General features: G+C 38.4%; 1 protein-coding gene across 2 annotated transcripts; it reads right to left on the bottom strand.

The window, feature by feature from the left end:
* Nucleotides 1-471: 471 nt before the first annotated feature.
* On the bottom strand, nt 472-67,930 carry KIZ (kizuna centrosomal protein). 2 transcript variants are annotated; one of them, XM_081322561.1, is made up of 13 exons: nt 67,404-67,930; nt 54,812-54,874; nt 52,206-52,368; nt 50,963-51,052; nt 45,676-46,537; nt 44,516-44,759; nt 40,269-40,403; nt 37,986-38,150; nt 34,332-34,482; nt 30,067-30,175; nt 14,462-14,555; nt 6,149-6,192; nt 472-1,388 (listed from the first exon to the last, which is right to left on the bottom strand). In XM_081322561.1, exons 1-13 carry the CDS (start codon nt 67,505-67,507, stop codon nt 1,285-1,287), a joined length of 2,328 nt encoding a protein of 775 aa, XP_081178687.1. In that variant the 5' UTR covers nt 67,508-67,930; the 3' UTR covers nt 472-1,284. The 2 variants fall into 2 exon arrangements, with proteins under 2 accessions (XP_081178687.1, XP_081178688.1); XM_081322562.1 differs by lacking the exons at nt 50,963-51,052; nt 52,206-52,368; nt 54,812-54,874 and having other exon boundaries at nt 67,404-67,491.
* Nucleotides 67,931-121,896: the final 53,966 nt, after the last annotated feature.

Here is a 121,896-nt window from a genome sequence, read left to right as displayed (position 1 = left end):
CTTCTCAATGCCTTCTCCTATCGCTGAGTTGCTTCATAGACTTCCTCTGGTCTGCTCTGCTCAACTGCCTTCTGCTTCTAGCTTCTAAACAGATTCATCTGTGAGTCTGAACCCTCCTCCTCACACAGCTGAGCCTCATAATGAACACGACTGGAGGGGCCCAGCTCTTCCTCTGACTGAGAGTCCTGTAATGCATCACAGCCTGAAGGCTCTCCAAACCCCTCCTCCTCGTCAGATCCCTCAGACTCAGCTGCTGGGAGCACAGGCTGACACAGAATCACAACACACTCAATGACCAATCCTGCATGAGACAAATACTTGAATACCATAGCTTACAAAGAATTGCTGGGTCAGAACAAATCTTTTTTGACTGTCAAGATCCTGTTTGTTTCAATGTGCAAGGATTATTTAATGATCATTGCTATCAATTGCAAAATATAAACAAAGATTGTGAAAATGATTTCTTCCAAGTTTTCAGCAGTACATTTTATTGGGAATATAAAAAGACAACAAATATAATATCTTGCATTGTCCAAGCTAAACTAAGGGTAAGAAGGCACATTACAAATTTGATTTCTGAAATAATATGCTTTACTTCTATAGTCAAAAAATATAGAGCTAAGCCAGAAGTGCCATTATTCATACAATTGCTCTTTTTGTGAAATTTCCCCATCTCTCTTTTAATCATGCTTTTAATTTTTTAACTACTATTTCCATAACTAAAAGCTTCCCTCCTGATGCAAGCAGTAGTAAATAATTAAAACTACAAATATGAACAAGGTCCCAACCGTATCAGCTGTTTTTTATTTAATGTAAAATTCATAATGGCATTAATAAACATCGTGGTTGTTTTGACCGGAACTGGATCCATTAGTTTGAAGGCCATTCAAGTATAAGAACAAACTTTTTTCAACCAAGCAACTGGATCAAGGAAGAAGTATAGGAGGGAATATATAAATTAAAGGCCTACAGTTTTCAAACTCCAAAATTACTCCCTCTCTCTTCGTACTTCAGATTTCAAACAAATCCAGGTGTAAATCTTAGCTTGTTGGGATTTTGGTGCTCATTGAGTTTGGTTTTCAGAAGACTTATAATCATTCACAAAAATACTGGGTGAAAGTAGGAGAGAGGATGATTTGGTGTGGCTAGAATGGTAAGGTACATCAGGTATCCATTCCATCAGGGTATCCCTTCCAGATTGACCTTTCCTGAAACTACTTTCCTCCTTAAAAATTGCTACTGGCTTTTTATCATTTGTTTGTAAGTGAGTATCAAATTAGATCTTCAGTCATAGAAATCACTGAATCCATCTTCTTGTGAACAGTGTTCCTGGGGGCGCAGGGCTGCTTCAATATCAGAATTGCTGTCATCAGAATCACCCCAAAAAGCTGGATTGGGAAACACATGGGGGAAGAAACAACAAGGCATTACATTTTTTAAAAAACCAATAATATATATGGGTTATTAAGCCTTCAATGAATGTCAACTAGATATTAAATACTGCATGACCCCCATTTAGCTGAAATCATAGCTGTAAAAGTTTGGTCTATGGATTGACCTGGTCCATCTGATTCCTCATCCCCATTTAAGGGTTTGTGAAGTTGTCACCTTCATTAAACATTTTTTTTCTGGCTCCTTATCTTTGATTTTTTGAAGAAAAAGAAAATTTTCTTGAGTGAATACAGGTGAAAAAATTGAGTGGGTTTAGGCAATTGTCAGCATCATTTGTAAAGATTTTAAAAAGGCAGAAATACAAGACAGCCTCAACTTAGACATATGAATCCTGAAGAAGGAGAAACTGCAAGAAAAAATGGTTTTCCATTTTGGGCAATGACAATTTCTCAGGAATTACCCACTGTTTTCACTATTAGTATTTGGTATACAAGAAAATAGTATCAACATTATGATTGGCATAATAAAGCAGATTATTCTGCCTAAAATAGAGATAGAGGAAGACAATCTGTGGGCTGAGGGTTACTTGCAGTCCTCTGGTCCTGGTTTTGCACCTTCAGAAATCCCATAATTGTTGAAACCTAAAGATGCCATTTATGACCATGTTGATATAAGAAACAAAACTATAGTATAAGCTCTCAAAATAATCCTAGTTAAAAACTAGGCAATCTCTTTTCCAAACCCTATCCTAGGTCTTGGGATATGGCCCTAATGCAGGGGTCTTCAAACTTGGCCCTTTTAGGACTTGTAGACTTCAACTCCCAGAATTCCTCAGCCAGGTATGCTGGCTGAGGAATTTTGGGAGTTGAATTACACAAATCCTAAAAGGGCCAAGTTTGAAGACCCCTGCCCTAATGTTTTGCTATCCTCAGAAATGTGGCTTTTGGATACAGAAAGATTATTCGCCCACAATTCAAGTTCAGAAGAAAATGTGAATGATCTATGGCCACTTTAGGTTTTGGACAATCGAATAAAACAGGTCTTCAAGCTTGGCCCTTTTATGACTTGTGGACTTTAACTCCCAGAATTCCTTAGCCAGCGTACCTGGCTGAGGAATTCTGGGAACTGAAGTCCACAAGTCATAAAAGGAGCAAGTTTGAAGACCCCTGGAATAAAAGCTAGAATCAACATAACTTAAGGTAGTGCAATCACAGTGTGAATGGTATGTATTCTGCTGCTTATCTTCAAAAAGGCTTCTGTAGAGCTAAAAAAAGGGACGCGGTGGCTCAGTGGGTTAGGACGCTGAACTTGTCGATCGGAAGGTCGGCAGTTTGGCGGGTCGAATCCCGAGTGCCGCGTAACAGAGTGAGCGCCTGTTACTCGTCCCAGCTTCTGCCCACCTAGCAGTTCGAAAGCACGTAAAAATGCAAGTAGGAAAATAGGGACCACTCCGGTGGGAAGGTAACAGCGTTCTGTGCGCCTTTGGCGTCTAGTCATGCTGGCCACATGACCACGGAGACGTCCTCGGACAAGCACTGGCTCTTCGGCTATGAAACGGAGATGAGCACCGGCCCCTAGAGTCGGAAACGACTAGCACGCATGTGCGGGGGAACCTTTACCTTTACCTTTTAGAGCTAAAAATGATGCAGAAATCACTTGGCTCAGGCACTTTCCTTATAATTGATGGCTAGAAACCTGTGGCTCTTCAGATGTTGGATTCTGGCCTCCATAAGTCTCAATAATAAAGCCCACTGGTCAAGAATAATGGAAATGCGGCTTCCGGTTCCAGACTTTCAGTGCTCCCAGACACGTGAGGGAATCGCTCCTCATGTTGCCTGGATTTCTTCATTGGGGGCCCCCCTGTAAAGGGGTCGAAAGTCGCCCTGGAGGGGCAATGAGCGGGGGAGAGGTCTCTCCAGTCGGTGGTAGAAGGGCGGCGGCCTTCCCATCGGCTTGGAGCTACTCTCTGAACTGAAGAAGAAAGGATTGGCCACTTCCATGGCCCATCATTTAGCCATTTCCTGCCAAAGCCAAAAGCACAACAAAGCACTTGAAAACTGGGTGAGAATTGCCTTCTTGTTTTCCTAATTGTCTACTTTCCCTGCCAAAAGCTTCTCAAATTTGCTTCCCCCTACGAGGAGAGAGGGAAGGGATTTCTTTTCCCCACCCTCCTTAAGAGCAGTCTTTGTCTACATTGGGAGAGAAAAGAAAAAGCCTTCTACTAAATTATACTGATTTATTGGACTTACTGCCTTTCTACTTTTGGCCCAAAGTTCCTATATTTACAGAAATGAACTATTCTACCTATTAGTCTAAAAAGGGGGACAAAAAAGAAATAAATAAAAAGATACTGTCTGAAAAGGATTTGAAGTACTCTGGGGATATCTAGTGAATACTATTGGCAAACAAGCTTGCTTGCATTTTGGACTGACCTTGGCATTAAGATAAAAACCTGAAACAGCTGGAGATGAATTTGGCTTAGACTTGAGGAGGTGGACTCTTACTGATTTTTGTTTGAAAAATAGCCTCTACCAAGGACTATTTATAATTATTACAAAATGGAGAAGGATCAGCCACAAACCTTGCTTGACTATAACCTTATACTTGAAACAATCTACAGAGTCACTGAGATGTCTATCTCCAGATTTGATAATTTACATGCCAACCTTAAGTCACAAATTGAAACCCAGACTGCAACTAAAGAATTTACACTTCAGAATATAACAAAATTGGAAGATATTATTATTGAGACAGAGGAATATAAGCAACAATTATCCAAAGAACCAACAACTTTAAAAGTACAAGGAACTATCACTATGGCAAATAACCTTAAGGACCAACAACACACTATGGGAAAACTTAATATGCAAGATAAGTGATGCTAACATAGTGGACGTGGAAGATCAACAAAGAGAGTTTCCTGAAAGCCTGAATAGCCAAGTATTAATTACAAAATTGGATAAGACTCTTTGTTTAAAGCAGATGAACCCAGACAGAAGAGGAATCCAGACAGAACTGGAGATAAAGTTTTTAGAGCAAATACAGAGACTAGAACTAACAGGGCAACAACATAATGATTACAAATGGTTTGGTTTTTGTGGACCACTGATGGCTAGATGGCCTCCTTCGATTCAAATAACATGTATTGGAGCGAAGGGAAACCTATCTGGCAATTCAAAGTCTGGAAACCTGATTGGCAAAAAAACAAAACAAAAAAACCCCCAGAGTTAGATTTAAAAAGTAAGTTCTTAGAGAACCATTAACGGTTATCCTTTTAGTAATCAGTGACCTATCAGGATCTAAAATAGAAAATGTTTATGAGATAGAACTAGAATGTGTTTATGTATCTATTAAGCTTATTTTAGACATTATAATTTGTGCACTGACATAATGGAAATTTGGTTTATAGATCCCACGTTTGATGTTAAAAGTCGTTTGATTATTCTAATTAAGAATTAAGAATTAGCTAAAATTTAAAACAGAATCTGGTTGTGTATAAATAGTTGTAGATTGATAAACATAGGCTGTGGTCCTGTCAGTAATGTGTGATGTATTAGGATGTGAAACAGACAATGTTTATTAGGTAGAACATAGCTACTCAGCCACTGTGTACATGTTAGATGCTATAGTTTTTGCTGTAATGAAATAAGGGAAACTTGGGTGGTGAATATTATTTGGGATGTTAAAGGCTAAATTTGAATATATAATTAAAATTAAAATTAGGTAAACTTTAATAACAGGACATAGATATATCTCAATGAAATTGAATTGACAAACTTTTCAATTGACCATGCTATTTCTAGAAATTTATTACCGTAGTTTAAACTGGTTGTATGAAATGTTAAGAGAAATTAAGAAGGATGCTTTGATAATGTAACCTGAATTATGTACTGAAAATTCTGTTACTGAATCTCTGATTACCCAGTCATCATGATGCTTTCTAAATATGTAGATCTTAACTGAAAAAACAATAAAACCTGTTTAAAAAAAGAAGAATGGAAATCCAATTTCTGGAGGGTTCACATCTGAGTTAACAGTTAGGATTTACAGCGTAGAGATAAGGTTAAGTTTGTAGAATACAAAAAAAGTGCTTTTTCATATAATGTGTAATATATGTGGAAGTCATTGACAGAAGATGTAAAGAAGTAGCATCTTCAGGGTCTCACTATTTTCAAAATGATGAAAGGAGGTTGCAATGTAAGACCTATTATTGGGGGAAGGCATAAGTATTGAAATGCACATAGAAAAGGGATGGATCTTGTATCACAATGCTGTTTACATCATCACTGTGATCCCATTTGCTCCTCTTGTAAATGCCACAGATATGAAGATAATTATTAGCCCTCTTTCCAGATGCATGATCACAAAATGAAGACTTATTTTACAAATAACTAAAGGTAATTTGGTGTGGAGATTAAAGGTGCCTGGCTAGGAAGTGAGAGATTGCTTTTCTAGTTCCACCTTGCCAACTGGGTAACCTCTCTCTCAGCTCAGAAAAACACGCTTTCTGAAAATATTGCCAAGAATATTAGAAGCACTTGCCCTGGCAGTCCTCAAAGGTCAAGACTGACTTAAGGGCACAAATTTATTTCAGAGAAAAAATGCTGAGTGTTCTTTCATTCTTTCTTACAGGCTTCTTAGACCCAAGATGCTACTACATGGACTACATGAACCCTAGCAAGATTCTCTATTGCCGGAAAGGAAAACAGAAAAAATCTTGAATTGGTTAGGTGACTACAACCGATGATAATCATACCTTTAGATTTTATTGTAGATATTATTCCTCTTTGATTTTCATCCCTGTAAAAAAAGATATATCAGTGTTCATATAGGGCAGGTGGATATATTTGGACATAACTTAAGATTAGAATGAATTCTAAGAACAGTGAACTAAAAACTTCACCATTGTTAGTATTCAGTTTTAATCAAAGCCAAACCCACTCAAAATGATATTTGTATTTTACAGTTTAAGATTCCTAGTTTCAGACCATTTTGCCATTTTCTCTGGATTAAGATTTTTATTCATTTTTGTGTATGTTTATACAGAATATTCAGCACGTAGCAAACCAACATCATAGTCAGAACAATATTTTTTTAAAAATAGCAAAGAAACACAAGCTTGTAAGTTTAATAAAAGTATATATATTTATGGGAAATTACTAGCTTGGAGGAAATAAATTTCCACTGAAAGTCAGTTACATCCATAGAATATCCAGCAAAAGTCACTATGTATTTCATTGATTACAGAAACACCTTCAATTGTGTTGATCGCATCAAGCTGTAGAATGTGTTTAAAAAAATGGGAATCCCAGCACATCTCGTCCTCGTGTGAAACCTATGTCAGAACATGGCAAAACAGAGTGGCTCTATACTCCCTTTATTCATTTAACGTATATGCTGTATATTTATTATGAGAAGTCTACTAGTAAAAATCAAGTACAATGAAAATAATGGGACTAAAATAAAATATGAAGGAGACCAAACTAGTGATAACAGGTAGAATCACTAGCCTTTAAGTGAAAATATTGAAATGGTGGATAGCTTCTGCCTTTTAGAACCAGCTATCAATATAATGGAACAAGCAGTCAGAAAAATTACCAAGAGCAACAACAGCCATGAATGCCTTGGAAAAGATATTCAAATGCTGGGATGTGATCAGATTTGTGCAAGCAACGATATTCTCTGCAAAGCTGAATGGAAGTGGAAGTTGGACTTTAAAGAACCAGAGTAAGAAAAGTATTGATGCCTTTGTATGTTGATGTGGGAGAAAGCTTCTACAGTATAAATACTGTGGACAGTCAGGAAAACAAACAAATAGATTATTGAACAAATAATCTCAGAATTTTCACTATAGGTACAAATGACCAGGTTCAAATTATCCTACTTTGGATATACTATACTTAGACCTAACTCTCAGGAGGTCTAGTGTTGGAAAAGCTAGAAGGAAAGAGAAGAACAGAACGAATAATTTGGATGGACTCATTTACAGTATATAAAAGTTGGAAGACCTAAAAGACCAGGTTAGGGACAGATTATCCTGGGAAAAAATTATCTGATTAGGTGTTCAGATGGCAGCAGCACTATAATTATGAAAGAGTGCCCAACAGAAATAATGTACTTTTTTCAAGATTTCCACAGGACTGCTATAAGCTTGTTGAAAGAAATGTCATACTTATTGTAAGATGTCTGCAGAAATAATGGCTAACATATGAAAAAAATGCATATTGTACAATGGTGGTGCAGGAGCTTCTGAATTCGTATTTTTGGATTCAGAAACTTCTTTCTGGATATAAGAAAAGTGCTTATATGCATGGATGTATGTATAGGAAGTGGGAAGATAGGAAATAGCATACACTAAATAAATAAACATATATTTCAATTCAGTATATTAAAATTATGAACATGATTGATACTTCAGACTATTTTCTTAAGCTTCCAGGTCTTCCTTTGCCACTTCTGTATAGCCACAATTCTGGTCACAGACATCTAATTAGAATTAAACAAATTACTGCAGAAAAATCTTCCATAATTAAAAAATTATCTCTGCAATGTTCTACAATAAACTGTCTATCAATTTGTTTTATGAGTTCTTAACCGTAAGTGGTGTGGGCACAAACTACTGCCGAGTTGAAAACTGTTCATTTTCCAAGGAAGCTTGGTACATGTCTACTTTTTCCACAGATAGAAGTAAGCAGTGTGCCATAATGTCACATAAGACCATTTTGTATACAAGCTTTATTACTTCTTTATTACTGAAACAATATCTTGTCAATCTTCAAAAGCTGATTATATTACTTTGTCTTATGGATTTTTACGCTATTTACAAAAATCTTAGTTGGAGAAGCTAAATGAATCCAGAAATTCAAGAGGGCTTGAGTAAGGAATCGATTCCTACTCAAGCCATTCAAAAGGAAGAACTATCTCCCTACCATGCTTTTTCAATAAAGAATATTATTTCATAATGTATTCTGTTGTTGAAAAGTTTAATTACTTTAGGAATTACTCTGCTTTCTAGAACATTCTATAGTTGTGCTGTGTAAAGAAATACTCATTTTTTTCAGTATTGAATCTTCCACTATCAATGCACAATCACAAGCCAAAATACTAAAAACAGATGCTTATTTACATTAAGTTAATGGCAGGTACTCCATGGACCTTATATACACATACCTTTTGCAAGACCCTAAAGTAAGACCAGCCAACATTTTTAGATGGGGGGGGGAGAGGCTTAGTTTAGTTTTGGTTAAGTGTGGGGAGAAAAATGAAAATATTTCCAAATCTTTGAATGATCTCACCAAACATGCCAGTATGTTTCAATGTTACCATATCTCTTTCAACAATTCTTATATCAACATTTAGCTAAAAAAAGGAGTATAATACCATCGGAGCATTAGTTTCTGTAAACTTTATTTTAAGAACTTCAGGATCTTAACGGTTTTTGCATCCATAAAGCATTCCTCTTTTTATCCCCAACCATCTACACACATAAGTATTTTAATAACTAAATTTGCACTTTAAAAATATGGCACTGACATTGCCCCTTAGAATTTTCTTCTAGTTCAGGAATTAGTGTACGCAACTGAGAAAAGTTATGTTTAAAGTCCAAGATAATTTATTTGTGATAACTCTCAAAGAACTATTTAACCCTTACCTCATTCTCTAGTTTGGAGCTGATGTTGATGAGCAAAGCCATTGCCTTTCTAAAATTAATTTCAAAATTCACTACCTATCCATATTTTAATATGTCTTCAACGATCAAAGGGAAAAGCTTATTTAGCTTAAGCAGTATTAAGGCAATGTCATCTGCAAAGTCATTCGTCCTATCTATGAGGCTTGTTACTTTTATCAGTGTTTTGAACTGTGCTGTAGTTTCAGTAGAAACTGTGATAGGACTAGTGCCACAATCACACTTTGGTCACATTTATTCGGAAGGCTTAAAGAAAGAGGAGAATAAGAGGGATGACTGTCTCATTCCTTTATATTGCTAATATGGGGACAGTATAGATGAGAAACAGGCTGTTTATAAACTGCCAGAAATCTAAAAATTATGATTTTCAATTACAAATCAAGACAGCACGCTTGGCTAATTGATCAGAATTGGGGGAAAAAATCAAACATCACTTAAATATCTGGTCTACAGGTGAAACTCGAAAAATTAGAATATTGTGCAAAAGTCCATTTATTTCAGTAATGCAACTTAAAAGGGGAAACTAATATATGAGATAGACTCATGACATGCAAACCAAGATAGTTCAAGCCGTGATTTGTCATAATTGTGATGATTATGGCTTACAGCTCATGAAAACCCCAAATCCACAATCTCAGAAAATTAGAATATTACATGCAATCAATAAAACAAGGAGTGTACATAGAACAATATCGGACCTCTGAAAAGTATAAGCATGCATATGTACTCAGTACTTGGTTTGGGCCCCTTTTGTAGCAATTATTGCCTCAATATGGCGTGGCATGGAAGCTATCAGCTTGTGGCACTGCTGAGGTGTTATGGAAGACCAGGATGCTTCAATAGCAGCCTTCAGCTCTTCTGCATTGTTCGGTCTCATGTCTCTCATCTTTCTCTTGGCAATGCCCCATAGATTTTCTATGGGGTTCGGGTCAGGCGAGTTTGCTGGCCAATCAAGCACAGTAATCCCACGGTCATTGAACCAGGTTTTGGTGCTTTTGGCAGTGTGGGCAGGTGCCAGGTCCTGCTGGAAAATGAAGTCAGCATCCCCATAAAGCTCGTCTGCGGAAGGAAGCATGAAGTGCTCCAAAATCTCCTGGTAGATGGCTGCGTTAACCCTGGACTTAATGAAGCACAGTGGACCAACACCAGCAGATGACATGGCTCCCCAAATCAACACAGACTGTGGAAACTTCACACTGGACTTCAAGCATGTTGCAGTGTGTGCCTCTCCATTCTTCCTCCAGACTCTGGGTCCTTGGTTTCCAAATGAGATGCAAAAGTTGCTCTCATCAGAAAAGAGGACTTTGGACCACTGAGCAACAGACCAGGTCTATTTTTCTTTAGCCAGGTAAGATGTTTCTGATGTTGTTTGTTGTTCAGGAGCGGCTTGACAAGAGGAATACGACATTTGAAGCCCATGTCCAGGATCCGTCTGTGTGTGGTAGCTCTTGATGCACTGACTCCAGCCTCAGTCCACTCCTTGTGAAAGTCCCCAACACTTTTGAATGGCCTTTTCCTGACAATCCTCTCCAGGCTGCAGTCATCACTGCTGCTTGTGCACCTTTTTCTTCCTCACTTTTCCCTTCCACATAACTTTCTATTAATGTGCTTTGATACAGCACTTGGGGAACATCCAACTTCTTTTGCAATTACCTTTTGAGGCTTTCCCTCCTTATGGAGGGTGTCAATGCAAAACTGTCAGGTCAGCAGTCTTCCCCATGATTGTGATTCCTACTGAACCAGACTGAGAGACCATTTAAAGGCCCAGGAACCCTTTGCAGGTGTTATGGCTTAATTAGCTGATTAGAGTGGGACACTTTGAGCCTAGAATATTGCACCTTTTCACAATATTCTAATTTTCTGAGATTGTGGATTTGGGGTTTTCATGAGCTGTACGCCATAATCATCACCATTATGACAAATCACGGCTTGAACTATCGTGCTTTGCATGTAATGAGTCTATCTCATATATTAGTTTCCCCTTTTAAGTTGCATTACTGAAATAAATGAACTTTTGCACGCTATTCTAATTTTTCGAGTTTCACCTGTATGTCTTCCACGAACAGGGAATCCAGGAAAGGCCATCTTGAGCATCTTATGCAAATGACATCAAAATCTACAACGGCCCTCAAAAGATCCTTCTACTCCCAAGGATATAAACTGATACCAGCAGCACTGAAGCTTTTTGAAACTAAAACTTAGCTGAGATTTGAATAGTTGCTAAAATATAAATTTCAAATGGAAATAGACTGAGAAATGCAGCTTGAATGTAGCAAAGAAACAGTGACCCCTTCTGGTCATTGTAGTCATCTGAGAAGATTAAAATGAAGCATTTATCAGTACAAACAGCTTCAAGTAGTAATCAGCAATTTATTCAAGTGAACAAAATATTTAAAGAAAAAGATACTTCTGTTTAAAAAAGCCAATTTAAACAGCGAATCAGATAAGAGTTTTATGAAACTCAAAAGCAAATCCTATTGTCCTTAACAGATAGCCTGGTAAATAAGAATATACTGAAATCTTAAGGCATACTTGAGGAAGCTAACTGAAATGTTTTGGGCTTTATTTTTTACATTCAGATGTTGCAAAAGGAAAAGCCTCTAAGAAAAGACACTGCACCTAGCCCAAACCTACAAGGACAGTCTGCTACTGACATCCACTGGCTGATTGAATTGCTACAGAGCAATCAAATGCCACACACATTGCTGCAACCATTGGTTTAATAATTATGCTATAACTACTAAGAATATGTTACTTTTGGATCATTTGTTTCATATAAATATTCTTCCTGTGAATATAGTGTAATAATTAAGTTAGAAAGTTTGTGTCCCAGTTTAAGTATATTTGTATTAAGCAGTGGAACTCTGTCAAGAAAATTGTTTTCAGCTAGGTTACAACAGGGTAATATTTGCTGGAGAAGAGGAAGCTGTGGCATGCATCTCCATACAAAAGGGAACAAGTGGCCTTCAATCAGAGAGCAGCTTCCTATTAAGACTCACTCCTTCGTACATTATGCCTTTCATCCCCACTCAACCACAAAATGATTTTGCTGTTGGACACACAATGGTGGAAAAGATTTACATTGAAAGAATCTTTAATAATAAACTGTTGCAGGTCTGCCCACTTCCCCCACAATTTATAATACAATAAACATTGGATTCTATTAAGTCTCATGCACTGAAGTTGCACTGGAAAAAAAAGAATATGAAAGCACTCAATTCTTCCCATCTCCAGTGCCATAATAGTGAAATGAGCATGGATAAATGTGCTAAGAGTATCTCTTTGCATCTTTTATGGCTTGTGTGTATTAATCTGTAAAGCTTATTAAGAAAGTCATTGCTATGCAAAGCAGCACCCAATCTCTTTTACTTGCTTTTCAACAGAGTGCAGTGTTTAGCCAATAGGACTTGTCCACTACCCCTCATTCTGCATTCATAACATGCAACATTTGCACAATGTATCTCTCAAAGACTGCTGAATAAAAGCCTTAATACTCATGTAAACAACTGCAAACCAATTACTTAATGAATCAGGTCCACGCATAATGAGGTGCCAGACAAAGAGCTATAAATGCATTTTTGCGCCCAAGCCTCTGCTTTAAAGTAAAATCCCTCAGCTGTAGTTTGGGCTTAACTAGCACATCATAATTATTGTCTGTAGGACATCAGTGGAAGCCATTTTAAAAAAAAAATTAGGTCCATCAGGGTATTTCACGAGTCGCTCATCAGCTCAGTGACTAAACACTGTGAAGGCGGGGGGAATTAAACGTACCACAGCGGTACTAGACTGTTATGTTTATTTTCAAGTACTGATTTTCAAGACCACTTGTAATAGCAAGAAGGTGCACGAAGTAAAATAAGTGGAATTTTTAGACATCAGCCTGTAAGAAATTTCTCTGTATCTGAACTGCTAATAAATACCTGAGCTTTATCCCTTCTTTCACACTTTATTTGTATTTTATTTGTAACATCTTTATAAGATAAACATCCAATATAAGATTGGAAATGTTACTAATCAATATGGTTTTAAAAGGCCTTTATTTTCCTTATAGAGAAAATTAAAATGCAAGTGTTTTAAAAATAACTATTAATTCATGTTGTACTGTGCAATAATTTTTCCCCATTAGAATAAGAATGTTTTGTTCCTTGCTTCTTTATGCTAGAGAATGTGTTATATGAACAGTAATTTAATAAGTATAAGAAACTGCTTGTTCATGTTATAAAAGCATGTTTCCAGAACATTTAAAAATGTTGATAGTGTTTACAATATGCTTATTCTTTTTATATAGCAAATAGTATTTGAAGATACTTCTTTGGCCTATTATTCCTTCAAATAGCAATAAATATTTGAAATGAAAACTAAATGAAACTGTAGCCAATATATTTTAACAAATTAACTTCAGATAGTATTATTCTCCAACTTCAGTTCCTGAAAATCAGATAAGAAAATTATTGCACTGTACAGTGTATAAAGTGCATTACTATTTATTCTATTGGCTGCTCAATTAATTTTATTCAATGACTACAGAGTACCAATTTTCATAATTATACAGTTAAAAGTAAAAAAAATATTATAAATATTACTAAATAGGGCCATATTATTGTATAACAATGAAAAATATCAGAAAACACAAATGAAACTTTCAAACACAGAGCAGCACAAGATGAATCAGGCTATGGAAATGTGTTGAGAATTATTATGTAACAATCTAAAGCCAATTTTAAATTCCAGAATTATTTACTATGCTTCATTTACTTATACCTCTTGATTGCTAGCAATTTGCCTCATGCTGCTGACAGAAAAAAAGTGTAACACAAAATCACCCAAAGAACAAGGAGTGGGGGAAGGGGGGGGACAGATAAATTGCATCTCTTTAGGAAAAACAAGGGCATTAATTAAATGCTCTCAATTTGAAATTACAAAAAACAAAAAACAAAACCCAGATAATCTAGCATTTTAGTGAATACAAGAACAGGTATTGAACTGAAGTTCATTTACATCTCAACTCCATCCAGGAGATAACACACGATTTTATTCCTTGAAGACTTGATGTTTTACGTCTGCCCTTTTCTTGACAACTTCCATTGTCTGGTCTCTAAGTAGTCCTACTGAGAGCAGCTGTACATGCTAATCTGTGGTTCACTGAGATGTCAATGGAGTCTTAAAATAAGAGAACAACAGCTGCAAAACAATACCTGGCTTTAGTACAAATATTTTCTAAGGTGTACTCATCTTTAAAGTTATTATCTTAGAAAATCACAATCACAAAATCTGAACTGTAGCCCAGCGATCAAAAAATTGTCAGCATTCCATGAAATTCCCAAAGGCATTTCTCAGTAATAGTTGAAACAATTCTCTAATGAAACACTTTAATGATTTTACCTTGGCAAAGACATTCTCCTCTCCGGAGATGAAAAACTGGGCTCAGAACTGGTTCCATTATCTTTTTGTTCCTTTAAGCCACTGATGTTCAAACCTGAGAGAGAAAAACCAAACGCTTCATTAGTTATTGGTTAAAATAAATGAGAAATTATAATCCTGCACTATAACTTCTGGTCTGAAGACCCCATAATAGATGCAATGTAGCAACAAAAGTTTTAAAATATATTTAGATTTTACAGTGTGTTATTAATAAACATAGTTCACTTTAGTACATCTAGGCAATTTAATGGTTCCCCACAAATAATGTGCCTATATTTTCCACTACTACTTTATTACTATACTGTACCAGAATAATATATAATGGTAGAAAGTAAGGTGGAAGCTTAAAATAGTGTTATTGTAAGAGTTTATTTTCTTGTTAACAAAGTATTCTACCATTACAGTTTCTTTAAAATAATGATGCTTTCTGTCCTGATTGTAATTTGAGCTTTTCCTAGAATTTATTCTTCTTTATATTAATGTTTGATACTTATTTTCAGATGCAGAAATGGCCTTAAATCTAGATTGATGGTAATGCATTAGAAAATATTTGCGGTAATTTAACACCCAGCATTGGTCGGGCTGTAATAAACAAATATTGTACATAATAGTAGAAAACAAATCACAAATATTCAAAATAAATAGGAACCTAAATAAAGAACATAATGTTATAATGTGTGTCCTCTAAATAGAGGACATAATATTGTAATTTTATTTAGCATTATACATTGTCATGTCCTTCTACATTAAGTCGTATATTGTCAGTGAGAAGACACATAAAGATTACAAGACCAAAGAAGTTAGCAACTAAATCCTATTCATAGTGCTATATGTTACTGTAATTAGTAATTAATTAAATACCATAATTATACTATATAGTAATAAATTAAACCAGAAGCTAAAAATTACAAAATAGTTTATAATTCACAAAGACATCTTTATTTTGACTGATTTATATAAAACTTTTGGATAAATGTTTGAATTAATGAAGCTTATAACCAAAACTGTTCTTCTAAAATATTTTTGTTTTATGCCTGTCATTATAATACATAAAATATGTTTCACAGAACATTGGGGATTGAGATGGAATAAATATATTTGTTGGAGTTTTCCTAGCTATTGTAATCTGCCATAATAATTAATACTGGTAGTGCTGGTACTTCCTTTAAATCATCTATATATAAAAACATTCTGATACACCACGGCATATCTAGTGCAGGACCCAATTCCATTTCCTTTTCTCACCATCTGAATGTGGGTTCTGTGACCCACTGAAGCAGCTGCCAGCATAGTTTCCCCTCAATTTGCCAAACCCTTGAATATAACTTCATTTGCATATCCAGTGCTGAATTGCCAAATATACCGAACCAGATTTCAAAAAATGTGAAACTCAAAATGGAATATTACTTTTCTTCAGTGTAGTTTCCTCCCGCCCCGAGTTTTAATTTCTTACATGAATTCTTTGTGAAGTCCTCATTTTATTGGATAAGGTACATTTGTATCTAGTTTCTCTCTAATTCCCTCACCATACATTAAAATTAATAATTTTTTGATTGCCAACAGCAGAAGACATAGGTAAAGGATATATCTAGTTAAACAATCCAATTTCTGTCCATCCCACACATATTAGAATCACTTTCTATTCATCCTTCATTTACAAATATGTTTTTAAAAAATTCTTTCCTTTTGCTATATTACATGCAGTTAGTAGTACAGTTAATTTTAAAAAATCATTAAAATTAAATAATACAAAATGAATTTTTATCTTAACTGGCAAACATCAATTTTTTGCTTATACCAAAAGAGTGAGTCAAGGAAGCAAACAATTAATAATTTAAAAGTTGATGAGTCAAAATGGGAGAAAAAAATCTCATTGAATAAATGATCCTTTATTATGTTTCTTCAGAGTTTTCAAAATGCAGGCATTTAATGCTAGGATTCAAGTCAGATTCTAGCTTTAAGGCACATTGTAAAGCTGAAGGTGCTTAGCTAACCAGAAAATAGAATATTCAGAGAGGAAAGAAAATAGTAAGAATTTACAAAAATATCTCCTCCTCTAATCTACAGGAAAAATGACTTCAGATACACTTTGCAATTAAAATTAGAGGTGAGCACAAAGGTCTTTTTGAAATTTTTATGGGAAAAGATATTGGGTGTCATACTTACCTGGCAGGGGAGATACCATTGGGTGGACAATTTTTCTGAACTTCTCAAAGGATAAATTCATCTCCAAACATTTCTGGGCGGAAAGATTCTACTTAGTAGCAATGCTACTTAAAAATATTTCCTCTGGGAAGCCAGAGAGATGCAGAATACTAAAAAAAGATGGTTATATAATAAAGGATACATGAATTGCATCCACCCTATAGGCTTTTAAAAAGTTCTGACTATAAGCAAATTCTCTTTCATAAAATGGAATGAGAATTAATAGTAACAAATGGAAAGGATTTTTTTCTGCTAGGCAATAATTATTAGGACTACACAACACTTCAGATTTATAAACAAAATGATAGCTTAGAATGCCTGTAGCACCTGTATGTAACTTAAAACCAAATCAAATCAAATCGATTAAATTTAAAAAAGATGAATTTAAATAGTTTAAAAGTTCAAATAAAATAAAATAAATTTAAACTGCTTAAATTCATCTTTTTTTCAAGATCACAAAGCACCTTGAAGAAGCTGCAGACAGACACTATGCACCCATATTAAGCCAGGAAAGGAAACACTCCAAATAGCATAAAATTCAGAGGGTGAAAGACATTAATTACTGTATATAGAATGTGCTCTAAATGGTTCTCTTGTATGCTTTCTGAGGTCAGCTTAACTATGAGGAGAGTCTAGAATGAGTAGTGATGTACAAAAAGACTCCTATACAGTTCAAGAGTTTTCAAGATTACCCATTAAGTAACATACATTTTACCATGGGTAAAATTAAAAACCAACATATTAAGATACTGTGTTAGATATATGATTCTAAGCCATATATCTCATAATACAGTCTCTAGAACAGGCATGTCAAACTCGCGACATCACATGATGTTGCGCGACGTATCACGACTTTTTCCCCATTGCCGGCAATGGGGTGAGCGTGGTTTCAGGATAACGTCTCCGGCCCGCGGGCCAGCAGTTTGACATGCCTGCTCTAGAACATGGAATTGTCAAGAATTGGACACAACTGAATGGATAACATCATCATCAAAACACGGAGATAGAACATACATGAGATAAAAATTTCTATTAGAAATGAAAGCAAACAATAAAGAAATAGTTTAATAAAAAAACAATAATGGCACAATTCAGCCACAAAACATTATTGACTATTACCAATTTTTATAAGGGTGGCCAATTACTAGTATTGAGTATAATAATTTGGGTTGAATATTGCTTCACACTTCAACAACTATTTTCTTCGATAACAGTCTATTATTTTTCTAGAGTACAGATAACCGTGTCAAAAATGTTACTGGGAGATTGAAAGAAGAGCTATGAAGCTATCTAAGCATGACTTGCAAATGGATATTTACTGTGGCTATAATTGCAGTTTAAAAATCCCAGTCCTTGCGTGGTTTGTATAACACTTCATTCTCTTTATATCTGATTTTCTGCTAAATGTATTTAACATTCCTAAAAAATAGGGCTGATAAAATGTGTATTTAATGTTTCAAAGATGGCATAATTTTAGACCTATGCAATACTTTGGATTTGAAGGGAAAAAAGTTCTTCAAGGCATACAAAACTGGTCATATAGCACTTATTGAGAACTCCTTAAAGTACTTCTTTTTTCCTAAGATGGTATGGCTCCATTCCAGAACTTAAAACTGAGCCAGGAAAAGATCTACTTTTTTTAAAAAAATGCAAATGAATGCTAAATGAACACTAGCATCTGCTCCGTATGACCTTTTTTTTTTTGCCTTCAATATGCTACACAGGTCAAACAGCAAAGAATTTGCTGTCAAGTTTATTGGTACACCTAAGGGCAGCTTTATAAAACTACTACTTTAATCCAGCAGCTTCTTGGCTTTTTGGCTAAGATCAAGTATAATGTACCTTTAGAGAGACAATAAAAGATCTCTGACTAAATGAGACAAGTAAATAAATTAAAGTTATTTAGTTGCTAGCTAAGGCTGTAAGATCACACATGAAAAGCATGGCTATCCTGAATTTTCTGATGATTTTTAAAGGAAAAAAGGTAGTACTTTACACACAGAGACACACACACAGACACACACAGAGATGTTAAAGTTTATGCATTAAAACACAAATAAAATATTTCTTTTTACATTATGTGATAAAGTGGATATAGAACTGAAGCCTAAATTATTCACAATTATTTATATCACTTATATTCATAAATCGTCTTGGAAAGGCTATAGTATTTTTTATCATGCTTCCTAATTTTTAATAAACTAATTGTATTTTGTTCAGTCAATTTATTTCTAATGTTAATGTATCTTCACCTATATATTTGTAGAATGTCTTAAATCGTCCCTAGGTCTGCCAAACCTATATATCATTTCAACTGAACAAGTTACACTGAAGTTTCAGTTCAAAATGTATCTATTCTAGAATCATAGAATTAAAAAAAGACAAGGTAAATTTCAGTCTCACTGAACAAGAATTTCACTAAATCAACTATCACATATTTTATAAATCTTAGTTAAGAAAGGATTTCACAGCATGTTATACATTTCTCATTTACTTATAACTTGTCACTAAAGAAAATATCTGATACTATATGTTATACTAGGGACGCGGTGGCTCAGTGGGTTAGGACGCTGAGCTTGTTGATCAGATGGTCGGCAGTTTGGCGGGGTCAAATCCCGAGTGCCGCGTAACAGAGTGAGCGCCTGTTACTCGTCCCAGCTTCTGCCAACCTAGCAGTTCGAAAGCACGTAAAAATGCAAGTAGAAAAATAGGGACCACTCCGGTGGGAAGGTAACAGCGTTCCGTGCGCCTTTGGCGTCTAGTCATGCCGGCCACATGACCACGGAGACGTCCTCGGACAAGCGCTGGCTCTTCGGCTTTGAAACGGAGATGAGCACCGGCCCCTAGAGTCGGAAACGACTAGCACGCATGTGCGGGGGAACCTTTACCTTTACCTATATGTTATACTTTTATCTGCCAAACTTTGGTAATACATTTAATGTATTAGCTTAATTAACTGATTCTGATAATTAGACATATATGACATAACATAATTAAAAAGTATACTGTATACCTAAAATCAGCATTTTTGTATTTTGAATGTTTACTATTTTAAAAAAGCCTTACTTAAAAGAGTGCTGCATAAATAAGTGCATTTTAAGTGCATTTGGAATAAGCATCAGTTTAAGAAAAAACTCAGCAGTGAATTATTTTTAATATTAAGAACTCTGAAGCAAATGCTCCAGGAATTATTCATTCAGATGTATTAACAATGCTTATTGACGATTCAATAATGGGTTCTCTTATACACAGAAAGTGAAGTGGTTGTTACTGTTCATTAGATTTCTCTGTCAGCTTTTCTCCAGGAACTCAAGATGGCATACTTATAAATTAGGTAGATTAGACTGAGACATGACTGGGCTAAAGTCCTTTGAGTTTTTCTGGCTGAGGATGAATCTAGGTTAGTTGAACAATTTAACCCAGTGTTTCTCAATCTTGGAAGCTTGAAGATGTGTGGATTTCATTTCTCAGAACTCCCCAAGTAGCATGCTAGCTGGGGAATTCTGGTAGTTGGAAGTCCGCACATCTTTGAATTGCCAGGATTGAGAAACACTGTAGTGGCGCGGCAGTTAGAATGTAGTACTGCAGGCTATTTCTGCTGACTGCCAGCAGTTTGGCAGTTCGATTCTCACTGGTCAAGGTTGACTCAGTCTTCCATCCTTTCCAGGTTGGTAAAAGGAGGACTTAGATTGTTGGGGGCAATAGGCTGACTCTGTAAACTACTAAGAGAGGGCTGTAAAACACTGTGAAGCGGTATATAAGTCTAAGTACTATTGCTAATCATTACAGCTACAGCAGTGTACCACATTCCAACTGGGTAAAGTTTTCCTACTGGTTGAATGGATTTTCTAATATATATGCCAGATGCATTGATTAATATTTTGCTGCTTTGCATCTTTTATAAGACAGAAATCAATAACTGTCTTGGTGGAGAAGTGGGCTAATGCCTCCTTAAGTAACACCAGCTGCCTGCAATTAGTGCAGGTTTGCGTCCCACCAGGCTCAAGGTTGACTCAGCCTTCCATCCTTCCGAGGTAGGTAAAATGAGGACCCAGATTGTTGGGGGCAATAAGCTGACTTTGTAATAATGCCACTTGGGAGGGGTGTGAAAGCCCTAATAAGCAGGCATATACATAGAATGAAGGCTACTGCTAAGCTTGTAAGCCGCCCTGAGTCTTCGGAGAAGGATGGGATATAAATGGAAATAAAATTAAAAAAAATAAAAATTCAAGTGTCCATGATAACTGTTTCAGTGGGCTGATTTACTGACATCAACCCATGTGGATAACTAAAATTTTTAAAAAGACAGGGACACATTCATGAGTTTGAACAATGAAAACTTCATTGCAGTAGAGGCATCTGCAAAAGCTTTTGTCAAAATTTTGAAAACAGCGCTGTGCCATTGTGATTCAACCTCTGCTCATTAGACAACAAAATGTGTGCAAGATAGGCAAAGCTTGGGTTGTCATGGTGTGAACTGCTTCATTCTCACCTTCTTCTACAGCTTTTCCCAGTTTCATATCTGAAGTTATGTTTGGAGTTCAACTCTAGTATAAATTAAAGTTTAGTCATACTGGCTAAGAATTCTGGGAATTGGCATGTGACAGGAGATTGAGAAAATGAAAGATAAAACACTGTAGGGCTATTTTCTATGTTACAAAAACAGAGTTGTCTGCCACAACATGGTATTTTGCATTTACTCAAGAGTTTTTGGAGGGAAAGAACAAACTAGAACAAAGAAATTATAAAGATGGGACTAAGTCACAAAGAAAGAAAATACTGAATACTATTAATATGTAATTCCTCTTCAATCAATGTTCTTCTTTTAAGTTTAGTTTTGACATCCAATCAATGAGTAACCAGATCAATTGACAAATTTCTTCATATTCTTTAGCAGATACTTCTAAGGCTGTGTTTTCCCTTTATCGTTTTAATGATAATGTTTATAATACATTGATCAATGATAGCAATCTTAAATTTTTGATTAAATATTCTTTTACTTTATTAGTCTAATTAGCACTAGCTATAGCACTTAGACTTATATGCCTACACAAACAGTATGTATACAAAATATACATACACACACACACATATATATATGCTTTAGGATGACATGCATCACTCTAATATAGTAACTATGTTTATTTTCAGAAACATTGCACATAAATAGTTGATAGTTGAGGTCCAGGATATCTAGAAGTCTATCTCCTCTCAATGAACAGCATTAGTAGCTGTATTGAACTCTATAGGAAAAAAATAATTTCACTCTTGCTCTCCAAGACTTTCCCACAGCTGTTGACAGTGCCCACTTGAAGGAGAGATTGCTATGAACACTTCAGCCACTAGATTCTCGCTCACTATGATTGGTAACAACTTTTATCAGGAGCACAGTTGAGTTTTCACAGCTCTACCTGGAGATGTAACACAAGAAACTAAACTGTATTTAACACGGGGCCATTGTGTCTTTTGGCCAGCAGTGACAAAAAAAAATGGATTATCTCTTTCTTCACCATTAAAGTTGTTACTGTTTTATGTGTTTTTCCTCTTTGGGAGTTGGTCTACTGCTTTTTATATTTTATTATTCCAAAATATTCATTTTATCATTATAACTGATCTTATATTTTAACTGCATGTTCTCTATAACAAAACCTCTTGGCATATTTACTCTATTCTTTTTTTCTTTAGCCAGCACATAACTCTGTTCCACAATCTATACTAATGCCCTGGATGACTAAATTTCACTTCTCCATCTTTTGTTTCCTATTACATTCCTGATGTTATCGAGCAAGATCCTTCAAGCTGCATTCATTCTGCTCGAAGCCAGGCACTGGCAGTAAAGAATTATTTTTCTAAAACTGTTCAACCCATCTTTTCCCAAGATTCCAGAGTCTGCTCCTCTAGTGCATCCCAATCACTCATTAGTAGTATACAAAAATATGCTCTTTCCAATACTCTTGAATTTGTCTATTCATCTGAAGTGGTGTCAGCACTTCAAGACAGACCAGATTAGAAAATGGATTTCTACAGGAAGACTACTACAGGTAGTCCTCAACTTATTACCCCAATTGAGCCCAACTAAGTGGGAAATTTGTTAAGTGAGTTTTGCCCCATTTTACGACTTTTCTTGCCACATTTGTTAAGTGAATCAATGCAGTATCATGGTTGTTAAATGAATCTGGTTTTCCCATTGACTTTGCTTGTGAGAAGGTTGCAAAAGAGGATCACATGACCATGGAATACTGCAACCGTCATAAATGCGAGTCAATTGTCAAACATCCAAATGTAAATCACACTAGCAGGGGGATGCTGCAATGGTCGTAAGTGTGAAAAATGATCATAACTCACTTTTTTCAGTGCCGTTGTAACTTCAAACAGTCACCAGGCAAACTGTTGCAAGTTGAGGACTACATGTACATTTTATTGAAAGAGGCTACGTATTACTATTTCAATAAAGTGTAGTCTACTCTTCCTATAGAATCTGTTTCCTGATCTGGTTTATCTTATCTAAATGTAAACTTCTTTTTCCAAAATGATAAAACATGATTATCAGACGCTAGGTGGTGCTGCAGTTGAAGTAGATACAAGGGATTTTACCTTCTCAGTAATACAAAGAAACTGTCTACCTTACTCCTTCAAAATCTAGACATGGTTATCACAAAATAGCAACTGGTTCCTTTGAGCATCCAATAGTCTTTGAATCCTGAAGGCTTTCTTTTTTAGTACAGTATTACCTTTTCCAAAGAGTGAACAAGCAGCAGAAATTCTTCAGCTAACAATTTACTAACATTCCTACTTTTAATTATGAATGCATCTTAAAGAGTAAGAACTTTGCTTATAATTATCATGCTCTGAAAACAGTGTACTGCCACTTCTTAATCATAACAATTTCAAACACTGTAGGAAGGGGAAACACCATTAAGTGGTTAAGTGACCAAACATATTCATTGATAGGGCAGTACAAATATTTAACTATCAGTTCTTCCAAATAATTCATACTGCAATAATTAACATTTGAGAGAGAACATATGTCCCTTTGTGTAAAAATAATCGAATGGTACAAAGAAGTGCACACTCCCTTTCTTTCTTACATGAAAATAATCTGGAAATATTATTACTATTATTATATAGGCATAAGAAGTTTCATCTCCCAAATTCTTCAATAATTCCTGACTGAAAAGCCTGATTAAAAATTGGGAGACTGCTATGTCAGATCTATAAAAAGACGCATACTTGCTTTCTCTTACAACACATATGCATGCACACAGTTTTTATACACATCTTTCTACATATCTGGCAAGTGTATTAAATGTTATCACTGTTCCAAGTTCTCTTTGAACATGCACATTTCTTTACGTCTATGGAAAAAATTAGATATTCCAGTTTAAAAAAACTAACTTCAAGCTATGAAATAAAATTATGAAAAAATAAGTATGTTGTTGTTGTTAGTTGAGAAGTCGTGTCCGACCCATCGCGACCCTATGGACAATGTTCCTCCAGGCCTTCCTGTCCTCTACCAGTATACTAACCAGTATACTAAATAAGTATACTAACATGTTAATGTTCAGTCTTTTCAAAATACTGCAGTAAAAATCAAAATATCAGTAGCGGAAAGAATGACAACATATTCGGTTTGAGTACATAATTCTGTTCTCAATTTTTCTCTCTCTTAAATCCCTTCAAAAGGCCATTTTTGCTTGAAACTTAGTTTTCCACATTTACCAAGTGTATTTTAAACATTCAAACGTATATTTTAAAATGCCTTCTAAATCATTAATATTCAGCTTTGAACACAAAGATACTTAGTCCTCAAGAGCTATTTTTAGGTTGCTTCTACAATCCACAGTATTTTCAGGGGGGGGTTGGAGGGGGAATTGATATAATTCATTTAGTTGTTATGAAGATATATCTAAATAATATCACTGCTAAACTACATTACATTATAGTGCTTTTTCCAATTTTTGTAGCAATCTACACAAACACAACTGACCTGTGTTGCTATTTTTCCATAAAACACAACTGTATTATCCTTACATTGGGAAATACTGTACCTAAGTGGAAGGGGAACCAATATGACAAACTGAGAAAGAGCATGCATACAGAGGATAAAGATCTATCAACCATCAACCAAATCAAAACAATTTTACATTTTTAAATGCAGACTGAGACCAAGAGCATGCACCAAGTACAATAATAATAAACAGCATATTAAGTCAACAAGCAACCATGCTCTATTTGTGTTATTGGGACCTCAGAGCCAGCACAACTTGTATAACCTAGGTGGGTCAGTGAATGCGCCCTGACATCATCATCCTTGGCTGTGTGCAGGCGGGGGTCATGGTGCAAAGTTGTAAAGGTTCACTCAAATGTTTCACATCTTTTCCTTAGCAGCTACACTTATTATCTTTGGAATATGGTACACTCATTCTCAGTTGAGAACACCAACAGATTTGCCATGCTTGGGACAAGTTGCTTTGAATAATCTTTTTGCATACATTTAAATGTAAAGAATGACTTCTCTGCAGCTGCCACTGTTACATGGATGGTTAGAAAAAGAAGGCAGGCAGTACAAACTTCAGTAAAACTTGAAGACACGGCATGTTTTTTTCTATTCTATTTTATCCATGCACTACCCACACTCAGTCAGTAGAACCACTTGACTGCTCTGATCTTTCTTGCTAATATCTTCTATGCATAACTAGATGAAAAACTGGAACTTTCATGACATTTTTATAAACATATTTTATAATTGCATCCTAGGCAGTATTAGAAAGAAAGCTCACTCTATATGTTGGATACTTGATTGCTTCACAGTTCACATTTAACCGCATGTCTAGAAGATCCAACAAATCATATTTTATAAAAAGACTGATTATAGAGAGTAAATTTTCACAGAATCCATGTGAAATACATTATTCTGTCTATAATTTCTAAGGAAAAGGAAAGGGGTCTCTGCGGATTTTACTCCATGAATCATAACCAAATATAAAGGGTGGCACTCATTTCCGTTTCAAGAGCGGTTGAGCTAGAGCTGTCCAAGGCATTTCCGTGATCATGAGGCCAGCATGACATCACGGAGCACTGTTTCCTCCCCACTGAAGCGGTAAGCTCTAAAGAGCAACTTAAAATGAGACGAGATCACTGTGACACTGATCATTCTATCATTCTACCTGCCTCTAAAAGCTTTGAGCAATCTATTCTAAGTTCTAGGTTCTTGAGCGGCATCACTTGCAAATCAGCAGCAACAGGGATCTGATGCTTCAAAAATCCATTTTTTTCTTTTTAAGTGAGGTTAGCCACAAGCATTAATAATCTAATCACTCATTCTGTTTCCTAGTTGAAAAAGCCAATGTGCTGGGCGGCGCATTTAATCACAAGTCGAAAAGCAGAGTTACTCTTGTTGGACTTGCACCCCAGATTTGTTTTGTGGTTATATAAACAGACTGCTAGAAGTTTCTCTCCCTTGGAAATGGACCAGGTGGAAGGTCTATTTATGAAACCAACAGCCACAGATTCATTAAAATGAGCTCCATCTGTAGAAAACAAGGTAGCATCAGCATCACTGCTGTCCTCTTGGCCTTTTACTGAAGAGGCTGTTTTGGTCAGTAACAGATGGTGTAAGTAGCTGTCTGTGATGCAAAGGGTCCCTTTGGTCTGTAGGAAAATCGCAAGTGGTCAAAGTGCCATTGAGTGAGTGCTGGGTTTCATTTTATTCCTGATCACAATGATTACTAACTTCTGTTCTTGGACTTCATGTTTTCCTCACAGTGATTTCAGAAAAACAAACTAACCTTGGGGAGTTCTACTGGTTTCTCTTCCTTCCTGTTTTCACTTATGAGCACCACTATAAAAGTTTTGCGCCTTTTTTCCACTGCTGCTTGAAGTTGTCATTTGAAAGTGGTCTAGATCAGGGGTAGGTAACCTTGGCACTTTTATGACTCGTGGACTTCAACTCCCAGAATTCCTGAGCCAAGGTTGCCTACCCGATCTAGATGACCATCCTTGAGTGTCTCAGAATGGAAGGTTTCTAATCCAACCCTCAAAACCCTGAAGGAAGTTTATTAATGGCATGTTGTTCTATGCCACAGCCAGTAAACTATTTATATTATATTATTTTACATTGGATGATTGCATGTTTTTCAATCCCAGTCAAATGTTTATTTAATAATCTATGGTTAAACAACTCATGGCTTAATGTAATGTGGGAATCCAGTATTAGTTTTATTAGAAATTTATGTTAAATGCAGCCAAATTAAGAAAAAAGCCTCTGGGCTCTGTGTGTGTGTGTGTGTGTGTGTGTGTGTGTGTGTGTGTGTGTGTGTGTATACTTGTAGACATAAAATACCCAGTAGACATAGGAGCAAATGGCCGATAGTCCCCCAGAAGAAAGCTAGCTTCTGATCAAGATAAGCTAAAGCTTATTCCTGTTCCAAAGATATAATCATACAATTGTACTAAGAAAAAAAAAATTAAAAATGAATTATAAGGACAACGTGAATAAGTTGATACTTGTGAGAATGAGCACCTTCCTTTGCTTACATCAAATGAGAATGCATTTATCAATTGGGGTTTAAACTTTTGTCATGGGAGGTGAACATGGCACATTTACATAGACTATTGCTTTGGTTAAATATTAGTATTTTATCAAAATTTTCCTCACAAAATTGAGGAAATACAGTATGAAAGGCATCGACTGGAAAAATCTGAATTTCTCCGCTTTGGTAGATGTTCTTGAAAAATGGAAATTGTACCTTTTTCTGTCAGCTAATGGAAAAAAATCTATACCAATCTTCTTTGATGACCTTTAATAAAGTCAGAACATTATTCTTTATAGAAGGTAATCAAGTGTTTACTGCATTGGTTTAGTTACTTCTTTAACACTGTTAAAAGAATTCCAGCTGATGACTGTAGAACTTGTCATAAACAGAAATATACATGAAAATATTAAAGCACTTTTCATATTTTTTTAAAAATCCAGTACTGTAGCTTTTAATATTTATCCTTCAACTTGTCTACGCTACTTGTTGACACACGGTTACATATTTCTATATTTACGTGCAGTTTGTTTCTTTTTTAAAAAAGGAGAGGATTGTAAAATGTCGACTACAGATCTGCATTTCTTAAAGGTGTCAATATACACTACAACCTTGCATGCACACCTAAAAGAAAAAAATGAGAAGAATCTGCCATGCTATATTTCACATTCTTTTTAAACAAACATAATACAGGTACCAGAAAGAGACTGTAGAGTAACAGGTTCTAATAAGATCCTATTGCAAAATATTTTAAATTATCAAAATGCTTTCTGAGTCAGAAATCCTGCTTTTGTCTGGCACTTTTTCCTGTGCTCTTACTCTAACGATACACGTTCAATTACTGCTGAAGAGAAAAGAATCAAATCAGAAACGTGTAGTTTGCCATATAATTACTGATTCTTCCCTACGGTGACTGACCTTTGTAAGACTGATACCAAGACCTGAAAGGCTAAAATGATAGATATTCACAAAGGTTTAAAACATATAACACAATTACAAAGACTTAAAGCGGGCATGACATAAGCACGGACCTTATGTTCTTGCATTTTATGTCTGAACCCAGAATGTACTAGCTGGATTTATTCAGAATGAGGGTAATTCACAAGCCACTGAGATGCAATGTTTTATTGTATAATAAAGGTAAACACCACATCTGAGCCCATTATACAGCTATTACATTTACCTATAATATCAATCTTTTCTAAGAAGTTTTTTTTTTTTGGTTACTCTCATCTTCACACCAGCTTGTAATTTTTGTATGTGAATACACACAGTAATGAAACACATTTCAAACTCACAGTGATCAGACCACTATGTTTTCTTTTCAAGTCCCATTCCCTTTACTTTTTCATTTTTTGTCATCTCTTATTTATTGATCTAAACCAGACATGTCAAACACAAGGCCCGGGGGCCAGATCCGGCCCGCGAAGTGGTTTCATGCGGCCCGCGAAGCCATCTTGGAAACAGTGAGGGAATGGCCCCCACTGCCTTGGCCCTGGCCCAGAGACCCTCCTTCTGCCAGAGACCCTCAGATCTGTCCCACTCCTGCCCAGGCCCCCATAGGCACCCTTGATGCGAACGATGTAGAGCTGGCCACGCCCACCCAGTAGGCCACATGCACTCTAGCCATGCCCACACAGTAGGCCACACCCACCCAGGCCACACCCACCTGGCCCCCTGAGGGCAACCGCAATGCTGATGCGGCCCTCAATGAAATTGAGTTTGACACCCCTGATCTAAACTGTCCATTCACAGTAGGATCCTACAGTGAACTTTGGTAAAATACGCTGTTACTCTCTGTTTATTTGCCAAAGAAAACAGCAACTATATTTTGAGGCTCTGTATTTAAAGTCAGCAAAAACTTGCCAGCAAAACATAGCCAACTTGGCTATTAATCCCAAGAAAATACACAAAGACACAGGGATAAACACACAGACAAACTAGATCTAGATAATTATTTTAAATCACTGCCTCTCTTTTAATGATAGCAATAGCAATAGCACTTAGACTTACATACTACTCCAAAGTCCTTTACAACACACTCTGAGCAGTTTACAATGTTAGCATAATACTGTATTCTAACCACTGCCCCACCAGGGCTCTTAAAATGATAAAATTCTACTAAAGTAATGGATCAATGATTGCTTATGAGTACTATGTAAATGAGTCTACAGGTAGTCCTTGACTTATCATCATTTGTTCACAAACATTTGAAGCTACGATGGCGTTGGGAAAAAAGTGATTTACAACTGGTTCTTGCATTTACAAACATCAAAGTGTCCCTTGGTCACATGATCAAAATTTGGGTGCTTGGCAACCTGTATATAGTTACAACATTTGCAGGTCCCAGAGTCCTGTAATCATCATTTGAGATCTTCCAGAGGTTTCCAATAAGCAAAGTCAGTGGTGGAAGCTGGATTTGCTTAATGATTGTGTGATTTGCTTAATGACCACAGCAAAAAAGATCATAAAATGGGGCAACACTCACTTAACAACAGCATTGCTTAGCAATGGAAGTTCTGGTCCCATTTTTGGTTGTAAGTCAAGGACTATTTGTAAATTCTAATGGTTTGTTTCCTATGGCCTTTGTTGAGCACATCACCATCTTCCGTTTCCAAAGTTATTTCCTTCAGCAGACAAACTTATTACAAAACCCTACAAACCCTTTTCTTAGTAAGAGACTTTCCTTCTAAAACATGGATTATTCTGTTTCTTCTTTGCCAACAAATTACAAGTACAATTCTAAGTCTTTATTCTTCTACGCAAAAATATATGTAACGTGTTTTACAGAATATTATTTTCTGCACTCTCTATATTCTGAATGTTTACCTTGCTTTTCCGGGCTATTTTTCGCTTGTGAATTATAGGAGGTTTTATCACTACAGGAAAATGATCTGTCTTCACAATCATCTACAAAGTCTTTCAACACTGGAGAAGTCTAAAGCAAAAAAAATAGAACAGTATTTAAAAAAATATTCCAATATTTTTTGCAGAATTACCATAGTAAATGCAAATTCTGAAATGAGCTTCTCTCAGCTCCTGCCTTGATATATCTTGAAACTAATTAACCAATACTCATTGTATTGGTTTGACATTTTTATTTGTGTGAGAATTCTGAAAATTGAGATCTCATTATTACTGTTCTTTTGGAAAGTCTACAAGTCTCTCAGATCAATTGCTCATAAAAGACCTACCGTATTTTCCGGCGTATAAGATGACTGGGCGTATAAGACGACCCCCTACATTTCCTGTTAAATTACAGGGTTTGGGCTATACTCACCGTATAAGACTACCCCTCTTCCAACGCACACCAAATAAAAATTAAAAAACATCAGATTTGATTTTAATATGGTAATTTTAATTCAAATGCTTATGACACGCAGGTGCTTAGTAGGAAAACTGTCACTTATAAACATAAGGCTGTTTGTCATCAAACATGTAAACATAAAACAGTGCAAGTGGATTAAACTATAATAATAATAATAATAATAATAATAATAATAATAATAATAATAATAATAATAATAATAATAATAAGAAGAAGAAGAAGAAGAAGAAGAAGAAGAAGAAGAAGAAGAAGAAGAAGAAGAAGAAGAAGAAGAAGAAGAAGTAGTTGGAGGGGACCTTGGAGGTCCAACCCCCTGCTAAGGCAGGAAACCCTATACCATTTCAGACAAATGGCTGTCCAGTCTCTTCTTAAAAACTTTCAGTGTTGGAGCATTCACCACTTCTGGAGGCAGGTTGTTCCACTGGTTAATTGTTCTAACTGTCAGGAAGTTTCTCCTTAGTTCTAGGTTGCTTCTCTCCTTGACTAGTTTCCATCCATTGCTTCTTGTCCTGCTTTCAGGTGCTTTGGAGAATAGCTTGGCTCCCTCTGCTTTGTGGCAGCCCCTGAGATGTTGGATCACTGCTATCATGTCACCCCTCACCCTTCTCTTCGTTAAGCTACACATACCCAATTCCAGCAACCGTTCCCTATTTTCCTAATTCACTTTCACTTTTCCTAATTCACTCTAAAGCTTTCCCAGCGCAGAGCCTTAAATAACACCAGCTGCCTGCAATTAGTGCAGGTTTGCATCCCACCAGGCTCCAGGTTGACTCAGCTTTCCATCCTTCCAAGGTAGGTAAAATGAGGACCCAGATTGTTGGGGGCAATAAGCTGACTTTGTAATAATGCTGCTTGTGGGGGGGGGGTGAAAGCCCTAATAAACAGGCATATACACAGAATGAAGGCTATTGCTAAGCACATTGATTTGTGCTTTAAATTGTAAGCCACCCTGAGTCTTCGGAGAAGGGCAGGATATAAATGGGATTTTTTTTAAAAAAAGACCAAATGGGAGATCCGCTCCAGGTTTTCCAGCCAGCCCGCCCAGTTCCTGAGTCAAATGTGTCCTTAGAGCTAAGCCGCTGCTCTGGCTGCTGCCTTCCCCACCTGCCTTTCAAGTTGGGATATACTACAGCTGCTCTTCAACTTTAGAAGGAAAGACGCCCAGACCCCAGCCTGTAAAAAATCAGACTGCAGCTTCTCCAATTGGTCCCGCTTTCCCTGCGCAGACGAAATGGGAGATCCGCTCCAGGTTTTCCAGCCAGCCCTGTCCCTAAATTTTCAGCACCCGGCGTATAAGACGACACCTGACTTTTGAGAAGATTTTCATGGGTTAAAAAGTAGTCTTATACGCCGGAAACTATGGTAATATGACCAACATTCATTAATTTTAGGCCGGTGCAAATTGTTTGCCAAAGCATGACTCCCAATCCATTCCTCAATGTTGTGAAGAAGCTCGGAGATCCTCCTGAAGAATTGCTCTGGCCTGTGCAGAATATTCATAAAGCACTTGAATAATGTGCATAGAACTATTCCAGATCTGTAAAACACTTGTTACTAATTGATACCAATGTCTGAGTCTGAACATTCAGGAAATGCTTGGATTATTCTGGTTTTCAGATGTTGGTAATAGCCCTAGAAAAAGGAAAAACTAACCATTTCTGATAAAAGAGATGTAAGCAAATACAGCCATTTACTATCTCAACAAGATCTTCTTCAAAATGGATGCAGTTCTGGAGTAAAGTATGAGCCCCCTTGTATGTTCTGAATTGTGGCATATTATTGCAGAATGCCACCAAAATGATCACAGCACTAATGATATTACTAGTTGGGTAATAACACGTTTATCTCCCAGATAAACCAGACAGGAAACACAACTAGATGAGCTAATTCTTACTTATTATAAGGCTACATTGATAAAGTCTTGCAAGTATGAAGGTATAAACTTTCCACTGCCACTTTTATCTGTCACGGAATAATTAACATTCCGACCAGAGGAGGATGGACCGTGGTTCATTTGCATGGTGAATATCAAAGAAAGAAAATCTGAGGCATATTCTATTGTAAAACTTTTAATGAGAAAACAAAAGACCTAAACTGACTACATTCTCTCATCAGGCAGAAGAGAAAAGTTAGAAAGTAACTGTGAGAAACTTTTTCTAGGCATGCGCACAAAACAGTCTAAAACCATAACATAACTAGACATATGAGAGTCACTATGGTTACATGATAAGATAGTAACACAGGTGCAGAGAGCAGGGGAAAATGTACAGATAGAAATGAGCGAAGCTGGCAAAACTAAAAAACACGCAGTGAGATTATCCCTCTGAACAAAAAGGGCGGACCCTTCCTAAGCCTTAGGAGAGGCTGCCTCTCTTGTCTGATTGTTCCTTAGGCAGCATCTCTCTCCCTCATCCCCCAAGGTCACCCACACATTCCATTATACAACAACCAAGCTTAGAGAGCACCAAGAACTCCAATGAATGTTATAAGGATCTTACTGAAAAATAAAAGGACTTGAGCAAATTAGAGTAAAGTTTGCTGCTTGTTTTATTTACCTCATAAAAAAGTCATCTACTGAGCAATGTGCCTGCATGAAAAAAGCAACTGTTCAATCAATGCCATTAAAATGATAACTGAGGCAGTTGCGTGGTTATTTTTTTAAACAATGAGGGCAAAGACAATCTTGCCTGATATCAATCTCTCAAAATCTGGCTCCTTTCACCCCAATGATGTACTCATATCCCACCCAAAATGAATTTCTGAAGATTCACATTAAAAAAAAGTATGTGATGCCTAATCGTCTTGAAATAGATACAGTCTTATTTCAAAAGTTCTGGGACTTAATTGGTCCAGGAAAGTGGAGATTTAAAATAATGAATCTTCTCAAGAATAGCTATCCTGTCAAAATCATTCCAAAAGAATAGACAAAGTCCATAAGGAACTTCAGAACATCCAGAGTTCAACAGGGTCCTTTTATCCTGGCTGAAGTTAATATTTATGATTTCCCTATCCGAAAAGCAACACATATAAAAGGATTCATGAGAGAACAAGAAAGGGAAAAACAATTATTCACTAAGAACATTGTCTCAAATTTTCTAAAAATGTGCCTGAATGATTCGCCAGGCTTCTGCAAGAAATTTCTATGGAAAAATAAGTCAAAAATAGAACTTTTCAGGTTCTAGGGGGTATCATTATGTCTGGTAGAAACATAAGCATGAATAATAACAATAACAATAACAATAACAATAACAATAATAATAATAATAATAATAAAATTTATATGCCGCCCTTCTCCCTAAGGACTCAGGGAGGCTCACAACAATAAAAAATTAAAAAAACAGAATACAAAGATCAATTTCACTATAAAATATCCAACAAATTCATAAGAATGGTCAAAAATGAAAGTGTCATGGTACAAGGATATTTTGCCTTCTCAATTTGACATTGGCAAAAACATGGTCAGCTTTTCATTAGTTTATTTTATAAGACAATATTTGTTTGTCCACTGAAACTGAAGCACAAATGGCCCATGCACCACTTTGGTGACTACTAACGTGCAAACAAAGGAATGAGGAAGTTTTGGGTTTTGAAACGGCCAAATCAATGTCCAGACTTAAATCCCAGAGAAACGCTGTCAGGACCTGAAATACGTTTTTTAGAAAATTCTTAAAAGTTCCTGAGTTGAAGACATTTGCCACAGAACGGGACAACATTGCCAAATAGTGATATAAGAGAGCTATCAAAGACAGAAAAGTAACATACTGACCGGGCTTTTTTCTTTATGATTCTCCAAAATCAATAGGGTACCAAGCATGTCTTTCACTTCTTGTCTGACTAAAATATGGTGCTTTTGCAAGACTAAGATATGTTTGCCTAAACGTTCCCAAATCTTAGTAAAATAAGAAGCCAATTCAGATCTAAACAGAAGAGAAAAAAAGTTTTCATTTAAAATGCTCAAAGTACGTGATGCCTCAAAGTAGCCATGAGATATTGTTTATATAGAACTGAAATATGGAATAATTCTAGAGTTACAATTTTTTTTTGTTTCTCATTTTCATCAGCCCAGGGGGATGGAATCTATTGTTTAAGATCACAGACTCTTTGTGATTTTAATATTTTTGATCTCTTATTGGACCTGTTTCTTTTATTAAACTATATTGTTTTCATTAAAGTAACTTTTTCCAATACAGTATATATTACTGTGTTACCCCGAAAATAAGCCCTGGTCTTATATTTTTTGGGGCACCAAAAGATGCATTAGGGCTTATTTTGGTGGAAACATGGTATCAGGGTACTCAGCCCAGCCGAGTGTCCCCCCCAGTGTGCACATAAGAGGTAGCCCACTGGCCTCTTGGCTGGCGTACTCTCGGGCTGCGCATCCTGTGCAGTGTGGGTTACTGTCCAAGCAGCAGGCGGAGGCAGACACACAGGGGGAGGGGGGGAAGGTAGGCAATCTGGACATGCTGCATGGCCATCTTGCTCACAGGAAGCTCGTGCAGCAACATCGGCAGCAGGCAGAGCCAGAGGCACAAGGGGGAGGCAGGCAATCTGGATGTGCCATGTGGCCGCCTGGCTCAGGGGAAGGTCAAACGGTGGCATCAGCAGCAGGCAGAAGCACAAGAGGGAGAGCAGGGGATCCTGATGTGCCGTGCGGTCGCCTGCCTCAACACAGCTGTGGGAAGCTGAAAGAAGTGGGTGTTGTGATTCAGTGTCAGCCTGTGATACCGGCAGCTGAGTCTGATGATTCTGAAGAGGAGGAGGAGGAGGGGTTTGGAGAGCTTTTGGTGTCAGAGGGAGGCTCTGGTGCACTGCAGGACTCTCAGCCTCGCCCCTCCCATCATGTTCCTCATCACACTCAGCTGTGTGAGCACGAGGTATTGGACATAGATGATTCACAGCTGGATCTATTCAGGGATGCTAGGAGCAGGAGGCATTCCAGCAGAGTAGAACAGAGAAAGGCCATGAGGCAACTCGGTGAGAGAAGGAGAAGGCAATGAGAAGCCACGCTTTGGGACTGCTGATAAAACGGGAAGGTGTGGGAGGTGCTGGTTGCTGAAGGCAACCGTTTGAAGATCTTCTGCTAGAGTCCTGGTCTGTTATTCCTGTTTAACTCTTGTTTGAACTATTAGTTTAACTCTTGTTTGAACTTTTGATTTCTTTTTAAATAAATTTGGTTGGTTTTTTCCAGCCTGTTGACTATAAAAAGAAGTTGTCCCTGACATTCAAACAGGGCCGGTCGTAGGCTGGAACAGAACAGTGGGATGGAGTGGGCAGCATGTCAGAATCGCCTGCCTTCCCCCCCCCCACATGCCTCTGCCGACTGCCACCGTGTGAGCCTCCCACAAGCCAGGCAGCTGCACAGTACATCTGGATCTACTGCCTCCCCCCGTGCCTCTGCTAACCTGCTGTTGGTGCCAGCGCATGAGTGTCCCGCGAGCCAGGTGGCCACGAAGCGCCTCCGGATCACCTGCCACTCCCCGCACCTCTGCTTGGAGAGATGGCCTGGTGGTCGTAGCGCTTGGACTTACCTGTGCTGCACGGGCTATTGCTGTTGTTGGACACTATTGGCCCCTGCTGGCTATGCCCACCCCTAGGCTTATTTTGGGGGTAGGGCTTATTTTAAAGGTAAAGTAAAGGTAAAGGTTCCCCCGCACATGCGTGCTAGTCGTTTCCAACTCTAGGGGCCGGTGCTCATCTCCATTTCAAAGCCGAAGAGCCAGCGCTTGTCCGAGGAAATCTCCGTGGTCATGTGGCCGGCATGACTAGACGCCAAAGGCGCACAGAACGCTGTTACCTTCCCACCGTAGTGGTCCCTATTTTTCTACTTGCATTTTTACGCGCTTTCGAACTGCTAGGTTGGCAGAAGCTGGGACAAGTAACAGGCGCTCACTCTGTTACGCGGCACTCAGGATTCGACCCGCCAAACTGCCGACCTTCTGATCGACAAGCTCAGCGTCCTAACCCACTGAGCCACCGCGTCCCTTTTAGGGCTTATTTTAGGAGCATGCTAAAAAATGAGGCTAGGGCTTATTTTCTGGTTGAGTCTTATTTTTGGGAAACACGGTTTTTATAGAAAAATGAAATTAGATTGATTAGGTCACAGGTCTGCAACCCGCGGCTCCGGAGCCGCATGCAGCTCTTTCAGCCGTCTCCTGTGGCTCCCAGTCCTCTGCCATGTGCAGTCCAAAAAAAAGAAAAAAAGTGGGACTAAAAAAGTTCAACCAATCAATTCAAATATGCAGGGTAGGTGCATATCTCGCCTTGGCTCCACTCTTCAGCCAAACCCTGTTCTGCGTATGCGCGCATGTACGTACATGCGCACACATTTTTTGCGGCTCCCAGTTTTTCCTTTTGTGAGGGAACCGGTTCCGAGTGGCTCTTTCACTGTTTCAGGTTGCTGACCCCTGGATTGGGTCATTGAGATGTTTGTGCTTTTACTGTGGTTTTTTTGTTTTATTTTTTGCTTTTTTGTTATGGTGTAAATTGCCAAGATTCACCTTCTGAGTTTGGCAGAATATAAATACAATGCACACAAAAAAGGCCATGGTTAGCAAAAAGTAAACTCAAGAGTTTTACCATTCACTCAATAGCTATGTAATCCAGTTAAGCAATCGGTAGTTGATTTATTGTATCGTTTGGTGTCTTCTCAAGAGTCTTAGTATTAGCCTTTCAAGGCAGTCCAGACCAGAAGCACAACCAGGAGCATCAGCATGATCTTTACTGTAAGGTTCCATTGAGCAGAATCTTACAAGACTGAAAATATTTCTCCCATCCTCTCCTTTTAGTCACCAGAAAACTAAAGAGGGTCGTCCCTTTTGAAACACGTCCCATGTTTCCCCCCCCCCACCTCTTATCAGATGTTGTCCAAGCTGCAGATCTTCCTCCTGTCTCCCTAGGTCATTCCCACATATCATCACATTTGAGAACATTATTCATTAAGATACTTTGACATATTGTTTTGGATTCAATATAAAATTCAAATGACTAGAAACATCATATTTTATCCTAAAAAAGTTGAGCAATTTTTAAAGACGTGAAATAGCTGGGAATTGAAACTGGTTCTTATAGAACATTCTTATAGAAATCTGAACACATGTGTATGCCACCTGTGGCATACGTGCCATAGGTTCGCCACCACGGAGCTAGGGTTTTCTTTTTCCTATTCATCTCTTTCCTTTCAAAGCTCCTATTCTATACATTCTTACCCAGAAATAAGTCTCAATGAACTCAGTGAGACTTACATCAAAGCAAACATGTACAGGATTGTTCTATAAAACATATTTAATTTCTATATTTCTATATTTTGAATAGTTAAACTATAAGCTGATGCATGCAACTCTCTTGAAGTGCTTTGATTTTGTATCATATACAGCATGTGATTTAGACAAATGATGACTCTGTGAACATTTAGTGATCATACCTGCTTTGTTCTTCATTCAGTCTTTCCCTTTTGTCATTAAGCATTTTATCTTGTAAAAGGCATCCATTCATTGTATTTTGCAATAATTTCTGAAGTTGATAAAGGACCAGTGCTTCACATGCATCAAAGTTTTCTTGTGCCAAATTGCCACCTTTATTACAGAGGCTATAAACAAAACAGGTACTTAAAAACAGGTAGTTAATTATATTCTATTTTTATCAATCAAATTTAAAACACTATTAATATATTGATCAAATATGAATAGGTCAAGGTGTATGCATGCACCAACTTCTTCACCTGTACCACCCTAACAACCCAAAAAACTTCTTTGATTCCACATCTGATAACTGATATTTTACCCAGCTGAAATAATAGAAATAACTGTGATACACAGTTGGGTAAAATGAAAGTCTTAGTGGAAGAATGTGATAGACCAGGGGTGTCAAACTGCCGGCCCATAGGTCAGACACGTCACGACAAAACCACGCCCACCCCACTGCCGGCAATGGGGAAAAGTTCCAATACGTTGTGTGCTGTCACGTGATGTTGTGAGTTTGATATGTCTGTGATAGACCATTTACGGTAGGACCTTTTTTGTAGTCAGCATTTCTGTTTTAAGATCTGAGCTCACTACCTCAAAGTAACATGTGCAAAGTTAGACTGTGAGCCTGCAATGCCAACACTGTCAAGTGTGAAGAATATATAATAATTCTTTCAACAATTCCTAGGAGGAATGAGGGGAAAAAGAGTCCTGGACTAGAGTGTGGTCAATGCAAACACTCTGGGTCTGATTTGCAATCTACCAAAATAAATCAGAATAATGAAAACGTAATTGCATTGCCAAATACCGTATTTTTCGGACCATAAGACGGACTTTTTTTTCCCAAAAGTGGGGGGGGAAACGAGGGTGCGTCTTATGGTCCGAAGGTGATCCGTATGGCCAGCCCCAACCTCCACAAGTGGAAAGCAAGGGAGATTGCCAGGAGCACGAATCGGCACGTGCTGAGAAACGCCGATCTCACGCTCCTGCACTCTCCCTCGCTCGGTTTCAGCTTCCCTTGCTACAAGAGAAAGCAGGCTGAAACGGAGTGATGGAGATTGCCAGGAATGTGAATCGGCTGATCTCGTGCTGCTGCAATCTGCCTCGTTTCAGCCTGCTTTCTCTTGTAGCAAGGGAAGCTGAAACCGAGCGAGGAAGTTTGCAGGAGCGCGAGATCAGCCGATTCGCATTTCTGGCAATCTCCCTCACTCCGTTTCAGCTTGCTTTCTCTTGTAGCAAGGGAAGCTGAAACCGAGCAAGGGAGTTTGCAGGAGCGCGAGATCAGCCGATTCGCATTTCTGGTAATCTCCCTCACTCCGTTTCAGCTTCCTTTCTCTTGTAGCAAGGGAAGCTGAAACCGAGCGAGGGAGTTTGCAGGACCGTGAGATTGGCCGATTCGCATTTCTGGCAATCTCCCTCACTCCGTTTCAGCTTGCTTTCTGCAAGAGAAAGCCGGGCTGCAGGGCCGCCTCCGCGGGTACTGCTCTAATGCAGAGAGGGAAGGACAAAGAGGGAGGGAGGGAAGGAAGGAAGGAAGGAAGGAAGGGACAATGGGAGAGGGAGGGAGAGAAAGAGAGAGAGAGAAAGAGAGGGAGAGAGAGAGGAGAAAGAATTTTTTTTCTTGTTTTCCTGCTCTAAAAACTGGGTGCATCTTATGGTCCGGTGCGTCTTATGGTCCGAAAAATACGGTATAAGGTCCTTTCCATATAACAATTTTTAAAAAGTATATTAATGAGGAATCAATGACTTTAAAACAATCAAATTGTTCCTGCAATGTTATTAAAAAGAGACTTTAGCCACAGATTACTAAAGTAAGAATGACCATTCCAAAAAACAGATTATTTACCTTAAACAGATGGCAAAGTTACTAAATGTTATAGTGAATTCCCAAATTTGGGAGGGAAGTGAAAGGTGCTACACCAGTCTGTGCTTTCCTATCTTCCTCCAGTTTAACAAAATAATATTGTTCTTTCTCCAAAATCAATGATATTTATAAATGCTGAAAAGCCTCTTTTGAGATATCTAATCATTTGAACTCCATTTCATATGAACCCTGAAATATACTATGCATGCCTCGTTGTTAAAACATCTTTACATTATTCTCCTAAACAGACCAATTTGAAATGAGAACAATCCAGGATTTTTGTGGTGGAGGAGTAATCCAAAATAAATTCAAAGCCACAATCAGAATAGTTGTATAGGTAGCATACTAACATTTCACATTAAATGAAAATAGCCTTGACCTTATAAGCTTCTCTAGTTCTGCTGTATTAGCAGTGTCTCTCTGGTATAATGCCGGGCATTCAGAAGGTACTTTGGCCACCAGTTCTTCTATGAAAGTTAAGACATGACAAAATCCTTCAAACGATAGACATTCTCTGCAGAAATAAGAAAAAATGCATTTCATGCAGTAGCAAGAACATATTGTTTAACAATCTACTAAAATATTGATATTAAATTAGGGCATAGTAATATAAATGGGGAAGTAGAAGCACTTTTGCTGTATTTCATTGTATATATGCCTTCTCTGGATTATACCAAGAAGCACTGAGCTATATCACCTGAAAATACTTTTGTTCGTCCCTGTTTTGTGACATTTAGATAGGGACACAACAGTGTGATAAATGTTGTATGAGGCAACATTATCATATTGTGTAGGGTTTATCTTCACGAGTAGCAATCAACAAAACAGAGATAAAAAATTTGCAATGTGAAGCCAGCATCGTATATATTGGGAATCCCTAAATGTCAAAGGGGGAAAAAAAGAATGAAACATACAAACCTGTAGCAACCATAGCTCAAGTTTTCATGTCAGGATTATATATCATAAGTTTGCAGAATTCATGTAACTAGTAAAATACTGTCCTGGTTTGGTGTATAAAAAGTGAATCTGTTCTGCTAGACTATTGTAGCACAAGTAATTTATCTGATAATCTTTATTTCTATGTATAACATGATTAGCAAAGAAACTTAATACATTTTAGGGCCACATTTGGCCAATAGTGCAATGACATTGCAAACTTTGTTTGAAGCAGCTCAGCATTTGGCTATTTTTAATTTAAAACAACCAAAACGTATGATAACTATGTGAACGTAAAAAGCTAATCGATCCCTACAGGTGGAAAACATAACTGCGATTTATGGGGAATTATAATAATGGGATGCCTCTATAATGATGCAAATTAAGATTTAAGCATTTTAACAATGGAGTATTGCTAATCCTTTTATAGAGGTGTAAATAGCTATTCAGATTTTTATTTCAGACTGCCAGCTTTGTTCAAGCAGAACTCTATAAAGCAAACACCCAGCTGGCCTATAAACTATAGTACAAAAACTATATTCAGAGATCCTACCAAGCTTCTAAAATATTTACAACTTTAATGCATAGTGTGTGCACGATTCACATAGCGCTGTAAAATATTTAAGTTACTGAAAATGATTGCAGTGCATTCCCATAACAGTAAGGGTGAACAACTGAAAAATGGAAGGTGGTGTGGGAGTGAAGTTTTGAGTTTTAAACCAATACACACTGAACCAGTAAGAACACACAGGCAGTTCAACAGGGCTTTTCATTGCACTAAAGTCTTACAAAATCTCTATTTCAGCTAGGTCATTCCCTATTGTGCTCCTCCCTCTGGGTGGTCTTTCCAGGGTGCCACTTGAAGGGAATACATTAATAAAAAGAAGGGGAAGGAAAGGACACATAAATAAAGAAAAGCAAAATGGATGACATGATGCAGCAGGCTATGGATCAGGGGTCAGCAAAGAAGGGGTCTTTCTCTTTACAGGTTGCTTCCTGGAAACAGTCTGATTAAGCTGACAGCTTGAATTATGTGTTACATTTTGTAATGCACAATCCATCTGTGCTAAGTCCTCTTGAATGCAGCTGAAGCAACACAAGCAAAAGGTCTCTGCCTTGTTCCTTCTTAAACCTAAGCTCGAAATACTCATTATTTTCCTAAGTGCGAAGTCGAAGAGTCTGGACTTGCTAAAGCTCTAAATGAAGCACAGGTTAGTGATGGGAACTGACAAAGCGAAAAACAAGATGCTCCCTCCGTTTGACAATACTGACACATCAAACGTTTTGAAAGATCTATTTAATAGATAGTTCATTGATTTATTTCCCATGGTAGAAGTAGCAATATTAATAGGCCGATGGCTACATGGTAGCATGATACTAATAAGTTATCATAAGATGTCATTATGAGGCTTGTTGCTGGTTCCACTCTTAAATTTTAAAATAAAGATGTGGCGGTAGGATAGGATTCACAGAGATCAATAGAGGAATCTATGAAAGCCAGCAGCAGAACTTTAAAAACACATGTGGCAAAAGCCCAGTGAACAAGCAGAGAGACAAGATTCAGAGAGATTCAATTTAGAGAGATTTAATTATAATTCAGTATATTGTTAATGCTGCTTTAAGGACTTCTAGTTCAATACCTATTTTCAATCTTAAATAGTACTGACTGGGGTGGGGTGGGGAAATGCATATTTAAAATATATAAAATTATAACAACTTACTTAAAAAGTGTTACTGTCACTTGCACCATTTTGATTAACGCAGAAAAAAAATTATAATAAAGGCTACACAGGTAGTTCTCGACTTATGATCACAATTGGGATCAGAATTTTCAGTGCTAAGCAAGGCGGTTGTTTGGTTAGTTGCACTCAATTTTAGCCATGGCTGTTAAGAAAATCACTGTAGTTGTCAAGCAAATTGTGTGTTTTTCAAGCAAATCTGACTTCTTCCATTGGCTCTGCTTGTCAAAGGCTGGCTAGGAAGGTCACAAATGGTGATCACATGATCCCAGGATCATGCAACCATTGTAAATACTTGTTGGTTGCCAAATGCCTGAATTTTGTTGGTTGTAAATGTGAGGACGGGTCACTAAGTCCCATTTCTTTAATGCCGTTGTAACTTCAAACAGTTGCCAAACAAATAGTTGTAAGTCGAGGACTACCTGTATATAATAAAAGCTACATGTATAAAGTGTTATTTTTATTTCTAAATGATATCTAGCCAAATGTAAAATATGTAATTGAACTAGGTTCTTAACATCACGAAAGTTAATCAATTCTTTAATTACACTCAACCTTAATTCATAAATACATTTATTTATTCCATTTACATCTTGCTGCAATCCAAAGTGACTCTTGGCATGTCTGTTGCAGTGATTCAGTTATAATTAAAGAGATTTAAGGAAGACGACATCCTGTATACTATTAATATTTTCAGCTCCCTCATAACAAATCTGAAATTGCTTGTCAACACATTATCTTGCAAAGACAATTTAAAAGGGTCAGAAAAGAAAAATAAATATAACCAGCAAGTAATTATAAAGTATAAAAATATACAAGAGCCACAGATATAGGTGTCGTATCAGCTCTAAATATATTTAACTGCTAAGATTTAATGTAAGCTGATGTTAGGACATAACAATGTATTGTTTTAAGATACTGGTTCTAGAAAAATTTGTAAACACTTAGAAGAAAGACAGAGAATCTATTATACAGGGGAGTTAGGGTACAGGTATTTAAAAATACCTAATAAAACAAAGAGAAAAATCTGGCTATTCACATAAAGATTCAGAATCTTTATAGAGAGAAAAGCACTACCTCAAACCAACCCTAACTGGAGGACTATCTGAGTAGTTGTGTTAAGCTGAATTTAGGAAAACAACACAATTTTAATCTTGGTATCTTTTTTGCTGTAACTAATTCTGGTATCTCTTTGCTACTTTTAACAGCTTTCTATATAGTGCAGAGGAAAAAGAAGATCGGTTGTTCATAGATAGTACCATATCTGCTAAAAGTCAAAATCTTAACATAGGATTTGCTACACTGGATGACACCTTGTATTAAATAGGCAGGTAATTACACTGATCAGTAGGAAGGATAAAATCCATACCAATTGAAAGGCATATACAGTATCATCTCTTATACAAAATAGATTATCTATGCTGTGCAATCATCTAGAGAGGACATGCCAACAATACTGGCTGCGGTGTGAAGTAAGGAAAACAGCAGCCAGAAGACGGACCGTCTTAAAGACTGCCCCTACATTATGGAATGTACTCCCAGAGGTACACTGTCCTAGTCGATCATTGTTGACTTCTAAGAAAATGCCAACAGTTTCTTTAACATTTATTTCTTTAAATAAGTATTTACCAACTAATACCTAGATCATGGGTGTCAAACTCGCCGCATCACGTGACATGTCACGACTTTTTTCGCATTGCCGGAGCTGGGGTGGGCGTGGCCTCCGCATGAGGCAACCAGCCTGCAGACCGGCAGTTTGACACCCCTGACCTAGATGTTGGATCATCTCAATGTTAGTCTTATACTATTATTATTATGTTTAATATATTTTAGTTTTTAATTGTTTTAGGCACCTCCTTTATTATTACTGTACACTACCCAAAATTGCAGAATGTGCAGATATAAGAATAAACAAAACAAATACAAATGAACATTACTGGTTTAGTTTTACCTTAGCTCGAGGCCAGAACATGAGTGTTTAGTTGAAAAAAATATTTGAGAATATTCTTCATTATTACATATTGTATTGTCAAGTTTGCAATCTGCACTGTTTAGATTTTGTTGTAGTTTCAAAGAAGTTGATTCCTCCTCCTCCTCTTCCTCACTCAATGAAACAGTAAGATCTGTGCTGCTACTTAAACTTTTATCTTCCTCCTGCAGTATATTTTTGTCCAATTGTATGGTGCTCCCCAAAACTGTAACGAAAACATTTTTGAACTATTAAATCTAAATATTTATTTATAAACAATTACAATAATGTCCTGACCTGTCTAGAACATTATTATAGGGCAGAAAACCTGTGTTTCCAAAAAAAACAACAACTAATCTGGCTAAAGAAAGGCATACTGGATGGTTTGTAAAACCACCCACCATGATAAATTTAGGACAAACCATCTCACAATATACCTATAGGAGGAATATTTTAGAAAACAATACCACCTTTTAAAATTCTATTTAGAAATTAACACAATGCCTGGAAAGAATAACAAAAGAATTAAGAGTATTTTCTTGCAGCTTAATGAGATTAATTTCTACCCTCCATTTTAAATTATATACATTCTGAATTGTCCTAGAGGGAACCTAAAGATGAAATTGCAATTCTTCAATCAGCAGAACTACAGCTGTTTCATTAACATTTCATTAGACAAAAAATTCTTAATTTTAAAAAAATTAACAAAAATCTAACTTCAAATCTTGTCATAAAAAGACTGATTTCTATGCCAAACAAAATACATACCTAATATCAGAGGTATGGAACCGTTAGATATTTAGAAAGACCAAGTGACTATGTATTGAATATATACTTTTACAAAGTCTTTGATTATGCTCTCTTACACCTTTATACTCCTTTAAATAATAAAGAAAACATGAGAAACATCTCTGTGGCTGAGTTCTCAGAAAACAATTCCAAATAAAGCAAGGTTACAAAAACCAAACATAATGTAAACAGTCTAGTAGTTCCTAACTGCATTCCTATTATCTTTTGCTATTCAAAAAGTACATTTTTTTAAATTTGTAGATTTTACAGTTATGGGACATCATCAAAACTACAGCTGAAAGATGGCTTTCTTCCTTTTCTTTATAAGCCCTGAAGGTATATCATCTTTATACCTGGGAGTTTTTCTTCTGAGCACTCATTGGCAGAAACAAGTAAGTCAGGATCACCCATCGATGAGATTGGCTCTTTAGTTCCTTGTTCACTTTGTAAAGAATGTTCACGGGTCAATGATTTGCAGGAGCTGTAACTTTTCAGATTGGTGGATCTGTTCTCAAAACTTAATTTTCTGTGTAGCAGAGATTTAGGTTCAGGGTGGGCACTGCTTTCCACAAAATTATTGCTGTCATTATTTGCTATACTTTCTCCTGTTAAATGAGTTCTTTCATTCTCATATGATACACTGGATGTGACTGGCATTTCTTCAGCTGAGATTGGCTCTTTAGTTCCTTGTTCACTTTGTAAAGAATGTTCACGGGTCAATGATTTGCAGGAGCTGTAACTTTTCAGACTGGTGGATCTGTTCTCAAAACTTAATTTTTTGTGTAGCAGAGATTTAGGTTCAGGGTGGGCACCGCTTTCCACAAAATTATTGCTGTCATTATTTGCTATACTTTCTCCTGTTAAACGAGTTGTTTCATTCTCATATGATACACTGGATGTGACTGGCATTTCTTCGGCTTTCAGCAGAGATGTCTTCCCATCTATTTTGTCAGACTTATTTGAGCATTGTAGATCACTATTAGTTTGAACTACACAGCTGTCTGTCATATAGCAGCTCTGTGATGGTTGTCTATAGGAATATGGGTCAGAAATTGAAAAGCTCTTTGTGAGTTCCGACTTCTGCGGTGCACCGAAATCTTCAACGCTTGAGACAGCTGACATTTGGCGACCCATAAAGATAGTTGCTGTATGATATAGTCCTCTTGACATGGGTGTCCCGGCATTAATTCCTGACTGCCTTGCTTCTGGAATCATCTGAAAAACAGTTCGGAAATCAAGAAAGTGTTTTCTATTTTTTTTCCATTATTAGTATAGTAGATTGGAATTGTTTGAAAAATACTCCTTTAAAAAAAGATTAATAATAATGCATTAAACCTCTGTGCCATCAGATTCTCAATGACTGAGTGGCTTACAAAAATTACAATAAAACATAAAAAATAAAGAAAAAAATGGAAAAGGCAAATGAAGTAAGGGCTCTCCACTCCATTGAACAAACATTATATAGCAATGCAACATGCATTGTCAGGTTAAGTTTCAGATGTGCTCTGAAGGGGTTAGCAACACAGCTAGCAATAGGTCAGCACACATTCATTGTCTGACAAAGCACTACCTGGAAGAAATTTATGCTATGGGTGTGCAAATTATTCCAAGTAGAAAAAGTTTTCAAGTTCAGTAGTTACAAGAAAACCTGGTTATTTTGAAAATTATTATTTCAGTTTGCAAGTTCTGTGATTGTTCTGTTATTTGGGGGTTTAGCCAACAACAGTACAGCTACAGTAGTTAAATTAGATTACAAATGAGAAGGAATGCCACCATGCTGGGGGAAAACAGTAATGGAAACATGTCTGAAGGCCAGTTTGGATTTGGCTTTACTACTACAGAGGGAGGACCAGGATATAGCAACCAACCAATACACACTGACTAATCTGCTCTATTACTGAGATTCGCTGAATGCTTCAAGCACCTCCCCACATAGCAATATTTTTGCAATGTTAACTTTGTTTAGATTTAAGGCAGCATAAGGCTTCATTAGTTAGAGAAACAAAAAAGACTGCCTTTTCCCACCCTGGGTTTTCAGTTCAACAAATCATAGAACTAAGTGTTAGAGGTCCTTAGTCTGAAACCTTCTCGGATACAGGAATCCAGGATTCACCCTTTAAAGTTAAAACACCTTTTGCCCTTTCCCTCAATATGAAAAAATGCTTGCTTTAATTAGGGGAAATTAATTCTCTCCAATGAGGTGTGTGTGTACTAGGTTGATAGCACAACAATACTTGCTGGGCTTTACATATATGTATGCACATACATTATTAGAGTGCTTTCATTTTAAATCAAGCTTTACTTTTGGAGTTTAATCCTCTCTTCCCAGCCTCATGATCTAGAAAAGCAGAGGGAAAACTGAGAGGGACAGAGAGAGAAGGCAGAGGCTTATTGATCAAGAGAGGTGGAAGCATCATTCAAGTGTCTTTGCCACCGCTGCAGTACACAAATTCTCCTGCTGACTAGTAGTAGGGTATCTTAAGCAGAACAAGATACTGCCTTAGTGGGTGAACCAACATTGGTATGCAAACCCAATACTTCAAAGGCATGCTATTGCACAGCTGATGACTTTATATAAATTTCGACACCTCTAAATGGATACTTTCTTCCGCTACAAAATGGTTATATCTTCAGCAAGCAGGTTGGGCCCTTTTCATAGAAAATGCTGGAATCACCGTAAGCAACAGGACCCCAATAAGCATGCACTGCATTCCAGACACATGGCTTAGTTGAAGATGGCTTCGTGCCTTTTACCTCTTTTCACCTTGCACTGGTGCAGTAGCCACCCACGAGAAGGTACTGGCTCAGAATGAGGAACTTTAGTTACTTGCATGAGGGGAGTATGACTATGATGCATTGCAATGAGAAGTAGCCATCAGTGTGGCGAAACCACATGGTTTTAAGATCATAAACAATGGAAACAATCATCCACAGCTTATCAGTATTAGCTGTACTGCCTCCAAACAGCAAATATGTGGGATGGTCTTGGCAGGATGGAAACCAACATAAACATTACCCCTTTGGCCCACGACTGTTGTCACCTTTCATGTGGCTATACAAATGCTACTTTAGCACCTCATTCCCCCAAGGGACCATCGTACATTGGAACTCTTATCTAATGTTGGCGCTGCTTGAGCACATCCAACCAACCAGATGCATTAGACAAGTCTTCTGAAACTCCATACAGGTAATTCTTGATATACGACCTTAATGGAGCCTGCCTATTACAGTTGTAAGTCATGACAATCAGTTCCAGTTTTACAATCTTTTTGTCACACTTGTTAAGCAAATACCACAATTGTTTAGCAAACCCTTTATTTACTTTGGGGCACTTTTTTGCCAAAAAATGGAACTAATTGCTGTTCTAAGGAGAAATGTCACAAATTTCAGTCACATGATCATAGGATGCTGTAAATGGCTGTAAAAAACAGGCTGGTTGCCAAGTGCCTGAAATGCCTGTGGTTGCCAAGTGCCTGCGGTCACGTAACCATGGGAGAGGAGGGGATGGTAGAGCCATCAGAACTTTGAAACTGGATTGTAAGTACCTTTGGGTGGGAGGAATCCATCGTAACTTCAATGTTCGTTAAGTGACCAATTTAAGTTTGAGGCTACCTGTGTGTAGCCAATAACAGACCTTTCAAATTGCTTGGACAGTCTTGTTGACTTCAAGTTTAGTGTCTTGCTTATGGTGAGCTTCAGGTGGATTTAAAATGAAAACACATCAGCACTTGTTTGATTGATTTGTTAAACTTTGAGATACATATATATATATATATAGTTTTGTGCATGATTTTGCATTCTATTAATGTTGAGTTCTGTTTGCATTTAAAAATAAAAAATCATTTCAACACACATGATAGGGCTATGCTGAATTTACTGAATGATCTGTAGAGTTCTAATATGTGAACAGCTTTGCCTAAAGTTGCTTGAATCTCAACAGTGTCTAGAACACAAGCTGAGGAGGAAGAATGATCAAATTCTTCTATGCTTACAGAAGTGTTTTTGTTTCTGTATGCTGTCGTTTGGATCCTAGCCAGCATTTGTAAAAGCTATCACCCTCATACAGAGGATTAATAAATTTAAAATGAACAGTGACAGATCACAAACAATTGACAGTATAATACTATAATAATCTTAAAGTACTCTATGGCTTTTGGATATTTAATGTAAAATATTTAAAATTAAAAAAACAGATAAATATTTTATGTGTCATTATATAAAAATGGACACGTGGAAAATTAGTATTTTAGAATTCTATCCATATTGTTTTATAAATATATGAATGAAATGAATGTTTATATTATCTAGGTCTACTTATCTAGGTCAAGGTTGGTGAAGCTCTTTGCTCTGTACATAAGGAAGAATGGTCTAAATTCAAGGTTTCAACACTTTTTTAATCTACAACCAGGAAAAAAGAAATCTATAACCTCAGATTAACAACTGCTAATGCAATGAAGAAAACCTTCCTGCCACTATTAAACACATCTCCCCCCCACACACATACACACACATGAAATAGTGTTGCCTCTGTTTCTTTCCTGATAAGAGTCTTAAATACCAAACAGTTAAATGCATAATAACATTTACTGGCAGCAAGACAGCCTGCTTAGCTGATACATAAAGCAGGTAAAAGGAGGAAAAGTTAATTTCTTGGCTGAATGATTCCATCGGTAGCTATAGGGCAAACTAGAAAGTCTTTCAGTAAAGTAGCAGTTGATTCTTCTATCAATCTGCAGCACACATACTCTTCCAAGGAATGCATTAAATATGAAAATCATATCCTGTTATCATCTGTTTCCAGCTTTCAGCCCAGTAAGCTTTCCTTAATGAATGTTGTAGCCTAAGGGACAAGCATGCTGTTGGCTTTTCTGAATAATGGAGTGATGCTACCCATTTTGGCTTATTACAATATCGACTAGCTGAGGGGGTTTCACATATAGTCACAAGTGACTACTCTTGCCAGCATGCTCCAAGTTATTACAAGATGTTTTTAGTCATTTCATCTAAAAGAGCTTTCCTGCTTTTAGGGAAGAAAAACAGTTCTGGTCTTGAACTGTATCATTTATATGGAGATAGGAGGGGGGATTAGAAGGCTGCATTACCACAGATATATAGCGGAATATATTTGAGTATTACTTGTCGGCTTTGTCCATGGTTTAGTTGTGCAATCTTTGCTTTTTAGAGGAAAAAGAAAGGTCAAAATGTATGAAATTATAAATTCAACATATTTCAATTAAAATTTATAAGCCTTTGCCACACTATTTTGAGACTAGAACTTACGAATGCTAGATGAATAGAATACTGGAAAGTGAGGGTTTCAATTGCTATTTATTAATTTCACAATGAAAGCTTTTGCTTCTTACCTAAAATCATAGTTTATATAGCATGTGAGAACAGCAACACAAGCTTTACAAACATTTTTTAAAAAATGCAAAAACCTCCTAAATTAAGAGATTGTGTCTACAATCCAGTTAGTACCTTCTATTCCACTGATTCAAAAAGAAATATAAACATGCCCGAATTTTCCCATTAAAACAATTGGAAAATAAAGAACAAGGAAAAATAAGGAATACAAACTAAAAAGAGAGAAAATATAAAATAAGGAAAATTGTCTTACATGCCTTAAGAATTTTCACATACCTGATGTTCAGTAGCATCTCTCATCTCATGTTTTAACGTATCTTTTCTCTCAACTAACGGCCTATTTTTAATTTCTTTTTCATACTGTGCCTAGTATAAGGAGAGATTATAAATAATCATTAAGCATTCAGGTTGTGATGTATCCAAAGCTAAACAGATGTGTCACTGATTCCAGTGGAAACCAATTAAGCATATGTTTTATCTCTTCCTTTAAATTAAGTATTTTATATGATTGGATTGTTTTGATGTAGTAATATGTAGTACAGTATAAAAAAATTAACATGTTTAAAAGCATTCTGAATAACATTCTCATTTAAATATTCTACACATATTAATTTTAATCTTATTGAATACTGCATTTACCTCAAAATGTAAGAAGATGCTATAAATATGAGATGATTAACCAGAAAAAAGTTACCATTACTATATTCTCATGAATTTAAGACAACTCTCCAATTTTAAAGTTAATTTATTCAGAAATCACTATGCTTACATTCAGATAAATACAGTACATAAAATGGTTCCAAAGCTAAAATAATGGTTATGTAAAAGCTTCCATTTTATTTAAAATCAACTATACTAGTTTATTCAAGTTTTTCATTAGTTCTTTATATCTTCTAAATAAAGAACCATAGCCAAACTGTTTACTTTTACACTTTACATCAGAATTATCTAAAACTACACAAAAAGTTTTAGAACTTTGTTAATTGCTTCTCCAGATTTTGAAACAAAATTCTGTGTTTTAGGTAGTATGTCCATAATAGACTTTTCTTAGATTCAAAGTTCATAAGAACTACAAATTAAAATGTGTATTTTTGGCAAAATGCAACAAAATGATGATACAGTATATTCAGCATAAGACCTTCTAAAACATAATGAGCATTTGAGAATGATTTAATAGCTATTAAAAATCACATGCTGCAAGTGGGGTAGCACAGACTCACAAGAATTTGAAATAAAATGAAGTATTTTCACTATATTCTTTTAGGTCCTGTTTCACTGATATCACAATCAAATTGCATATTTAACAATTAAAGTTCAGGTACATAAATAATGTTGCAAGAGATATTCAAGACCCTTAAGCTCTCCAGCCCTACCTCATTTCCAAAGCTTTTAAGAAGAGGAAAACAGAACTCTATTGCTATCCTCACCTATCAACTTATGTCACATAAGATTTCCTGAATAGGCAAAACAGACTCCTTCAAAGTTATTGTTAATTTATTACAGCTAGAACACATCATACCTTTAGCTTTTGAAGGGACTCTGATCTTGAAGCAAACTTCCTAATGTGAGCTTCAATACCATCAAATTCTTTTAATAAATCTTGGTTTCGGAGCAGAGATTTCTTCTGACGTTCACATATTTCATTTAAATATTTTTTTAGATTTGCATATTTCAATTTAGTTCTACACAGGGAGAAACAAAAAGTCAGCCACAAGCTGTAACAGCTGATTTTTTGCAAAGAGAAACATTTCTTAAATATACACAGGATTATCAGAAGAATACAATATTTAAAGTTAATGGTAGACAGAACTATAAAAACTAATTAGAATCAATGTTTGAGGTTATTCCTTTTTCACTTTAAATATGAAAATTTACTTCTTCAAGACAATAGTTTAAAATTTCTCCAACAAAGTATAATCCGATTACAATCTGAGTGTACATGCAGCCCAAGATCATCTCCCCTGCAAACAGAGGTAAGTCTAAATTAATCACGTCTGTGGTAGTCAAACTATACATGCACTGAGGAAGATGGGACTAGCCGGGCTCTTAAAATAGGACTTGGAGATGATAAGAATTAAATACACCTTCTTCCTTTGATTCTTTCAACCCAAAGTTTCTGCAGAACATACTGGTTAGCATCCATCTGCTATCTTTAAAAAGAGTAATTATTAAATCCTTCACACAAGGTGTTTTGGATTACTTAAGAGCACATGCTAAACATTTTTAAAGACCTGCATTTTTCCCCCCCAAGCTCACAAAACTGCTTCAGAAACTGCTTCTGACTGACTCTGCATAGTGACATGTGAGCCTGTGAAAAAGACATGGTAGCTTTAACAATTCGAAAAGAGATGTTTTGTACCTGCTACCCACACATTTCAAGGAGTCTCTTTCAAAAAAATTTGCACGGGTGTCACTCTGAACCACCGCAGTATTCTGGAGCTATTTGGTTCTATGCCTGGAGATGGGCATATCATATGTCATGCTTCCTTAGGGCAAGTTGCAATTCATCACAGCAAAGAACACCTTACTTATTAAATAGTCATTAAAATATATGCATGCCACAAGAAAGTTGTAACCTTAAGAAAAAGTAGGGAGCCAAGGGAAACATCCAATGTCTGTGGGTTAAGTTATGTTTGGACAAGGAAAATTAAGTTTCTATCCAGGATTGTAGCCATTGGAATCCTGTAAGTATCTGATTCTCAAATTAAGATTCTGCCTGCCTTCTAAAAAGTTTCAACAATACTGTAGTCTTTATTGTAAAGTAAGACTCCAGAGGTACCAGGAAAGTAGGCTGCTAGTAGTCTAGGCAAGTGATCAGCCCAATATATTTGCTATCTATTTCTGCTGGTCAACTTTATTCATTTTATTATTCATTCGTTCAATCCATTTCTGTAGCCGCCCAACTCAACCAAATGACTCTGGCAGGCTTGCAATTCTAAAATTATAAAATAATTAAAACAATTTAAAAATCATTAAAAAAAAATAAAATCAACGAAGTAAATAAACAGCAGCTATGATGATTAATCACTAATAGTAAAGCCAAGAAACAGGATTCTTAACACCCTTCTGAGCTCTAGGTACATAGCCTGGGTACATGGCCAAGTTTTTTTTAATCTTTTTGGAATGCCAACAGGGTTGAGGTTATTCTAATCTCTGAGGGGAGAATATTCCATAAGGCAGGGGCTACAGCAGAAAAAGCCCGTCCTAGTTTAAAACCAGTCAACATTTGTTGGCTGATGCAGCAAGCCCAATCTGAATTAGACTGGGCAGGTAAAAACTCTTGGAAAAAGACAGTCCTTCAGGTAAGCCAGTCCCAAGCTATGTAGGGCTTTAGAGGTGACACCTTGGTGCACCTTGAATTGCGCCCAGATTTAGAGGTCCAGTATGATAACATGAGAAATGCTTTCTTCTGAATAGTTGAACTGCATGTTCTTCACTTTTCCATAAAGGTAAAGGTAAAGGTTAGACTAGCATGCGTGCTAGTCGTTTCCGACTCTAGGGGCCGGTGCTCATCTCCGTTTCAAAGCCGAAGAGCCAGCGCTTGTCCGAGGACGTCTCCGTGGTCATGTGGCCGGCACGACTAGACGCCAAAGGCGCACGGAACGCTGTTACCTTCCCACAGTAGTGGTCCCTATTTTTCTACCTGCATTTTTACGTGCTTTCGAACTGCTAGGTTGGCAGAAGCTGGGATGAGTAACAGGCGCTCACTCTGCTACGCGCCACTCGGGATTCGACCCGCCAAACTGCCGATCTTCTGATCAACAAGCTCAGCGTCCTAACCCACTGAGCCACCGCGTCCCTTTCACTTTTCCATACAATTAAGTAATTTCAAACATAGTGGCTGACATGTATTTATCTTATGATTTTTCTACATCATCCGGTCTGTTTTTATCCAGCAGTGAATCAGATTTAGGTTTTGCTTTCCCCGGGTGCCTTCTCTCCATTCATCTTCCCAATTCCAATTTTCAATATACATGCATCCAAAAAAAATCTAACTATACATGCCACTCAGCACTGTAATGCACAGTGTCGTTAAATAAATGTTAGACATCAGTATTTCCATGCTATCCGTTATATAATACATAGTAAAACTAATACAACTACATGCTGATTTATAAAGCTTACATGGAAGTATCAGGTGTGCTGTATTCAAGCATTTTTCTTTCCAGTTCCACCCTCTTTGATTCACTAAAACAAACAGAATGAAGTTACTAAATCTTCTATATACCGTAAATAATTTTACAGTACACAAAGAGAAACTATATAGCATTGTAAAGCTTCCAGAGTTTTGCGAGTTGTGTGGTACATAAATCTATATGTCTTCATGAATAAATGCTCACAATGACCTTAAGACTCCTTTCTCCACCACAAGTCCCAAATATTGATAATTATTGTTAATCGAAATGCATTACAATTCTTATTTAGGCAAGATTATACAGTGATTAGAGATTACAATATCATGATAGATAATGAGTGATTACAGATGAACATTTACTCTAGAATTATCTTTCAGAAATCCCAAAATGTAAGAAATATTTAAAATATCTAATCACATAGCACTAGGATTATGCCCTCCTGAAAGATGTCAAATTAAATACACACATTAAGAAGTCCTCTGGCCCATATGTTGCAGACAACTGTCTTGTCACATATCAATACTATACATGCCCTAGTAACCAGAAAATATTTTAACATATTATTAAGGATATGTCTGGAAAGACAACTATTTGCAATAACAAAAGTAAATTACCATGTTGTTTCCCAAATATAACAAAGTAAAAATTATCTACATCGCTGCAAACATTGCAGAAGCCACATTTTCTTTTTTCTTTCCTGTTTCTCTTTCCTGAACAATGATTTCAATAAACAGAGGAAATATAACCATTTTTTTTAAAACTATTAGTAAATCTATGCTACTTTTTAAAAAAAAATAAACATTTAATTATAGTTTTATATACAATCTAGCACAAACTGCAAAATCAGAACATTTTGTTCTAATCTGCTTTCAACAATTTATTTTGTATTTTGATGGTTTTAGATATTGCTGTCTTCTTATGACATTTTATAATTTTAAGTAGTTTATTTAATTCATCGCTTAATTTTTTATAAGCTGCAAGCTATGCTGAAGCGTATTTTGCAAGCTATTTTGAAATTTTTGTGGCAAAAAAAGTCTTACAGCACTGTAAACTAAGCTGCCACACATGGGCAAAAATCTGGATGAACAATAGATTGCAAAAAAGTAATACACTAAATTATTTATATATATATATATTCAAAATGGCCATATCAGCCTCCCAAATTCTTTATTAGCAATTTGAATAATTTACACAAATAATGAATTGTCGTAAGTTGTGACTATAGCCTGCGGATAGCCTTGGGCTAGGCTGAAACAGGAAAGAAGATTTAACTAGCAAGGTATTCTAAAAGACTTGACGAATACTTAACACACACACATACACATACACACACACATAGACACACACACACATAATGCTATAAATACAATGAGCAGGTACAAACACTGATTTGTATCAGAGAAAATAAACAGGACTTTATTTCTATTTGTGCCAAACATATGATGATAAAGGTAAGATTAGTTGTATTTGGTTAAAACTGGAAGTTTCAGTGAAAATATAGATTTTAAACATGATAATAGAGAGGATAAGCATAATAAATACCGACAGTATCTATTGCCAAGAATAGGAGTAAAAAAAAATTAGACCCTTGCAGATGTTGTTGTGCCATGATTCCCATCTTCTTTGGTCATTGTCCATATCGGCTATAGCTGATGGAACTGGAATCCAGAATTAGGAGCAGGGCCCGCGCACTCTTAATGTAAAGGAGGCAATGTAAATTTAATATAAAGTTGCCAAAATGATTCCTTCTAAAAGATCCTTAACATTTTCAGACAGGAATCAATAGTATTTCTACTCTATAAAATTGAAGTATATGGCTTTAAGACAGTATCGGCACAGTAAAAAAACATCCTTTGATAAGTCATTAAAGCATATAGATGAGTAGAACTTGATACTGCAGGCAAACTATCATAGGTAATGAATGAGTTCAGAAAACCAAGTCTCTCAAAAGCACTCCAGTGACTAACCCAAAGATAGACTACACTGACTTAAATTAGAACTAGAAAAGGCCACCGGTTCAAGCAAATGAGAGAAACCCTGGCTGAAGTCATCAAGCTTGAATAACACTACACTTGTTGTTAATGACCTAATTAGAGCAGAAAGTTACTGCTCAAAAACTTGTTTGCTAAAAGGATGGTAGAGTTGGAACCAACATGCTAGAATCAGATGTAACACAGACCTAATTAAAGGCAGCTGAAGCAAAAAAAATAAATCATATGAAATTAAAGGCAGCTAAAATAAAAACAAACCAGTTATACTAAAAGAGGAGAAGGAGGCTGTTCAAGTCACAGTAGGAACCGAAGCACTCAGATACACTATAAAACCTGAACATGGGCTTCTCCCTGAGGAGCTGGCTAACCATAGATGATATTGATGTCCTTGATGAGAAGCCCACCCAGTAACTCTCAAACATTATATGAGGGTTTATAAACGCAAGCTAGGACTCCCACAAACTCTGATGGATCAAGGAAATATGTTTGGAATAAGCATGCCCACCTAATGTCTTCCAAGCCACAACTCACCTTGACAAAAGTCTCAAATCAAACAGAGAATTTACAAGCACACCTGACCTTTCCTGTTAACTTCTTCATTTCTTTAGCAACTTCTTGTTCATTTCTTGAACTTCTTGTATGCCAAATGGACATTTAATTTCTTGAAATCTAGGAGTGCCCTCCATCCTCCCGAGGCCTTCAGAACGATGAACAGAATGGAATAAAAACCCCATCTGTCCCTTCTGCCCTGCCGGTACCTGTTCTATGGCCTGGATCTCCAGGAGATGTCGAATGGCCTCTTTCGTGAGGCTTCTTTTGACTGGATTTTTGGATGATGGGCAAGAGACGAAATGCCTCGGGGGGGGGGGTGAGGACCCAGAGATCTGTAGTGGCGTTCTCCCATTTGTGTGCAAAGAGAGCCAACCTGCCCCCTATGGGAGAGGCACCTTTGCCGTCACTTGAACCTTCTGAAAGGACGGCCTCCCGCACTTCAAAAAGGGCGTTTGGCCTGAAATTGCTGTCTGGGTCTGTCCCTGTTACTGGATCTGTCGAATTGGCGTTCTGGTCTGGGAGGATAAGGGTGGGAGTAATGATTGAATTCCGACACTGTGTCGGTTGAGCGAAAGGACTGCTTGCGGGTGTAAGGGGTAGCTTTCCTGTCTGCTCTCCTAAGAAGATGGGACATGACCTTATGCTTATCATTGTTCTCAAGCAAATAAGGGTTTAGTGCCTCTCCAAATAACTGGCCTCCCATGTAAGGGGCTGAGGCCAACCGCCACTTGGACCCCCTAGCATCCGCTTGCCACTGCCTGAGCCACAGAAGTCTACGGGAGGTAACATTAGATGCTAATGCCCGGGAGGAAAATCTGGCCGCGTGCAAAGATGAATCAGCCATGTATTCTGATGCAGCCACTAATTTGTTTAAATCTTGGTGCATCTGTACCTCTTCTGGTGGGACCCTAGCCTGTAACTGGCGAAGCCAGAGGAGTGAAATTCTAGCGAAAAAGGAAGTTGATGTAGCTGCCTTTACCGCCCATGCTGAGGCTTGATGGGTCCTGGGAAAATTAAGCTTCGCTTTCTTATCCTCTGACTACAGAACCTCTGCTATACCCCCAGACATAGTGAAGGAGGAAATCAATGGTGCTAAGGGCTCATCTACAGTGGGGATTGCTAGCACCCCTGACAGTGCTGGAGCCATATTAAATAACTTTTTATCAGTCCCCCCACTCCTGGGGATGCAAAAGTACCTGGCGTTCCCCATTGTCTTTGGACTACATTGAGGAAAAGGGGAGGACAGGGAATGTCCTGTTCGGTAAACGTTGGTTCTGAAAAGACCTTACTGGTAGGTCCCTGGCTGGTGGGAGGTTCTGCCTGAGAAACACCGTCAGGACTAAGTTGAGCAGTGCTCCTGGCCTTGTGAAGTAAGGATTTAAAGAGGGCCAGATTAAACAGGCCTATGAAAGGAGGGGGATCAGGAGATAAGTCCTCATCTTCTGACATCCCCAGCTGTCTGTGCTCCTCGTCCCCTACGAATGACATTCTGCTCCTGGAGGAATGAGAGGGGGAAACTGACCCTTGGTATGCGGCTGCTTCCGCCTGGGAGAGATATGATACACTGCTGTGAGATGGGATCCCTGATGCTATCGACTCAGGTCGAGCTCTCTGGTGTAGGGTCGAAGCTACGCCTTGGGCAATAGCCTGAGAAATCAGAAAGTGCATTCGTTCTGATAGATCTGTCTCCTGAGCCTCTGGAGGGCGAAGTCCTGCCGCTGTAGTGGTGAATGCGGCCTCTGGGCCCGGAGATCTAGCTGTACTCGGAGGAGCAGGGATCTGAAGGCCAAGTCCCTCACTGGAAAGGGGAACCATCTCCACCTGTTCTGCCATGGGAAAAATGAACTGACTTGTTTCCCCTTCTGGAGACCAGGCACTTGGAGTAGCAGAGGTTGAGGGCCAAAAAACGATGCCTCCATGGGAACAGAAGTAATCTGACCAACCTTTGCATCTTTCTTTTGCTTTGCAGCTTTGGAGAATTGTTTTTCCAATGCCTGGTGCCTCCTGCTTGCTTCTTTCTCAGCAGCTTTGGAAGACCTTTTGCCAGAGATAGCTTTAGATCTGAGTTTCCCAGCAGCCTCCTGCTTGGCTGATCTGGATTTCTTGTGCTTGGAAGGACTGCCGGAGGCACCTTGAGATATCTGAGCTTCTGTAGTTTTATCTGCCATTGCAAAATCAGAGATACCACAGTAATGGCAATCTCAATGTGTTTGCAAAAGAGAGGTGATCCCAGTAGCAAGGAGCCAAGTTGGCTAGAAGTGGTGGTGGCACAACCAACTTAATGGGATAGCCAGCACACTCGCAATCCTGGTAGTGGCAGCACAACCAACTTGATAGGATAGCAAGCACACTCACTGTCCTGGTAGTGGCTGCACAACCAACTTAATGTGATAGCCAGCACACTTATGATCCTGTTAGTGGCGGCAAGACCAACTTAATGGGGTAGCCAGCACACTTATAAGCAATGAAATCGGTGTTGTTACCTCAACAAAAATAGTCTCCTCAGAAGCAGGAAACCACTAGGACCAAGCCTAATTGATCAAACACAGCATTAACAAACAGAGCCTAATGCCAGTGTTTAGAAGTTGGGCCTATAAAACAAGGTAACATAAAGATTGGTGATGCTACTTTTAGACAGCAAATATGCCTAAACTTCACCTACATTTTACTGCCTTACCATACCAAGTATTGCACTGCGAGGAATTGTGAGACGTGTAGCAACCTGACATGCGTAGCCAAATTTTCATGTTAGCTGATGGCAAAATATGCTACCTACAGTTGCAAGAAAAAGTATGTGAACCCTTTGGGATTACGTGGAGTTTTGCATGAATTGGCCATAAAATGCGCTCTAAACGTCATGTAAGTCACAACAATAGAAAAACACAGTCTGCTTAAAATAATACTACACAAACATTAGCTGTTGTCATGTTTTAATTGAACATAAGATGGAAACATTCACAGTGCAGTGTGGAAAAAGTATGACGTTTAGAGCGCATTTTATGGCCAATTCATGCAAAACTCCACATAATCCCAAAGGGTTCACATACTTTTTCTTGCAACTGTACATTAGCCATAACCACCATATAACCACCAGAGTTGGCTAAGGTATATACTAGATAAAATTCAAATTGCAGATAGAGAATGTACGGCCTCCAAGCTGCTAATCTGTATATATTTTAGGACCCCATAATCTATCCAGTTCAGCCTTGATTGCCCTATTTATTTTAACGGCTGTCACTATAGTCATTCTTGACTTATGACCTCCTCCGAGTTCCTTACAAACCACCTTTCAAGTTATAATGGACTTCCTCAGAGCTACTCACAACCTGGTTTTGAAGTTCTGACAACCACCTTCCCTTACAGCCATGTGATCACCTTTTGGTCAGTTGGCAACTTCACAATCACATGACCATGATTTTTTTTACCATTTCTTGCCAGAAACTAGTGTTTAATTCTAGTTTCCAGCAAAAAACAAAACAAAACCAGCAGTGGCCATTGGTTAAAATGGATTCATTTAACAATGCCAGCATTCACTTAAGGATTTCAGCATTGCTTAATGACTCTGAAAATAGATCATGAAATCAGATATTATCATGTGGTGACCTGCTTAATGACAGCCATAACTTATAACTGTAATTCTGAACTCAATTATAATAGTAAGTCAAGGACTATCAGCACTTTCTTCACAGCTGTTTAAATCCTAAAATCATCTGGCAAATAGTCAAGCCTGGTTGTAACCTGATGTAAAGAGATCCCAAAATGTTCTGCATAGATTTGATGACTCAGGACCCTACTTTATTAAAATATGATTGTTAGATATTAGTATCTATTCACACTAGGAAAGCTACAACTTCTAACCTTATCATTCCTTAATATCTAATCATTTTCAGTTAACTTTTATATTTGAACGAGTAGCTGTTTGCATGAAATCAGACTATATAGATATATCAACTCCATTCATGTAACAAACTCTCAATTTGAACACATAAAAATCAAGGCTTAAGAAATGTCCCTATAGAGGAGGATAATTACTCTTTTCTGGATTTTTCCTTTAATCAAAAAGGAAGTAAGCCTTCCCTGGACCCAACTATTTTAAACAACTTTCGCCCGGTCTCCAACCTTCACTTTCTTGCGAAGGTTGTTGAGAGCGTAGTGGCGCATCAACTTCCTCTGTTCCTTGAAGATACTGATTACCTAGACCCGTACCAATCGGGTTTCAGGCCCGGACACAGCACGGAGACGGCATTGGTCGCTCTGATGAATGATCTCTGGCGAGCTCGGGACAGGGGTTGTTCCTCTGTCCTGGTCCTATTAGACCTCTCAGCGGCTTTTGATACCATCGACCATGGTATCTTACTGCGGCGTCTCAGGAGATTGGGAGTGGGAGGCACTGTTCTTCAGTGGTTCTCCTCCTACCTTCTGGAACGTTCACAGTCGGTGTTGGCGGGTGGGCAGAGATCGACCCCGAGACCTCTCATTTATGGAATTCCTCAGGGGTCGGTCCTCTCACCTCTCCTGTTTAACATCTATATGAAGCCGCTAGGTGAGATCATCCGTGGTTTTGGAGTGGGGTATCATCAGCATACTGGCTTTTCATCTCAACCCCAAACCACCCCAGTGATGCCCTCGACGTGATGTCCCGTTGCCTGGAAGCGGTCCGGGTCTGGATGGGGAGGAACAGGCTTCAACTCAACCCGGACAAGACTGAATGGCTGTACATACCGGCATGTCAGGAAATTCAGATTATTCCATCTCTTAATATTGGGGGTGAGTTATTACCCCCCGTAGATAAGGCTCACAATTTGGGTGTCCTCTTAGATTCACAGCTCTCCTTAGAAGATCATATAGGAGCTGTGACTAGAGGGGCCTTCGCCCAGGTTCGTCTGGTGCGCCAGCTGCGACCCTATCTGGACCTGGATGCCTTGCGTACAGTCACTCATGCACTTGTGACCTCTCGTCTAGACTACTGCAATGCTCTTTACATGGGGCTGCCCTTGAGAACCACTCAGAAGCTTCAGCTGGTACGGAATGCAGCTGCACGAGTTCTTTTGGGGGTCTCCCGATACTCCCATATTACACCTCTGCTCCGTGAGCTGCACTGGCTTCCAGTTGCCTTCCGGGTGAAATTCAAGGTGCTGGTGATGACATACAAAGCCCTACATGGCATGGGTCCGGATTACCTACGGGAGCACCTACTACCGGCATCAACTTCCCTCCGTCCTATATGTTCCCACAGAGAGGGCCTCCTCAGGGTACCACCGGTCAGAGAATGTCGGCTGGTGACCCCCAGGGGGAGAGCATTCTCGGTGGGTGCACCAATCCTTTGGAACCGCTTACCAGCTGAACTCCGGATGGCCCCCGACCTTCGCTCCTTCTGGCGTGATCTAAAAACTTATCTATTCGAACAAGCCGGCCTGGCCTGATGGGTTTGGGTTTTAACATTACTTTAACTAACCTACAACATTGGGCACAATCATCTAACTTTAAATCTTGTATCCTGTATTCTTATTTTTAGTGCCCTGTACACCGCCCTGAGTCCTTCAGGAGAAGGGCGGTATATAAATCAAATAAATAAATAAATAAATAAATAAATAAATAAGTAGACATGAGCACTCAATAGTCTGATACAAGAGTATAGCAGTTCTAAGAAGATAAAAAGTCAAAATCAAAACATTTCAATTTAATACACATTAATATAAATTTAATACGTTACAATTTAATACATTAAAGAATTAAGCAGGAGTCCAAGATATTTGCTTTTTAAAATTAACAAAACAATTTAATTCAGCTATATAAATGGAACCATCAACTTGGAAAATATTTTCATGGGAAACTCCCTAGAACTTTGAAAAATGATTAGACCTGTCAACCATTTGGAGACAAAGCAAACCTTCATCAAACAGGAGACTCTAAATATAGTTTCCAAGATTATTCAAGCTTCCCAGTCAATACCTAAGATGCTGCCTAGATGATGTCTATAGGACCCATTTAAGAAAGAGTTCAGTCATCAAGCAAATCAGTAAGTTCACTAAAATTTCCTGCTCCCAGTAAAGCAGGGGTCTTCAAACTTGTCCCTTTTATGACTTGTGGACTTCAACTCCCAGAATTCCTCTGGCTGAGGAATTCTGGGAGTTGAAGTCCACAAGTCATAAAAGGGACAAGTTTGAAGACCCTTGCAGTAAAGTCTACCTTCTTTCAGATGTAAGCAAGAGTGGCAACTGTAAAAGTACTGTTACACCTATGTTCTGGCTGTAATTTTCCCTCTTGGATATCAGTCTTTGTTTGGCTGGCAGAAGCTCCCTTGTCTTGTCAGCTTCCACAAAAGTCATGTGCATCAGGAGGATTTGTCCCACAGTGGTTCTCTTCTTTCTCCAGCAAATCTTCAGACCAACCCTGAATATAGTCATGTCAAAAATCGTGCCCAAGCTCTCTTGGAAAACAAACCTTCAAGAGCCAAAATTTAGATCCATCTTTGCCAGTCTTTTTATCTCTCTCCTCCATTCTGCCCAGGCTTTTAAGTTTCCATCTTAAAAGTGTTTACCCAGTACACCTACTAGGAACTTCCAAAACATAACATCCAACAATAATGCTTGATATTAGACTGGAAAACAATTAAATGCACACATTTTGAATAGCCAGGTTTATTATGTTTAAGGTTAATTAAATGTGACTGTGAAATAGTCAAAATTTTATTTTTGTCTTGGACTCACTATTTGGAGTATAGCCCCAGATATGACAGCGTTCCGTGCGCCTTTGGCGTCTAGTCATGCCGGCCACATGACCACGGAGACGTCCTCGGACAAGCGCTGGCTCTTCGGCTTTGAAACGGAGATGAGCACCGGCCCCTAGAGTTGGAAACGACTAGCACGCATGTGCGGGGGAACCTTTACCTTTACATTTTTAGCCCCAGATACTGACAAAACAGACCAAAGCCTACTTCTTGGTAATACCGAAAAATATAGAATAGACAGCATCACAACCAGAAGGGTTTGTAACAGGCTGACCAACTGCTCTCAACGTGTACTCCTCAATAGAACTACATCTACATGGAGGGAAGTAAGCAGTGAAGTACCACAAGATTCTGTCTTAGGCCCAGTACTCTTCAATATCTTCATAAATGATTTGGATGGCATAGAAGGTGAACTCACCAAATTTGCAGACAAGACTAAACTGGGAGGAATAACTACCGGTAATACTTTAGAACAAGAGTAGGCAACCTTGGCTCTTTTATGAGTCGTGGACTTCAATTCCCAGAATTCCTGAGCCAGCTGTGCTGGCTCAGGAATTCTGGGAGTTGAAGTCCACGAATCATAAAAGAGCCAAGGTTAACTACCCCTGCTTTAGAAGATAGGCTCAAGATCCATAAGACTCTTAACAGACTTGAACACTGGGCCCTATCCAACAAAATGAAATTCAGTGGCGAGAAAAATAAGGCTTTACACTTAGGCAGGTATAGAATAGATCAGGGGGTCTTTAAACATGGCCCTTTTATGACTTGTGGACTTCAACTCCCAGAATTCCTCAGGCAGGCAGGCAGGCAGGATGAGGAATTCTGGGAGTTGAAGTCCACAAGTCATAAAAAGGCCAAGTTTGAAGACCCCTGTAATAGATAGTACCTGGCTCAATAACAGTAACTGTGAGAGGGATCTAAGAGTCCTAGGAGAAAACCACTTAAATAGGGGGCAGCATTGTGCTGCAGCTGCCAAAAAAGCCAATGCAGTCCTAGGCTGCATCAAGATCACGTGAAATGTTAGTATTGTTTTATACTGGTAAAACCACATTTGGAATCATGTGCCTAGTTTTAGTCACCGTGATACAAAAAGCCGTTGGGACTTTCGAAAGAGCGCAGAGAAGAGCAACAAAGATTAAGGGACTGCGGGCTAAACCATTCAATTAACATTTGCAGGAACTGGGAATGTTTAGTTTAATGAAGAGAAGAACTAGATGTGACATAATAGCCTTCCAATATTTGAGGGATTGTCAACCTATTCTCCAAAGCACCTGAGGGCAAGGCAAGAAGTAATGGATGAAAGCTTAACAGGGATTTACAATTCATACTCTGTATACTGTAAATAATGAATGCAAATTAGGAACAGTAAACATAATAAAGTATGGAAAGCTAGTTTTGGTATATTTCTGTTTTAGAATATTTATATTTGAAATATAATTCAAAGTTTAAAAAGCTAGCAGTTAGAACAATGTATTCCTATGCAATGGAAAATCAACATCTGTCTTTGGTAACATTTCAGATCAGTTTAATTAGATTAAGTACCAGTTACATGAACCACAAAAATAATGTTGCTCTGGTACACTTTAAAAAATGAAGCACACTTCAGCTTTTACAATATGTTGAAACTCATCTGTACAATTATTTTAGAAGAGGGACAAAGGCATGCTACAATCACCCCAGAACTTGTTAGGTAGTATCTTCTCAGTACGTTAACATAGTATTAAAACATCCACTGGGGATCAAAAGAGCTTAATAAAGTTCAGTTAGCGCCATAAGAATACCGCAGCATATTTTCACCTCGAGGTAGGATTGTTTGAATAATCTTTCAATGAGGCAATAATTAAAACGTAAAAGTAAAAATTACTTCAGCTGACAGCTAGACAGACCCCACTGAAGAGTCCCAGTGTCACGATTCCGACAGACCAAGACAAATAAAAGCAGAAATAAAGCTCAAAGTTGACACGTTAAGGGCGTGAAGGTCTTTTCTCTTACATTTGTACTGCGATATCTGCATCCAAAGCTCGGAAATGTGGTTCAATATTTATTTATTTATTAGTTGAATTTATATACCGCCCTATTCCCGAAGGACTCAGGGCGGTTCACAGGGCAGTTAAAACAGTACAAAGAAAACCAGCAAGATCTCTCTCGATTCTGGCCAGCCTTTAACCGCACCTTTATAGCAATTACACATATTTTGATAGAACCGGGGCGTGAAAAGCATTCCAAGAATCAGGAAGAAGGTATTCCGTTGTAACGGTTCAACTCTCTCTACCCCGCCCTCCCCCTTCAAATTTCAGCCACTTTCAAAACAGAAGCGTCTGGAGGGAAAGTCGGGCTAATGCCTCCTTAAGTAACACCAGCTGCCTGCAATTAGTGCAGGTTCGAGTCCCACCAAGCTCAAGGTTGACTCAGCCTTCCATCCTTCCGAGGTAGGTAAAATGAGGACCCAGATTGTTGGGGGCAATTAAGCTGACTTTGTAATAATGCCGCTTGGGGTGTGTGTGAAAGCCCTAATAAGCAGGCATATATTTATTTATTTATTTATTTATTTATTTATTTATTTATTTATTTATTTATTTATATTTTTATACCGCCCTTCTCCCGAAGGACTCAGGGCGGTGTACAGGGCAATAAATACCAAAACAGAATACAAAAGTTAAAAAACGATTAGATAAACGCCCAAGTTTAAAACCATAATTAAAACGTATTAAAACCCCAACCCTAACCCATCAGACCGGGTCAGATTGCTCAAATAGATACATAGAAGGAAGGCTACTGCTAAGCTTGTAAGCCGCCCTGAGTCTTCGGAGAAGGGCGGGATATAAATGGAATTAAAATAAAAAAAAATAAAATAAAATAAATTCTGCCTTTCCGTTTAAAAAAACAAAAAACAAAAAACAAAACCAACCACCTTTGCCAAATGCGGCATTCTTCCCTGGGAGAAAGCGTAAAAATTGGTTTTAGCAGCTGGAACTTCCCCCCCCCCGCGCCCGCCGGTGCTCAGTTCCACCTTCCGAATCCATAACAGACCTTCCGAGGCGTTCTACCTGCTCCGTTGCTTAGCAGCCTGCAAAGGAAGCCCCGCCCCCAAAGCTACCGGCAATTCCCGACTATACCAAGTGAGTACCGGAAAAGAGGGAAGAAGCGGTCAGGTCGGAAGTTAAGCCATGTTTCCTCCAGGAGGGGGTCTTCAAACTTGGCCCTTTTATGACTTGTGGAATTCTGGGAGTTGAAGTCCACAAGTCATAAAAGGGCCAAGTTTGAAGACCCCTGGATAAGAGAAAAGAACAATTGCGCGACGGCCTCACCTGTGCCGGAGATCTGCCTGAAGACGTCGGATTTGTTCGTCATAATCGCCTTTATCGCAGCCGGCAGCAGTGGGATTTCGGGCAGCGCGCACGTTTTCAGTCATCGCACCAACGCAGCGGAACAGGCCCGAAGCTTCTCTTGTTTATTTTCCGTTGGTCTCCAAAGCTACAAAATTTCTTCCCGACATGCAGCACGGCCACATCACGTCTCTAATTCGCCAGCCAATCATCGACGAGGGGGAAGCCACGCCCTTCTCGCCCGTGTGCCGAAGCAATCAAGATACTGTGTAAAAAAAAAGTGGCGATCCGCTTGTGGTCCGGCGTGATTAATGAAAGATATCTCGGCTCAGTTCAAGGGGGGTTAAATAAAGGTAAGTGTGATTTCAGGGGCAGCTTGCTCCACAGGCGGTTACTCAAAAGTCAGCAGTAGCAAGTTTAGTCTGTAGTAAGTATGTTATTGGGATAAAATTAATTACATTTATTTATTTATTATTTATTATTTATTTATTTATTAATGGGATTTATATTTATTTATTTAAAAGCAACTAATTGGATTAGCAATGGTTGTTTAACGCACATGGATTGGTGTGGTACTTTTTTTTAATCTATAAATAAGTCTGATGAATTCAAGGGATTTAGCTTCAAATTAGCTTCAAGGGTTGTTACTTAATTTGTATGCATTATTATTAGGGAGGTAGCAGAATCATCTAGGTCTTGACCAAATCCCATATTAGTCAAAAAGATGTAAAAAAAAGCGTTAAAAACTTTTAGTTAAATGTGAGCTTGTCAGCTAGGTCTGCAGACAGCATGAAATAGCTGAAATTTGTTTTTATCTTAGAAAACCTACATACCCTATCAACCATATCACATTCCCTTTGTCAGTATATAGGATTCAGATTATTGTTAATTTTATGGAATGCTATAATAAAAGAATTTAGATTCCAAATCATTTTGTTCTCCTTGTGAATGAACACACCCTTTTCACCACCATCCTCATAATCTTACCTTTGAATTGCGTTCTTCTGTGAACTCATATTCTGTTTGCTAATGGATAAAATTGCTTGACTTAGAATGGGGTAATGATCACAGAATATTCAGTCCTTGTGCAGATTGCAAGTGTACACATTATAAAACAACAGTGGCTGAGTCCATAATTTCAGTAATCCATGGTTTGTTTGAAAGTGGTTTATTGTGTGTGCCACTCTGGGTGGATTTTCATCATGGTTTAAAACTACAACAGCTGGATTCACATAGCATGCTAAACCTGAGCAGGCAAAATGTGTTATGCTGAGTACATTGTGCAAATTGGGCATACTTTACATTTATTTTGCAATAATTTTAACAAGTAATGAAAATATAAGGAGGTAGGCTGCATTCCTGAACAATAATGCTCCAAACTGGAGTATAATTGAGATATTAAAAAATAAACATGGATCTTTATTTTTACTTTTCCTGTTGACAAAAGTATATCTAAAAGAAAGGTGAGAAAGAAAGATGAACTGAAGTAAAAAATAATCTGTTGCAAAAAATGACATTTTTTTAAAGTAGTGTGACAGATAATAGCATTAAAAAAACTTTTACTGTTTTAGTTTATTATCTTTTTTCCTGATTCCTCCAAAACATAACAGTTACATTCAAAATCTGTTGGAGTCAATGAGCTAGGTAAGTTCATTACCATGTTTACTCATGAAGATCCAGAATCAAAGCAAAAGAAAGCAAAAGTCCTGTCAAGATGGAAAATCACTGCCTACTGAATTTTAACTAAATTTCCATGGTCCATCCCATTTTTCATTCCTCTAGGAAAAGCACTTTTAGTCAAACTAAAAAAGGTCTGCATCTTGAACATTAAAAAAAACAAAACACTGAGGACGTTCTACTTAATTCAATAATCCATTGATTTATTTACTGTATTTTCATACTGTTTCCCTCTAAAAGAGAAGATAAAAGCATTTAATATTGTTACACAAAAATAAGTGTACTAATTTCACAAGGCAATTAGCCTGAAATATCTTAAATATTTCCCAGTTAGCTGAGAATAAAAATGATACTAAACCTATTTAGTCTATAATAGTTATAACATTCATAAGATTTAGTAACAAGAAATAATAAAATTCCAAGTAAATAACCAAGCTCAGAGAGCACCAAGGATGCTTCAATAATAAAATTCGTCAACATTTTAATCAAACGTTATGTATGTATTGTAATAGTGGCAAATATCTGTAGCTGCGGCGTAGGATAAGGATGAAGGTTTATTGTCCGAACTTGTGGGTTGGTTTCTGAACATTTCATTACCAGGCTAGGTAACACCTTCAGCAGGAATTCTGGGAGTTGAAGTCCACAAGTCATAAAAGAGCCAAGGTTGCAAACCGTGGTTTAGGGGATGTCTGTGTCAGTGCTCTTCTGTTTACAAGAGCTTCAGGTGTGGGTGTGTCAAGTGATGGTCTTATGATGAGTCATAGCTTTTTAAACTACAGCACTAAATGTAAATAATATATAATAAATTTGGAATATAACATTGAAATTCCAACCTTGCTCTGTTAATGGTTTTGGGTTGTAAGGAATGTTAGATATACTTCATATGATTTCAAATATATCTGTGTATTTATATACATACATACATACATACATACATATGTTTTTAAAAGATTAGTTATTCTTTCTAATCTGGACATGTTAGAATTCAAAAGAACATTTTTGCAAATGTTGTGGATTTGTCTAATACTGATTCCTTATTGGTTAGAATGGTTAACCAGGTTCTGGAAAAGAAGTTAAGGGTCAAAGTGCTTTTAAACTATAGTCCTCAACATTTAGAATGTTTCAGTTTATATAAAATTTTGGCTATATATTGTCTCTGGTTTTTTCTGAATAAGGCAATTACACATTCTTGGATATTTATGTAACAGACATTAAAAGTTGGCCTATTAAAAATTGTCAATTCTCAGCCTTTGAACTGGCTTTATACTGAATAAGAGGCAAAAGTGGATAATATTCCTTATAGTCTTGGTTCAATTCACTGTTTTAAAACTGAATGATAACAATTTGTGTTAGTATAAAATTAAGAACCTGGCAATATATAATAGATGAAAATGTGATTTTGAAATTTGACATTTTTAAACAATTTGTTCTAGTTCCAATTATGTCTCTCTTATTTTTTCCTTATTTCTGTTTTTAGAATTTCTTTTTTAATGTTCCTGGTGTTTTATTTTTTTCTTTTTCATCATGTAGTAAATTTTACAACAGTTTTTGAGTTTATACATATCTTTTATGTATATATTTATGCTGAAAACCTCCCAGACAGCCACTTTGCTGGCAATTCCAACAAGAATAGTGTCTGTACATAAGTATGGACCTGTAAACAATTAGGGGCACCTTTTGCAAAAAAGTAAAGCTGCAATTGTAAAATTCTTCTATCAAATGCTTTTTCCCAGCCAATAAACGTACAGTATGTGTCATTAATAAAAACATAAAATAGTACTTGTCTAAGGGAAACAGTCTGTGACACTCCATTTGGTACTTTCAAATTTAATAAGAAATAAAAAAGGAACATTTTTGGAATATTTTTAAGCTGGATGTGGTTCTATCAAATAGACATTCTACCAGCCTATACTTAACTAGCTTACTACAGAATGGTTATTTATTTAAAACATTTATATAGCCACCCATCTTATATCAAATTTTGTTTGATGCTTTATCAAATATTTCACTGAAATTAAAATATACTATGTCTACAGCATTCCCACAATCTATTAAAGTTAGCTAATAAAAAATGACAGTTGACAGTTTCTAAATAACCATCATATTGTTACCTTCTTCATATTCTATCCAGTTGTCAAGGATAGATTTTTGTCTGCATAATTTTAAATCTTTCTTTATTGTTTGTTTTGGAAGGTAAGAATAGAATTTGCTCTCCTCGGGTTGTCTCTCACATTAACTTTTTCAGGATTTCTCAGTGATAATGTGTAGCAGTTTGATCAACCCATCAATAAATTCCTTCTATATCCTAGGATACATTCACAATTAATTTGGTTCTCGAAATTTGAACTCATTTAAAGTAAATACACCCTGACTGTGTATCAGTTAAACTACAGTTATCTCAAAGCTATTCTTCACAACTGCTTAATGAAACCTATTGTAGGAGAAGTAAGGCAGAATTAAAACTGGGTAGTTCTCCCTTTCTTTTTTAGTATGCTGCCATTTTCACTGAGCAATTGGTATTACAAAGGGCCTTGAAGTTATGGATTTCCCTCCAGGACTTTGACAAGGATGGTTGATGCCCCTTTTCTTCATTTTCATCTTTCCAACCTGGGTTTGTTTTCTCTGCCGTCTTTGTTCCTTTTATTTCATGTTGCTTGGGGGAGGTTTTTTATATATTTTAAACAATTGATGAAACTGCACAGGGTTGCTGGGAGTCAGGTGGCATATATATTTAATAGGTTTCTCATAGTGAGATTCAGTTCAGCAAATACCATTACTAAGCTCTACAGTTGCCAAGTGGAAAATCACATCACTACAACAGGTTTACAGCCTCCATCCCCATCATTCATTAAGGGAAGCATTGCAGTCATTAAATGAACATCATAATATATGTATATGTATGTGTATGTTTGTATACACACACACACACACACGTGTACAGTGAGGAAAAAGTTATTTGATTCTCTGCTGATTTTGTATGTTTGCCCACTGACAAAGAAATGATCAGTCTATAATTTTAATGGTAAGTTTATTTTAACAGTGAGAGACAGAATAGCAACAAAAAAAATCCAGAAAACAAATTTCAGAAAAGTTATAAATTGATTTGCATTTTAATGAGTGAAATAAGTATTTGACCCCTTTGCAAAACATGACTTAGTACTTGGTGGCAAAACCCTTGGTGGCAATCACAGAGGTCAGACATTTCTTGTAGTTGGCCACCAGGTTTGCACACATCTCAGGAGAGATTTTGTCCCACTCCTCTTTGCAGATCCTCTCCAAGTATATTAAGGTTTCAAGGCTTGACGTTTGGCAGCTCGAACCTTCAGCTCCCTCCACAGATTTTCTGTGGGATTAAGGTCTTGAGACTGGTTAGGCCAGAGATCCCCAACCTTTTGGGCACTAGGGACCAGTTCTGTGGAGGGAGGTTTTTCCACGGACTGGAAGGTGCATGGTTTTGTGTGCTGCCTGCATCCTGTGGATGGGGCTTTGCTTACTTGTGTGGCCTGGTTGCTGGCATGCTATGGCCCAGTACTGGTCCACGGACTGGGGACCCCTGGGCTAGGCCCCTCAAGGACCTTAATGTGCTGCTTCTTGAGCCACTCCTTTGTTGCCTTGACTGTGTGTTTTGGGTCATTGCCATGCTGGAATAACCATCCATGACCCATTTTCAATGCTCCAGCTGAGGGAAGGAGGTTCTCATCCAAGATTTGACGGTACATGGCCCTGTCCATCGTCCCTTTGATGCGGTGAAGTTGTACTGTCCCCTTAGCAGAAAAACACCCCCAATGCATGTTTCCACCTTCATGTTTGATGGCGGGGATGGTGTTCTTGGGGTCATAAGCAGCATTCCTCCTCCTCCAAACATGGCGAGTTGAGTTGATGCAAAAGAGCTCAATTTTGGTCTCATCTGACCACTACACTTTCATCCAGTTCTCCTGTGAATCATTCAGATGTTCATTGGCAAACTCCAGATGGGCCTCTACATGTGCTTTCTTGAGCAGGGAGAACTTGCGGGTGCTGCAGGTTTTCAGTTTTTCATGGCGTAGTGTGTTACCAATTGTTTCCTTGGTGACTATGGTCCCAGCTGCCTTGAGATCATTGACAAGATCCTCCCGTGTAGTTCTGGGCTGATTCCTCACCATTCTCATGATCACTGAAACTCCACAAGGTCAGATCTTGCATGAAGCCCCAGACTGAGGGAGATTGACAGTTATTTTATGTTTCTTCCATTTGCAAATAATCACACCAACTGTTGTCACCTTCTCACCAAGCTGCTTGCCGATAGTCTTGTAGCCCATTCCAGTTTGTGTAGGTCTACAATCTTGTCCCTGACATCCTTGGACAGCTCTTTGGCCTTGGCCATGGTGAAGAGTTTGGAATCTAATTGATTGATTGTTTCTGTGGACAGGTGTCTTTTATACAGGTAAACAGGTGAGATTAGGGGCACTCCCTTTAAGAGAGTGCTCCTAATCTCAGCTCGTTACCTGTATAAAAGACACTGGGAGCCAGAAATCTTACTGGTTGATAGGGGATCAAATACTTATTTCACTCATTAAAATGCAAATCAATTTATAACTTTTTTGAAATGTGTTTTTCTGGATATATGTTTTTGTTATTCTGTCTCAGTGTTAAAAGAAATCTACCATTAAAATTACAGACTGATCATTTCTTTGTCAGTGGGCAAACGTACAAAATAAGCAGGGGATCAAATAATATACATAATATATACGTGTATATGTATATATTAACCAATCTTTGTATATTTATTTTGTTTTATCAATAAAAATAAATTGCAAAAAAACCCCATATATCCACCATCTAAAGATTAAGATTAAGGCTAGCATGCTTTGCTCTAATATTCAATTCCTATTTTTATCAAAAGCAAATTTCTAAGTTGTGCAAAAGGCCCATTTTCCCCTTAACCACATATTTGATGTTTGTACATCAGAAGAAATCAATTATTAATATCAAAAAAAACAAATTGTGAAGGAATGTGTATTAAACTTTACATGGTAAATCCAATATTTATTTATTTATTTATTTATTTATTTATTTATTTGTTTGTTTGTTTGTTTTATATACGGAGGACTCAGGGCGGTGTACAGAGCAATAAAGTAAGAATACAATAAAGCAATAAAGTGAGAAAATTTTAAAACCCAAATCCATCAGGCCAGGCCGGCTTGTTGGAATAGATAAGTTTTTAGATCACGCCGGAAGGAGCGAAGGTCGGGGGCCATCCGGATTTCAGCTGGTAAGCGGTTCCAAAGGATTGGCTTACCCACCGAGAATGCTCTCCCCCTGGGGGTCACTAGCCGACATTCTCTGACCGGTGGCACCCTGAGGAGGCCCTCTCTGTGGGAGCGCACAGGACGGAGGGATGTTGACGCTGGCAGTAGGTGCTCCCGTAGGTAATCCGGACCCACGCCATGTAGGGCTTTGTATGTCATCACTAGCACCTTGAATTTCACCCGGAAGGCAACTGGAAGCCAGTGCAGCTCATGGAGCAGAGGTGTAATATGGGAGTATCGGGAGACCCCCAAAAGCACTCGTGCAGCTGCACTCTGCACCAGCTGAAGCTTCCGAGTGGTTCTCAAGGGCAGCCCCATGTAAAGAGCGTTGCAGTAGTCAAGACGAGAGGTCACAAGTGCATGGGTGACTGTACGCAAGGCATCCAGGTCCAGATAGGGTCGCAGCTGGTGCACCAGACGAACCTGGGCGAAGGCCCCTCTAGTCACAGCTCCTATATGATCTTCTAAGGAGAGCTGTGAATCTAAGAGGACACCCAGATTGCGAGCCTTATCTACAGGGGGTAATAACTTGCCCCCGATATTAAGAGATGGAATAATCTGAATATCCTGCCATGCCGGTATGTACAGCCATTCAGTCTTGTCCGGGTTGAGTTGAAGCCTGTTCCTCCCCATCCATTCCCGGACCGCTTCCAGGCAACGGGACATCACGTCGAGGGCATCACTGATGTGGTTTGGGGTCGAGATGAAAAGCTGGGTGTCGTCAGCATACTGATGATAACCCACTCCAAAACCACGGATGATCTCACCTAGAGGCTTCATATAGATGTTAAACAGGAGAGGTGAGAGGACCGACCCCTGAGGAACTCCATAAATGAGAGGCCTCGGGGTCGATCTCTGGCCACCCGCCAACACCCACTGTGAACGTTCCAGAAGGTAGGAGAACCACTGAAGAACAGTGCCTCCCACTCCCAATCTCCTGAGACGCCGCAGTAAGATACCATGGTCGATGGTATCAAAAGCCGCAGAGAGGTCTAATAGGACCAGGACAGAGGAATGACCCCTGTCCCGAGCCCGCCAGAGATCATTCATCAGAGCGACCAATGCCATCTCTGTGCTGTGTCCGGGCCTGAAACCCGATTGGTACGGGTCTATATAATCAGCATCTTCAAGGAACAGAGGAAGCTGATGCGCCACTACGCTCTCAACCTTCGCAAGAAAGCGAAGGTTGGAGACCGGGCGAAAGTTGTTTAAAACAGCTGGGTCCAGGGAAGGCTTTTTGAGGAGGGGTCTCACCACCGCTTCTTTCAAGGCTGCGGGGAAACTGCCCTCTTTCAATGAAGCAGTTACCACTGCATGGATCCAGCCTCATATCCCATCCCGAGCCGCATAAACCAGCCAGGAGGGGCACGGGTCCAATAAGGATGTAGTGGAGCTTAGCTTCCTCATGATCCTTTCTACCTCATCCAGAGTCACAGGATCGAACTCTTCCCAGATAACATCAACAAGACTGTCCAAGTTCTCATCGTCAGACTCTGCCCAGTTGGAATCCAGACTGGTCCGGATCCGAGCGATTTTGTCCAGCAGATGTTGGCTAAATTCCTCAGCACGACCCTGCAAGGGATCCTCCTTCACCTCTAGATTCAGGAGGGAGCGGGTCACCTTAAACAGGGCGGTCGGGCGATTATCTGCGGACGCGATAAGGGTAGCAAAGTAATTAGACCTTGCCCTTCTTAGCGCCGCGAGATAAGACCTCGTAAAGGACCTTAGTCGCGATCGGTCGGATTCGGATCGGCTGGATCTCCAACAGCTCTCTGCCGTTTCATCTCCCGGAGCTCCGTAGAAAACCATGGAGCCCACTGGGATCTGCAACGGGTCAGGGGCCGCATGGGTACAACTCGGTCGAGTGCTTCTGTGGCTGCCTTTTCCCAGGCTTCCACCATGGCACTGGCCGAGCTATGAGCAAAGGAGGCAGGTGGGGGTCCATTAGCTGCCTGGGGCGGTACCATTTCGTTGGTTCAGTAACCCCACGACGGGGAGTGGCAAAGCGGAAGGTCAGCCTCAGGAGATGATGATCTGTCCATGACAGGGGCGTAACAATTGGAGAGCCCCCACCCAGATCATCTAACCACTGTCCAGATAGGAAAATCAAATCGAGCATGTGTCCTCCTACATGAGTTATACTAATATAATACATATACTAATTAAGATAGCATTCCATGAACTGACACTGACAGAAAGAAGTTCAGCCTTCAACTTCAGGCCTTCATTTCCCAAGGAAACAGCGGGAGAATTTTTTTAACTGTAGATGCTCTACAGGAGAAGTCCCCTGACTGGGAGATTTCCGTAGACATGAAGGAAAGTGGTGCCTCTGAGACATCATGTGTACTTCCATTACCAGTTTCAGGAGAACTGGAGATGGAGGAGGAAGAGGTTTTTGGGTAGGGAGGTGATGTGGTGGAAAAGGAGGGAGGAGCTGTATTCCAGAGGGCAAAGAGGCAATGAAGCACAAAAGGTTTAATTAGGAGGAAGATAGTTAAATAAAGATGTTTCCTAAATTTTCCCAGAATATAGTTGTAGTTATACAAATACAGGTAGTCTTTGACTTACTACCATAATTGAGCCCATAATTTCCTAAGTGAGGCAATTGTTAAGTGAATTTTGCTCCATTTTATAACTTTTTTTGCCATAGTTGTTAAGAGAATCACTGCAGTGGCTCAGTGAATCATGTGGTCATTAAGCGAATTTGGCTTCCCCAATTGACTTTGCTTGTCGGAAGCCAGCTGGGAAAGTTACAAATTATAATCGCATGACCCTGGGACTCTGCAACTGGTGGGGTCCACGAGAAGAGCTTTTTCTGCCACTGTATCTACTCTCTTGAACATCATATCCCTTTAGATAAGATTGTGTAGGAACAGGGCTGGCAGAGCTAGGAGGAGGAGTTAAAAAAAGGCATCAGCCCAGAATCATTACATAGTCACAAACAAACTAAATCCAACTCACCTTAATTGTCCGTGAATGTTATCTAATGTTATCTAACAGTAACCAGGTGCTGATCTTTAGTTTAGGAAATACCTGTGCATAGGGTTTTAGCAATAAATCAGTTAAATTGTACCTTCAGGTACGGATCTTGTTTTCATACCTGACAGATCTGCTCCCACTTTTTTGACCTTCTTTAAAGGTCTTCAAACCGAGCTTTGCCGATTGGCCTAGGGCCCGGAAAGAAGCATGTACCCAGTATCTTAGCTATTTTTTAAATCAATTTTAATGTATTTATTATCTTACTTTTTAATTTTTTATAATATAGTTTTATCACACTGCAAGCAGCCCAGAGTCTTGTTGACAGCAAAGTGAACAGTGAATAAATTCAATAAATAATAATAAAATATCACATAAAACATTTTACTTGTCTAGAAATAGCAGGTAAGAAATTTACAGTAAAAAGGAATTTGGATAAGGAACATGGATTTTTGCATTATAAGCCACTTGGAATCACAGTTTATCAGTTGAGCAGCCATATATCTTGTGATTGACAAAATAAAATAAAATAAATGAATTGATAGAATCTTCTCAGATGAATATTCCAGAGTTATACAAGAGGAATCATTGCTTATGGCAGACAATCTCTCTCTTTCTTTCTCTCACACAATACACACAAACACACAGAAAAAGCAATATGAGCAACAGGTTATTTGTATAATACCGGTAATTCTGTGAGCAAATTTATCATTCATCTGTGGAGAAGGTGTTAAATGGAATTAGTTTGTACAGTTGGTAAGAAATTTTTTTACAGTAATAGTAAATGCTGCTTGAGAAAGATTGAAACAAAACTAGGGTAGATTTTTAACAGTGCAGTTGTGGATATTGAGAGGATGTAAACCCCACTGTATCTAATAAGGCTTATTCCTATTTAAAGTTTTAATTTTATAAACATTTACCTGGACAAAAGTCCCACTGAATTCAGGGTAGTAATTTATTTCTAAATAAACATTCTCTTCTCACCCCTATGGTAATATTGTAATCTTGGCTTCTCTACCAGAGGCTTAGTAGTTGGCTACTCTTAGCACTGCAGTCTTCTGGACAGAAAGCTCTGGTGTTATTCCTGAGATATGTTGGAGCCCCACTCCCATTTTAGGAGTCAGAGCCCCGAGTAGTATGCCTCAGTGCTGTACTTAGACCACTCAAGGAGTGTGCGATTGTGTGTGTGTGCGTGTCTGCGTGTGCACGCGCGCACACACACAAGACTTTTCACTGTGAGTCTATATAGGCTTGCCTCATCTTTCTGGAATAATTCTTTTTGAGCATAATGGGAGTTATATTTTGGTTGATAATGCACAGATTGTATTACAGAGTTCAGCAAGACTTGAATTGGAAATTTGCGACGTAAGGTTTTTTTTAAAAAAAAGTAATTATATTTTAGCCTGACAAATAATTGTTTTAACATGATATCACTCTGACATTGGATACCTTGGAGATTTCTCAATATTTATAGAATGATTGAAAACAGCTGTTAACTACTATAAAGCAATGACATGAGGTTTCATGCATCTGTGAGGATGACATAATTAAAACTAAGAAGTTTGAGGAAATAACCCTTGAAACAATGCTTGATTTTCTTAATGCCAAATGTCTCAGTGGTTCACTAAATTATCTGAAGAATGGCATAATCAGAACAAAGGGGAAAAAATGAAATATACTTGGGCTGCAAGCATGACCGTTTAATTTTCTGTCAACAAGTTAGACAAAATAGTTAAGACAATAACATGGACCGCATATAAAAAACAAATATGAAACAATAGTCAGGGAACATGGGGACAAGGACAGTTGTTATTGCTGGGTGCCTCCCAAAATTCACAGCCTTGGCATTCTCTGGAGCCTGATGCCCTGGAGCTCCTTTGCCTGTTTACTTACCCTCTCCAGGCATACAAACAATGAGAAGAATGGAGTACCTTTCCTCTACCTTTCCAGCTTTCTGTCTTTCGGAAATTATGTGGATTATGTTTAAGCAGAGAGAAAGTGGATAGATAATTATCTTTTGAGCAGAGGTGGGCCCAGTAAAGGAATCACTCCCCTAAGGGTCACAAGTGAGTAGCAATTTTGAAGTGAATGAATGAGCCAAATGCAGATGATAGACCTCGACTATGACCATTAGTTTAATGACAGTTCGAAGTTAACCCATCCTTGAAGTTACAATCATCATATCACCCCTGTCATCATATGATTGCAATTCAGGCACTTGGTCACCGGCTCACATATATGATGGTTGAAGCATCTTGAAGTCATGTGTTTGTGTGACTTCCTAGCCAGCATCCAAGAAGAAAAGCAAGTGGGAAAGGTGGCAAATCGTAATCAAGTCATGTCTCATTTAACAACCAATCATTCACTTAATGACCATGGCGAAAGATATAAAATCTGATGCAGTCACATGATGCCCCACTTAACAACTGCACCACTTAATGATGAATTTTCTGATCCCAATTGTGATCCCAAGGTCTATCTGTATTTTCCTAGTCTTCCTCTTGAATAAAGGTGCAGAGAGGAATTGTCCCTCTAAAGAATGGATTGTGGCAGTGACCAACAGGCTTTCCCCCACAACTGGGTGAGATGCAACAGTGAGGACTGTAGAGGAAAGTCTACAAATAGTATTAAGTGGGGAACTCCCATTTGGAGTAGCCAGAGAGGACAACCTATGCTGTATGTGTGTGCATGTGAATGCCCCATTAACGGAAGGATGGTAGGATTCCACCCCAGAATTAAACAATTTAAATAATAGATAAAGGGAATCTTAAGTAATTAATTTGGTTTGTAAAATAAACCACCCTTCTGTGAAGATTCTGATGAAAGAAGATTGCTTGTGAAAACACATTTGGATGTACAGTTCCATGATTATGATAATATTGCAGTGAACATTCATTTTAAAACCTGAAGAACTGAACTAATGGTTGAATGGTGAGAATCCTACATACCATATCCCTTCCAATTGCTAGATGTTGGTATACAAAAGGAAAGAAGCAGTGAAGGAAGGTAAATTGTAAACATGGAATCTCTGTGAACAATTGCAAGATGGATGGCTATAGAAATAGATATAAACATATAAGGGAATATACAAACTTTATTGACAGTAATGTCCAACTTTTGGATAGCAGTAAATTTTGAAATCCATACATAGGTGGGGGGAAAAAAACTAGGAATTGGAGGTGGGGTGAGAAATTCCTTCCATGGGAAAATTACAGAAATACTGTCCACACGTGGGAGAAATGCTGGTGATCTTAGAAAGGTAATGGGGATTATGGGATTCTATGAAAAGGAAAATAGAATTCTGCAGGGAAAATGAAAGAATTCATAGATATCAGATTATATTCCCCTCAGCACGGGTATCATCTAAGCAGCCAATATGTAGCCATTCTGATTGCAGTTAAATACAGCCAACTGGAAATAGCCAGATTGGGTGAAAGTAAGTGGAAAAACTGATGAATTCCCCCACCCTATTAAAGTGCCACTTCTATATCGCATATCGGCTCTTCTATTTCTTTTCTGGAACCCAGAAAATAAATAGCTCTCCTACCTGTATTTTTAGAGACCATTTAGAATTTTTAACCTTACTTAAAGCTGTTGCCAAGATTTACAGAGAGATGGGCAGACAGCAAATAGATAAAGAATGATGTGCGAATGACTAGAACAATGATGGCGAACCTTTTAGAGACCGAGTGCCCAAACTGTAACCCAAAACCCACCTATGTATTGTCGGGTGCCAGATGGGCATGGCCCATTGGGTGGGTGTGGCCAATTGGGTGGGTGTGGCTGCGGTGGTAATGGCAGACTGGGTGGGACTAAAAAGTTCAATCAATTAATTCCAACTTTGCCAGATTTTTTTTTTCCCATGAGAAGTTGAAATTGATTGATTGAACCTTTTTTTTTTGCACATGGCGGCGGAGGCCTAAAGCGAAAAGGTTTTATAAAACCAGGCTGAAGACCTAGGACTGGGGCGATGGCGCACGGGCCAACAGAGAGGACTCTACGTGCCATCTGTGGCACGTGTGCCATAGGTTTGCCACCACGGGACTAAAACAATATCTGGAATAATGATGAATATGTAGCAAAGCAAGTTTGCAGTTCAACATGCTATATGCTTAATTCAGAATGCAGTGATTTAGAACAATTCAGATATGCATTAAATGAATTGCATAATTTTATGGATTTGTAATTTCCTCAAGGCCAAGCCACAGTCCCCCTAAAAACTGTACACCTCTGATTTTATATTGTTTCTGCTGGCACTGTTACAGATCTGCAGTGGCCTTGTCTTTGTCTAATGTTGTAAACATGATTTTTAGATACGGCAAATAAGTGCCCAAATCTCTATTTATTCCTTTCCAACATGAGGCCTTGAAGTTCTCTCCAGAATTGGAGAGTTTGGGCGGTTTCTCTGACCATACTGGAATCCCTGTACCCAATAGCTACTCTGAGGTTGAGAGGACTTATACTAGAACCAAGTTTTATAAGGTCTGGCAATAACACCATTAACATTCCTCAGTCATTAGCTAGTTCAGGAAGACACATCTGATTTCTGCCTGAGTCTCTGCAACCTCTGGTTTCCCTTAAGTACCAGACTACGTTGGAGGAATAAGGTTTGTCTACATTTCTGTCAAGGGAAACAGCAACACAGCAAAGTTTAACTAAAATACTACTTTTTAATTCAAATAATATTCATGCACTTCAGTAAGCACTCATATAATTCTTCAAATGCTCATTCCTGCCTGATTGAACCACCCCTTCTTTGAAGTCATAGGCAACTATTGTAGTCTAATGCTCTGGCTTAGGTACTAAACTGTACAGAGTAAGGAAGATGAGCTTCACAGAGATAGGCCAGATCTATTACCAAACCGACAAATATAAAAATATGCCTAAAGTCAGTTCTTGATTTGGTCTTCATAGTGGGGCTGACATTGACCGACAAATACCGTAGGCTTTTCAGAAAATCATTATAGTATCTTTAACCTTTCATCCCCAGCAGCAATATAATACTTTGGAGGTAAGAGATCTTTTGTGTGGGCTCTTGTATTTTTATGTACATATAAGTACATAATATGTACAAGTACATATTTCAACATATGCCTCTTGTGTAAAGGTCTTTATTCTACTACCCAATATTGCATGTAACCTTTGGGGCTGAGGAATTATCTATTCTAGCCTATTCTATTCTACAGTGTTCTTATCTTTCACAAATCTCATAATTATCCCAATATGTTGCTGTCTCTACATACTGGAAGATATGAAGGCTAGTTGAAGAAGATGCCGTCTGTTCATCAACCCAGAAGACCTAATTCAGTTATCAGACAATCCCCACAAAGATGCAATATTTAAAGTAATAGGTGAGATTAACATTTTTGTATAAAATCTCCACTTCAGTTTTCTACTGAAATATTAAAGATATTAGCATAAAATTTAGCACCCAATGTGGAAAATCTGATTCACATAGGAAAAGTCACAGGTGTGTCTGCCAACAATTCAGAGATCTCTGGAATTAATAAGCATTATATGAAAGACTGTTTTAATGTCACATATGCCTAGTAATGTCTAAGGCACATCATTGGACCACCTTTTCTTTCAAACTATATGTAGCAAACTGAGCAACATTATGCAACATTATATCTGCTGGAATAGCATCATTCACTAAAGAAGAACTATAAAGAACAAAATTATCACTGGAGCCAGTATGGTATCGTTAATATTTGTAACAGCCAGTCATAATGGCTTGGGTCCGGGATATCTGAGGGAACACCTGCTGCCGGCATCAAGTTCCCTTCGTCCAGTGCGCTCCCACAGGGAGGGTCTTCTCAGGGTGCCACCGGTAAGAGATTGCCGGCGGGTAACACCCAGGGATAGGGCCTTCTCAGTGGGGGCGCCTGCCCTTTGGAACCAGCTGCCAGTGGAGCTGAGGACTGCCCCCGACCTCCGTTCATTCCGCCGGGGCCTGAAGACCTGGCTCTTCGAGCTCTCTGGCCCAGGCTGAGGATTAATTTATTTTAATTGGGGTTTTATTTATACAGGGATAAATTTAATCTTTTTTAAACTTGGTTTTTAACTTTTGTGTTTTTGGTTTTTAATTACCCTGTAAACCGCCCTGAGTCCTCCGGGAAAGGGCGGTATATAAATGTAATAAAAATAAATAAAATAAAAAATAATGAATCTAGCAAAACATACACACTCTTATTAAAGTCTAGATATGAAGCCTTTTGTGTTCTTTGTGGAACCTAACATATAGACTAAGGATATAAGGAGCCCTGGTGGCACAGTGGTTAGAATGCAGTATTATAGGCAAACTGCCCAGACTGTGGAATTCAATCCTGACGAGGCTCAAGATTGACTCAGCCTTCCATCCTTTCGAAATCAGTAAAATGAGGACCCAGATTGTTGGGGGCAATTTCCTGACATTATAAACTGTCCAGAGAGTACTGTAAAGCACTATAGGGTGGTATATAAGTCCAAGTACTATTGCTGTATACTAAATGGAAGTACAGTTCAGTGGAAAAGAAGTAGAACTCTGCATACAAGTAATATCCTATTTGTTTCTGTCTATAGATTCCTAGATAGGGACACAGTGGCTCAGTGGGTTAGGACACTGAGCTTGTCGATCAGAAGGTCGGCAGTTTGGCGGGTCGAATCCCGAGTGCCACGTAACAGTGAGCGCCTGTTGCTCGTCCCAGCTTCTGCCAACCTAGCAGTTCGAAAGCATGTAAAAATGCAAGTAGAAAAATAGGGACCACTACGGTGGGAAGGTAACAGCGTTCCGTGTGCCTTTGGCGTCTAGTCATGCCAGCCACATGACCACGGAGACGTCCTCGGACAAGTGCTGGCTCTTCGGCTTTGAAACGGAGATGAGCACCGGCCCCTAGAGTTGGAAATGACTAGCACGCATGTGCGGGGGAACCTTTACCTTTACCTTTTTATAGATTCCTAGAGTGATTCACACAAATTACCATATTGGGATAACTTTCTTATTTAAGCTCAGGACTTTCCTCCATCAAACAGGATCTTTTTTTCCCCATAGGTATCTGCTGCTGTTGCCTCATACTTCTATAGAGAGTATCACTGACTGTCTCCCACTCTAGAACAGGTTTAGTGCCTGATACACACTTTTTGAGATTTCCACTAAGCCAGCATTAACCATGGGGCTTAGTTTTTACAGGATATTTAGTTATCTTGTAATTAATGGATTACAACACATATGCAGAAATATTCTTTTATCCTGTTGTTATGGTGGTTGAATGACCAGAACAGTTCCATAATAAAAACCTTGTGGGGTCATAGAGATATAACGGAAGTAATCAGAGCTTGTACTAGCTTTATCAGCTGTATAGTAAGCAAGTTGTACCAACATTACATAGGAATACTGTTAACAATTATGCTTTTAAAGCTACATGACTGACAAGCACAGCTTTTCCTGTCATTGTGTCTCCATTCTGAGATACCTATATCCATTTTCATATCTAACTGCCCTACATTTTTGAAAGACATACAGGCTTTGAGAGGGTAAAGACAACAATCTTAGATAGGGATGAGTACTTTCCTATTGGCCAGTGCTGATGATGGCTTTTCTATATGAATATTCTTCCTTCTGGAAGCTGTGGATTGGATTGATTGTGGAGAGACAAGGATATAATCCTACATAGTGCTCAGCTGCTCAAAGAATTGTCCAAATGCTGAATAGCTGGCTGAGTGAATCACTGCGAAAAGTGTATCAATATCTTTTAAAGCAGGGGTGTCAAATTCAATTTCATTGAGGGCCGCATCAGCATTGCGGTTCCCCTCAGGGGGCTGGGTGGGTATGGCCAGGGTGGGCATGGCCTACTGGGTGGGCGTGGCTAGAGTGCGTATGGCCTACTGGGTGGGCGTGGCTAGAGTGCGTATGGCCTACTGGGTGGGCGTGGCTAGAGTGCGTATGGCCTACTGGGTGGGCGTGGCTAGAGTGCGTATGGCCTACTGGGTGGGCATGGCCAACTACATCGTTCGCATCAAGGGTGCCTATGGGGGCCCAGGCAGGAGTGGGACAGATCTGAGGGTCTCTGGCAGAAGGAGGGTCTCTGGGCCAGGGCCAAGGCAGTGGGGGCCGTTCCCTCACTGTTTCCAGGATGGCTTCGTGGGCCACATGAAACCACTTCGCGGGCCGGATCTGGCCCCCAGGCCTTGTGTTTGACATGTCTGTTCTAAAGGATTCTCTACTAAATTAAGAACTTAAATTGAGCTCAACTGTTGATGATTACATTCATATGTCTATGTAATTTTCTTAAGAATAATTCAAAAGTGGCTTACCATTCCTATTTCTTGGGATATTGTTTCAACCACTATAATCTAAAGTGCAGTTTTAAATTTTCCTGGTGACCTCCCATTCAATTTTTAATCAGATATGAACATAGTTAGCTTCTCAGTCTTAACAAAGAACAGGCAAGTTCTATCACCTGAGTGGGACTTCTAAGTAATACGTGTTTGAACTTTATAGAGAAACTTCATACCTGTTAACAACTCATCAAAGATAAACATTTCAAAAGGTCAAAAGTGTCTTAATTAATGGACTTATAGCATTTTTTGTGGCACAGAGATTTAAATTTTCATAGACTCTTGTTTTGGATAAAATACAGATACTCTCTATCTTTATAGAATGTTACCAAATCTATTACAATGCCTAAGTCAAAATTCAGTACATGCTTAATTTAGCCAATAGAATCTGTGGATTCAAAAAAATTCTTAAATTTAGCTTGTTTCTTTCTCTTCTATAAAAAATATTAATTCTGAAATCAAAAATTTTGAAGAATTCAGATTGAGTAATGACAGGCAGAAGGAAATACAGCAGGAGATAGGTTGAGTTTTTCTCAGACGAGACTAGGTCTTTTAAGTCTAAAACTAGATTTCTTTGTCTATTTGTTCATTGGTTCTATGTGCCAGTCCAACAAAACACTGAACAGTTCTTTTTTAAAATACAATATTTTTATTTTGTTCAAGACAAGGTTAAAATACAAAATACAAAACTCATTAAAAAAATCCAACCCCCCCCAAGCACAAAACTATCAAAACATTAAAAAGGTGCATCAAAAAGCAATACACACATACATATTATCCCCTCTAGTTGAAACAGGCCCTCCCAAAATTTTTAAACTACTAAATATATTTGAAAATTGTTGACTTGTCTTCTATATGTTATATTAGTGATGAAGTGATGAATAATAGTAAAACAAAACAAAATTAAAGTTTCAAAATTCTCTGTTAAACTATTATTGTAATACATTTGTAGAAAGTTTACCATGGGATCTTATCTATCCGACGTCATCCCAAAAGTTATAAATAGTTTGTCCTGAGCCAAATATCCATGTTTGTTTCTTAAACCATCTCTTATCAATTGTTGTTTAATTAAATATAATAAATTCAATCTCCAGAATAAGTATCTTCTGATCGAATTGCAAACAGAAGTAGTTGCCAGTTAACTGTAATAAATCTATCCAGTCTCTCTTAGTCTTTGTAGAAGAAAGGAATTTGTCACTTCCCCTGTCAGTCAGAGTCCTGATATTGAAGGAATATGCAGACTTAAACTTCAGAACAACAGATGAAATCTGCTTTGTTAGTTCTCCAGCCATGAGAATATCTCTTTGATCTGGAACTGGATCAGAGTCCTTTTGTATACCTTTATCCAAAGTTTCATGCCCGGACATTTTTTGCACAATCATTTTCATTTCATCAAACTTTATGAGAGAAATCCAGCTAGAAGCTTCATATTCCCCCACCCTCCTTTCCGTTCAGCCATTTTAATCAGTAAAACTTAATCAGGGAACAAAGAAGAAAGTATGTTTTTCTCTATATTTCAATATTGTAAAAAAAAACACCAAGATGGATTGGATTTTGGATATCAGAGTTATTCCCTCTTTAACTTTGGATTGGGTTCCATTGCTCCATGGAGATATGGCTTGTAACCTGTGCATCTTGGACTTATAGCTGCTGCTTGAAGAGAAATGGCAGCAGTGGATAGGGTCTTTTTACATCTAAAGTGCTAGTTATGACTTTCTTGAATTGGGAAGACTCATTGTCACTCATGTTGAGCTAGTTACCTCTTACCTGGATATTGCAAATGAACTTTGCATGGAGCTGACTTTAAAAAGTACCCAAAAGGTCCACTGTAATGATGGAAACATCTTAAGTTTTATCATGTACCAGTTTTACTATAAGAGCTGCAATTATTGCCAGTTTCAGGTGTAATTCAAGATGCAAGATATCACATTGAAAGCCCTACATAGCTTAGGATCTGGAAAGCTTCAAGGTTACCTTCTTCTAGTGGCTTCTGCCTACGCTAGAAGATTGAGACAGGTGCGCTGTCTCTAGGCCCTTTTTTAAAGGAATGTCATCTATATGCACCATGGGGACAAACCTTGGTCTTGGGCCCCCTTCCTTAGAAAAATATTCCTCTCAAAGTCAGAGTGGCTTATTGGGTTGTTGGAAAGCCATTAAAATGTGGAAATTTCAGGTGGCCTTGGCCTTGGAAATAGATGTGTGGTGAAGGGGACCTTCATACTATGTGTTTGGAAGCTGTGTGAGCTGTTCTTAGGCTGAAGTCGTTTTTAACAACTGTTTACTTCAGTTATTGAAATATCTTACAAGCCCTCTTAGAATGAATGTTTGAATGAAAATGGCATAAACTATAAATTAGTTGGCTTTCATTGTCAAATAGTTTCCAACAGTAAAGATCAGTTGGGTCCATCATGAATTAACATAATTCATTTCTAAATTAAGTATAAGCATTCATAATTTTGTAGTTAATACTGTTTTTAAGAGTGGGATACCTTTTGTATAACAAAAGAGCAAAAATGAAGATGATTAAATAATATTTAGCATTTACAAAGTACATTTCAAAATTCACTTTACATAATTTTGAAAAGTTAGATTGGATAGAACAAGTGAGAAAATGGCTAAGAAGATTTAGTAAATGCTTGACAAAAGAAATTAAGCAAATTTTGTGCCTGTGGGGGAGCTATATTCAACAATTAGCTATTCTACAAATTTGAATAAATACCATTTAAACTTAGAGTGTAATAATCAAAATGCAAGACACGTGTTTGAATTGTTAGTGAAAACAGGTTTTGGATAATATTGCTGCTATAAGGGATGGTTATGTTTTTCACACAGCCTATATTTCTGCTCTCCTTGATCACACAATCAAATCTAACAATTTTCTAATGAATATTATAGAAGCTCTGGTAGTTAAAAATATTACAAAGAAGCTAGTAAGTAATTCTCATCCTGAAACTTTCCACCAGCACCATTCACTTTACAGATTCATTCATGATATGGGATAATAGTTACAGTTGTTTCTTTAAAGATTACTGGAACAATGCAAATGAAATATGCAAAAAAACTGTAGAAATACTAAGTGTTAATATTGTTAATACAGCTATAACATATACACCCACAATATATTGGGAGCAGGCATGGGGATTATCTCCTGCTGACAAAAAAGTTAGAATCAACAAACTGAAAATAATCAATGTTAGAAGTTGAAAGTCTTAAAATCCATATATATATATATATATATATATATATATATATATATATATATATATATATATATATATATATATATATATATATATATATATATATATATATATATATATATATATATACATATATATACATATACACACACACACATATACACACACACATACTGTAAAAAAAATCTTATTTTTCTAGCAAAGAGAAGAAGCTGTGTTTTCTAAGAATGCTTTATATCAAGCTTCATTTTTACAACAGTTACAGTTTATATTCAGTTTGTATTTACATTTAATAGAAATATGATTGATTGAACGTCTGATAATACCAAGTGTGACTCAATAAGCAGATGGGATTGTGGGGAACAAAAACATGGCTTTTGGTTTGAAAATTCTGAAATATTTATGGAGTGAGGTTGGGGAAAGGGAATGCTCAACCAGGATGATGCACTGGATGACTTGGATTTTCTGGGTGGTAAAAATGCTTTGATAAAAATTTTCTGTCAATACCTAAAAGAAAATAATAAAACTGAGGAAATCTGAGACTGCTTTTGGCCAGCTATCACAAAAGGTTAAAAAAAAAAAGGAAAAAGCTACCGATTATCAGACCCCATTTTTATAGGTGAATTAGGGATCTCCATGTTTTATGTATGGGTTCTTTCTGATGCCTCTAGGAAAGCAGCATAGACCAGCATTACAAACACTGGAAAAGTGAATTGGCCTGTCAGTGAAGGGAAAAGAAGGAATCCAAAATGTTGTGCAGGACTGGGGATGAGCACCACTTTAACTATATTACTTTGTTTTTAGTCCTCTGACATGCCTGATGCTTTGTAGTGTATAATATACCACAAAAAAGTAGGTCCCTGTCTCTACATAGAATGCAAACAGAAGGAAGGTGATTAAGCCCAAATGCAAGTACACATCCTTTGGCATTGTTTGGACAAAGGAGTTAAGCTGTCAAACCCTCACTACAGAGAATTATTGAAGAAGCGTGACCTTTATCCTCTCCCCTCCTTGGTTGTCACTCCTTCAGGTCACCCATCAGGGTCTGGTCCTATTCCCAAGAAGGTCACCACTGAGGTATTGATGGCAGGTCAAACTTTTGCTGACGTTTTGCCAGAGAGCTTTGGTGAGGTTTTCCAGCCCTGATCTTCCTCATTAGCCACTGAAGGCAGCCTTCAGAGTAATGATTACTTTTTCTGGTGTTTTAAAAGAAATGTTCAGAAAAAAACATAGTATCTTTGAAAGCAGAGAAATTAATCCCAGACGATAAGAGTACTAAATGGGGAAAGTGTCAAATCCACCTCACACCCAGAGACCCTGGTTCTCGGCAAATGCAAGCTTCTGTAATCCTTCCTGTTGAAATGGTAATTACTTAGGGGAGGGCAGGAGGATGGTTGTGGAACACGATCACTTAATCATTTATAAGTATTCTATTAAATGATCAAGTTAATGTTCAGGATAGCAGATATGTTTTTCTTATCCCCCCACCCTCCAAATTAGTGTTTGAACCGATGTTGTTCATTTACTTATTCAGGTATGAATGGATTCAGGTAGGTTTCCTTTGCATTTTACAGCTTTTATGTATTGGTGGGTTTATTTCATTCTTGGTTGTCTTTCTTTTCTAAAACATGGCAATGCCACCCACTCTCAAGCCTTTTATAAGAAAGGCCATGCACATTGTTGGACCACTATAAAGAAGAATGAATCAGGCAACCCAATTGAAACTGTAAGGACCTACCTCAGCTAAGCCTCCCAAGAAAGCAGAACTCTTGAAACAGGCATTGTCTCAAAAGGAACTTTTATTAGGGGCTAGTAGCAGGGAATCAAGGTGGAATCAGAGACAAAAACCCGCGAAGCAATATATTAAAAGCAGAGAATTTCAGGGGCACTCGGTGCAATTTAATCCCAGGTTCTTCAGTGTGAGCTAAACCCATGTAAATCTGGGCTGTGAAATTTGATTTAGGGGTGGGGATGGAAATAATAGTCATAGTTTCATTTTGTACAAAACACTTCCATTTAAAATGAGACGCAGATTTGACTTTAAAAGAGATGCACTTAAGAAATGTCACTCACCTTTTTGAGGGTTTCTACATAATAGATCTCCTCTATCTTCTCCTTCCCTTCTCTTTTCCTCTCTTCTTTCTGGTTTTAACATGCCAATACTACTGGAAAATAAGTCTAATAGATATCAGTGAAATTCTAATTAAAGGTCCTGTGTTTAACATTAGATGTAGGAAAACAAAAGCTGTAATAAGAAATAAAATAACTATCATTATTTTTCTCACCAAAAATAATGCAGTAAAATAGAATGCTTAGTTCACATTTTGTGTTTGTGCCCCAATTTTGTATATGCTTACTTATATGTAAAGTCCATTATAATTAATTAGGATTACCATATTTACCATTGAGTATAGGAAAAGAGGTAGTAGATTGAAGACAAAAAAAATGCACAGCAATTTATCAGGAAGCATAACACTCCTCAGAATATATTATGTATAAAATGGTGAACAAACACCTTGAATCTTGGCTAATAGTATTATCCAAGGAGGGAAGGATAGTGCAGGGTTGAGAAAGGCTACACAAAGCCCACTGAAATGAAGTGAGAGTGTTTCAAGAGAGCTGAGCAAAAGTAGCTGCAGTAAGAAGATTGTGCACATCAACTCATTACACTGATTAATGAACATCATTTATTCAGAGGATATACGTATCTAGTGTTGTCTTAAGGATATTGCTATAAATTAGATCAAAACGATACTAAATTTTAGTAAGTGCAGTCATATTATAAGGACAGAAATGCAGAGAATGTCGACGTTGCAATATGATTATCAAGCTTTTTGGTCTTTTTTGCACAATATGTGCAGAAAATGAAAAATGCATATGAAGAGTGTTTACTTCAATTATCTATGGCCATCAGTGTTAGGTATGAAAAAGAGTTCTGTATATGTAATTTCAGACATGTACAAGTAAGTGGGTAATAACAATGCTTCATAGCTTCTATTGACATGTAAAGAGAGAGAGAGACTGTGAACCTATAAGTGTAGATATAAGCAGAACAGGCAGTTTATACACACACACACACACACACACACACAGGGACTTTATTAAAATCTCAGGCTCCCAATATGTCCTGGAATCGCTAAACCAACTTGCATTCCACAGTTTAAAAAACAGATGTGTATCTGTTTCTCACTGAAGAGTGGTGGGAAATTCTTCACTTTTATAAAGCAAAAACCTAATTCTGCCATTTCCCCAATAAAGATCCCGCAAGAGCTATTTATTCGCTGCAGAATAAATGGAGATTCCTGAAAATGTGGACAGCTCCGCGCGAATCACATCGATTTACAAGGACACGGTCCGCTGTTTCCTATGCTTAATGCCGCCTGGAGGAGAAAACCATTAGAACAGCCTGTTTCACAGTACCATTTGACTGAAAATACGGCACGCAAATTGGATTCTTGGTAAATAATTGTAAAATACGTTTTTAAAATATACAATAGAAGGTGGTAGAAATTAGGGTAAATCTGTGTCCATCTATCTGTACAGTTCCTGCGCAACTGATTTTTAAGTGTTTCTATTGATTTTAGTAAATCGTTAAGTCTCCAACCAGGAAAGGTTGAGGGAGCTGAGAAACAATCCCTTTTTAGAGGTTGTGGGGAAAATCCAGTTAAAATACAAGAAACCATACTGGGGCGGGCGGGGGGGGGGAGTCTTTTTGCAACTCTCCACCCCTAAGCTTTAAAACACTGTAGCGGTGTAACTTAGACATATTGATTATTTTAATCAAGCTGAAGGCAAAACTGTTGAGATCACGTTCACACTATACATATCTTCAGCTTTATTTTAATGTCAACCTTTGTTGTTGTTTTCGGATAACTATTTCTTATCCTCTTTTTTTAATGACAACTTCCAAAGGTAAACTAGAGAAACAGGTGTTCAAGGAATAAGGTGGTTTTCCCACCTTCGTTTCTAAATGAAATAATCCTAGACTAATGGACACTTCAGTTGCTTCAGCGAGGAAAATCACCGAGACTGCGAAGACAAGTCCGGGAATCCATTTAACTTGCTAAAATGCCTGTCACCGGGGTCCCTTTTTGTATCGTTATTATTTCGACCAACACACATACATACACACATCACACACACACACACACACACACACACACGGACTTCTTTCTGTCTCTCCCTTTTTTAGTCCTCTGCTGACTGGCGTTTTAAGGCCAAGATTGGGGATAATGGAAATAGCATCAGGAGACAATTACCCTTTTCAGAGTATTCACTTCCCCTCACACAAGACACTGTTATTTCAGAAATAGGATCATTTGATTTCATATTGCACTAAATAACACCCAGCCGACTTAAATTGCCAGCTTCTTGAAAAGCCACCCCTCGGCATAAAATTGCGGGAGTCTCCTGCTCTAGTTTTAGGCAGATTTCAGAGCAAGCAGAAAGCCGGGGCGCGGGCACGCCTTCCGCGCAACCGGTGGGGGAAGGAACGGGGCGCCGCGCCGTCCCGCGCCGGGGGTCCCGCGGGAGCTTCGATTCGAAAAGCGGGGGCGCCGGAGCCGCTTTTCCCAGGTGGGAAAGGTGCTTCTAGGTATCGGCGGTCAACATGGCTCAACTCGAAAGCTCAGCCCGAAGGCTGGGGGGCTGTGGGAGGGGAAGGGGAGGCGGGAGAAAAACGCGCGGGAAAGGGCGCGCGGCACCAGCCAGCCGGGCTCCTCCTGACCCGCAGCAGCCCGCCTCTTTCGCCTCAGCTCAGCTCAGCCCATCCTCCCCCCTTTCTCGACGAGGCTCACGCTGGACTGGGAGACAGGAGAAGAAGGTCCCACGTGCAGACGTGTCACGCCGGCGGCGCAGCGGGATGCTCTGGTGGCGCGAGTGCCGCCGCGGCGGCGGCGGGCGGGGAGGAGGGCTACTCGGCTTTTTCTGACACGGAGGCTCCCTCGCGGGCCCTACAGAATGTGGGAATTGGCTTTCCTCTGCGGGTCCGCCGCGACGAAGGCGGGCGTCGGGCTTCTTTCCTCCGTTCCGGCCGCGGTCCGTTGCTCCCTAAGCGAAGAAGGCAACCCGTCGAGCTCCCTCTCTTCTTCACGCTGCCCGGGCGACGCTGCCGGGGTCGGTCGGCGCCGCTCGGCAACATGCCTCTTAACATCCCTCTTCGAATGCCTTACTCGGCTTCCCAAACTCTCGCCCCGGACTTTTTTTCCCCCCCTTCTGGCTCGCCTTCTTGACTCGGGATTCGGCCTGGCGTCCTTCCCTCAGCTCTCTCGGAGCTTCCTCCTCGGAGGTGCTCCTGACGATCTCACGGGCTGGCATGCTTTGTCTTAACTTAGCCCCCCCCCTCCCCTTCCCCCCGCTCCCCCCCCCCAATTACTAATTAGATGGGAAGAGAAAGCAGGCAGGGAAGGAGGCTCTGGGATCGCCTGCGCGCTCGTCTTGGCGGCTTGGAGAAATGGTTCCTGGGACTTGAGGTGCCCAGAGGCCAGAGACACCGTGGAAGGCAGGCGACGCCCAAGAGGCTTCGAGTACCACCTTAAGCATTTGCCTTAGCAGCCAAATTGTATTTTCCTTCCTCCTTCCCTCCCCCCCCCTCCGCCCCCGTATATGTGCTCGTGATGGAAGCTCTAATATCAGCGTACATTTCATTTAAATTGGTGGGACAGATGGATCGAGGAGCGCAGCTCGATCTAAAGTAGGCTACAGTCGGATGCATCTCAACTTCAGTCTGACGTTGTTTGGTATAGACGCGCATGGGGTACGGAGGCACGAATCTGTTCTTGCTGGTCTTTCTTTAAACACAAACTTTCTCTGGGTTTCCTGTCCCTGTTTTGAGCCAAAGTATATTTTCTTATACTCTTATATTTTCTTAACTCTTCCAGTGAAATAATTGAGACGTGAGAGTTCTCGGGTAAGAACTAGTCACTGAAATTAAATAATTTTATTTAATCCACTTGCTTAGAATTGTGGATTGGATCATATTCTTTTCTTAGAAGTAAGCGACTCAAACCAAAATCAAGGATTGCAAAATTAGTGGCACTTATTTCTAGCTACTGCTAATTATACACCCACCTCCTTGAGTTCCACTTAATTTAGTAGAATTCAGTTCAGTGATATATGTAGGATGGCTGCTAAATCAATGTTTAGAACCAAATTGTAAGAATAGCTCTTCCCTGCATCCAACTAAAAATGAAACATAAATATTAACTATTGGATCCAATTAAGTAAACCTCTTTTATAATACTTGGTTTTCACAGTTTTATTTCCATTTTTCACATTTTGGAAGACATTGTAGCTCAGACAGGATAAGAAATGTACACATTTTCCATTTTGGGTATTTTATAAGCCACAAACCAGAGAAGCAGCTTCCAAGCAAATGGATTGTGATCACTATGGAGCTTATAGAATTCAAGAAGGCTAAAATAATCCAGGTTTGCTCCAAGCCTAAAATAGTTTTGCAAATGGAAGTATTAACAGTCATATAAAATAGTCATTCCAGTGATAGATTTCATTTGTTACAAAACTGTGAATTTTACTAAAAAAAAATTCCTGGAATTCCCAGTACAACAACCTAAGCAAAATAGATAATGGAAGAAATGTGTGGGAGTAGTTGGCTTACAGTATTAAACCATAAAGGCATTAGAATGATCATCTTTATTGCTCTTCCCATTCTTAAACCATTTGTATCTTATCTTTATTGCTGTGCTCATTTTTAAGAATAAACCGTGTCTTCTGTTCTTTGATGTTCCATATTCAACTTATCCTCAAGGTAGAATATGACTTATAAATCTTCCTTTCATAATTGTCCAGGATCTGTCTTAAAGATGGCATTGAATTTATTTTAAATTTGTAAATTATTATATTTTGTGATAATTGATATAGTTTCCATGCATGATCTCTTGCACTAGATGAAGCTTTTATTTTCCACCCGGTAAGTGTGTGGAAGTTGCTACAGAAACTATTGGGATCAAAGTGCACATGCTCAGGCAGTTTCTTTTAAAAGATGTATATACTGTGCAGACTCCACATTTGTGGCCACTTACAGCCTGGTATCAAAGAAATATGTTTAAATATGTGGGCCTAATCCATTGTAGAGCTGTCCCACAGAGCCTCATTACAATTACTGGAAGTCATTGGGCTCTTATGCTGCTCCCACTCAAATCAATTAGGCCCCTGCTGGAGAACTTTCCTAAAAAGCAGCAGGACCAACACAAACTGCAATTTTCTGTCTCTACACAGCAACTTGAATTCATTTTGCCAAAACCATCCACAATTAGAATAAAGATAGTTAAACAGCTGTATCAGTAGCTGTTGATCTCATCTAACTCGAGGCAAGTGCTTAGAAATATTTTTCCGAAGACTGTATGCAATTCATATTAGTGGCCATCATCATCATCATCACCATCATCATCATCACCACCACTACTACTACCACCATTTGATTGTTATATAGGGCTAAACAAACATTTTAAATGTGTTTTTGACAAAGTCAAAGGGAATGTGAGATATTTAAAATATAAAATTTTAGTTTAAGACATTTTTTCTTCTTTGCATAGAATAATAAGAGCATCAAAAATAAACATTAATACACACTGTTCAAGGATCTGACTTTCTGCATAATCTAAAAAGTTACAAGAAACTGCAGGTCTTTTTTCTGTGCTTAGGGTTGCACTGTGCAATTTTTAATTAAAGTAATGATGTTTGCTGAAGAGCATTGGTTAAAAAGCAAGTTCTTTGGAACACTACCCCCTCCCCTACTTGCTCAGATGATAGGAGTGAATATTAAGAAAGCTTTGGAGAAAATTCGTCAGTTCTGTATGAGAACTAAGGTTTGAAAACCTGGAAACATTTGTTCTAAGTGTCAGTACAGATGTTATATGTGCTCATATGCTTTCCACGATAATATTACAATAAACCATTAACAAACTGACAATAACCAGAATGACTGGATGGTAGTCCTCAATACACCCTGTATTTGAATCTAAATCACCAACTCATTCACAGGCCTGCTATTTAGAAGAAAATATGCTGGTTTCTAGAGTAGCAGTTCTACAGTTTTTATCACAAATCTTATTGTTGAGATACTTCAGTTTAGCCTTTTGAAGACTCAGAATGCATTTTTTCCATTCTTCAAATGAACTCAGAACAGTCTTAAGAATTTGCCCCCCTTGATCTTAATACAGCAATAGATAAGCTGAGAGACAGTGATCTGGTTCACAAATCTCATTCTTGTGGTTTGGTTAATCATGATTTGTTGAATAAATTACTTGGCTAGGCTTTCACAACTCCTAGGTCAAATCCACATAAATCCCATTATGATTTAGTGCAACTCATCACTCATATAACGTTAGGACTCAGGATTTGAACAGAGGCCTTAGTCCCATTGTGTGTGCATACATGGACACACATGCACACACCATTCTTTATTCACACTTACATTAAGAATCTAAAAAACAATTTAAATAAGGCCAGAAAGGCCAACATAATCAGAGATCATACAAAGAGGTCCTTCAGAAACTGCTGGAGTTTCTGAGGATTCTCCCCTGTAGCATACATGCCTTCTATTATCTGCACATTGTGGTTCTGGTGGAGAATAGAATAGGACAACCTATACCATCTCAGACAAGTGACAATCCAATCTCTTCTTAAAAATCTCCAGTGGGAAGGGAATGGGAAGGAAATCAGGTACCTCCATGTGTACAATGCTCTCAATAACTTGTGATTAGAATCCAGATGTAAATATATGATCAATAAACTTATAACAATCTATCCTGTTTGCCAGCAAGCAGGGAAAATTAATATTTGAGGAGTGGCCCAGACACCTTAAATGGGCCAGTCCATTCAAGAGAGCTTACTTTTAATGAAATCTTTTTAGGATTGATTCTAAAGGCTTTGAGTCTCCTAAAACCCACACCTCCTAACTTTTCACCTCCTCCATTCCAGCTCAAAATTCAATCAGTATACTATTTTCCTGAAAACTATATAAGTAAGAGAAATCCATATTATAATCTTTATTCTATTGTGGGCTGAACCTGAAAGAAAGGGGAATTTCTTAATTTCCTTATGTGACTTCTTGGGAGGTGGGCTTCTAAGAAGCACCTTCCAGATCTGTTTTGCCCACCCTGAGATATATCAGTTTCTTTAGAACTAAGAGGCAAATACTTTTAAGATCTGGAGAAACAGATTCCCAGATGAATGACAATTTTCTCTCTCCTTTTTTTCCCCTCGAACCAAGGAGGCTACTGTTATTTCCATTTCAGTGACTAAAGTAGTTTTCTACCAATGTTTCTTTTATCACAGACCTGGCTGTTTAACTGAAAGGCAGCATTGAAGGTAGGCACGGGTTTTAAAGGCAAAAAAAAGAAAAGAAAGACCATAGACATTTGTGTAAGCGACTGCGGGTGTATTTAAAAATACCTGGAGAGAGATTCAGCTCCTTGTGAAGCTACTATTGAGGTTGGCCGTTGCCTTATTATTTCCAGCCACAAATTTGTTACTGAGATGTGTCCAAAAGAGAAGCCTACAGCTTCTGCCAAGCTGCAGTATAAACTGGCTTGCTTTACTTACAATAGATCTGTAGGGAACCGAAATCAACCTATGTGATGCCACACTTGCATATAAGGAATGAAGGGATGGATTCATCCATGTGCTATATAAACAGGAGCATCTGCGCGCCGTGTCCTCTGGCGAAATATGCAAATTGGCTTCAAATGACCTGTAAGAGTTTATTATACATTCCTTACTTACTGTTGCGACAGCACAGATCATTCCGGCCCACTGCTTTTCTTAAATTTGCTTTCAGTAATGATTATTTGGGATTTCATTTCAGGCCCCTAGTCTGTCACTTTATCTGTTTCCTCAGAAACATCCCTATCCAACTATATGTAATAGAACAGTCAAGGAAAAAAGCTACAGATTTCTAGTAATTAATAACACCACAGCAAACCATTTATTTAGCTGATTTATATCCCACCTTTGTCATACATAGAATTCACTACTTCCAGTTTTCCCCAAAAAACCGCATCCTGGTTGAATAGGTTGGCTGAAAAAGTGAATGACTTAACTCACTTGAATTACCAAGACAGATACAAGCCTGACCACATTCTTGGGCACTGAAGTCTTTTGCCAAAGTTTTACACCGAGATGGATCTTGAAACACATTTTGCATAATCAGGTCCTAAAGTAAACACTTTTCTGCATATCACTATCTCTTTTTTCCTGACCCAGGGTGGGTGTGACCAGAGTTGTATCTTGGTGCAGAGAAGATGTAATAAAGCCCTCCTCCTCTGGATCCTTACATATACCAACTCTTGACTGACCCAATACTGGGCTGAAAATAATGGCACCTAACCCAGGAATTCAAAGGCACTTGCTTTGAAAGGCCCTGTGAATGCAAGATGGAGGCTACAATCTGGACAATTCAATTTATGCCTGCTGGCTCCTTTTACAAAACAGGGAAGGTTGAGCAGCACATTAAACCAGCAGTGAGGAAAGACATGTTTATTCAGAAGGAAAGTTCCTTTATGCCCCATGGGGCTTTCTCCCAAGTAAGTATGAATAGGACTAAAATCTTAATCACTGCTGTCCTATTAAAGGGAAAGGGGAGAGAGGGAGAGAGACAGTAAGGGACAGGGGGATTTAAAATGCTTCCATTGAAATAATGTAAAATAAAAGAATCATGCCGGATATTTTTAATCTACTGTGCACATTTATTTATTTACGTGGAAATAACTCCGAGTGTAGCAGAAACTGCAATGCTGTGCAGTTGCTTAAGTCAAAGTAAGTCCAACGGAAAATCAAGAGGAGCCTGGTTGAGAATGGACAGGCAGGGGCGCTAAAATGCTGGTCAGGTGTGTGTATGTCTTCCTCCTGCTGCAAAGCTTAAATTTCCGCTAGTAGCCTCGTAAATATTGCTTAGTAGTAAAAGTAATGGATTTTAAAGTGCTATCAACCTGGATCGTTCTCTATACTACCAACAATAACAACAACAACAACAACAAAATGTAGACGCTGCCCCGAGAAACTCGTAGGGCTTTGCGTCCGATTCTTGTTCGCTGGTCTGGTTTCGATCCACCAGTCCAAATCGTTCCCGCTTTACGGCTACGGTGCTCTTTAAGCCTGATTCTTTTCCAACAGACGCTAATCAAGTAATTTCCCCATCCCAGCCCCATCAAATTGCTCTTTAGCTGTTGAACTGTGGAGTTTTGCTCCGCTTTTCTCATGCTAATCACCCCCATTCAGCAGCTCTCTTTGAGGCTATTTGTAGTGGAATAAATCTCCTTGTTTGCCTGCCGCATGATTAATTGATATTGTGCTATAGCGGTCGTGGAGGTGGGGGGTGCGGTGACTATGCCGAGCTGAAAAGGCAACGCAACATCGGAGCCCAGCAAAGCCGCTGGAGAGACAGCCCCGCGCCGCCGAGGTGTCGCAAAGGTCGTCGGAGGGGAGGGGGGGAGGAGGGAATAGACGGATCGCGTTTATTTGGTTCTATTTATTTACCCCTTAATAAAAGATGCGATGAAAGGGAGGGGGGAGGAAGGCAGAAGTCTTTAGCTCAACGCCCTCTACATACTGCCCTGGGGACGGGCATGATGTCCTAACAATCTTCCCTCCCCTCCCCCCCAACCATTTCTTCTACCCACCAAACCCCTCTTTTTCCTCAGTGGGAAAATAAATAAATAAATAAAATAAATCTTTTGTCCACCCAGGTTGCTTGTGTCCTGTCTGGGATGACGTCATAATCGACCGCGTTTCAAAGGCCAGATACAAATCACCGCGTCCTTTCCGTGCGCGGCTGGCTTCTCACCAGGCTGCGAAGTCGTAATTGGTTTAAGCGTGGTTAGTCAAGTAAGCCGCAGCCTCACGGCCAAAACAAACACACCGATTTGGCTCAGCGCCGTGCGTGGGATCTGCGCAGCACCCTGGTTGTGCAAACACTAAAACTTTCGCTGATCTGCCCCCTCCTCCCCCCACCCCAGTTGTAAAACATCGGTTGAATGACACGGAAAGGAGAGAGGGAAACGAAAGGCTTTTTTTTTTTCTGCAGACGCCCCTTCGCCGTTCTTGAAAGTGAAGTAAAATTCATGAAAGTGGGGGGCGGGGGGGGGGAAACCCCAGGTAATCAAACCGGAGCCCGTCCCGCGAGAAGCCGCCTTGCCGAGGCCCAGCGGCGGATTCGGCGGCGCAGGGACTAGCGAGCCTATCCTCCGCCGCGCGTCCTGAAGCCGCTCAGAAGATTCCCCGCCTCCGGTCCAGCCTTGCCATGTGAGCCCTTGAGGCAGCTCGGGGGAGGGAGGGGGGGGGCGTGAGGTGGAGGCTGCAGACTTTTCCTTTTTTTCCAACCCCCCAAAGAGAAGTCAACCCGTAGCGGGTCACGGTCATTCAGGCACCCATAATGATCCCGCCGTAGCCCCTGGAGAGGCGAGGCGAGGGGACAGCTTTGCAGGGCTCGGCCGCCGTCTCCTCCTCCTCCTCGCTCTTCGGCCGTGGCCGGCCAAACCAGGCTCCCGCTTTCCACCGCGGAACTGCAAGCGCGGCGCTTCGAATTAAACAAGCCTGCCTGCCCTTTGGCTTGCTGGCTTGCTGGCAAATATTTTCCTTTTCTCAAAAGAAGGCGAAGAAACTGTTCCCGTCTTTCTTCTTTCCTCTCTAGGCGGGGTAATTGATAGGCTCTAGGAGAGGTCAGGATTAGCATAAGAATTAAGAGCGGGAAATTAATTTAATATTCCACGCACGTCTTCAATTGTTTCTTCCAGACCTTTGTCTCTGCGGATGGCAGCGAGAAGGTTCAGCTGCTCTTCAGCCAAACAGCATCTGTGCAGTTCATAATTTGATAAATAGCTCACACAAATAGTTTCTGAATTATCTGCCGAGCCGAGACTCTTCAGGGCTTGACTCGCTTTGCCAAGGCCGGCCGCGCAAAGGTTCGTCTGCGGCCGCCGGTAGCCGCAGCGCCTCGGTTGGTCGGCTTGCCCGGCGGGCGTCTCTGCCTCCCCTTTCGCTTCAGCCGCGCCTTTTCTGGGAAGCTCAGAGAGGCCGACTAAAAAGCACAAAGTAACCAGCCGCGCCCGCCAACCACTGATAGTAGACCTGGCCCGTCTGGATGGGGCCTCGATTCAAGTTCCTTCCGCGCTAGGAGAGGCCTGGACTCGGGAAAACAGCGCAGCGCCAAAGCGGGTTTCGAGGGAAACGTCGCTGGGGAAGCAATCCGAGCGAGGTGACTCCCGGTTGTTCCCAGACAGACCCTATCTTTGGAAAACGACCTTGCAGAGGATGTGGCACCCAATGAATGGGCGACTAAGTTGGCCAATATTTGTAGTGGGGCTTACTGAAATGCCACAAAGAACTATCAGGCTGAGTTAGTAGAAAGCCATTTCTGCTTTGAAGACTGAATGAAGATCCCGGAAGAAATACCCATCGCTTCCAATATCAATTTCTAAAGACAACTTAATTTATGCGGTCTGCCATCAAACATAAAGAAAATATATCTTTCAGACTCTGACATATGTGAAACTTTCTGTTTTCAAAATTTAGAGTTATCGACTTAAATTGGACTGTACATGGATTGCAGAAAATCAGACTGATGCTAGATGGCAGCAATGAGACTGATGTTTCTATATCAGCTGCCATCTAGAGGTAAACAGGATTTTTACCCAGCTAGTATATTCATATCTTAGGTTCAATTTCCTCACCTTTTTTTGAGACTTTCTTTAGTTAAAATGAAATAAATTTCTCTTGGGTTTCTTATACGGACTTATTATTTGATGAATACCATATCCTGTGGTGACATTAAAATTATAGATTGGACTTTGGCGTAAGTGTTAATCGCAAACAGTGCTTCACTGTCAATTCACACATTAGGAGTAATCCAAGGGTGTAATTAGATGGTGTATCTTAGTGATAACTTACCACGTAGATAATTTTAAAAAGCAACCTTTAAAAAATTAACAGAATTAGGATTTTTGTGGACTACCACCCACTTTCCACAGATTATGAGATGATTCAACATTTTAACTTTAAAATTTCAATCACAGTAAATCTATTAATCCAGCGCTTCAAAACAATTTGCATTTTTGGTGAAATGACCATTCTACCCCTCTAGCTTTTCCCCAATAATAAGGATATATTAACTATGTATTCAGAGCAAATTGAGAACAGTCCAGTTATATTGTTCATTTATCTGAAGTGAAGATGTGCTTAACTCTTCTAATGAAATTACAAAGCTGAAAGTGTTTAATTGGATCCGTTGTTTAGTTTGCCTTTAATATTTTGTTTAATTTGTAGTTAACTCAGGTACAAATTCTTCTCTCTCTCTTAAATATGTTATGGACCAGAAGGACTCTTGAAAATGCTGAAAACTAAAGAGTGGTCTTGAATAAGAAGTAAATAACTGGATGTCCTTGCACTTTATTGGGGAGCAGACTAGTGTTGATCCTTAAATACTGGCAAACATTCTTCAATGGCTTAATAACAAACCACTTCTCAAATCTCTTTTTAAAAGATAATATTTTCAGGCATGTGGCTGAATGAGAGAAACCTAGCTTATTAGAGCTTGGTTTGTATCACAAGAAAGAGAATGAAAGAAAGAAAAAGACAGAAGTGTTTACTTGAATTCTGGAAACCGTCTTCAGTCTCCTCTATTTGTTTACTGTGGCCATTTGAGAACCGTGAGATGTCTGTGAACACCAAAGTTAGTGCTCTTAGCCTTAAATAAGATATTTGGCTAGAAAGCAGATTATATTGTGCAGGAAATGAGATCCAATAAAAGCCCAGGGAAAAGTATTTCATAAAAATGTTTTTCAAAATCTAAGTACATAAGCAATTTAGAAAAATAAGAGAAAAGCTCTGATTTTGCTAGCAATCTGGGCAGTTTAATTCAGTGCAATTCAGAACCTTTGTCTGAGTGTAATAAGCGATTCCTTACCTAACTTAATATGTCCTGCAAATACTCTTTAAGTATTTTGTTAGTTTGCAGTACAGAACTTAAGTTCTTTTCTTTTCTTTTCTTTTCTTTTCTTTTCTTTTCTTTTCTTTTTTTTTCTTTTCTTTTTTTGTCTTTTCATCCTGGGATTTTATGGTTAAGCCTGCCATCCTAAGAATGAGATTTCCAGAAAAGCGATTATTATATCAAAACCAATCTTCCTTTTATAAACAAAAACTTTTTTGAAAAAACAAAACATTATTTTGCCACATTTTCCCCAGTGTTGTAAAGTACTACGAGTAACAGAAGCATATTAAAACATTTAATATTAAATCACCTGAATAAAAAAAATATTTTGCCATCCTATCAAGCTATCTAAATTCAATATTTAAAAGGACTATTTCCTATTTTCCTATTAGCATTCTGGAGTCTGTAGCCATTCTATCAACCTGGGTTTCATTCTGGATACAAAAACTATCTGCCCACTGCTGATTTATGTCAGGCAATCATAAAATATTCATTTCAGTATCTGAGACCAATATTTTATTACAATTATTTTCATCTTACATCACTTCTATGGATTTTTTTTTAATCCCTGAAAGCTATACAGTTTCAGGTTACTTCACAAATGATTTTTATGATGCTTGTTTCCTTACATGTTGACATATGCCATAATCCAAGATTTCAATAAATGAAGATAATGACAATTTGAGATTCTACACTCCTCTGCAATCTCAATAAAATTACCAAACTATCTAATTATCCATGACTGAATTTCTATACAGTCCTGTATGATATTATTTACAAAACTTAACGTATTATTGTAGGTTTGGTATAGCCACATTGATATATATATATATATATAAAATAAAATAAAATAAGGAAATTTTGATGATATCCTACTAAAATTTATGGAATTTAAAAGTCCTGAATTATGCCTGTTATATTAATTGCTTACTACAGATCAATAACATTTAATTCCTCTTCTGTACTAGCTGAAATATCAGGAAGGAGAAACACACTTTTTATTTTAGTAGAATTTTTAAGTCGTCTTTCCAAATCCAGAATTTACATTTATCCCTGTAGGATAGCTTGGATATGGCTGACTCTTTCTGTCTAGTTCCATATCTTCCACTTTTATCTCTAAATTCAGAAACAATTCTTGATATCTTTTTGTGCCAACCCTCTCTATACTGATCCCTTGAGCTCCTTACTTGCCAGCTTACTGATCCCACAAAGAAAGGAGGTACTGCTGATTAAATCTTCTCCATACTCTGTTGCATATATGCACCAAGGGTTTCCCTTAGCAGTAGCTTTTGGAGAAAATATGCATCTTTTTCTCTCATTTGCCTTTGACAGCTTCCATGATTCTCTTCTGTACTGCCTGAATATTTGTATTACTTATTCAGACCTCAAGGTTTCTAAAGATATTCTAGAGGTTAATGTCACCTGAGCTAGGATCAAAAGGCATATATTAGCACTGTTCTGTTATTCAGTTGGTAATTATTGTTTCTGGAAATCTGAATTTTTCTCAAGGCCACCAAGCTTTGGAAAATAAATTGGGTAGATGTAGCAGGCATACCGTAGTGCCATCAATGTGCTAAGAAGAGGGGAATGGTTTTGGAAAGTCTCCTATGCAATCTGAAACTTGGCATTTTTTTAGAAATAGGAAGATTTACTTCTATCAGGATTGGATTGTAAGGCCTGTATTCATGTTATGAATATAAACTAGATGGATAATTATTCATCTTTGTGAGTAATGGGAAACTATAGTACACAATTTAGAGATCTCTGGTTCTTCTCACAGAACTGCAATTCCCAGTATTTTCAGGGGGAAGAGAATCCCTGGCAACCATTTTAAGTCTACAGTATGTATATATGACATAACAAAATATACCCAGCAGAAATCAACCAGGCTCCAACAACTTAGAACCAAGAGACTGACGTGTTTATTGGTAGAAAATGCATTATCTAACTGTTAATCCTTAGGTGATCTAAATGGCACCATAAATATAATACAGGCCTCATACAAGTCAAAATTGACAAAATTTGGACAAAATAGTTATTCCATGAACAAAGTAGAAGGAAGTTACCTAGCAATTATATTCACAGTTGATACTATCAATGTGAATATCCCATATTGATACATTTCTTCGCAGCTTATATTCTTTCTCCTCCTTCTCAACATGTATATTGTATAGCATTTTAAATCTATGTACATTATTTTCCTGAAACCCTTACAATGTATCTGGACTTCCTGAAGAACAGATAAATTCTCTTTAAATGACTGCAGACCATTTTCCCTTCACTGTATTTTACTTGGAATTACCCTCCTCCCTTTATTTTTAATTCAAGGACATTTTGGATGGGGTATGTATTTTAAGATTTCTCCTTAAACTAAAGACAAGCGAAACAGACATTTGTTTTGATTCTAGCATTCTGCTTTTCTTTTGTACGGAGGGAACAAATTGGAGGAAGTTTATGGATTTTCAGCATTGAGATTCATAGATTACAGGTTTCCCTTTCAGATTTTCTTATCAGTGTCCAGATATATGCACTAGAATTGATATTCTGCCATGTTCTTTTTCTTGTCCTGTCACACTGATTTTTGTAATATCACTTTTGTTAGTTTTTTAAAAAAATATTTTGTTAGTTGTAAACAATGAATGCTAAGTACAAGAATATTGGCTTCCGAAAATTACTATCGCACTATAGAAATTTCATGATTTTCTTTGTAGACAGCAGGCATCTCTTTATCCAGATTTTTTATTCTGTCATCTAACAAACTTAACAACAAATACTTTTTATTATTTATGGTAAACATTTTTTTCTGATTCATTTGTTATTTTAAGTACAGACATGCATTCACATGGTTTTGGGTTATCCACTGAATATATGCTAGACAATCCACTTTGGGTCCCTTTTAATATTTGGATTTGTTATGAAAGAATTATATAAGATGAACAAACACATTTTTAAAGCTAAAACACATAGTCAAGAAACAGATGTCCAGCTTGTTAGCCGTACCATTCCAGGCTATAATTAGATCACATATTTGAATGTTATCGAGGGCAAGGAAAACATTCTGATCTTCAAGTAGCCTGAGCTGCAAATGGCCATTTTTACTGTTACTCTTTCAGAAGAAAGTATCACATTTTGGCTGATGTAAAACCTCAAAATAATCCTTGAAGAAATGCTCTAAGACTGCAATATGATGGAACAACAGAGAGAAGTCCTATTCATGGCCAGCATTGGCTGGAGCAGATTGGACAGGTTAGGTGTGATGGAAAATTACTTAAAACACATGTTAACTGAGAATAATTGTGACAAGAAGAAAGCAACTGCTGCCTCTGAGGTAAGTTTCAAGTAAGTTTGAGATATTTGCTGTGTCCTATAGAACATTAGTATATCGTTATTGCCCTCTTATATCTTGTGATCTCTTTTTCAGGCAGGTTGAGTGATGCAAAAAGATTTAGTTGCATTATATGGAACACCGCTGTCATGTTAAACATTGCAGAAATTATCTTGCTTGTTTGTTAAGCTTGGCACAGATTGCTAAATACAAAAGTGGGCCCTGTGCATGTAAGTGCATTGATATGCCATGGAGATTCTAAGTTTCTATTTTCAGATGAAAATCAATTTTGTTTTGCCTGTTGAGTTCTGTAAGCAGCTAATGGCAAAAAAATGTCCACAGTGCAAGACTGTGCATAAAAAACCCCTTCACCAACAGCCTAAAAACCTTATTTTTGCTCTTGATGCACATTGCGATCATAAATTGTGTTGTTCACGTGAATTCCTTTCAGTGGATCTTTTGCCTTGCTTAGCATTACAGTGGACTGTTTGTGTAGATCAGGGGTGTCAAACTCAATTTCATTGAGGGCCGCATCAGCATTGCGGTTACTCTCAGGGGGCTGGGTGGGCGTGGCCAGGGTGGGCATGGCCTACTGGGTGGGCATGGCTAAAGTGCGTATGGCCTACTGGGTGGGCATGGCCAGCTCTACATCGTTCGCATCAAGGGTGCCTATGGGGGCCTGGGCAGGAGTGGGACAGATCTGAGGGTCTCTGGCAGAAGGAGGGTCTCTGGGCCAGGGCCAAGGCAGTGGGGGCCGTTCCCTCACTGTTTCGAGGATGGCTTCACGGGCCACATGAAACCACTTCGTGGGCCGGATCCAGCCCCCAGGTCTTGTGTTTGACATGTCTGGTGTAGATACAGGTTGCATAGTTTGATCTAGTGGTTAAGGCACCAGGCTAAAAACCAGGAAACTGAGTTCTACTCCCATCTTAGGCATGAAAGCTGGCTGGTGACTTTGGGTGATCCATTCCATTTTCAGACATTTTTTTCACATATTCTTCTTGTTATTTAACTCTATCTATTCTTTCTTTAACTCTACAATCCTATTCTGAATCCTGCACTGCAATTGTCTTTCGTTGTTTAGTAAAATGTAATATGGCATTCAGAAAACTTAGTACATCAGTGCCTAGTTTGGCCTTCAGAAGAAAAGGAACTTGGTGACAATATTCTTTTGAATAGGCTAAAAAAAGCTTAAGCCAACACTTTAGAAAGGTTTCTCTGAATGGCTGGATTTTGCAGGTGGAAAACACTGGTTTATCATTATACTCACCCCCAAGCTCCCAGCTGCTGATAACATAACTATAGATAACATAATTATAGCTACTTTAGCATCTGATTCAATTTTGAGATTCCCCCGAAGAAATACAATCATTAACTCAAGCTACACAGTTCATGAAAGAACTCTATCCTTATAACACCATGTTGTGTATCTGATTTTACTGTATAATTAGATTTTCTGTGATGACCTCAGTAGCTTTGCTTGGGAGCACAAGGTTCCTGGTGCAGATAATTAATATTCAATTGAGCCTGTTGACATTTCCCCCCCCCCCAAATCTTTTGGATCATCAAATGCTATAAAAGCCCAAAACATTAGATCCAGAGAACCTCAAAGGAATTAACAATCTGCAGTTCTTCAAATCAATCATCATTTTCAATGTCATGCAAACTGATCTTCTCAGCATTTATTCAGCTGGGGCATGGAACCTGATTAAATGAAGTGATAAACTGTTTTCAACTTCCCCCTGGCAAGATTATACATTGAAAAATGTTTTTCCCCCCCTGAGATCAAGGCTGGAGCATTCTCTTTCATTGGGCCTGCTTCACAACAGAAAATTCAACTTGGAAATAGCTAACTGGTTATATCCAGCCACATTTTATCAAACTGGGTTTTTTATCAAAAGATTTTCTATGCTGCTTTTGGATGGCTATTCAAAACACCTAGAACTATATGAGTTCAATTATTCATAGAAGAAAAAGAGTCAATACAGTATGAATGTGTCATTTACAGCAGCTCACAATCAAGAAAACAAGATTCTTACAGATCTAGAAGAGGTACTAAATATACTTACATATATGCCAGAGGAGGTGGATCCAACCATCAAGTTTTTAACAAAACCATCATGAAAAATGTGCCACTTGCAAATGAACTGATTTTTCATGATGCTTTGATTATCAAGTTGAGGGCCTGCTTACCTAGGTGTGGGCATACCTGGTAATATACATTATATGAGAAATATAGGCACTTTTAAAATATTACCATATGTACCTGCAGCTAAATCCATCCACAGATCAGCCAAACCTGATTTTAGGTGCATTTTGGCAGCTAAAATTCTCAGCTTATAAACATGAGCATACGTTTATTACAAAGTGCCACCCCCGCATATTACTGGCTATTTCACAGAGTTAGGAATGTCTCCCCCCTCATTTCCCCTCCTTTTCTAGAATAATACCTAATAAAGATGCTATAATACTGTTTCTCCTTTATTAATCAAATGGTAATACTTGTCTTATATCCAGAATGTCCTTGGTTTGAAGCTGTTGGAAAAAATTTAATTAATGCTTTCCACTCCTTGTTTTTTTTTAAGTCCACCATTCAGCATTTTTGTGATAAATTTACTTACACACGAGAGAATATGGCGAAAAAGACAACACACAGGAAGAACCGTGATAGGCAGTTCTTTGGAAAGGCAGGAGGCAAATGGAACAGAGAACTGTCCCATTGGGTTTGCATGAAGAGCTAGCCAGTTTCTGCCAAAACATCTCTGTCAGGAGAGAGGGTGCAGTATGGGTATGCCTTCAGGGAATGCTGTAGTTGAGAATGGCCTTGAACCTGGATCTTCTTTAGCCCAACACCTTAAACATTATACCAGGCTGTGTTTCGTCATGTACAATGATACGGCTTCATTCAAATATTCACACTGCTGCACTCGTATTACCTGAGTATTCCTTAGAACAGGGCTTTTCAACCGGTGGTACATTGGCACTTGGCAGATGGTACGTGACCCTGCCCAGCCTAGCCAAGTGTAGCGGAGGAGGGAGGGAGCTAAAGTGGCTGAGCGCAGGACTTGCCCTGAGAGAGTCATCAGGAGCTGCAGGGCTGCTGGGACGAGACAAAGGCCCCAGGATCCGCACTTCCGGCTCACCTGGAAGTGAAAGGAGGAGGAGGGCGGAGACAGGAGAGGCTATCAAAGGAGGCAGTTTTGGTGGGAGAGGCAGAGGGAAAAAAAGAGGTGGGAAAAAGAGTCAGAAGAGAAAGGGCTTTTGTCAGAGAAGCAGTATGAGAGGCAGAGAGGAGAGAGGCAGAGAGGAAAGGCTTTTGGGGAGGTGTGTGTATGTGTGTGTGTGTGACAGAGACAAAATGCTTTTGGTGGGAAGTGTGTGTGTGAGAGAGAGAGCGAGGGGTGAGGAGAGGAGAGGAAGACAGGCTGACCAGCCACCTGACCATCAAGGTAGTGGTGCATATTAATAAATATTGAGAAATTCATCATACATTTGTCAGTGTAAAGAAAAAGTGATTCAGCAAAGGAGCCGCACCAAAAAAATTAAAACCGGTACTTTTTTCCTTTCCCCCCCCCCCCACAGTTTGTAACATTTTATTAGATTATAGAATAAAATACAAAAATGCAAAAGCAAATAGTAGGACACAGTGGGGAAGAAAAAGGGGGAAAAAGTGAGGGGGAGAAAGGAAAAGAAAAGGCATTGACTTCCGACTTCCTCTGTTGCAGTAGAAGGAAGCATTAACAATGAACCTCCACTTTTTACTTTTCCATAATATTATAAACTAGCCATTTCTATAACAAGAAATGAATCTAACCAGTAAAACCCCAAATCCCCTTCCCCTTATTTTTAGTCATCAAGTTTTTGACACTTTGCTAAGCACTGGTGGTTCTCGAATATTGTCATGTCCTAAAAGTGGTTCGATACGTGAAAAGGTTGAAAAGCCCTGCCTTAGAGCATCAGTGAAAGGTGGGCTAACACCTTGATTTGCTTACTTCAGACTGAGAAGAATGGCCTGATAAATTCATAGCTGAGAATTTCCCTTCTCAAAACATAACATGTCACTCCAATATTTTTTTTGATACATTTCCAAATGCATGTGTTTGAATCAAAGGAAAATCTATCAAGGCTACCTGATCCTGTAATCATACCTCCTAACAGAAACAAACCCTGCCTACTTGAGTTCTTTTTTTGTAAAAGAAAAAGGTGCCGGAACTCACACACGTCATACAACCCGCCTTGCCTACCCTACAAGGTTCCATCCAAAAAAGGTGCCGGAACTCCGTTCTGAGACTTCTATGAGAAAAAAAGCCCTGCTTGTAACTCTGATTTGGAAGTTGTGTTTTCCCTACATACACACCATAAATTCAGCCATGTGATTCAATATTTCCCCTTTTGCTCTTCTCCTTTGGCTTTAGATTTACACCTGTTCTATCTCAAATGTAACAGGACAGTGTTGTCTTTGAGATATTTGAAGCATACATGATTTGCGAGCTCCATACACGATGAGCTGTTTTTACACATTATTCCATGCAGGGCTTTTTTTCTCATTGAACGCTCAGAACGGAGTTCCGGCACCTTTTTGGGATGGAACCTTGTAGGGTAGGCAAGGCGGGTTGTATAACATGTGTGAGTTCCGGCACTTTTTTCTTTTACAAAAAAAGCACTGATTCCATGCAAAGGGCTGAACAAGCCTCTAGAAGGACATCCAATCAGGTTTCCTCTGAGCATGTGCAGCTGGAGGACAAAATCAGGGAATGGTTGCGCAGTAGCACATCTCCTTTAATTCAGGAGTGACAATAAGAGTGGGAATGGGAGCAGACTGCCCAATGTTGCCATGTCATAATGGCTATGAATCAGAGGGAGTGCACCTGTCTATAAGTAGTTGCTGGGCAACCTAAGGCACAAAGTGCTATTGTGCTTTGGCCCCCACTTGTGTTTGCAGTTGGCGCCTACAGTTGGGACAGTATGCTGGGCCAGAGGGGGCGTTTGGTTTGGTCTGCCTGGCACAACTTCTCTGATGTACTTAAAATGAGGCACATATTTATTTGATAATAATGCAAGCCACAAGAGAAAAAAAACCCACAGACACAGAAGGGGAAAAGGCATTTCCTGCGTGGTAAGTTATTGGACTTTAGAGCCAGGCAATCAGCAGCTTGTGGAGGTGGGGGTGGTGGATTGTTTCTTGCCTTCTCTCTTGCTAATAAATCAGTGGTCTTGCATGGCTTTTCGGGAGCTGTGCCTGAATAAAATAAAATATGACAGGTCTCTCTCATCGGGCCTATGTGTGTCTCTGTAACAAGTCCCATTACTCTCTTGCAATGCAGCCTGACTACAAATTGTGTAGGTTATCATGAGACACAATAAAAACATTCCTTCCCCCAACTGATTATGAACCTCATGCATAACAAATGACAGCACAAGAAGGCTCCCGATTTCCTGTAGCGAAGGTAAGAAAACAAATTTACACACTGACAGGCTAATGGATACTTTCCCAAAGAGCGGTTAGAACGAAGTAGTAAATGGGACTGCACTGATGCAGGGCAGCAGCCCCGGTCAAGGATCAAGACACCCAGCAACATATCGGATAACACATAATTGGCAGGTCACATCCAAATGAGTGCAGCCGTGCATCCTGTGGATGGCTTTTGCCAGCAATAAAGACACTTGTAAACAATTCAGTCACTGAACATAGCAATAATATGTTGATCCAGCATGTAATGAGGTGTTCCTGGAATCAATAAACTAGTCATGAAGAGCAGGGAGCAAGGTCAGTGTCTGCCTGTTTGATGACCTTTCCTTGCCAGTAAGGACATCATATACTCTGAAGAGGCCTTTTTCTCATATTGCAGAAAAGCGCCTGAGTGTCAGAACTTTCATTCGCAGCAAGCAAATGAACAAGCAGCCTCTGCATGCTAATGAAGTCCAGGCTATTTCCCACCTTTTCATCTGCACATTATGCTCTTGACTTTGGAGAAGGTGGGAATTAGGTTGGACCCTGATGTCAGGCTGCCTGATGGCTCGGCTCCGGGAAAACTGGTAATTGAAGCTGATGACTGATGCAGAGGAGGCCTGAATTTGGAAATAAACAGTTTCAAGCACTGCATGTCATTGCTAGAGAGACTGCTTAGTGAATGGAAATGAGCTGTGTCCCTTGAATCTAATGCAATCTCTCAGCAGGAAAATCGCCATCTTTTAGGCAACAGTGTCCGTCATTAAGATTTAAATGTTTGGCTGATAATGTAAGGAATAGCTGTTGCTTTGACAAACAGCACTTATGTAAATTCTCTTCAATTCCAAGACCAGCATTTAATCCACACCCAAGAAGAGAGCACTGTTTTGCCAGAGAAATCTCTATATAGCCTTTCTTGGAAGTCAAAGGGAAACAGTGACATAATTATTAGTCCTCTTTTGTCAACAAAGAACGAACACTTTGTGCCTCAGAAAACAGCCCAAGAATCATGGGCAGAGGGAGAGAGAACTTTGGTTCTGTTGGGGTACAGCATGGAATAAAATTCTTAGTGCTGCTTTTTAAATCTATATTCCACACACTGATTTATAGGTAGGCACTACACATATGTGTCCACAGCTACTTGGAATTGCATGAGTGGAGATTCAGACCATTGAAACTAAAGGCTGTGGCAGAACACTGATCTCTGAAGGCTGTTCCTTGATCCTTTAAAACCTAGTGCCTTCTGACTAGGGAATGGATTATATTATTATCTGTCAGCTGTCTCAAAATACACACTGGAAATGTCATAAACTGTTTTTAAATCTTATCTGATCATGTGAAACTAAATCTAATGACTTGCTCCTTTATGCAGAAAAAGAGTATAATCCTAGCCCAATTTATGTTAGAGATTTAGAAATTCTTCTTCCAAAGTAACTACTATTCACAAGTGGATTTATTTCTTCTTCTCTAGGAACTCACTAGTATGAAAGCATTTATCTACTTGAATAATTGCCAATTAGCTGGCAGGGTTTTCCCCCCTTGTTTTTGGCAGCCGTTAGAGTAGTGTGAGTCCTCCCTTGACAGAGGAAATTGTATGATTGTACCCTGTTAACAGCCAGCTCCAGATAATATAACTGACACATGAATCCAGTGGCTTCATTGTGTAATTCCTGTTTTACAATAGGCTGACTTCATGGATCTCTATAGAATCTAACTGGCATAAAATTAGTGATTACATGGTAAATTAGGCCTATAGCTGCTTGGCCAAAAGGCAACATTTAACTAGACTGTACATCAAGCTTGACTCCTAGCAGAGCCAGTAAAATAATATTTATAATTGCATTGGAAGCTGAATCAAGTCTATATCTGTATATATTGTTCAGATATACCAAAAGCTTAATAACATAGAAATTCATTTTAATTATGTGGGAAATATAGGGTATAGTGTTGTCCTTACATATATGTCATTTGAGAATTATAAATATATTGGTAGTGATGCAATGTAGAATTATGCGCATATTGTTAACAATGCATTTTTAAATGTGTTTAAGTTGATGTGGCATTTGTAATTTCCCTCTCTCAGATCGGAATAGAGTTTATATATGGGTTTCAGTCTTTAAAGGATGATTCTTTAAAGGGGCAATCATACTGAATGGAATGTAGAAATGTTTATAACCTATAATTATTGCATTCAAGAGAGTTTACCATATGAAATGATCCTAACAGATGTAATTTAGATCCAAGTACATTTCATCAGACTGTTCCCATTGAAATCATCAGGATTTATATAATAATCAATTGTCCTATATTTTTAAGAACACATCAACTAATGTGAGCTGCACTTTTATATCCATTTATCTAGGAGAAAAATCCACTGCACTCAGATAGACTTTCTTTTAAGCAAGCATATATAAGAATGAATTGTGAGCCTGAGTTCATCACAAATTTTCTCAACTATGTTCCTAGTCAAAATCTAATTGTATTTCTGACCTATATGCTGGTAGATTTATTTCCCTCATTATGCAGGATAAAAGTATTACATTTTGAAGAACTATATAGATGTTCCTATTTTCTGTGGAGAATCGGCTAAACCATTCTACAGTAAGCATTTGAGATTTGTTCCAAACATATTGCTTGCCACAGATGAAAGTTTACTGGATGCACACTTATTTTTTTATATATTTATTCTCATATGTCTGTTTTGAAACTTTATGGGATATCAAAGTATCCTAGGTATAGTATCCTACATCTGACTTAGGATATTTGTTCCACTGATGCTCATAGCAATAGCACTTAGACTTATACACTGCTTCATAGTACTTTACAACCCTCTCTAAGCGGTTTACAGAATCAGCATATTGCCCCCAACAATTTGGGTCCTCATTTTACCTACCTCAGAAGGATGGAAAGCCCTGTCAACTTTGAGCCAGTCAGGATCAAACTCCTGGCAATGGGCAGAGTTAGCATGCAATACTGCATTCTAATGACTGCACTACCACAGCTCTTAGAACTGCATGTTACATAGGTCACTATTGTGTCTTATAGGTATCATGTCTCACTATCCCCATTTCCCAAAGCAGTTTTAATGTACATGCAGACTTATTTACATTTGAAATTTATTGGTGTAATTAAAATAAGGAAATTTCCCAGGAAGCAGATGCATTTGAAATCATTAAAACTTATCTAACTATGTTCAGGGAAAGAGAGTATTGGCCACCCAGCTGGAAGAAAGCAATGACAAACCATTTATACTTTGATACCAAGGAATTACTTCAATTTCTCAAGGGTGTCTTTGCTTTTTTAGTGGTTAATAAAAAATGGATGATAGGAAGTCGCACCATTACTCTGGAAATCTGAATGGCTTGTTATTTTTAGATGTTTTAACGATGTTTCCTTTAGCACTGGAGTTTTTTAAAATGTAATTGATTGACATAGAAGATGATGAAGATGACAAAATGCTGATGTTGTGCATCTTCATAGATAAATGTTTTTTTGACTTTCTAATCTAGAGCTGAGAGAAGGAGCTTCTGTGCCTAGGAGAGAACTAGAATTTTGGTCTTTCTTAACCATTACACCAACTAACTTCCAGTGTGCATGCATTATCTGGTTATTATTATTGTAATCTTGTTCTGTTTTTAAACCTGATTTATGGATGTCAGGTATGCACATCTACAGATATAGCTTATATGCCACACAATATCATTTGTAATTGGAGCAACGTATAAGCCCAATACATAAAATGTCAGCGTTGCTAGATTTTAGCTAGAGAGTTCTAAGTTTAAACTCCCCTTCAGCCACAAATTCACTGGTTTATCAAAACCTCTTGCTTTTCTTTGTCTAGCCTAAAATAAAGAAGAAATTCATGTATTCTGTTTTAAGATATGTGGAATATTAGGATGAATATTTTGGATTACTGTAGGATATTAACTGACATTTTAAATAGCATAGTGAAATTAATACAACTTATTTTTGCATAACATGATAAGAATCAAAGGCTGTTTAACCAATTAAACAAAATGCACTTAGGGCAGCTCATTTTGGTAGTTCTACAGTTGTTTGAATCCAGCTTAACTCCTCTATAAATCAATTACATGAATACATGCTTTAAATAAATATAAGAATGTGTGAAGGCCACGTTATTGCTGTTAAACTATTGTTTGGGTGAATGACTTTCCAAGTTATTTGCTAAATGCTACTTAAATATGATCTTTCTGATTATCTTTGCCCTCAAAGCATTCCATGCTTTGTTACATCACGGTAAATATGTATCAGAGCGTATTGTTGTTTGTACCTTATCCTCATGAATACCACATATTTTCTCTTTATTAGTGAGTCTCAAACTGTGGTCCATCAGGTGATCTCCATCCATTCATTGCCAGTCAGCTGGCCATAATATGCTTGTCATATAAGTCCCTGCTTCTCCACATTTACTACCAGACAGCTAGTTTGTAAAAATAGATTCCTCAGTGAAAACTGGTGCACTGAAGTATAAAAGTGATAATAAAGTAGCAACTTGAATACTATGGTTGAGAAATCTGGCATTAATGGACACACCTTAAGTGCAATTACTGACTCTATATCCACAGATTTGTGTTAAGTAGAATTATGATCTTATACAAGCAACTTTGGAAGATTGTTGTTGTTGTTGTTATTATACCTTAAAAGTCTTCTAGTCCAACCCCCTGCTCAGGCAGGAAACCCTACACCATTTCAGTCAAATGGCCATCCAGTTTCTTCTTAAAAACTTCCAGTGTTGGAGCATTCACAACTTCTGGAGACAAGTTGTTCCACTGATTAATTGGTCTAACTGTCAGGAAGTTTCTCCTCTAAGTTGCTTCTCTCCTTCATTAGTTTCCATCCATTGCTTCTTGTCCTGCCTTCAGGTGCTTTGGAAAATTGCTTGACTCCCTCTTCTTTCTGGCAACCCCTGAGATATTGGAACACTGCTATCATGTCATCCCTCATCCTTCTCTTCATTAAACAATGAAAACAATGACAAAGATAGACAGATTTCATTGGACTGGAGATCCATTTACTCTTATCTTTTTATTATTCAGATATTTTTACTGAAGAATACTCAGTAAAATATTCTTGATTAGCTTACTTCTTATTTTGCATGGTATATAGAAATTAATTCAGATGATAAAATAAATAATATTTGATTTTTTTTTCTAATACAAGTTTTAGTTTACAGAGTTATTTTTAAAATGAAGGGGTTGAAGGTTTGCACAAATGCAACTATAGTCATTATCTTATTTATCAAAAAGCATAACTGTACATGTTCTTAAATATGAAAACATGGAGATGTATATTTAGTTGGTAGCACATGTATTTTTCATTTGTTTAAAAAAAGTCTATGATTGTAGAAAGTGTGTGTGTGTGTGTGTCTTTGTGTGTATTACTAATAGAAATAACTTTTTTTAATAACTTGCTTTTTTAAGTATGCAATTACAATAATTAGAACAAACCCATTACAACAGATTCTGGATACTCAAAGGATGCTGTCCTGTAATTTTTATACTTTTGCTAAAACAAAGTTCTTTTTTTTTAATGTACAGAAGCTCTTGTTTCTAAAATCTGTTGCCATGAATCAGGGTGGTGTTCATCTCAGTATCAAAGAAAGAAAAAAAGGATGCACTAATCTCACCTGTAATTAGGATTTCTGTTTTTCTGTTTGCTTATTTAAATAGCATTGTCTTCACTGTTTACCATAAATCTAAATCAGGGGTGTCAAACTCAATTTCATTGAGGGCCGCATCAGCATTGCGGTTGCCCTCAGGGGGCCGGGTGGGTATGGCCAGGGTGGGCGTGGCCTTCTGGGTGGGCGTGGCTAGAGTGCGTATGGCCTGCTGGGTGGGCGTGGCCAGCTCTACATCATTGGCATCAAGGGTGCCTATGGGGGCCTGGGCAGGAGTGGGACAGATCTGAGGGTCTCTGGCAGAAGGAGGGTCTCTAGGCCAGGGCCAAGGCAGTGGGGGCCCTTCCCTCACTGTTTCCACGATGGCTTCGCGGGCCGCATGAAACCACTTCACGGGCCGGATCTGGCCCCCGGGCCTTGTGTTTGACATGTCTGATCTAAATGTTCCAAATAGGACTAGGGTCTTCCTTTTAACAGAAAGCACTGATCTAAAACAGCTTGTTCCCTGTTGAATCAAAACTGTTTATTTCCAAGAATATTTCTTCCTCAATACAATCTTTAAAGCACAATTTTTACAGGAAATAATCAACAAATGCTGCAGATCTGAACTATGAAGTTACTTGGGATCTGCCTCTGTTTTCTGAAAAATTTTCAGTCATTGACAGCATGTGTAGAAAAGAATGGCAGCACAATATTATAATTAAATATTATATTTGTCTTGGCTGTATTGCTACCAAAAATGAACAAGGTTTAAGTATCAGATGGTATGGGAATTGCTTAAAAATAGATCTCACACTGCAATACCATATTCAGATTACTTTAATAGTAGTAATTCCTTTAGATACTCTTACATTTTATTATTTTATTTTTATTTGTCAAATTTAGATGTAGAATTTCTCCCAAAATCTAGTACTCTTTTTTTGTAAGGTATAAATATTACGGCAATATTAAGCTGCATCCTTTACTTATTTCAACAAGGTCTGAGGATATTTTAACTTCCACATCAGAAAATAACAAGGATTATTCACATGAATATGAGTTTGCTATCTCTGGCTTACGTCTGTTTCTCAAGTCCTGTGTTTGAAATAATGCATATTATTCAGATACGCAATTTCGTCTGGTGTTTTATGTTATTAGATGTAACACAGTTGCAGGAGAGATATTCATTCTATACATAAGAGGCACATTTTTCTCTTGGCTCTTTTGGAGTGAGCTTATTGTCTTAGGAGATTGGCTTTTCACCCTCTGTGATCATTCTAGGCAAATGGAGCAAGGGTACCATCCAATATTACTGTGTAGGGAAATGCGCTTATTCAAAAGCAGCATCTTGCATTAAAATGATAAAGCACTTCTCACATTAAGGTGCACTCACCTGCTATATAGTAAACACCATAGAACTGGACAGGGTTTCATACTAGAGCAGTTTAGGACTACGCTAAAATGTGTTATCTTTTTGCTATTAAGAATGTTTAAACAAAAGTGAATATTTTCTTTGGAACAATTTCACATTACTTCTAATCACTATTGAAGATGATACTGTTTGTTTTTTCTAAAGCAAATTTTTGCAATTGAGTTTTGCATCATGTTTACTTTTTGATAGCTATATACTGTTTAGACAGTCAGGTTTCTCTTTTCTTTTTGCTACATGCATATTGAAAAATTTCAATGGAGGCCAAATGTATTCAGTGTCTGAATCGGGGGAAAAAGTCCATAAATTGGTGGGGCTTTGAGGTTTATAATGAACAACATGTATATCAAGGAAAAATTTGTCTGAGACTGAAGAGAGCCTTTTTGCTTTTGTCCTGACATAAAAACCTCTTCATGGTCCCCAAAGTTCATTAATAATGTCCTTCTCTAGGCTACTATAACCAGAGAATTATGCAGACTGTTTATATTTCTTTACAGGCAGAATAAGCTGATGACACGAATCAACCATTAGCGATGCACATGGAGGAGTCAGCACTAATTGTGCAGAATGTAATTAGTGATTATGTAATATCTAAGCTCTTGCAACTGTCATTAATGTCCACTATTCACTGGAGATAGTTCTTACTGAATTAGAGAATGATTACTGCATGCTAAATCTACTTAATCATAAATATGCTAATTAACACTGGGTGCACTTTAGCCAGTGGTTAAAAGCACTACTCACCTAAAAAAAAATTGGTAGCAATGATTTCTTCTTTAAAAGGTAAATGTAGATAATTAAATGGTTTAGTAAATGCTATGGCAGAACTATTGACTACAGCAACCTAAACAAGCCTCTTCTGTAATCGATATTGTTAAGCTTTGAAGCCAAGGGTCCTCTCCATTCTGGTTGGGTTCAGAGGATCAGCTTCTCACTTCTGGAGGCACAGGGCAGGTATTTACCAAGCTCCCCCTCAAATATCAGGGGGATGAGTCAGATTATTAGTGAGTCTCAGATAGCAAAATACAAAGCTAACCAATACAGGTGGAATAGCCTTCCTCATGTGGTAGAAAATGAATGTATTTGGAGTCAGACTTTAAATACTATATAGCACAAACCCAGTTTCTGAAATCTTTTTCTGTTCCTTTCATTATGTATTCTGCTTTTCTATATAGAAGAAATAGCTGTCAGAAGCCTCTAGGATAATATCAGCTAGTGATTTATGAGAATTCTTCCTGCTTATATATTTTGTATAAATAATAAACACTCCTGCATGTGTCACATAGCACTCATTCATAATCAAAAGATGCACAAGCTATAAAGTGTTTTCGGAGTATCATATTTAAAAATTATCATACACAATTGGATAACTCATACAGCAGGAACAAAATAAGTTATAGTAACAATACACCAGAAAGAAAATTAACAGCATAATGGAATGCTTGCCTTTCTTTTATTCACAGACCAAAAAAAAGCTAACAAAGAGTACACAATTCACTCAGATTTCTTCTTCTGTGTTGGCTTCAAAGAAATTAAGAGGTTGAATATACCCAAAGTGATAACACAAAACAACATCCATTTAAAAAGGGATGATGATGATGGGGGATAAAATATGAATTAAGCAATAGCTATAATTTACTTGGGCAGATTTAACCTTTGCAATAGAGTTGGTGGAATGTGTGGAATATATTGAAGGTGATAAATATTCTACAAAACTGCATAAATGGATGAGAAATTGGTAATGTCAACAAAGGCCATTGCTTTTCTCATCACCTCTTCTTCCATCCACTAAGTTCATCCAGCAAAGCTCAATGGGGGCAGGAGGGGGATATCAACTGCAGTACTGCAACTATTTGTAGCATATAATATGGCACACCTTAAACCAGCTAAATTACAATGACATTCTTTCATTTTAATCAGACACCTATTACAGGGCTTTTGTTCTTCTTGTTGTTAGTTGCGAAGTGGTGTCCGACCCATCGCGACCCAATGGACAACGTTCCTCCAGGCCTTCCTGTCCTCTACCATCTTCTGGAGTCCATTTAAGCTCACGCCTACTGCTTCAGTGACTCCATCCAGCCACCTCATTCTCTGTTGTCCCCTTCTTCTATTGCCCTCAATCTTTATTTTGTTCTACATATAACCTATTTTATTTCTACTAAATGTCATTTGGCATTCTAATGCAAAGTAATCTAATATTTTACTCCCATTTACACTTTAGTGGTCACCAGTAAAGGGCCTGGGAGCCCTGTTT

This window comes from Vipera berus (genome assembly GCF_964194415.1).
Source record: "Vipera berus genome assembly, chromosome: 3".
Classification (NCBI taxonomy): domain Eukaryota; kingdom Metazoa; phylum Chordata; class Lepidosauria; order Squamata; family Viperidae; genus Vipera; species Vipera berus.
The sequence above is the reverse complement of the archived record's forward strand: the minus strand, read 5'-3'. Positions and strand labels throughout refer to the sequence as shown.

What these genes read in the sequence shown, in the direction of transcription:
- KIZ (XM_081322561.1), bottom strand. Translation starts at nt 67,507, where the DNA reads ATGACTGAAAACGTGCGCGCTGCCCGAAATCCCACTGCTGCCGGCTGC. An exon ending in GAACTAGAGAAGCTTATAAG is followed by an intron (nt 38,151 to 40,268) that starts GTCAAGGCTATT and finishes TTTTGTTTATAG; the next exon opens with CCTCTGTAATAAAGGTGGCA. An exon ending in AAATAGCCCGGAAAAGCAAG is followed by an intron (nt 14,556 to 30,066) that starts GTAAACATTCAG and finishes TTTCTCTCTCAG; the next exon opens with GTTTGAACATCAGTGGCTTA.